Source organism: Metopolophium dirhodum, chromosome 3 (assembly GCF_019925205.1).
Source record: "Metopolophium dirhodum isolate CAU chromosome 3, ASM1992520v1, whole genome shotgun sequence".
Lineage (NCBI taxonomy): Eukaryota > Metazoa > Arthropoda > Insecta > Hemiptera > Aphididae > Metopolophium > Metopolophium dirhodum.
This window is the reverse complement of record NC_083562.1, coordinates 8903787-9047965: the sequence shown is the minus strand read 5'-3', so window position 1 is coordinate 9047965 and position 144179 is coordinate 8903787. Positions and strand designations below refer to the sequence as shown.

The following is a 144179-nucleotide window of genomic DNA, read 5'->3' as shown; positions in this document are numbered from 1 at the left end:
TAATTTTACATAGTAGGTAATGATGATTTTTTTCCAATTAGTTTAAATACTTTTACTTGAGTAAGTAGTATTATTAATATATTTATTTATACCTACTCAATGAGCACAACTAAGGAGGGACTTAAGAGTGCTAAGTACTCCCAAATTTTCTGTGCTGGTTTCTTACAATATTGGTAATAGTAAAACTTCTGATTTTATGAATAATAATTTATGATAAATTATCAAAATATATTGTTTTTCTATGTTATTTTAATGTATATGGTCAATGGAAACATCAAATAAGTTTATTAAATTTTGTTTATCATAGTACTAATATTGTACAGTGTACACAAATAAGTAGAATCAGTAGGTTTAATTTTTCCTAGATTCCCGACTAACGCTCAATAATCTTCGTTAAGAGAACGCCATACCCCCCATACCCTATAAGCTGTCTCCGTCAACCAAACGTACATGATGGCACATTTTTCATTCACAATAATGCGATTTACTCTGCAAATTCTAAAATTAGAGTGAATTGATCTGTTATAAAATTTAACGGTAAGATTATTATTTAAGGCTTTATCTAGGAGACTTTTATTGATATTTGTATTAAGAAGCAAGTTATGAACTTTTTGAAACTGTAAAATTTTTTGTACATTTTAAAATGACCATAACTTACTTAAAAATAATAATATTAATAAAATCCTCTAAGATCCCCTAGATTCTAGAATCTAGATAATAATCTTAGACTTAAATTTTTTTTCGAAATTCACCTTTACTTTAGTAGTTTAGTGTTACAAAAAAAATTATCGAAAATTCATTTCCTAAATAACCTAGAAAAGAGAATAAGGAATTAAAATATTTTTTTAAGAATAAAATTTATAAACTTTTAGAAACATATTATTTTTCTTCCGCTTATTGGTCTAGAATTCTAAATGCACGACAAAACGACCCTTTCTTCAGCCTTAATATTATATAGTTATGAATTATGAATTTAAAAATTGTACATAAATACGTCTTTTTAACAATATTGTCATTTTGCCATCTTGATACATACGTGTCCACCATTCACCACTGTTGTATACTTATATGGTGTTTTATATTTGTTAGTTAGTTGGTACCTACTTAATAATATAGTTATTTTACATTTGGCTGCTTTTAGTGCTTTATACAATACACTTGCACATCGTGGTTATGCGGACCTGTTACATTAAAATCCTAACAGCAGTGGCCGATTTTTTTGGAGGGTACTATAAATAATATATATTTCAAAGGTACCTATTATTTTCATTTTTATAAACGCATAATTTTTGAAAAACTAAAAATAGATATTTAACAATATATTATTTCAGTATATTTGAAATAGGTGTATAAATAATCTTATATTAATATATTATCCTATTGTATAAAATACAACATAAATATTTATAGTGACTGGAGGAAGGAGGGTCCAGTACCCCTGGACCACCCCCACCGTAAATCCGCCACTGCCTTACAGTAGTTAACGATAGTACATACCTACTACATTGTCGTATTTTTGTTTGGAACTCAATTAAATTAATTATGATATGCTGAATTGATATTTATAATTAAATTATTTAATGATTAAAAAAAATATTACATTTTAGTATACGATAATTTTAAATAAGGGAGGAGGATTCTCATGTTGTGCTTTATGTTTTATTACTAATCACTCCCATAACTGTTACCCTAGTTGCTCCCGTGAACTGTAGTAGAATTTAAGTTTAAAAATAATAAATTTAGAGCAGTATGTTTCACTTTAATGAACAAAATAGACAGTTGTATAAATACGTTAATATAATTTAGCATTGATAACAATTTTATTCAAATCACAATTTAAATATGTATTTATGTTAGGATAGATATGTCATTGGTAAAAGTCGAAAACGTTCTCGCTTTATTATTATCAATCTTATTCAATATATATTAATTGAAATTATATCGTGTACCTACCTATAGATTTGAATTTATTAACAGCTCAACTATTTAACTATGTCATTATTAAAAGTACTTAAAACATGGGGATGAATTAAGTCTGTACACAATTTATATCTGTTTATGGGTATTATGTGTATTAAAAATTGTTTATTTCCCCACTCAAGAGTGACCATCCAATAATTGGACAGTAATTATTGTGGATGCAGTGTGATGAAAGGTCTATTGACACGCAACGAATAACGATAAAATATTTATATCCACAAATATACCTAACTTGTGCTATCAAATATATTTACATTCTGATTCATGACATAATATCATCCTGAATCGTGGTGGACAGAATTGTAAAATCATACTGGTCATAAGTACATATAATAATATACAATGTACGATATACGAATATTATGCGATCTACCACAAAGAATTGCTTAAAACGGAACATCAAATACCTACACTCGGAAGTAATCGCATCTTAAATCTTAATGTCATGCGGCAGCGTAACGAGGATTTTGGTATGGGAGGAAGGTTGATAATATTTTATGTATAGAGAAGTCTTCAGACCGGTTCCTCAAATTGTTGATAAAATTATGCTGTGCGGGTACATATATATAATTTTAGACACCCAGTGGCGTATTTAGGATTTCGCTGCCATGGGTACACATTTTTTTTTAATGCCCTCTTCCCCTCTGGTTTTATATAGTATCAATTTTTTCACCCATAAAAAAACTTACAACACATGAGATATAGTAATAGCAGTATCATGCAGTATAAAAATCTATCAAGTGCCCGTGATAACAAAATAATCAAAGCAAATTGTAAAATGTATTAATTTATGTTTTATCTAATTATAAAATAGTAAACATAATATTAAAAATTAATATTGGTTGAAAAAGATTTCGATAAAAGCCACATAATAGTATACGGCCTTCTTGCATTAAAATCATGGTTAAAATCAATATAAAATAATATATTCAGAACATGACCAATTATAGTTTATAATTTATAATTTGAAAAATGTCATGTATCTAAACTTATTTTTTTTTTTAGTTACACCAAACAGTCAAAATCTGACAATCCAGTATCTTTCGTAAAAATTCCATTTTTCCTCAATTTTTTTGTGTTTCTCGTCGCTTTTGAAAACTACTGGAAATTCTATTTTTGACTTCTTTAAAGTACCAATTAGATTCCCACTAAAAAAGATACTGAATTTGAAAATCCAAGCAGTTTTTAATTTCAACTATTTATTATGTATATACACACACAAAAAAAAATCATCACATATTATTGTAAAATATTATGTATAAAATACAATAATAATAATATTATAGTCATCAGTTATTATTTATTATTAGAAAAGTATGTTAATATAAATATTAAATAGTTAGTTAATAAAATTATCAATGCAATAAGGCATTGTCTCAAAATATTTACTGTTTTTATAAATAAATACTATTTCTAGAAAATTTAAGTTTTTTCCTGTCTGCTGTACAATTTACTATTTTTATATAGGTACGGCCCTCTTTTACTGGCAGTACGATGATACTAACACGATAGCCAACAATAAATGTTTAGTTTAGGCACAGAAAAATAGGTTTTGGTTTTCGACGACAAACGCGTATTTTAAGATGTGGAGAAGGATTGCACAGAATAGCTATTCTCAATAGCTTTATATTAAGGTATTAAAAGAACATTTTGTTGCCTAAATCATTGTAAATCTGTTTTCGAAAAAAAAGCACCCAAAAATATTTGCTGCTTCCCCTCCCCCCACCCCTTAAATACGCCACTGTAGACACTTACGGCAAACTTCATATAAATTACAATTTTAATAAATGTATTGTTGCGTCTTACGTAATACATTCAGAATTTTCCTGAAATTTCGTAGAGGGCTGTCCGATCGTTTATACCACTACTACGATGGACAGTATATTTTATTCTGTAAAGTACATGTGGCGCATATATGTCACGGACATTCTGTCATCAAGTCATCAAGTCACAAAATCACATTTTTATAAATTATACAAAAGAGCAAAAACAAAACTTGCATACTATATTGGGCAAGTTGTACATACATTAATATTAGGAAATCATAAGGTTTTAAAGACAATTTTTTGGAAATTTTACGTTGTATTTCTACCTATTCACAAGGTAGTATTAAAACGATATTGAACGGAAAATGTTGTGGTTTTGTGTCTTTTAAAGGAACGTCCGTGACATTTTTCGTTGTACCATACAATATAAATATATATTATTGTAATACGACAAAAGTATCGTACGGTGGTCGGGGGTGAGTGACGCAGACGTTTTCGGCGGTGGTGGCGGCGGCGGTGGTGGCGGCCGCTTTTGGGAATCTCCACTGTCTTCGTAGTCTTCGTCGTAGTTGTCGCGGTCGTAGTCATCGGCGTCCATCGCGGCGCCGGCGGCGTTGTTGGCGGACCGGTCCGCGGCCACCGCCGACCCTGGCCGGACGCGTCTATCGTGACGGCGGGTCCCCGGAGCGGCCCCTTCGGCCGTCAGAAGTAGCGCCACGCATGTCAACCACAGCGCGCAGGCCACTGCGCTACTCGGGCCGTGCATGGGACGGCGACGAGCAAAGACAAGCCGCAAAACAATATGGTAAATATATAAACACGGTGGGCGGCGCGCGCAGATATGTGGGACGCGTGCTGCACTAGAACAAGCAGCAGTATAGGCCTATGCGGGACGTGCGTGTATGCGACGGCGACGTTGCGGTAAAGCGCGCGAGGCGACACGTGCAATCGGTACGGCGGTCCGCGCCAATGTGAAAAAAAATCGCCGGCGCGCGTTCGACACTAAAAACCGTATGTGTGCGCGCACACCGCGCGCCGCTTATACGCAATCAATTACATCTATTTATCGTATTTTGTTTCATTATATTATTATTATTGTATTCCGCCTTAATAATCATCGTAAATATTAATCTATATAACTCGTGTGAGCGTTCCGATCGCGGATCATGCCCACACACGGAGCCGGACGGGTACCAATGACCCCGCTCAGCCATCGACTCGCGCGGTCCGAACCTCTGCAAACGGACCAACTCGCGGCGACTTCCGGTAGACTCGCGGCCGACCGTCCGCAGCAGCTGCGTCGGTGATAAATAATATATTTTATGCAAGCTGCACTCGTTGCGATCGTAATTATTGTGAGATTGACGTGGCGTACACAGAGTACTTAGTACTTACCCTCACATATATATTATATAAATTTCACCCGATCAAATTTGATCGTGTGCCTTTATTGTCATAATGTACGTGTGCGTATATACGGCATACCTTGTGCTGCAGTTTGCTGCATGTCCGCTGCATCGGGACATCGGGTTGATGGGAATGCATATGGGACGTGCAAAATCAAACGTATCTATAACCTTTACTGCTTTACCCCAGCTGCAGGTACCCATTGAGCTTTCCGTAGCATTTTACTCTCGAGTATATATAGGTAAAACCATCCTATATTAATTAATAATCTAGGTATATGCTATGGAAGGAAATTCGAGTAGACCGTTCGGGTATACTCGAACTCATAGGCGCAACTAGGGTTAAAATTCTGGGGGGGGGGCTAGCAAAACTATTTATTAAAAATAACCTATAGGAGGCTTATATATAAATCAATAAGGTATATTTTTGGGGGGGCTAAATCTTAGTCGGGGGACTAAGCCCACCTTAGCCCTCCCCCCTAGTTGTGCCAATGCTCGAACTGCCTCCGAAAACACCCGGAGGCAATTTAAGACTAGGTGAGTAGCACCTAGTACTTGGGACTCAGCTCGGGTGATGATTTCTTAAAAATGAGTTAGATACTAAGGTAACATGATAAATAAAATACCGTGATAAAAGAATCACATTGGTGGCCAACCACATAGACATCGAAAATTCAAACACCTTCTCAAATTGAATATCCAACTCCCTAAAATTAGAAGGAATGTTTGAACGGACATCTCCTTTACTCAAGCCCTGTCATTGTATATTCTATCTTAAATGTATTAATTTTTACAGAATGTAAGTAAGCCTATTCGTTTTATAATAAACAAAAAAAAAAGACGTGAGTAATTTTTATACGATACACGGAAATTTTGACGATGATTGATACACCATACATGCGTGTGTATTACATATAATGAGCTTGTTTTTTTCTATACCTACCTAGTGAATGAAATAATAACAAAATGTTATACTGTTATAGGATTTCCTAGTCATAGAATTTACTGTTCAGTTGAAATTACCATTCATCGATATAATATTATAATCAATTACCGTACGTTTACGAGTTGTTATTATAGCTAAATGCTAATTACACAACCGTTAATTTGTGTACAAGTTCAAAGTCCAATACATGCTTCCCAAACTCAAATTTAATACTTCTTAGTAGGTGTATATTATGCTATTCATATCGCTGATTCGCGTTTCCATTTCAAATGAATAGGTACATTAAATTAAATTATTTCAAACCTTATCTATGATCCATATATTGTCAGTCTGTGTGTTCACAGTATGGCAGTGTATTTTAAAACGAATATATCATTCATAATATTCCTCCTCCAATGACCAATTGATATAATTTTGTCGAGTTCGAATTTTGAAACCGTATAACGTATATTGATGGGGACACTCACGATGACACACTATAATGTAAAATTAATTATATTTAATGTAAAAGATTGGCGTATAGCTATGGTCAGAATCGGCTTAGTAAAAAAACAGATTTATACGCCTCGTCTTATTCACAAACATCCTATAAATCGTTTATACCACCAGTTCAATGACTTCCCTCTAATCGTGCACACTGTTTGTGATTTGTGTGCTAGCGAGTCACCATCGACCCGATTGCACATCATATTTGCCCTAAAGTCTAAACGTTAATAGAACCCAGAGACAACTGTCATAGCTGGAATGAAGTAAAATAAGTATTTTCAAATTAAGTGGGTAGGTATTTGAAATTAAATAAAAATATTATATAAATGTTTACTATTCACAAATGGCACAGTTTTATAACCTGAAACAAAAATGTAATGATAAAAATAATCCATTGATTATTTGAATTCGAAATAATCAATGAATTATTATTTTTATCGAAAACGTTTGATTAAAATACTAGTGTCATAACTCATAACTATAGTAACCAAAGGTGGGCAAGTTAATGAAAATAATTAACCCAAGTTCAGTTAAGTTATGAGGATTGAGGACACAAGATCGATAAGTTAAAAGTTAACCAATCATAAAATTAATTCTGAGTTAAAAATTTACATGGAAAAAATATCAATTTAACTCAGTAAAAAAAAGTTAATCAATTTTTTTAAATATTATGTGGACCTGTAAGAGTGACTGTTCATTCTAACTTCCTAAATTATATTAAACAATTTTATTGAACTTTCAACATAATGTACAGTGTATGTACACCTATTTTACTTTACATGATTATTAAATATTTAAATTTTAAAATATATACCAACCAACACATCCCAATTAATAATTTAACAAAATATATTATCTTTTTTATATCAAATAGCAATTTAAGGTCATATAGGTAATATTATGCCTATCTAATCTATTAAAATATATCTATTTACAAAATTATTTTATCAAGAAAAATAACAGAAATGTTTGTATTAAATTATTTTTATTTTTATTTTAGTATTAATATTTACCATTTACGTATAAAACCATAAAAACAAAAAATTTCAAAAATGTTTAACTTGATGGATAATTTTAAATAAACTGGGAAAAGTTAAGTTATTTCAATTTTCAACTGTCAATTAAATTGTTAAGTTCATAAGTTGATTAGAAAACTAACAAACTTGTTAAGTTAATAAGTTTAAAAAAAATATAACTTTTTAACTAGTTAATGCCTTTGCAAATAAGTACCTACATAATAACATAATTATTTATAATAATAATGTTTTCTGTTTCTAATAGATTAGTTATATTAAAAATGATTCATTTTTCCTAATGTTAGTTTTTTATGTGTTTAACAATAATAAATCTAAATAAACTAATTTCAACCAAGTTTCAACCTAAAAAGTCTACAACCATAATACTTACTTAAATTTTAAAATATGACTTAATACGGCTGAAAATTTTGATATAGAGATGACAATTTTTTCATATATTCCCATGTGGTGTAAAATTATCAGGTTATTTTATTGGGGGAGGGGGGGTATATACACCAGTAAGGGGATAACCTACCCCACCCTGCTATTTGTGCTTACGACAATATAACCTTAACACCTTAATTTGTTACCTTCTTATTTTACTATAACAAATTATTTATTTGTGTAGGTGCCTACGATTTCAGTGGAGGGACAAATACAATGTGGTCTAAATTCTCGTTTGAGTAGTTAAGAAATAACACAAAATAAGTGTTAATTTATCCACCTGTTTTGATGATGCTAATGATTTGTGCACATGAAAGTATTATGTATCCAGGTAGAAATATAATATATTATAGCCTGTTGGCCCGTATCACCTAGTGGCTAGTGATATTGAATTTCTAATGCAAGATTAGATTAGTTTTAATTGTTTGCCTTGATAGTAGAATGCCTGAATAGTGAATACATATAAATATATAATTCTTTAGAAAATTGAAATTAAATTAATTTTATTTAATTTGTTGAATTGAATAATGCTAGGCAGTGAAACAGTTATTGTCATTTATCCCTAACAGTGAGTAGGTAGGTACTTAGTTTTTGTGTGTTTGTGCAAGCTACAGTTTATAACGACTACTTGCACCGATTTTTCGAGGACTGAGGAGTGTCGATCGATAGTTGAGACAACTGACAAATTGTGATAAATGAATAGTACATTTGATTCCTAAAGTATATTTGGATATAGTTGTAAAGTTAACAAACTTTGTTTTTTTTCGAGAGAGTGAGAGAAGGTTACAAGTTTATTTGAAAAATATTCAAAAACTCATAAAAATTAAAAATTAAATTAGGTATATATCCATTCAATAAGACATAAAATAAATTTGTAATAAACCAGCTACTACTAGAAAATATCATTAAAATCTTAGCCCTAGTAATGAGCTTTGCTTTATAATTATTATTATTTATGAATGCACTGTATTTTATTTCAATAGAATATTGTTTTAACACAAATTAATAATATTGCAAAATATATTTGTTTAGAATATTACTAGGATAAATATAATATTAAAACAACAATCATTTCCAGTTGTCTAAAATATTAATTATAAAAATTATATTAATCTAAATATCAGTTCCCTTTTGACCTGTTGAGCAATATTGTATGCTAATGAGTGCTAAGGCTTTGGGTATATTTAAGAAATACACTAAGTTCAGACATCTGTGTTTGTGATTATTTCACTTTAATGTCCTGCTGTTATCGAACGTCCGGTGTTTATTTAACATTACAAATTATCTATTTCTATAAATATATGTAATATAGATATTATTATACATGCATGTATAAAAAATTAAGGTTTTAATAAAATAAAACTTAATTTTAAAAATTGAATAAATCTAAAATATATATTATGTAAATGTAATTCAGTACGGAATATATAATAAAGCTTTGATTAGATGAGAATAAATAATAAAAATACTATTAATTTAACAATTAAAATTATAAATAAATAAAACTCACAAACAATACCTAAAAATAAAATAAATAAAATGTTTATGTACTAAAGTGTGTATTACACTTTTGTACATATTATTTATTATGTCAGAAATAATGGTGATTTAACACAAGTCTGAAACGTTAATTAAATTATCAAATAACAAAAAATGACTGTACAATAATACATGTTCAAAATGTTTTTAGAAAGAGAAGAAGAAGATAAAGCACCACAGGCTGAAGATATGTAAAAAATAGAATGTATTTAAACATTATTTCTGATCATAACTAATAATAATTGTTAATTAATGTTATATAAGTATAAAATAATAAAACGATCAATACAATTTATAGTTGACATTGTTTCATAAAATAATATGGCTGGATTTGATCCAAATATTTGACCATAAGTATCAATGACCCTTGGCGGCTTGTTTCGCTGCCATTATCAAAGGAGTCAGACTGGCTAAAGGTCTGGAAAGCTTCAAAAATGGGTGCTGTAAACAATTTATAAAACACACATAACATAAATAATTTTAAATGTTAGGTTCTAAGGTATATGCAATATTTAAATAATTTATAGGTAACCAATTTTTGCTTTTAATTGCATTGGGTACTTCAGATATAGTTTTATCAATTAACAAATATTGTTTTTTATTAAACAGATTCTCAATAATATGAAAAAAGGTTAAAAGTTATCAAATATTGGTAAAAGTTAATCTTAAAACATTTTTTTTTGCTATCTACTAAATATTATAAAACATGTGTAATAACTGTAAAATGATTTTAATTGATAATACCTATTAATTGTGTTCTAGATTATTAACCTATCAGTTCTCATCAAAAGATAAATGTTATTATTATAATATATAATTTAGAGAGAAAAAATAAAACTGTTTTAACATATTTTATTTTTTATAATCTTTCAAATTTTTAATTTAAAAATGTAAATATTATTCATGTTAGACAATAATTATTTAGAAAGTAAATAATAATCGTAATTTTAAACTACTAAATAACAATTTTAATATCAAGATTTAAAAATTAATAAAAATGATCTTAACTGTAGATCAAAAAATGTTGGTCATCATTTCTAGGAGGGTTTAATTTTGTATAACAGGAAACTTTTTATTTTATTTTATGACAATATTAAGTTATAGATTTTTTCCAATAGTTTTTGACATTAAGACTATTTAATACAAGTTTAATTAATTAGGCTCACTTAAAATACTTTGATTTACCAAAACATGAATAAAACATTCAATTGCAAATGTCTGAATTTTATTATTATAGACATCATACCTAGTCTATAACAAACTGAAAGAAAAAACGGTATAGATTTATTAATGCTTGCCTTACTAGTTATGAATTTACTGACATCACCAATAACTTAATTGGTGGAGACTCGTTTGCGCACATATTAATATATATTTTAAATTTACGACAACTCGTTTGCGCACAAAATAGTGAACAATGAAAACCAGCTGGTAGGTACAGTTTTGGGTATACAAGGTGAGCTGCCCATAAGTGATCAATATTATTTATATAAATGTACCTTAAGCTGCCCATACACGATCAATATTATATAAATTGAACACCCGTCAATAGAAAGAGGACAAAATTGGATTAGGTGTTTGAAAAAAATAAATTATTATTAAAAGAATACTAAAAAAAAAAAAGATTTTGAAATTGGAAGGTGGCTCAAACACTTTTTCGGTTTATCTTATGATACTCTAATGAAGTTCTGGACATATTTACTGAAATAATTTCAATTGCCCCTTGTAATATAAGTATAGATTTTCCGGGCTATATATTAAAAAATCATATTGATTCTGATGCTGATTTTGGGCTAGTGAACCAGACAATGGCCCAAGAACAACGAACAGAGCTGAAAATATTCACATGTACTTCAGTAGTCAATTTTATAAGTCCCATCCTCACTTTCACAAAATTATTGAAATACTAATGGAAATTCAAGTCAATACTGATTTAAAAAAACTTTAAAGATACCCGTAGAATAGAAATATTAAAAAACCATAATTATTTGAAAAAAATATATTATGATTACAAATCCAGAAAAATTGATCTTTTAACATTTTTAATACAAATACATACCAATAAATATTAAATATGTATTAAAAAATAAATAAATTAATGTTTGTTATGAAAAATAATTGGAATTGGAATTTGTGCAATTTGTAAATTTTAATGACTTTTTTTGTAAAAATGATTGCACCTAATTGTAATTTGTGTAATAATAGCTTTCTAAGGAAGCTGTTCTAAAATAAATAGCTCAAACAATATTTTTAAACCCTCCAGCCTATAACATCAGTAGAGAAAGTCCTAAGAGTGAAGGAAAATGTTTGAGTATAATAATTTTCCACCATTAATAATGACTAAAGACCGGATTTATATGTTTTACATATCGTTACTGGGTCTATGCAGTCTTATGAGAGTAAAAAATGTGGATGATTAGTTCAATCCTGAATGCATAGAAAAAAGTTTTTTTTGCATATTTGAGAATATTTTATGGGTTAGAGAATATTTAACTCATTTAGCATATTTTGGAATATTTCGTAAATTGTGAGAAAAAATTTGTAATTATTTTTAATTTTAATATTACGGTACCCAGAAAAATTTTTTTTGAACATTAACAATTTTTTATTTTATCATTTCCAACTCTTACTAAAGTGCAATAATATTCCATTAGAATACGAAACTATAAATACCTAATAATTAACTCACTATTAATATAAAATTGAAAAAAAAAAATTTAAATGCATATTAAAGTAAATATAATGATGTTTATTGATTATTTTTGCATATTTTTGCTTTTTTTTTTGTATATTTTGCATATTTTTTAAATTTTTAAGAGAATATAATGAGAATATTTTAAGGTTTTTTCGAGAATATTAGCATCATATTTAAGGTATTTTAAGAGAATATAAATCCGGTCTTTAGTAATGACCAATTTGAAAATTTGGAGGTACGCAGATTATGTACATTCTATACATTTCTTTGAAAAAAGGTTTCTATTGTTTGTAAATTGTGCACAAATGAGTTGTAGCCAAATTAATTACACTTGACTTGTGTTGTTTTTGCAGTGAATCGAGTTTCAGAGATATTTTTATTAAATACAGTTTATACACATAATACATATTATGCCATACATAATTATCAAATTTGAAACAAAGTTATTTTTATGAACAGCTTGGAAGTTTATCCAATAGTTTACTACATTTAAGAAACATCCATTGTTGATAAGATTTAACTGTAATCAAATAATAATTGATAAACTAATAAATAATGTAAAATTAACATAAACTTATAATAATTGTTATAATAATACATGTTATATTAGCCTTATAGAATGTAAACGTCTAATGATTTCAATAAAATACAAATTTCATTAACTTACTTTTAAAAGTTCAGAGGCTGATGCACGATCTTCAACCTCAACTTCAAGGCACTGATCCAAAAAGTCTTGAAAAATTGGAGATAATTTTTCTTTTTCTTTGATCTCTGGTTTTCCATTGGTTGCAATTAAATACAACGCCTAAATAAATATTTATATTATATTAAATTACATCATACAAATAATGGGTTAATTTATAATTTATTCCATACCCTTAAGGGATTTTCATTCAAATATGGTGGTTCACCTTCAATCATTTCAATAGCCATTATACCTAATGACCATATGTCTACCTTAGGACCATACTGTTTACGTGTAACTACTTCTGGTGCCATCCAATACGGTGTACCGACCATTGTAGTTCGTTTGGATTGCTCAGGTGAAATTTGAGCACAAAATCCAAAATCAGCTAATATTAAAATTGTATAATTAAAACATTAATCATAAATTCATTTTAAATTATATTAGTCCAAACATTTAATAATAATTTTTAATTTTTAACATACTATTGAGTCACAATTACTAGTAGTAAAATAGATATTAAAATTAAAATAATCAAGATTAACTAAATAAGTATTGGATTCAAAATTTTAAAATAAAGATTTGTTTTGACTTTTATGAATTATCATTTATAATTTTAAGAAATGAAGAGTCATACATTTTATTTTTATAAGTACTTACTTAACTTAACACTACCATCTAATCCAAGTAAAATGTTATCAGACTTAATGTCTCTATGTATAACTTGGTTGAAATGTAAAAACTGAAGGGCTTGAAGTACTTCTCGGCATACAGACGCTATTTGACCTTCGTCCATACAAGTTTCTGTGACAACATCTGTTAAACTACCGCCTGGTAAATATTCCATTACAACCTAAAAAATAACACAAATTTATTATATACCTAATTTGATTAGTTATACAATACTCTCATTATTTTTAAAAAGCATAACTTTTTATGAAGTAGATTTTAATTTGGAAGCATTAAAATATTAAAATATAGAAAAGATGAGTGAAGTATCAAAGAGTATATTATAACTCAATAAAATTTTTATTAATATTTAATATAGTTAATATTTGATATATCTGTACATAAACAATTTTAGCAATATAGCTTAGGATTATAAAATCAAAAATAAGCCATTAAAGTATTGAAAGTTGAACTATATTTTTTTCACAAACAAATTTAACGATAAAGTAAATAAGGATAGGTAATAGGTATTACATAGTATAAAACCTTCAATAAAAATTGATTGAATACATTTAAGATATTCTTTTAAATGAAATTGTGAAAAATTACCTTGGATATATTGTATATTAAAAAAATATTGGACAAAGCCACTTTGCTGTAAGCAATTCAAGATAAGTAATTTTTACTTTGTAACTGTCCTAAGTTTATGTATTTTTCTTCATAATTTTAAAAATATTGTAAAAAGTTCAATTTTAAACACTTATAAAAAAAAACACGATAAATATGTAGTTTTGATATTTTTAATTACGGTAAAAACCACCTGTATGTTGAACCTTGTAATAAAATTGTCAATCTATAATTTTACATTTATGATGTCTTCCTCCCCCCCCTCCCATAGTAAAAACAAAAATACCAATTTATGGTAATTGAGTATTTTTATTGCTTCAATACAATATACCAATGCAAACCAATATAATTATTGCTTTGCTAAGAACTCAAAATAATGTTTCATTGTTAAGCTAATAACATCCTTTTGATCAGCATCCAAAATATGTTATGATAACTATTAAGATGTATTTAATTATTTTAAATTATTACCCAGAGTTCATCTTGTACTAAATAACTATCTAAATAGTTCACAACATTTGCATGTTTATTTTCTCGCATGACTAGTATTTCATTAATAATAAGTTCTTTCTTTGGTTGTTGACCTAAATTCATTTGTTTTATAGCCACTTCCATACCAGTTGACGTTTCAATAGCCGTGTAAACTGTACCAGATGCTCTGTAACAGTTATAATGGTTAGCAACTTACCATCAGAATATGTTCTACATAATCTAACAAAATTTTAACTTACCCCTGTCCAATTTTTTCCATCTTGGTATATTTTCTATTTGGATCACCTACTGTTACTATTGTTTTTAGTTGTTCTAATATTTCATTATCAGCAACTTTTTTACGACTAGTTGCAGTAGTGTTATTTTTATTTTTATCCAATACTGGTACAGTTCCATTTGTTTGACTAGGCCGGTGAAGTGGAACCGGTGAAACTACTTTAGGTTCTTCTTGGGTGATGGACCTAGGCTCATCTTCTTCTATTGGTTTGGTATACACAGATTTTGTACGTTCAGGACGTACAGATACAGGTGGTGGGGGAGATGTTTGTTCATCTGTTGTGGGAGTTGTGGTCAGTGAGGGACTAGTGCTACCTGTTGATGAAGAAGGCTGGCTGCTACTGACTCCAGAATACGATGAACTACCTCCACTGTGTGCACCACGCACTAATACTTCAGTAGGGGGAGTACTATTTTGTACTGGATAAAAATTGTATAAAATGTAAAAATGGTATCCTAAAAAGCTATTAACATAGAATTCATTAATTACCAATATTTGTGGCTGTGGTCATATACTTGGAAGTTTTTGATTGTTTACTAGAGTTATCAAACCAATTAAGCACATCAAGAACAGCTTGAGGATTCTTTTTTTGTTCTTGTTTGCTTATATTTGATGTTATTAAAAGTCGAGCCCATGCTTCTGGCATACCCTATATCAATAACATTAATTTTATAAAATAATTTAATACATTTTAACAAATAAAATGTATAAATTTACAAAAACAATTTATTTAAATATGTTCCATTATTAAATATTGAGTAAAAAATAATGATTATGCCTCAAATAATAATATACTCTATAAACATACAAATAATAAATAATGTTGTTAAGGAGTAATTTGAAATATAGTTTATAAATAGGTATACACATCATAGGACTTTTTAAAATTGAATTACATTTTTTAGAAATTATTAATTAGCTTATATTTTATAAATTATAACTTATTAACTTAACTTTAAAAAAGAGTTCATAATTTAAATCCATAATAATTAATAAATAACTTTATTTTTTTAATTTTTCCAACAATAATAATTATATTACTAAATGTAATAATAAGCAATGTGATTATATGCTGTAACTACTAAAACACCAAACACATTTTATGTCCATCTATGCTACTCACAAAGCTGTTGATGTTACTCACTTTATATGGCAGCTTGAAACAAGATAAAACAAACACAGAATTCTAGAGACATTTGTCTATTTATCAGTATTAGTTGAGTGATTTAAATTAATGCGTGCTAAAAATGTTATACATTTTTCCAAAAATGCAAAATATTTGTCATTTATTATATTATAAAATAATTCTAAGCATATATTTATAAAAATGTACCAAAAACACTCATTGAATATTTTATACATTTCATTATATTAATTTTATTTATTTAAGATGTAAGTAAGAAGTTAAGAAGCCTAACAAGTAAAAAGAAACTCATGAAAAATATTTAATTTATTATTATGAGCAATTATATTTTAGATTCTGAGCAGAGTGATGAATGTATTGATTTTACAAAGATGTGTGTTTGTTATTAATGTATGTCATCTTCTTTTAAGACAATAAAAATGTTTCCTAGTAGTTTTCAAGAATGCCGGAAAAAAACAAAAAAAAAATTAAGGAAAAACTGAAATTTTACACAAAATTTATTTTAGTTTTTGGTGTAACCCTAAAATATATGACTGTAGATGTTCAGTGAATGTTTATGATAGGGATAGTATTATAGTAATCGAGATAACTGAATTGAGGAGACGCCGGTAATCGCGGCATTGAGCAGTAGTAGTGATAACAGAAAAATACCAATGTTCATATCAAAATTTTCTATAAATCATAAAATTAAAAAATGATTTTGTAGTTAAAAATGTATTCAAGGTTCAACTTTTATAGCTAAGGATTGAAAATTTAAAATAAGGTCCACGTTAGTAGGCTATTCTATAACCAAAAAAAATTTTTTTTTATAGTTATTTTTGTTAAAATTTGAACTAATATTGAATAATTAGATATTAAAACAAAGAATGATTTTAGTTTTGTGCTATATCATAAAAATATTATTTGTTGAAATGTGTAAAATATATTACTATAATATATACAAATATGATATTAAACAAATAATAATAATTCAACTTAACTGGCTACCGTATTAATAATAACATTATAAATATAATATATCCTAGGCTGACGAATTGTCTCAGCTCAGAATTGTTAATCGTATACAATGGTATTATACCATTGAATAAGGTAACATATACAATGGTATTATACGATTGAATAAGGTAACAAGGCAGAGAAACACCCACTTTTCTGCTTTTTGAATTTTGACTCTAGGTATACTACATTAAAGTATTAAATTAAATTAGACTGACAATATATTAGACATTAAAAATTTGTATCCATACAATTCAATGCATAACAGAATAACTGATCTTCATTTTTAAGATTGGAGTTACTAATTATTAAATTTTGACAGTAATCATGTCTTAGTGCTAAGGTAGTAATCTGATTTTAACTCTTGATATAATATGTAATTAGCTATTAAATTCCAATAGGACTGTACTCGTATGTTAATTGAAGTTGTAACTGGGTTTTCATGAATTCAAATAATTTTACTTTGTTGTCAGTATAATCAATTACTTAAGTATCTTCATGAGTAGGTTGATCTAAGATTAAAATATAAAATAAAAGAGGAGAAAAAATACTACTATAGGGTACTACTCCAGCACTTTTAGAATACAGATAAGGTAAAGTAAGCTTTAAATTTGTTTCATATATCAAGAATTCCCCAAATATAAAATGTTGTTTTACATATTTTAAGAATTCTAGTAAATAAAAAAAGTAAACAGAAAATATTGCATTTACATTTATAGCAAAATAGCTCAACTTAGGACCTCAATGTTTTAACTTTTATTTTGATTCTATTTTTTATACTTGGAAGGCATAATGCATACTTCCAGATTTATCTAATTACATTATAGCCATATTATAGTACTTTTTAATGATAGGTACAGAGTCTTTACATTGTAACAAAATTTTGCATCAGTTTACAAGGGGTCTTCAAAAAATTATAAGGCATTACTCATTAGATAACAATGTTAACAAAAGAATAAAAAAACTTTTTTTAAGACTAATTAAAAATTTTTTATTTATACTCTTACACATGAAGTCTTAAATAGTTTTAAATTTATACCCCTTCTAAAAAAAAAGCACAAGTGAAAATTATGACTAAATTTGTTAAGTAGGTTAGGTTATATTATATCTCGTATTATATTATTATTAAATGTTGTAAATTACTAATAGGTATTTAATTTATTAATTCTGATTTATTTTTTACAAAATCAGTTTTGAAGTAAAATTTGTGATCAATTTCAGCATTTCAGTAGCAATATATCAATACAAATTAATTTAAAGACGTCTGTATTCTAAGGCTCATATCCAACACAAATTTAAAATGTTTAATTAGTTCTAGTTTTTTGAATATTTATATTTTTCAATTTGACTACATAGCAAAGCATATCTTAGCAAAATGTTAAATATAATGTGCAAATTAAACTATATATTAGCTTTTTTTTTATCCATATGACCACATATTATGATGTAAGAATAATGATACTTACAGTAAACTCGCCAGTATGTGCATCAAAGCCTACATGCATGGTATGTTCAAAATTAGTCGGATAAGATATTTCTGGTTTATCTTCAGATCCAGTACCTCGTGTTTTCAGTTTACCAGTGACACGGCTTTTAGAAGTTTTCTTTTTGTGGTCAGAATCTGGTTCTTTTGGTAATGGCCGCATAATGTCCAAATTTGGTACCGAATCCCCACGAGCAACTCTAAAACTATTATACATTGTAAAATATATAAATTCACAATGATCGATTTCATTATTATCATTACCTGTTACTCGTTAGACGGACCGGAGGAGCTGGTGGCTTGTCATCATCATCTGACATTTTTATGAATTATATAAAAAAATATGACTACTAACTGATTACCATTAGATTGTTCTAAAACAATAAACAAAAAAAATTACAAAATATTTTGGTGAAAGACATAATTAGTCTCCGCTGATATTTATTTTTTTAAATATTTATTGTTTCTGACTCCACCTAAATAAACATTAACTATTCACTATTTTTAGATTACCTTAAACATGAAAATTCTTGGGCCCATAGGTGTGTAAAAATATAAAATAATCGTTTAATGACACATTATCAACCATGTTATGTCGTAATTATGTATTTAAAACTGTTTAAATTTAGCATAAATTAAAATTAAATGTTATTATCTAGTTAAAACGAATAATAGGAAGCAATATAAAAAATGAAATAAATATCACATCCTGTAAAGATTGCTGATGAGTGATCCTAATACCCAAGATTCATTATCGCAAAAAATCATATCATAATTTTTGTGTTTTGTTGGTTACACTGAACTATAATAGATGCAAAGACGTATTACAATTGGGCGCCAAATTTAATTTAATTTTTACTTCCAGGGCAGTCAAGAAAATAAGATTTAAAAATTTTATATTATATTATTAAATATTAAAATAGAATAAATATCGTTCAAGATTAACTGATCACCTGCGCCTTCAAAACACTCAGCGCATTAGTTGTTCTCCAGGCTCCAAGAGTAGGTACAACATTTTAAAAAACCGGCTATATATTATATTAAATAATTTGCTTAAATAGCTTTAACTGTATGTTTAACACAAAAATTAAGAGATTATATTAACTAATATTGAAGTTTTTTCTGGCCCTCGAAAATTGTTTTTCAAATTATCTGGACCACCATAGAATTTGATTGCCGACCCCTGCTATAAGGGGTTCTTGCAAAGCACAATATATTTTTTAGTACTTCGATACAATAAAATCTGATTTTAAACGAGTGGTTTATGAGTTATAAGTTATAACTTATATGTATTTAAGTTTTAGTTAAGTGGAGTAAAATGGAACAGGGTGTGGAGTGCACCACAAACTATTGGTCAACTACTCCACTCATCTAAACTTTAAATAATTATAAGTCAGTTATAACTAATAAACTATACTTATCCAAAATGTTTTTTTTAAAGATCAAAATTAGTACCTACTCCGAATAATATTCTACTTAGGAATATAAAATTTAAAAAGTATATTGTTGTCATTAAAAAAAGTAAACACTTAAAAATACAAATTTGCTCGAAGTTCGAAAATATTAAAGATACACACGCACAGTTATTTTTTAATTAATTTTAGATTCTGATCGGAACAATGAATGTATTGATTTTACAATGATGTGTGTTTTAGATTCTGAGTGAAACACTGGATGTATATTGATTTAAAAATTACGTGTATCTTTTTGTGTACGCGTACAAGTTTAATAGCAAAAAAAGGTGGGTAAGTGGATGTAATTTTCAATCCCTAGCTATAAAATCTGAACATTTTATAAATTTGTAACTACAAAATAATCATTCAATTTTAAATTTGATAAATTTTGTCAAAATTCTAACTTTAAATGCTTATAAAATAAAATTGTGCCTATGTATTTTTAATATTTTTCAACTGCTATTGTAACATTATATCAGGAGCCTTGCATTAAATTTTCACGCTTTTTTACCCAACAAATAGAATTTTATTGATATTTATAGAAAAAAACAAATAATTATATACAATGATATAAATATATAATAAATAATAGACAATAGTAATAATATATTTGAAACTTCCTTTAGCATAATGCTTCTGTTGGGACCTGATTAAGTTTTGAGTTAAGTACTAAAGTTTTAAGCGAAGGGATATTTAACAAAAATATAATACATTTCAACAAATGAAAATTGTATTAAAACTAATTAGGTATGATGGTTTATTTCTTTCTATCATAATTTTTTTTATATAAATATATTTTAAATTTTTGAAAAATCTAGTTTTTTAGAAATGTCTAATTACAAATAAATATACCTATTGTTAAAATTACAAATATTGATATTAAGTTGGGTATAAGTGAAATACTACATATTTGGGTATCAGCAGATAATATAGGTAAGTCCAAACTGTTTATGTTAATGTTGGTACACAAATATTTATATTTTTTGCACGGACTAAGATATAAGTTCAGGTCAATTCAGTTGTAATTCTGCGTATTTGGTGTAACGGGTCACCGTGTCACGATGTCCATATTATTATACCTATGTACAATTATTTTGTTATTTGTTATTCTTGGGGTGCCCGTAATTAGGTCAATGTATAAATGTATTATTAATTGGTTTTATTTGTGAAATTACAATTGATCTGGTTTCATATACACCACTATTATAATATAATTTTTAATCTTTCGAATTGGGTAACCTTCTCCCGTCTCTAACATCCCGCAAGTCGTTTTCCGCTATCCGCTAGGAGCGAAACTGCACAACAATAAAATTACTATATAATATTAATATTGTATTTATCTAAAGGAACTCCGTATACCAAATACGAGCTTATCTCAGTTGGTATACGTATCAGCACTTAATATAATTATTGTATTATAATTGCATTTTTCTGTAATTAAAAAAATAAAAATAATAAATAGTAATATTACGACAGTAAAAATGTTATATTTGGATAATGCTAATGGCCTTTGTTGTTGAAACTAAAATATAGAATTTCAAGACCAATAAAAAAAAAAAGGTGGATAAGTGGATGTCGCTCTGCTGTACAGTAGTTTACAAGTGGGTCACTGTAATGGATGGTGTTAAATTTGAATTCAATGATATAATCATTGTATAAGAAAAACGATTCTGAGCGAAAACGGTCAGTCAGCCTAATGCCTATGATATTACCAAGTATATTTGATGATATTATTGTGAATAAAGTAATTTATATATAACCTATTTACGTGGAGCATTGTTTTAAATTTTCAATCCTTAGCCATAAAAGTTAAACATTTTATACATTTTTAACTACAAAATAATTAATAAATTATAAATTTGATAAATGTTGTCAAAATTTGAACTTTAAATGCTTATAAAAAAAAATTGTGCCTATGTATTTTTAATATTTTTCAACTGCTACTAGAATGATATATCAGAAGCCTTATATTAAATTTTCACGCTTTTTTACCCAATAAATAAAATTTTATTGATATTTATAGAAAAAAAAACTAAAAAAATTGAAAACTGACAATGTCCGTAAACAGCTCAAAGAGTCAAAATATTTTCAACATTTTATGGTGTATAGAAAATGCTAATATAAACATTCAGTAAAATTTTCAAGTATCTACAGTCATTCGTTTTTTAATTACAATAAAATAAGAAAATTGTTACATGAGAAATCGAATGAATATCAAATGTTGTAAAAATATAAATTTCAGACGCTCATAAAAATTTAATTTAAGTTTCTTGTAGACATTTTTTTTTTGATAAAGGTAGACAAACTTATGAGTAATCCTATATTACATTTTCAAATCTTAGATTTAAAAAGAAAAATTTTTATGAATTCTCAACGCAAAATAATTTGCTAATTTTCGTGATTTTTCCGTATTTTGTCAAAATTTGAACTTTAAATGCTTATAAATAAAAACTGTGACTAAGGATTTTTAATTTTTTTCATCTGCCTTTGAAACAATAACCTAGGAGCCTTCTATTAAATTTTCAAGCTTTTTTACTCAACAGATAAAATTTTATTGATATTTATAGAAAAAAAACTAAAAAAATTGAAAACTGACAATGTCCGTAAACAGCTCAAAAAGAGTCAAAATATTTGGAAAATGTTATGGTGTATAGGAAATGCAATTATAAACATTCAGTCAAAATGTCATGTCCCTACGGTCATTTGTTTTAGAGTTACACCAAAAACCAAAATCGATTTTCTCGAAAACAGATTTTGCGTAAAAATTCCCGTTTTTCCTTAATTTTTCTTTTGTTTTTAACGTCGCTTTTAAAAACTACTGGGAAATTTTTACTTTTGACCCCCCCCCCCCCCCCCCAAAGTACCAACTAGATTCACTTTCCTATCAGAAAAGTTACTGTTGAAGAAAATCCAAGCACTTTTACTGTCCTAAAAAGTGATGACACACAAAAATAAAAAAATTTAAAAAAAAACACACATCATTGTAAAATCAATACATTCATCGCTTCGCTCAGAATCTAAAAAAAAATTATCACTATATTAACACAAGTAGATTTTATTGTCAGAATACAAGATACTATGTTAGGTATACAAATTGATATTACTTTTAGCATTTTGAATGCAGTCATGCAGCGTGTAAAATATATTAACTCGATGGTTCAAAGCACGGTATTAAACTGGTTCAGAGCACCGTGTTTTTCGAAAAATGAATACCGATTTTTTACATAACCGTGCCTTATAAATGCTTTGGTTGGTACTTGGTTTAAACACTGTTGTACTGTTCAAACTATGCACAAATGAAACAGTGCATTTACCGTGCATTTGTTGGTGAAATATTCGTGGATTTATCCAATTTTTAACAATACGATTTGGGTTTATCTGTTACTTAATAAAATGAAAATTGTAATATCTATTTTTGTTGTTATAATTAAAAAAAAAATAATAAATTTAATTAAATCATGAATCTATTGATGTTTTTTTGGAGAATATCGTATGCAATTGTCCAGAACAGGCGTCACCGTTTTCGGCCGGTACCTACAGTTTTCTTTGAAATTTACAACTATAACAACCATCCTTATTAATGAAGTTCAAACGATATTATATTCATACAAATTAAAAGTATCAACATTTTAAAAACCCTCGTGATGCAAAAAATGTGAAACGGCAAAAACTAAATGAAGCTTACATTGAAGACATAAAAATTCTAAAATATGTAGTCATTATAAATTTGTCAAACAAATATCATTTAATTATAAAAAATAAAACTTAATCTTAATTTTTGACATATTCATGATTGCATATTTTTTTATCATAATTATTATTATATATAGATATTATAAGACTATATTCATTTTTATTCAACTAATGTATTAGAAAATCTTAATTTTCGACAAAATGTCATAATCATGAATGTATATTTTACTATCATAATTATTATTATATATTATGTATTATAAGGGTAATGGGTATATTTTATTATTTTTTCATACATTTGTAGGTAATAATGTTAAAAAAATCACATTTTTGGATACAATCATATTTAATTAATTATAATACTTAATTCTTAATTTCAGTTGTTATAATTGTACCTACATTTTAAAGAAAACTGTAGGTACTGGCCGAAAAGGGAACGGTAAGTTTTGGCCAAAAGGGGAAGGGTACATTTTGGCCGAAAAGGGGGCCGCCCTCCAGAACAGACATAAACTTTTGTTCATCAACCGACAACCGGTACTTTTAGTACCTAGGTAAAATAATACTTGTTAAAAAAACTTTTTTAATAAATTATTCTTTTCATAAATAACAGCGAATATAATATTGTAAATCTATAAATCTTCTTTTGGTTTTGCCTTTTAAACTAAACAAGCAAATAGCGTTTGGGATTTTGGAGGGCTAAAGTAGGGTGACCATACTTTCCGTTTAAAACGGGATTTCCCGTTTTTGAACATCATGTCCCGTTGTCCCGACAAACATCAAACGGGACGCTTTTTGTCCCGTTTTTAGAAGATGATCCTGTTTTAATCCTGTTATATCCAAATTATTATATTCAATATTGTTATTTGTAAGAAAAAATAATTAAATGTCTATATAATTATAATTCAAGACAACTTTATTCATCTAATAATTTAGTACAAAAAAAAAGTCAGTGTGTCGTGAACATTTTTGAAGAGCACGGTGTGCCGTGTTTAATAAAAGTTTGAAAACCACTGGTATAATATAGTGCTAAATTTTAAATGCCTAATGTTAAAATACCTAACATGTGTAACCTATATAATACTTACTATTTATTAATTAACACAAATACACAATATTATAATGAAAGGTACCTACATAAAATATTTCTATTTAATTTATTATAACAAATAATGTAAATTTTCTTTTTTAAAGATAAGAAAAAACAAATTATATTGTTTAAAGATATTTTATAGATTGAATCTATACATTATTGGTTTTTATTTTATTTTTAGATATCAAAATATACAATTTAGACTTTAAATTTTCTTGCTTATTTATTTTTACAGAGAAAACAAATGAAAACAATATTATAATATGTTTGTATAAAAGATCATGAAAATAAATAATATATAAAGATATTTAGAATACATTTTCCTTTTAATTATTATAGATACCTCTTGTTATACTATTTCGATTTTGATATACTAATCAGTGCTCATGTTTTCAGAGTCATCTTTTTTCAATTTAGCAAAATGTTTTTTAAACATTAAATACATTTCTTCAATTTGTTTTTGATCTTCTTTCCTATAACAAACATTATTTTTTAAAAAACTAATTTTAAAATATAATGTTAGCCGTTAGGTCTTATAATTTTATATTTGATAGAATGGCCTAATATATTTTCACAAAAAAAAAAGGTTAAAAATATTAATTTTTGCTATTGAGGGGGCTTGTAAAATCTATTGCAAAAATCTTTCCATGTTTTTATGTATTTTTAATTTTGCAGGGGTGGGGGAGGAGGTTCGAGCGAATTCCAAAAGCGTCGGAAATCAAAAAAAAAATAAGGAAAACGAATGATTTTTATACAAAAACTGTTATTGAAAAAATTAATTTTGATTTTTGTGTAACTAAAAAAAAAAGCGGTGAAGTGTTGCTCTGCTGTACATTAGATTATATGTTACAATTTGGATCACTGTAATGGATGGTGTTAAATTTGAGCTCAATGTTATAATATATCATTGTATACCTATACGAAAAACGATTCTGAGCAAAGACTGTTTGTCATCCAAGGATATTTTATATTATACATAGGCATATTGTTGTATATAGGTTATATATAACCTAACCATCCTAACCTATATAGGTATATGTAGGATTATTAATACCTACGGTAGCCGGTAAGTTGAATTTATATTATTTTTATATTATTATATTTGTATATAATAATATACTTTATAAGTTTCAAGTACCACCGAATAATATTTTTAAATTACAACACAAAACTAAAATCGTCAATCTTCGTTTAAATATCTAATTTCGTCTAAATTTAAACTTAAAATAACTATAAAAAAAACTATAATTAATAAATGTTAAAATTGGTCTGTTTGAAACAAGATTTTTCTGGTAGGAAAGTGGATCTAGTTGGTACTTTAGGGTGTAAATAAAAATTCAGAAGTTTTCAAAAGCGTCAGAAAAAAAAGGGTTAGTGGGTAACGCTCTACTGAACAATGGAACAATGGTAGAGCAGGGTCGGAGACTGTTTTGATGTCAAGTCTCAAAAAAATAAATATAAATTTTTCATTGACCACAATTTCAATACCTATCCCTTACTTTTTTTAAAATATAAATGTATATAATCTTTTCAAATTTAGTTTATTTAAATTTATAACTGTTAGCTTTAATTATCTAACGAGGTATATACAGACGAACAACGTTTTAATCCGCAGATTCCAGTCCGTGTCCAAACAATTGTAGTTCGTGATTATTATATAAATTATAAATTTTACTCGCGACTGTGAGCCACTGGTCTATAGAGTCGCTGTAATGGATGTGTTAAATTTGAATTCAATGATGTAAAACCATGTACCTACCTATACGAAAAACGATACTGAGCAAAGACGGGCTGTCAGACTATAATATTACTAGGTATATTTTATGATATTGTTGTGATAAAAGAATTTTACATGAGTTATGAGTTAAATTAATTTTTGCCGAAAAAAAATTCATTTGAAAGCGTCGTTGTACCTCTCGATACGGTCTATCTGACAGTCTCTATCTTTGTTCAGAATCGTATGTTACAGGTGATTTTATTATATATCATTGAAAAATTCAAATTTAACACATTTCACTACACGGCCATACAATACCCAATGTATAGAAGAGCGGACCCACTTAGCCACCATTTTTGTTTAAGACATTTATTATGGACTATAAATTAAATATTTTTAAACTTTAATCATTTACTATTTGATGATTATAGTTTTTTGACCAACACTGTTAGTTAGTGTTCTTTAATTTATTTTAGTATGTATTTTTGTAAAATGATCTTTGAATAGAATTAAAGTAAGTATAATACTAGTTATAACTAATTAACTAGGTACCTTTTTTCTTCAAATTTTTGATATTCTAATTGATAATTTTTCTCAAGATTTAATAATTCAGTTTTATGATTGATATTAATTTCATCTATTTCTATTTTACAGAGTTGTAACTGGTTATCTTTTTCAACAAGATTATTTTTCAAAGTATCAATTTCTTTGGTTAATTTATCAGCATTTAGTTGTGTGTTTGTTGTTTGAGCTGCTATATTGTATAGATGTGTTTCGTTTAACTTTATCAATTCATTTTTAGCAAATATTAAATCATTTTGAAGTACTCTCACTTTCTGAGTAGCTTCTACAGAATGTGTTTCTTCTACTGCTAATTTAATTTCTAAATCTGTCTTGTCTTTGTGTAAAGTCTGTATCTTAGTGTTTAATAAAACTAACATTTTTGTCTGGAATAAATCAGTTAAATTAAGTTTAAGATAAATAATTACAAATATATACAACCTGTTTATCAGAAATATTTATTTCTTCTTGTTGTGCAATTATATTGTTCATATTTAATTCATGACTAATTTTATTTGATATTTTTAGATGAAATATATTTGTAAGAAGTAACTTTTTAGTATCTATTAATTCATCTATAAGCAAAAAAAAATTAAATAGTACCTAGTTAATAGTTATAATTTATAATGTTTTTAAGTAAGTAATAATTGTAATTTGTAACCAAAATAGTCTTTTATATTTAGTTCCGTTGAATATTTCAAATTTTCCCATTTTCCTTTTAATATATTTAGTTCATTTGTCAATTTTGGGAATGCTTCTAATAATCGATGACATTGTTTTTTTTTATGTAAAATTTTAATGGCATATTTATTTTTAATTTTTTTTATAATATAAACAATTTTTTCTAAGTCCTGAATAAAAAAAGAAATATAATATGCATTAATTATTATTAATTTTTTTAGTGATATCTAAAATCTAAAAACCTCCAAAGAATTCATGTTTTCCATATCAGAATTTGAAACTTCATTGCTTATTTCTTTTATAAGTGAGTTTAAACTTTGTTTATTAAAAGACGCCTCAGATTTCATCTTTTTAACTTGGTTTAAAATTAGTGTATAATTTTCTTGTTCTTTTAAACTATTGTTTTTTAATTCTTCAAGTTCTTGTTTTTGTTCTTGATTTTCTGATTGAAGAAGTTGTAGTTTTGATTGTAATTCACTATGAATATTTTACATTGCTATAATGAGTTAGGTATGCTAATTTTAATTTTAAGTAGTTGTGTAAATAATTGGTAATTTTACTCGATACTGTTTTGATATTGATTGTTAATAATGTTCAATTGTGTTTGATAATTTTTATCAACTGATTCTACATGTTTAAGGAGACTTAAACTCTTGAACTGAACTTCATTTTGGTTAGTTTCATTAATTGATTCATTCTGTTTTAGTTCTTTGGCTATAAATATTAAATAAAAATTATAATAATCATAATAATTAAGTTTACAGATTAATTATTATAATATATAAGTATATAACTGATGCACAAAAAAATAAAGTATTAAAAAGAAAATATGAATCATATATAAATATAATATTAGTAGTAGGTACACATATAATAAATAATAATATATTATAGGTAATCGTTTTCATAATTATTATGCGAGTACTACAAGTTTTCAAAATGCATTAAAACATAACAATATGTACCTATATACCTAGCTATATTGGTACCTACACAATAAAAATACATAATATGAGTAAAACAGAGCTTCCAGATCATAAATATTTAAGATTCTAACAGTGGCATAGCTAGATGGGAAACGGCCCAGGGGCAGTAAAACTAGTTCCCCTAACAAATATTATCTTTGTGAAAACTCTAAATATACACTTAATATTGTGGAGTCCTGGGGCACTGTTTCAGTTATTTTGAAAAGGGGGGGGGGCAAAGCAAAAAAAAATCAACAACCGTTCTATTACCTGATAAACGTAAAAAAAATTAAAATTAAAATTATAACATAAATATTGGCAATGTAAAACCAATTAAAAATAGCACCTCTATAGCAATTTTTGAACAGTTGTATACCTACTGATTATTTGTAAAATAAACGCTGAAACACGTACAAAAATATATTTTTACATTGAAATTGGGAGAACGATTGGGAACTCAAGTAGGTAACACGTTTAGGTATACATTTTTTCAGACACTTGGGTACATCATATTTTTAAAATAATACAACATTTGTTGAGCACCAATACTTTTAGGTACACATTTTTTCTATTTTATTTTTTAGAGTCTATTAGTGTTACCCAGGAGACACCACGGGGAGGTTGGCTCATAATTGTATCCCAAGTTTTTTTGTAACTAATTTAAAAATATTTTTTGTATTACATAATATTATATTAAATCATTGGGTCATTACAAAAATACTTAATCTACTTAATTTAAAAATTGTATTTGATTTTATTTACTGCTATCTTATTTATTATAAAATTTTATTTTTTTTCCAACAACGTGGACTGCGATGTCATAAATATTTCCTAATATTATTGTCCAGTTTAAATTTATTAATTTTTTATTTAAATGTATTCATTTTATGTTACAGTTACGTTTAATTGATACAGCAAAATACTGTTGCGCTTGTATTTGTTTATTCTAAATTCACTAAATTTAAAATTACCAATTATAATGCACTTTTTACCATGACGGGTTTCAAAAACTTCAGTGATATTCACATTCATGATTCTTATTGTTGAGTTAGGAAAATCGATAAACGAATCAAACTGAGATACTGAGTCTGAGTGATTGAATGAATAAAGAAATCTGTAGTCATATACCTATTATATTGATACCGGTATAATAAAGATATATTGTCTAAAATTGTATAGGTATGTATTATGTTTACCCAAAAGTTCTCTAATTAGACTGATTAGCCAGGTAAAATTATAAAATACCTTTTATTTTATGTGTTCAAACGTTGTGTCTATTTATACCCAAACGTGTTGGCTTTAATACTTAATAGGTCCATGTGCAATGTGCCTAAACGACCATCGCTCAAAATAATACGGTCAATGAGATGGGGGCATGCACCATTGACCCCCCTTTGGCTACGCCACTGTCTATGGGCTATGATAGCTACTTAAGTGTCATAAAGGTTAATATTAAATAGGCACAATTTATTGATGGCAATTTTTTTAGTAGGATTTTAAAAAGCTATTCTTTTATTTTATCAATAGCTATTTTAAGCATAGGCTCAAATGTAGGAAATGTTTGGGGGGCTATGGACATTTTTAGGGGAGGGCTTGCCCCCCCCCCTATTTGCACCTATGGTTCAAAGCTTAAGGTAAAACTACCAATATATTGTGAATTAAATATTATTATATTATAGTCATTACTCATTACTATTATTTTTGACATACCTATCATTGTAGACATTTCCACAGACACAGAATTTCCTTGAATATTTAGTTCTATAAGAATCTCATTGTTTTTTAAAGATTTCAATAATAATGCTGCTCCAGTTTCACCTATACAATTCCAACTTAAGTCTGAAATGAATGCATCTTGAATTAAAATTAAAAACTTAAAAAAATAGGTTCAGTGCCATATTTACATGGGGCCAAAATGGGAGTAACTATACTGTGTAATTTACCTGGTTTAAACAATTTTAAAGTCAGATAAAAGAATAAAAATGAAAATATTATAAAAACAGGATTTTTTGCTGTATATTAATACAAAAAAAATGAATATAATATTGATAAAATACAGCAAATATTTTTGTAGCATATAATTTAAATTCCAACCAGTTTTCCAAAAGTTTTGAAAAATGTTAATATATGCCAAAGGCCAAAAGATAATATTATGTATATGGTACTTATACCTATTGTATATTATGTATGTAAGTATGTTTATTCGAGAAATGTGTTCATAATATTTACCGATAATCTTTAAGCATTTATTTATGGTTAACATTTTAGCTAAATGAAAACCACATTTTTGACACAGGTTATTATTTGCTAAATTTAAAGTATTTAAAACTGTATTTGACATTAAACTATGACATAATTGGGAAAATGCATCTTCTGAATCACCAATGTTATTCCAATCCAATTGTAGTCTAAAAATATTTATAAACAATGCCATTTCTATATTTATAATAAATCAAGTTAATAAAATGAAAAATAAACAATTAACATACTCTGTAATATTAGTATTATTTAATAATATTTTAGAAATATAAACTGTTAACTTGTTCCCAATTTGATTTCCTTTTAAATTTAATTTCTCTAAATTTGTTAATTTATTCACCAAATCTAAAAAAATCTTTAAGCCACCAGCTGGTAGTAGACAATCAGATAAATTGAACATTAGTATAGTGGGTTCACATTTTATAGTTTCGGCTATCAACGAACAAGAATTTTCTGTTAATGTAGTACTTTTTAAATTTAATTCACCAGAAACACTGAAATTAAAATTAATTCAATTAACTATTTTTTTTTTTTTTTTTTTTTTACCTTGCATTGTATAAACAGGATACAATAAATTCGTTGGCACATATTTTGTTTTTTAAACATAATGTTCGATAAATATCGCATATATCTGTATTCATAATACCTGTGTTATAATACTATAATATATATTATATAATATGTCTTACAATACAATTTAATTTATAAATGATAATCAATTGACAAAAAAGAATTTTGACTTAGGAGAATAGGTTTTTATTTTTGAAATGATAACGACTATTTAGTATTTACCACGGACTAAGATTTACCACAGAATAGATGAAATATATAAATAATATATATAATGTATATAATAAATATACTATATGTCTGTGCCCTGTGGTATTTATATTATTTACAATAAAAATCACAGGGTACAGACTATTGTATCTTATTCTATATCATCATATCTACGCCATGCTTATACCACAGATTTACCCATGCTTATACATTTATTATATCTAAATGTGCATAGACATCATTATAATTTATGTTCTATGTTATAATATTGTCTTTGACTCATATGCTTTGAGTAGAGTATCCACGTTTCTTAACCATGCTATTCCTAAACACTGTTGAAGTTATAATAATATTATCTGTAGTTCCTTAGATCATATACAATTGTATATGATCTAAGTGTAGTTCTCATTCTGTAATCAGAGTCTTAAAAGCGATAATAATTGATAAAGCATAAGTATAAAATAATAAATATTATCTTCGTGATTCATATATATTTGATATTTCATAAAACTATTATAAATACTTACCTATGTATTCAAGTATTCAATTAATTATTGATTGCTTTTGGATTATTGCTAATGTAATCCTCGTTATTAATTATGAATACCTACATATTTAGTTTGAACTTTTCGAGTTATTTATAATTTTCAATATTTTACTTGGTAGTAGTATCTTAAATATTTGTGGATTAATAGTTTTTATTTAAAAAATGCCCACTATACTCGAAGGTGGTCCAGAATACAATAAACTTATATTTAATTATGATCGTAGTTGGACCGATGATTTACCAGTTTGTAAAGTATCAGGTATGTACAAAATGAATACAATATTATTTTCAAAAACACCCTATATCATTATTATCATACAAGTATATTTTAGGTGTAGGATACCTAACTCGTCAAAGATATGATGAATTAGGTCAACGCCGAGAGGAATTGGAATCTGAAGACATCAGTCTTCGATGTTGTTATGATGATGCAGGTGTTGTATGGTTGTATGGACTTTTTAATGGGCACAATGGGGCAGAAACGGCTCGGTTTGCTCGTGATCGTATTGCTGCAGAAATTTTGTTAGGCCAGTTACCTACAACTGAAATGGACCAAACTGCTAAAGAAATAATTCAGTAAGAAATAAACATTAATTTAATATTAATATAAATTTTATATACTTTTTAAGAATAAATTATGAAATCATAGACAAAGTTTTCTTTCGGTTGAGGGAACTTATCTTGAAACCATTGATAATAAATTACTTCAAAGAGCAAGTCTACTACTTCAACTTCCTGAAGGGATATCACATTATGATGCTTACCAACAATATCCTCAAATTGTAAATTTTATCTTGATAATATTCAATATTACTCATTGTAAAAGTTTCAAGTATTAAATAAATTTTTTTTAGATAGAAAAATTAAAGGAACTTGAAGAAGAATTATCGTGTGGTACTGGGGCATCTATAGCAATACTTAAAAATAATCGTTTGTATGTAGCAAATGTTGGAGAAAGTCGTGTATTGTTATGTAAAACTGATAAAGACGATGTATTGAGAGTGATACAGCCTACAGTTGACCATAACTTAACAAATTTAGATGAAGTGATGAGGCTGACAAATCTTGGACTCAAAATTGCTGATGGAAAGATCAATGGTTGGATCATCAAAATTATATCTAACAATATGCTCAAATTTATAAAACTGTTTAGGTAATAGAATGATTGGAAATCAATCATCAACAAGATGTTTATGTAATTACATGATAAAAGGTGCCTATAAAGACTATGACGAACTTAGTGCAGCTTTAACTGAACCAATTATAGCTGAACCTCATATTGTTGGGGGTATATCTATTGATTCATCGTACAGGTAAAATATTTTTGTTGTTTTAAAAATGACAAAATTAATAAACATAAAATTTACAGATTTATGATGATTGCTTCTCCAGGTCTACTGAAAACTTTAGAACAAGCCACAGGAACTAATCAAGTGAACAAGGAGTTAGCGCTATTAGTAGTTGAACAAGTAAAAACATTAATGTGATGCTACATCCAATATTATAATTATTGTATGAATATTAAATTATATTTACTTAAATTGTATTTTATTTCTTAAGTTAAGAGTGCAGTCTACATTAACTGGTGTTGCTCAAGCTGTTGTAGATCATATAGCTAGAATATATCATGATACTTATGAAGCACAAGATAATGCTACTGGAGCTACTCGTCCAAATATTATGTTAATGATACGCAATTTCAATTTTGCAATGCCTAATGCAATCACCGAACAACAACATAGTTGGAATGGCTCATATGATCAAGGTTAACATTAACTGTATGAACTATTTAATTTTTTTTATTAAAAATGTTTTTTTCTTCAGATACAGCTATAAACTTGACTGAAACTACAACATCAACTTCAACCGACCCATCTAGCGGTTCAATCAAAGCTATACTGCCGTATGTTGATTTCAGTGAATTTAACACAAATGTCGATAAAGCTAAAGCACAAGGCAAGCTTCCTTCAAATATCAACTTTTTCTATGAATAGATAAAATATCATTTGGATTCATTTTTTAGTTCAGTTACTAAATAGTGACTTGATAATTGTTGTCATATAGTTAAATTTTATTTTTGTATGCTGTTTCATTAAAAAAAATATTTAGGTTGATGTAATTTTTACTTTTTTTTACTTATATGCATTAACTTAAAAGAAAAACATATTTTTATTCAATTGCTGAAAATAAATATTTATTTAACTTTCCATTATTATATGTTATACATTTTTTTAACGTTTATTAAGGATAATTCATACTCTAAAAAATCTCTACAATCTCTTGATGCCTGCCACTTATATCTCATGTATTTTGATGTTCTAATTATATCAGAAAATATTATTTATTAAATTATTAAATTTATTGTTAGTTTTATTGTCAACTTTTTTCCTAATACCAAAGATTTAAAATATATTCTTTTTTATAAGAATTAATTTTGTTAAAAATAATAATCGGAAATATCAAGTATTATTTATAAATTATATAAACAGAATATAATATTATTAATATTATAATTGCAAAAGTTATTCAGAAAAGAAAAATATAACTATTTACTTACTACTCAGTATCCCATACATGCAGCGCCGGATTAAGGCTTTTAGGCCCACCGAGATTTTAAATTTTTATCGGCCATAAACAAATAATTGGCCCATTTAACAAAAAATATACCTTTAATTTAAATATAAAATTATATTTACACTAGAAACAAAAATCAAAATTCAAAGGAAACTAAACTAAAGTAAACTATATAAAAGTGAATTATTTTATTTTTCACTTATCTTTATAGGTACTATGTGCATAATAAAGCTACCAAATAGATTAATAGAAGTATTAAAAAATAACAATAATTTTTTATGAGCATCTAAAGTTAGAATTTTGATCAAATTTATCAAAATCTGGGAAATATTTAAATTATTTTGAGTTGGACATTTATAATTAATTAAATATTTTTTATAAATTGAAGATTTGAAAATTATGAGCGTTTGAAATTCAAATGATCTTAACATTGGATATTCATCCCTAAATTAACAAATTCTCATCAAACAATTTTTTTTTTTAATTAAAAAATGATTAACTGTAGGTACACTTGAAATTTGCACCAAATGTTTATTTTAGAATTTTCTATACCCGGTATAATTTTTATCATATTATATAATATATAATATTGGTACTATAGGCTGACAGACCTATGTTCAGAATCGTTTTTATATATTCACTTTTAGTAGGAAATTATAGTTTATAATTTTCTGGAATGGAATGCCCAATACAGTAATATTCAACCACATATTAAATAATTAAATAATTTGGTTATTATAATTTAGCTATGGACCATTAGGTTAACAAATGCATACAAATAATTTAATTGTTTTGCTGGATATCATAATTTATTAAACTGTTAAAGTATTAAGGCACTTTTGTATTTAGCTTATTATTTTAAATGTAGGTATAAACATTTAACTATAAATACAGTATAATGATTAGAACATCAGAAACACAAGATATTTAAATTGCTAGCATCAACTAAACCTGAGTGGCGGATGTCGACTAAACTAGTACAGTTTTTAGTTTAATTTTTTTTTATTATTATTTATGGTACAGCATCAACTACTAGGTTATTAGCTTGTAAAAAAAATAAAAATAAAATATTAGTCACATATAAATAAATAATGGTTTCCTTAGAATAAGTTGTACATATCAATAAGTTATAGAAATGTGATGATTTTGTCTTGGATTGGGCTAAGGGCATCAAAGAAGTTGTCAGACATTTCCTGCTTTTTCTGGTATCTATAAGGTTTTGACAGACGGCAGTAGGCAAGGAGGTGCTTGACTGTAAGAGGTTCTTCGCAAGTTTGGCACATTACAGGCTCTTCTCTGCACATAAGACGTTCATGGGACATCTTTGAGTGACCTGTACATAGTATGTTAAAAACTACTTCATCTTTGCAATTCAATGTATGGGGTTTGGGCCAGTATATGGTAGTATTTTTTGCTTCTGAGTTTATTATTTGGTGTACAGTTTAATTTATATATGTCTATGTATACACTTGTTTAAAATAAAATTTAAGTTTTCTGCTATCAGAAGGAGCTAGCTCTCCTTAGCTCCCATTATAATTCATATTGTGATGGATTAAAAAGCTTGAATTTTATATCTGTTTGATGCTTTAGCAGCATACCTGATGGGCCAGATGTGTTTGCCTTAAGCCTAAATATTAAGCTTTGAGTTTCTATCATGTATAAAGTAGGTCATTCTTCTGGAATTCACAGTGATTTGTTATTGATGAGAGGTCACATGTAAGGTGTTGGTCAATAATTAGTCCAAGGTATTACCAGGTAGCACTAGATGAGGCAGGACAAACTTGTTAGCTTAAAATAATGCATTCAATGTATGAATATTTTAATACATTTTTATATGAATGTTTTAGGTTATTTATTAACAAGTTATATTATATTAATATATAATATTATATTATACAAATATGTGATTATAGTTAAATATTAAAGTTAAAATATTTATAATTAAATGTACATATTTCACACTATTGTTATAATTATTTATCATTATCATAATCTTCTTCAGGTTTTTTTGAAGTTTTGTTCTCTAATACAGTAATTTCTTTTTCTAATGTATCAAACGCCACTGAAAATTTTAACATAAGCTGTTCGTACCTATAATAATCACACAAAAACAAACAAAAAATTGTATTTAGAAGAAACTTTAATGTACTTATAATAAATATTTTTAATTTCACCTGAATAATAATGTGTGTATGTGTTCAGTTTGTTCTTTTATTAATTCACGTTGTTTGCGTTCGTTCTCGACTAATATTTCAATTTCTTCAGTATGTTTGTCTATTTCACTGTAATACTTATCATTTAGAGCTGGCCATTTTTCATTAAGCTGTTGGAGTTGTTGAGCATATCCAATTATTTCAGCTTCAGCAGAAAGTATAACTTCTCGTTTAGATAATTCTGGTTGATAGTCTTCATAGAAAGGATCCATCAACTTGTCCAAAAGTTTTACATGACTGAGTAAAGTAGTAGCATATGGATGACCAATACATGCATTACCAATGTTATTGTCAACTTGTTTGACTTCTTCAAGAAGGCTACTACTTGGCAGAGAAGCTTGCGCTTCTTTGTTTATACCGTATACTTTCAGTTCTAAAGCAGCAACACATTTTTCCAAAATTGAAATTTTTTCAGTTTCCATAATCTAAATTTTTTTTTACAAATGCATGTTATAAAATAATATAAACAGTGGTTAGTGGCATATCTACGGGGGGATAAAATGGTCATATCCCTCCCCCGAAGACCAAATTTTTTATACAATACAATATGCATATAATAATATGTGTATACTAAATGTCTATTAAAAATTGTGTATAATCCCCCTTGCAAAAATCTTAGATACCCTACTGAATATTATAAGTGCCTACTTTTATTCAAATATAAATCAGACGGAAGTAAATTTATAAATAATAAACAATGTGTACAGTGAAGAATCGACCTATTGACATCATATGATAGTATACCTTAAGTTATAAAAAACCTCTTTAAAGGGGGTCTAACTTCTTAATTTTTTTACTTATGTTCAATTCAACTTTTTTTTAAACAAAACAAAACCTACCGCACATTTGCAGACATATCTTCAAAACTTTTCAACTTGTACCCCTAATATTTATTTTTATTTTAAAGCTATTTTATAGTTTTATCAACTAACATACACAATCAAACCAGAAATGTACAAATTAATTTTATTAATTTAAAAAAAGTGAAAAAAATTAGCATTTTAAAGGAGATCCCGTATAACTCCAAATAACATCAAATGTACAGCAGTTTTAATTTTAATTTTATTATTCTACAGTATTCTATTTTTTTTTAATTTAATAAAAATAATTTGTACATGTCTGGTTTGATTGGGTATGTTAATTGATAGCACAGTAAAATAGCTTTAAAACAATAAATAATGTATTAATATTATTGTGAGCTGTAAGTTAATCTGTTAATGTATTCATTAATATATCAATAGGTGTTGTAAACAAAACATTTTATTTTTGTTTGAATATTATTAAAAAAATTTATGAATAAGAATACAAGAATATTTTAAGGCTGTTGGAAGTTGGTCGTTATTTCGTGAATTTAGACCAATAAGCGGAAAAAAAATATAGGTACTTCTAGAAGTCCAATTTTAATTTCGACAAAATATAAGAATTTCTCCGACTTTTGTCTGTTTTGTAGAAAGCAAGTTTTTTTTTTATTTTAGTAATACTAAAGATAAAGTGAATTTTGAAAAAAAAATAAGAAAATTAATTTGGTACTAATTAAACAATACAAAAATTAAAAATTCTTTTTCTACATAACCTAGAAAAGATATTTTCGAAAGGAATTCAAATATATTCAAAATACGGTTAGTAAACATATGATGTTGCATGAAACAGTAGTACAGTACACACTACACTCAAATAAAATATAAGACAATACAATAACGAGTATCTATTACAATAAGTAACGTAACAACGATGGACGTATTTTACTCGCAAAATTGTAAGCCAACCTAGAATATCGACGGCTGACGTTAGATAAACTCTTAACCAATTATATTAAACGTTCATATATAATATCCATTTTTTATTTACCTTTCTGTGCTCTATTAAGCTGAAATTTCCACTCGGAACTACAGAGTATGGAAATAGAACGCGTACTGTGTACAACTGTTTAGAAATTTAAAACATCTAAAATATCTTACTAATTTGCCCTTTTGATACGTAAAATTAGTATATTAAAGTAAATTATGAAAACACAAAATACGATAATTATTATAATGTTTATCTATATTGTGTATCTATAAATTATAATCTGATAATATTCACGACTTGTCACACGAGCATCTATTCTAGAGGGTGAACGGCCACCTAGATCCCCATCCAAATAGATCCCCGTGATCTAAATGACAAAGCGGGATCTAATTGACAGGGGATCTAAATGACCAGAGGGAACTAGTTGACACCATCCTAGTTGGGGATCTAAATTACCCATTTAGCGTTTAGATCTCCCTTGGTCTACTAGATACCCCCTCTGTGGCGGTAATTTAAAATAACATTATAAATTATATTAAACTTATTTTATACTAAACGACAAACGTATTGTTTTTTCTTCAACAAATGATTAATTTAATTTCAATATGTATCATAAATCATATTAGGTATTACATTACATTAATATAATACTCATAAGTCATAACTCATGAATAATTCATAAGAAACAAGAGTCATAAGACTAGGTATAGTAATTATGGGCCACGAAATCATGATCAAAAGTTATTTATCTCACAACTGACTCATTAAAATGTTTTAATTAAACTTCCAAATAACAACCGTTATCTCTTATGCACAACCTATCACTAATTTATTTCAATTTATTTAGTTCATACTTTCATAGGCTGTAATGCTGTAGCTGTATAATAAAACAGAACCTAATTATTTTTTTTTTTATTTTAATACAATTTTTAATTGATTGAGGCACAAAAAATGTTCTTTATTTGGGAATGAGGAAGAAGAAACGATTTAAGTAGTTCCTTTTTAACAAAATGAGTGTGAACGTGAACTTATTCCAAGCCTTCAACATACTGGTCTCATCTGTCCATAGGAAATAAAATGGTGACAATGTGACATGTAAGTAGGTAAATAAGCCTATTGTAAATTATAACATAACCTTCTATAACGGAAATTTACTGCTAATTAATACCTATTATATTGTAATGTTGACTTGTAGACTGTAATCGTTTATTTCAGTCATTTCAAAAGTAAGTTTCACATTTTAATTTTAATACCTAATAATTACTATAATTTAACTAAAAACTTCTTATTAATTATTATTATAGGTTGTCTAGTGGACTGTTGTAACTTGTAGGAAGTAGTAACAGTGATACAGTATAGTAGATATATAGACTGAGTAGTATTTTCTATAAATAAATATGGTAGTTATACTATGGTTATACTTATAGACTTGTAAAGTATTTGTAAATTATATTTAATCACAATTGATAATGAACACATAATTGGTAACAATTTTAATTTCAATGTAGGTACTTGCAGTATACCTATAATATGTTACTTATATGAATATACAGATATATATATTATATACTATTAGTATATATCTGTGTATGAATATGATATATTATCAAGAAAATGTGTTAAACTTACTCAAAACAGTCAAAAAACAGTCAAATCCCAAGTTAAATTGAAATGTGTGTCATACCAAGAAAATTAGTTTAATTTTGTTTAATTTGTTAAAAAATAAAAAATTTAAAGTAGGTTTATGGCTAGTTGATATTTAATTGATAAGATAAATAATTAATTATAATTGTCATGTTAATATATAGTAGATTTCTATTCCAGCTCTACAAAGTGGACAGCGGTAGTATGGCCTGTGCTCATTCGGAGGCATTCTTGAATAGCTATCATGACAAGCTCCACATAGGCCTTGGTGTAAGCATGGATACGCTACTACTATTGGTGGACTGTACAAACATATGTAACATGTTTCCTCTACTATTGGTACAATTTTAAAATAATAAAACATCATTATTTTTAATCAATTACTTTAGCTAGAAACAAATTTCAGACAATTACTACTTACTTGTCAAATCAACACGTTCAATGTAAATAACTGATGGTATCACAGACTGTTCGTTAGACACATCTTCATCTGAATAATCTGCATCAGCATCGAGATTATAAAAAACTAAAGACAAGCGATTTATTTATTAGTATATTTTATTGGAAATCTTTATAAGTAATATTATAATGAAAAATCATACGATCTCGAGGAACGGGCATTGCTGGTCTACGTGGTAAAATCCTTCTCATTATTTCATCTCGAATTAGTTCCTGATGCTGATCAACGTGCAGTGGTAATAAAGCTGGTGCTTCTTGTAGTGGTGCCTGTGGTAAAGCAGTAGCAGGGAGTACAGGAATAGCTGGAAGTTGCAGTTCCCGATGCTGATCAACGGGGAGTGGTAATAAAGCTAGTGGAGCTTGTGGAAAGACAGCAGCAGGAAGTATTACAATAGCTTGGTGTTGAGGCCGTATTACACCAAAATTTGGTGTTGAATGCCTAGCACATATTAAAAATTCTGACATTGAGTAGCATCCTTCTATAAACAGCCTCAATGATCTATCTAAATTCCTTTGCTGTTCTATCCAAACTTGTCGTTGAGGTTCTCTTACTTGTCCTCCATCAGTAGCCTCATTATAATCGTTCAAAACACCATTCGAGTAAGTAATCAGCCCCTCTGTAAATATAAAATACTTATATATTCCTTTTCTAGTGTTAAATAAATAAAAATATAATTACTCAAGAATACCCATGGCTCAGGATTGTGCTGATTTTGCATGTGCATCTGGAGATGTCGGTGACTTACTTCCAACACATTGTTGGTTCGCCAAACCGTGTCACTCACCGACAATATATCTGCATTTATTCCTATTGGCAATGGTGTAGGGTTAGTTATAAATTTGTTTAGTTGTATGAACAAAAAATATTATATTAAAACTATTATTTTGTATTTTACAGACCTGCAAGCCAAGTTGATCTATAATATTCAAATAATAATGTAAAATTATAATCATTATTATTGCTGATCAATGATTGCACATTCTCAATATAGTATGCCCTTACAGTTTCAAAACCTTCAGCTATACAATTTGTCGGCAGCAAAGGCAATGCCATCAACATATGCACAGTGTCATAGGCTCCTCGATGGTTACTACATATATCAATCAATCCTAAATATTAACCAGTGTTATTAATTGACTATATATTTAATTTATTATTAATTACAAATTCCGATTTTAAAGTAATCTTACCTATATTTGCAACTTTTCTCCATACCGCTTGGGAGGAATGAAACCAACAGCCTCTAATAGTGGTATTTGGAAACATTGTTCTTATAGCAGCAATAGCTGCCCTTTCAAAATCAACTATTATGGTTTGAGGTTGCCACTCTGGTACTATGTTTAAAATCTTATTGAAAAGCGCCGTGTATGCCCTTTCCGTTTTCCTCGACATCAATGCAAAACCTGTAGGAAATCCCTGAAAAAATATTTTAATAAATAGATTTTTAAAAAAAGTAACTTAAAATAATCTAATTAGTAAAATAGTTATTTTATAATTTACTATTATTTATTTACAAATTACATACAAAACTTACAGTATTAAATGTTATGCCCATTATGATGTATAATTGGTGGCATTCGTTTCCAAAACTTGGTGAACTAGAAAATGTGCCATCCAACAAAAAAGTAGAACCAGTCCTAAGTAAACTAAATTAATTGTATAATATTATTGTAATTATTATTTATTTGAAATAAAGTTTATTATATTTTATAGTTGTATACTTTTTGATTCCAGGCAAAATGAAAAATAAAGTGGTTCCTTCTTCTAAAGTTGCACCAACAATGCCAGAGTATATTGGTTCATTTTGTATCATAGACAAGTGCGCATATTCTCCTGTTAATTGTAAGTGGAATTCAGTCATAGACTGAGGAGTGACTGGATGAATTCGACGTCTATGTCTACGCATTGTTCTATGCAGTGAGACAAATGAACCGACATGAACATTTACAAAATCTGCCATACCGCATGTCTTAAAATGTATTTTCATATTCAAATTTGAAAATTTAATGTACAAATGTATTTACCAAAAAAAAATATATTAGTATTTTGTATATAGAAATGATGTATAACTCTTAATAGGTATGTTTATACATAATATGAGTCAATAAATTACATTTTACTTTTTGATTTAATATTTAGTAACAATATTATTTATATACTTCATTGTATATGAGAGAAATTTGATCATTCTGTGTTCACTGGTTACAAATATTAATTAATTATAAAGATATTAAATTTACACTAGCTTTCAAATTAAAATAGAAAATTAGTTGTTTTAGCTTCTTGGTTCTATTCAATATTGTTACTAGTTTACCTTTTATTAAGAACCTATTATAACATGAGCAAATATTTTTATACTTTTTCAAAAAAGTTCCATAATAAGTACTTACTTTATATAAAAAAAACATGACTGTTAGTGTTAAATTAGCAGTTTTATTTGTAGGTAAATATAAGATTCATCTTTTCAAACAAAAACTATTGAAAATGGTTGAATAATAAGTAAATTGAGCAATTTTTAAGGTTTCATTTTTCATTTCATTAGGTAACTCCCCACGCACCCACCTAAGTTTGTATAATATAAGCATGCGAAAAAAAAAATGTAATTTGTATTAAACATAATATATTAATTATTTTTAATTTAAAATTAAATTAAATTAAATTATGCTAGATAGCTAAAGAAAAATGTAAGTTTTAGTTAGGTAACTCTTTTTAAAAATTTGAGACAAATGGTATAAATTCTTATAAAATGACCAGTGGTAATAAGCTCATAGACCGGCGAGGAAGCCAGAATCAAAAATAACTACTATAAATACTGTTATACAGAAAAAAAATTACATTAAAAATCAGGCCAGTATATTGCATTATAGGGGTGAAAGTACTTATCGCATGAGCTAGGTGGATGTAGTTGATTTCAGATTTTAAAACAATAAATAGGTACCAAATGTATTTTAATTTATAATTGATGAATTAATAAATAATTTCTTTTGATGAAATGATACTGTGCAAAGGGTATAATTTATATACTATATATCGTTAAATAAATCATGAGCATGAAATAAACACAAATTATCAATAGGATGTCAGTTAGCGCAATATATGTTTTCTCTCTCAGACTGACGTGCAAACGTAGATAAAAAGTCACGGAAAACCATTTTTTTATGATTTTTGAATAACCTATTATTACTATAGTATATTTAATATTGTGTGGCAACTGACAAGGGGGGAAAGTGAGCTTTTTGAAAATTACCTTTCCGCACGAGCCACACTAACTATTTTTTGTCAAACCTCTGCGTTAATCGATCAGTGTCTGGTTAGAGAGTTTACCAATTGCGCTTAAAATTACCACGTTTTGAGATTTCCACTTTACTGCCCACTGGACGGAAAAGGTCACTTTCCGCTTCAACCGTCATCGACAACTAAACTTTCGGTGCAGACGTGACAAAAAAATTATAATGTCGGTTTTATATTTCATTATTATTTTACTGAAAAATATAAAATTTAAATGGTTATATTTATTGAATTGTTTTGATTTTTGAGACAATATATTTAGACAAATCTATGTCATATACTTATTCTCTATAATTTTTGCGATGTGTGATTTTTATCAAGATAACTCAAAATCATAAAAAAAAAATTATTTTACGTGAATGCGTATCTTCTCTATTTTGCATTTTTGCACGTGGGCCAGAGAGAACAGTATACGTTTACATCATCTTTAATGCATAATAAAGATCACGCCATAATATTTACATTTTATACCTACATTTTCAGGACAAAACACTTATGTATGAAAACAATCTAAAAAAGTATCGTATAATAATACTTTCTAATTAACTTCCTTGCTATATAATTGGTGTTTGTAATTATAATAAATATAAAACTTACTTCGTTATAAATGACCCGAAGTGATATTTGTTCAGCCTGTGCCCGTTGATTACAAATATTTTTGAACCTATTTAATGCCAATTGGTTTTCTGGATGAGTTTCATGGCCTGTCAGCAGCAAAACTTTCGAAGTGTCGCTATTAAAAACTTTGCCTTTTGCACGACAACTAAAAAAGAAAATAATATTTAAAATATAAACATATATAGGTTCCTCTACTAATAATTACTAAATAACATAATACACTATTACTTAATAACACAACCATTTAGAATAAAATCTACTGTACAGCAAGATCCCTGCAGTACTAACCATGGTCAGCAAAATTTCATTATTTTAAATCTATACCTACCAGTAGCCTGGATGACAATGAAGTGAAAAGAAAAAAATTCTTAAATCGAATTTATGACTTCTAAATCTTTAAATATTTTAATGTAAAGAAAAGGAAGGTAGGTAATTTTTTATATTTAATGTATATAGGTGATTGTTTAAAATTATTAAATTTACCCAGCTCTCCAGGATGCACAACGAATAGTTAAGTGCATTCGACATTGTCGATTTTTCCAGTAAGTATATCCATCGTCGTCTTTGTATTTAAGTCCTGTGCCTCTGGAACCACCAATCTCACGAATAACTTTCTCCATTATTAAATTAAATTATCGTGTTTTATAATTTATTTTGAAAATATTATAAACACTAATAACGCATACTATACGGCATCAATCACTCGTAACATACATAACTGTAATGATTGACGAACGATGGAATAGTGAGGGTTATAATAATCTAACAACATTTTAATAATATTATTAATCTAGAAAAATGTGTACCTATCTTGAATACTGACTACTACAAATTTAACTACTAAGACATTCAGTCATTTAGTATTTAACGAATTAAGATACCTATTACAACTTTATAAGTATTTTAAAGCTTCAGATTTACTGATTACCGGGAAACTAGAATGTTCATTTCTCCGTTATTATTTTAGATTCTGAGTATTTTTAGTTTTTTTTTATGTCTGTGTAAGTAATAAGTAGGGATCGGATTTTATAGCAGGATTAATAATAAAAAAAGGTGGGTAAGTGGATGTCGCTCTGCTGTACAGTAGGTTACAAGTAGGTCACTGTAATGGATGGTGTTAAATTTGAATTCAATGATATAATATCATTGTATAAGAAAAACGATTCTGAGCGACAACGGTCAGTCAGCCTATGACTAGGAGCCTATGAAATAAGTATATTTGATGATATTATTGTGAATAAAGTAATTTATATATAACCTATTTACGTGGAGCATTGTTTTAAATTTTCAATCCTTAGCCATAAAAGTTAAACATTTTATGATATTACCAAGTATATTTGATGATATTATTGTGAATAAAGTAATTTATAAATAACCTATTTACGTGGAGCCTTGTTTTAAATTTCCACGCTTTTTTACCCAACAAATAAAATTTTATTGATATTTATAGAAAAAAAACTAAAAAAATTGAAAACTGACAATGTCCGTTAACAGCTCAAAAAAAGTCAAAATATTTTCAAAATTGTATGGTGTATAAAAAATGCAATTATAAACATTCAGTCAAAATGTCATGTCCCTACGGTCATTTGTTTTAGAGTTACACCAAAAACCAAAATTGATTTTCTCGAAAACAGATTTTGCGTAAAAATTCCCATTTTTCCTTAATTTTTCTTTTGTTTTTCACGCCGCTTTTGAAAACTACTGGGAACTTTTGACCCCCCAAAGTACCAACTAGATTCTCTTTCCTATCAGAAAAGTTATTGTTGAAGAAAATCCAAGCACTTTTACTGTCCTAAAAGGTGATGACAGACACAAAAATCAAAAAAATAAAAAAAAAACCCACATCATTGTAAGATCAATACATTCATCGCTTCGCTCAGTATCTAAAAATGTATCCGATTTTGAATTAAAACAAAAGATCAAAATTGTTATTTTACGCTTGACTAATCCTCATTCGTCAAACTTCAGAGACTCGTAAAAAATATTTCTGGAATTACGCTCAACTTTCAATTTTAATTCCAGTAGGTTTTAAAAACTCATGAGGAACCTTGTATTAGGTTTTTAAGTTTTTTGACGTAACATGCAATTTTTTTCGACAATAATTTTTTAAAAAATTAATAAAAATCGAAATTTTCTTATGCCTATAAATAGCTAAAAAAACTATCAAAATATTTTAAAATGTACCTACCTGGCTACCTATGTACCTATACCTAATGATTATAACATTTTTATTTTTTTTCATAATATTTACATTAATACATGGCCTGAAATTATTTTTAGATTCTGAACGAAGCGATGAATGTATTGATTTTACAATGATGTGTGTTTTTTTTTTATTTTTTTTTTTATTTTTGTGTCTGTCATCACCTTTTAGGACAGTAAAAGTGCTTGGATTTTCTTCAACAATAACTTTTCTGATAGGAAAGAGAATCTAGTTGGTACTTTGGGGGGTCAAAAGTTCCCAGTAGTTTTCAAAAGCGACGTGAAAAACAAAAGAAAAATTAAGGAAAAATGGGAATTTTTACGCAAAATCTGTTTTCCAGAAAATCGATTTTGGTTTTTGGTGTAACTCTAAAACTAATGACCGTAGGGACATGCAATTTGACTGAATGTTTATAATTGCATTTTTTATACACCATACAATTTTGAAAATATTTTGACACTTTTTGAGCTGTTTACGGACATTGTCAGTTTTCAATTTTCTTAGTTTTTTTTCTATAAATATCAACAAAATTTTCTCTGTTGAGTAAAAAAGCTTGAAAATTTAATAGAAGGCTCCTAGGTTATTGTTTCAAAGGCAGATGAAAAAAATTAAAAATCCTTAGTTACAGTTTTTATTTATAAGCATTTAAAGTTCAAATTTTGACAAAATACGTAAAAATCACGAAAACTAGCAAATGATGTTGAGTTGAGAATTCATACAAATTTTTCTTTTTAAATCTAAGATTTGAAAATGTAATATAAGATTACTCATAAGTTTGTCTACCTTTATCAAAAACAAAATGTCTACAAGAAACTTAAATTAAATTTTTATGAGTGTCTGAAATTTATATTTTTACAACATTTGATATTCACTCGATTTCTCATGTAACAATTTTCTTATTTTATTGTAATTAAAAAACGAATGACTATAGATACTTGAAAATTTCACTGAATGTTTATATTAGCATTTTCTATACACCATAAAATTTTGAAAATATTTTGACTCTTTTTGAGCGGTTTACGGACATTGTCAGTTTTAAATTTTTTTAGTTTTTTTTTCTATAAATATCAATAAAATTTTATGTTGGGTAAAAAGTCGTGAAAATTTAATATAAGGCTCCTGATACATCGTTCTAATAGCAATTGAAAAATATTAAAAATACATAGGCACAATTCTTTTTTATAAGCATTTAAAGTTCAAATGTTGATAACATTTATCAAATTTATAATTTATTAATTATTTTGTAGTTAAAATTGTATAAAATGTTTAACTTTTATGGCTAAGGATTGAAAATTTAAAACAAGGCTCCACATAAATAGGTTATATATAAATTACTTTATTCACAATAATATCATCATATATACTTGGTAATATCATAGGCTGACTGACCGTTTTCGCTCAGAATTGTTTTTCTTATACAATGATATTATATCATTGAATTCAAATTTAACACCATCCATTACAGTGACCCACTTGTAACCTACTGTACAGCAGAGCGACATCCACTTATCCACCTTTTTGCCTATAATATTAATACCTATCTGTATTATATAGATTAAATTAGGGAATACATTGAAATAATACAAACAAAATATTCTGTACCGTCACAATTTTTATTTTTTTTAATTACACAGTTATCAATTTAGTTTATCGAATATAACCATATAGATATATATTATAATTTATAATATGCTTATAACAATTAACAGATATAATAATAAAATAAATTATTCTGTGCTACAGATATCATATTTTGATACAATAAAAGTTATCATGAAAAATCTCAAAATCGGGACCAAACTCAAGTTTTTATGTTATTAAGTGGATATTAATAAATAATAATTAATATTTAATACGTAGCTAATAATAGTTGTAACTAATAAGTAATAAGTAATACCTGATAACTGATAAGTGAGTAACTGTTAAATAATAAAGTTTATAAATGTCCGTATGCATAGTAATTTACCAAAATCCAATAAGTGATTGCAACTTTTCTGAAAATGGATTGTACTTAAAATAATATTTTAATATATAACACCAGATCGCCAGAATAATGTGAAAGAAATTAATTGTTCTTATAAGTTGTTATTTTATATTAGTAAATTCCGACCTACCATAAAAGTGTAGAGCGGAGATAATAGGTTAGCAGCAGTACTCAAGCGTTCAAATGATATATTTCCAGTGATTTCATTCAATTTTTAGTAACTTAACAGGAACGTAGGTAGTTACTTTTTCGTGTGAAGGCACATATTGGACTTTCGCTCATTTTTTAGTGAAACATGAACGATTATATTTATTTTTTTTCGTTCCTTTATTCTTAAGTATAGGGAATTTTAATAATTTTTACATACTTGTTAAATATAACAGTATTATGCGTTAAAAATAAACATAATAAATTACCTATACAATATAAAAAACAATAAATCTTTCTGGATAATAGTCGTAGGTAAGTTGTTAGATACCTATTATAAAATGTCTATAATTAAATTAAATGGATGCTCGTCAAATCGTACCAACATGTGACTGGGATCTTGAAAACAAAGAAAAAAAAGCAATTATATAATAATATTGTTTTACACTTTTTTACATAAAAATATACTATTTAATACATATTAAACCTTGTTTATTTTATTATTAGTCAACTTATATCGTACAATTACCTTTTAATAAAACATTCAATAACTGTAAAATTAATAGAAACACAATTAATTTATTATGGTACAAAATATCTATACACTTGTTGTAACTACAAAAAAAAGAACCATGTAGGCTAACACATTTTAAATATTAGGTAGCCTATTAATGGCTGCTACTAGTACTCCCGCAAAATCCCGTGGTGCATTCATATTGATGCTCCTAGAATGGCCCGGGTATTGATGATGGGACTGTCACTTCTACAGAATCCAAATAATCACCTTCATATCTTTTACTGACAACATACAACAAATCCTCTAATGCAACTACTCCTATATTAAAATTTCAATTTTACTTCAGTGCATTTAAAAATATCAATAAAATAATTTTTAACTATTCTTCAAGTAATTTACCTTACCTTTCTCGAGGTGAATGCATGTCTGCAATACTAGTCGGTAGTCCTATTTCCTGTACTTGGTCTGTATGCTACAACCTTCAACGATTTTTAGAATACCTTTAGTATTATTATATTTTCAACACACAATGACATTTATTAAATGTATTATTTTTGCCAAAAATGAATTTAACCAACTGTTGTAGCCTGTAGGTACTTACTAATCCCTAATGGACAATGGAAAAATAAATTAAGTACTTTAACCACAATAAAATCACAAATACACCTACCTACTTAATAATATCAACCTACTTCATTGAATTGAATTGAATTGAATAATAAAATACTGTCAAATATAAATTCAAACTTCCTATATTTGTAATATAATATGTAAACCGTCGTAATTTAAGATTTTTCAAGTGTATGAGCGCCCAGCTCTCCACGGCCTTTATCCTTCTATCTGTTATGTAAATCGTATGAATAGATATTATTATAATGGTATTTGATTAAAGAATATTTTTGATTTTATCAACAAAAAAATGCTATTTTACATAATTGTATATAAATTATTATTATTAATTTTAGTTTAAAGTATAATTAATGGATATTGGATAATAAATAAATAAATTATAATACCTATATAATGTAATTAATTTTAATTATGCTATTTATATCATTAACTGTTCCTATGTTGGTCAATTAGATCACTAATTTTGAGATCATATAGATCTTTAGGGGAAAATATAAATTTGGTGATCTTAAAGACCGTATATATGGATCTAGATGGCCCAAGGGGATTTAGTTGACAGGGGAACTAATTGACCCACGAGGATCTAGTTGACCACAGGGGATCTAGTTGACCACAGGGGATCTAGATAACCATGGGGATCTAGTAGGACGGGGATCTAGGTGATACGTCACCATTCTAGAGACAGCGCCTCTTATCAGTACTATTATTATCAGTATCACACTATCATGACAGTTGCTTTATCACATAATCGTTTGATTACATTTAAATTATTTTATTTAAATATTATATAGGTATATTCAAAATTTAAAATTTTGTTTTATTTTATTAAATTAATTGAATTTACAACTATACAATGTCTTCATCAAATGAACAACTGGAAACAGTTCAATTAAAATTTGGTTGTATTCAAGGTAAGGATTTAAAAAAATTCATATCTAATATTATTCAAAGTTATATATTTCAAATATAAAATAAATGTATTCTTTACAAGACAGTACAAAACTGTATAAAATATCTATATTTCATTAAATTTTACTGTTGAGTTTAATGATTGGAAAGAGAAGGAAGAATTAGCCACTTCGACACGCTATATGTCCAACATAGAGGGTCAAAAACTAACATGGACAAAACAGTTACAACAAAGTATTATTGCCATCGATCTGGAGTATTTAAATCTAAAAGCAAAGGAGAACGTTCATTAAAGATAACTGGATCTTGTAAAATTGGTAAAATAACTAATGTTGTAAGTTTATACAACACATTATTTTACAATTTTCATTTTTTTTAATGATTTAGATCAATGCTGCCCTTCTTTTATAAGAACTGTTGTTGGAATGATTAATATTGAAGCAACATATTGTAAGACTCATCTTGGGCACCAAAACAAAATAAGATTTCTTCCCATCCCGACTGTTGTTCAAGAAACAATTGCTGGTAATTGGTATACTTATATTTATATTTGATACATTGAATTGGTTTGGAAAAACAGTTAAGTATGTGAATTGGTTTAGTTAAATATATTGTTAATGTTTGTTATATATAATGTTATACAATTGTTTATATATGTATTAGGATATTACTACAATTAATTCAGTTAAAGTGAATCTTGTAAGTATTGTATTAAATTATTTAATTAAAGTACTAAATTATACTTATTATATTATTATATTTATAGGTAAAATTGAAAGTGGAATCCCGCCAAATCTCATAATTAATCAGTTCCGCAATGAAACTAATTATGATATCGAAAAAAAAATATAATAACAAGGAAGGACATATATAATATTTCTGCTAAGTTTGGTTTACTCCACAAATACAAGCTAATTCATTAGAATTAGATTATTTAATCAAACAAAATGAACCATGCTCGTGTAAGGTGATTTGTATTGTGTGCAAATGTTGTGTTCATTTGTTTTCATGCACATGTTATAACTACTGTATTAAAACAACATGTGTAAGCATATACATGCCGTTCGAATGAATTCAATGGTGAATAATGAAGATGTTAGTATGAATAGTATGGATGTAATATGCAATCCCATAGCAAATGATGAAGTGTGTATGAAAATGCCTGCTGCACAACAGCTTAATGTACCATCCACTGAATCCATTGCTAATAAAATACAGCAATAATATAATATGTTTGTGTCACAAGCAGGTACACTTGATGAACAACAACTCCAAAAACCGGCTACGATATTAATAATATTTAATAATATCAATATAAGTATAGTATACAATATCCTAGGCTGTCAAATCGTCTCCACTTGGAATCGTTTTTCGTATACAATGATATTATATCATTGAATTCAAATGTAACACTATCCATAACAGTCACCCACTTGTACCCTACTGTTCAGCAGAGTCACTTCCAAATTTTATTTTTTTTTAATTGACCTCACTTCTTATTTAAATTCTGACAAACGAGTTTTGGTTAAGTACCTACTTACATAATAGGTACCTTTATAACTTATAATTCATATTTTAATTTAATTACCAAAGAAATATAACTTCCCAGGCATGCCCGGAAAACCGTCGTCTGTTGACTTTAGTACATAGTGTACAGTGATGAAAGAACTGTAATATCACGCGTCTCTTAATACATTTATTTTGGTCACTAATGATATTATTATTAATTTCGTTAATCCATAGACATAAAAACAACATTTTTTAATTGTTTTATATGCCTACGATTACATCTTATATTATACTATAATTTATTTCTTCTTACTTAATAAGAGTTTCTTATTTCGCATGAACAAAAAACTGCTGCAATAGTAGGTACCTACATAACAATAAATTACAACAAATTAGTCATATATTTATAAATCTTAAATTACGATCTAACTTTTAATAAGATAAATATGAAAACAATGATAGTATAATTAATAAAGATTTTTAATACTTTTCTCTTTCGTTCTAAAATTTAAAAATAAAGTTTTCTTATAATTATAAATAAGTTTTTAACAAATAATTTTATTCACAAACATGATTCAAAAAAAATTTAAAATTAATTATATTGTGTGAATACACATTACAAGCTTCAAACTAAAATGTCCAGAATTTCAAACAGAGAAAAATATTCAAAATATTTAGTTCGCTAAAGAAGGATTATTCGTATGGCACCAGGTTATCAATGTTTAAAAAAACTCGGGTGGAGTTAAAATCATAAAAAAAATTTGAAGGGAGGTGTTGGCGCCCTCAGGCAAATGCGTTTTAAAAAACCAAAAAAAAATGTCGAAAAAATTGTATTTTAGGAATACACATTACAAAGTACAAACTAAAACGTCCAGAATCTTAAAGAGAAAAAACTATTCAAAATATTTAGTTCATTAATGTTAGATTATTCAGAGGGCACCAGGTTATCAATGTTTAAAAAGTATGTACGAAAAATTCAACTAGAGTTACATAACAAAAAAAAAAATTGAAAGAGGGTGTTGGCGCCCGCAAGGCAAATGCAATTTCAGGAACCAAAAAAAAAATGTAGAAGAAATTAAATAGTAGGAACACACATTAGAAAGTACAAACTTAAATGTCCAGAATCTTAAAAAGAAAAAAAATTAGTTCATTAAAGATGGATTAATCGTATGGCACCAGGTGATCAATATTTAAAAAAAATCGGCTGATGTTAAAATCATAAAAAAAAAATTGAAGGGAGGAGTTGGCGCCCGCAGGCAAAAGCATTTTAGAAAACAAAAAAAAAAATGTGGAAAAAATGTTACTGTAGAAATGCACCAGGTTATCAATATTTAAAAAATTCGGCCAACGTTAAAATCATAATAAAAAAGGTGGATAAGTGGATGTCGCTCTGCTGTACGGTAGGTTACAAGTGGGTCACTGTAATGGATGGTGTTAAATTTGAATTCAATGATATAATATCATTGTATAAGAAAAACGATTCTGAGCGAAAACGGTCAGTCAGCCTATGATTTTACCAAGTATATTTGATGGTTGTGAATAAAGTAATTTATATATAACCTATTTACGTGGAGCCTTGTTTTAAATTTTCAATCCTTAGCCATAAAAGTTAAAAATTTATAACTACAAAATAATTAATAAATTATAAATTTGATAAATGTTGTCAAAATTTGAACTTTAAATGCTTATAAAAAAAAATTGTGCCTATGTATTTTTAATATTTTTCAACTGCTATTAGAACGATATATCAGGAGCATTATATTAAATTTTCACGCTTTTTTACCCAATAAATAAAAATTTATTGATATTTATAGAAAAAAAACTAAAAAAATTGAATACTGACAATGTCCGTAAACAGCTCAAAAAGAGTCAAAATATTTTCAACATTTTATGGTGTATAGAAAATGCTAATATAAACATTCAGTGAAATTTTCAAGTATCTACAGTCATTCGTTTTTTAATTACAATAAAATAAGAAAATTGTTACATGAGAAATCGAGTAAATATCAAATGTTGTAAAAATATAAATTTCAGACGCTCATAAAAATTTAATTTAAGTTTCTTCTAGATATTTTTTTTTTGATAAAGGTAGACAAACTTATGAGTAATCTTATATTACATTTTCAAATCTTAGATTTAAAAAGAAAAATTTTTATGAATTCTCATCAAAATAATTTGCTATATTTCGTGATTTTTCCGTATTTTGTCAAAATTTGAACTTTAAATGCTTATAATTAAAAACTGTGACTAAGGATTTTTAATTTTTTTCATCTGCCTTTGAAACAATAACCTGGGAGCCTTCTATTAAATTTTCAAGCTTTTTTACTCAACAGATAAAATTTTATTGATATTTATAGAAAAAAAAACTAAAAAAATTGAAAACTGACAATGGCCGTAAACAGCTCAAAAAGAGTCAAAATATTTTGTAAATTTTATGGTGCATAGAAAATGCTAATATAAACATTCAGTCAAAATTTCATGTCCCTACGGTCATTTGTTTTAGAGTTACACCAAAAACCAAAATCGATTTTCTCGAAAACAGATTTTGCGTAAAAATTCCAGTTTTTCCTTAATTTTTCTTTTGTTTTTCACGTCGCTTGTGAAAACTACTGGGAAATTTTTACTTTTGACCCCCCAAAGTACCAACTAGATTCACTTTCCTATCAGAAAAGTTATTATTGAAGAAAATCCAAGCACTTTTACTGTCCTAAAAGGTGATGACAGACACAAAAATAAAAAAAAAACACACATCATTGTAGAATCAATACATTCATCGCTTCGCTCAGAATCTAAAAAAAAATTGAATGAGGGTGTTGGCGCCCGCAGGCAAAAGCATTTTAGAAAACAAAAAAAAATGTGGAAAAAATGTTAGTGTAGGAATACACATTACAAAGTACAAACTAAAATGCCAGAATCTTAAACAGAAAAAACTAATAGAAATATTTAGTTCAACCAAGAAGGTTTATTCATAGGGCACCAAGTTATCATTATTCAAGTCTATACAAAAAATTCAACTAGTCACATAACAAAAAAAAAAAAATTGAATGAGGGTGTTGGCGCCCACAGACAAAAGCATTTTAGAAAACAAAAAAAAATTGAAATTAAAAACTTCAAACTAAAATTCCAGAATCTTAAACAGAAATAACTTTTCAAAATATTTAGTTCATTAATGATGGATTATTCAAAGTGCACCAGGTTATCAATGTTTAAAAAGTATATACAAAAATTTCAACTAGTCACATGACTAAAAAAAAATTGAAGGAAGGTGTGGGCGCCTGCAGGCAAATGCATTTTAGAAAACAAAAAAAAATTGAAATTAATTATATTGTGTGAATACACATTACAAACTTCAAACTAAAATGTCCAGTATCTTAAACAGAAAAAAGGTGGATAAGTGGATGTCGCTCTGCTGTACGGTAGGTTACAAGTGGGTCACTGTAATGGATGGTGTTAAATTTGAATTCAATGATATAATATCATTGTATAAGAAAAACGATTCTGAGCGAAAACGGTCAGTCAGCCTATGATTTTACCAAGTATATTTGATGGTTGTGAATAAAGTAATTTATATATAACCTATTTACGTGGAGCCTTGTTTTAAATTTTCAATCCTTAGCCATAAAAGTTAAAAATTTATAACTACAAAATAATTAATAAATTATAAATTTGATAAATGTTGTCAAAATTTGAACTTTAAATGCTTATAAAAAAAAATTGTGCCTATGTATTTTTAATATTTTTCAACTGCTATTAGAACGATATATCAGGAGCATTATATTAAATTTTCACGCTTTTTTACCGAATAAATAAAAATTTATTGATATTTATAGAAAAAAAACTAAAAAAATTGAATACTGACAATGTCCGTAAACAGCTCAAAAAGAGTCAAAATATTTTCAACATTTTATGGTGTATAGAAAATGCTAATATAAACATTCAGTGAAATTTTCAAGTATCTACAGTCATTCGTTTTTTAATTACAATAAAATAAGAAAATTGTTACATGAGAAATCGAGTAAATATCAAATGTTGTAAAAATATAAATTTCAGACGCTCATAAAAATTTAATTTAAGTTTCTTCTAGATATTTTTTTTTTGATAAAGGTAGACAAACTTATGAGTAATCTTATATTACATTTTCAAATCTTAGATTTAAAAAGAAAAATTTTTATGAATTCTCATCAAAATAATTTGCTATTTTTCGTGATTTTTCCGTATTTTGTCAAAATTTGAACTTTAAATGCTTATAATTAAAAACTGTGACTAAGGATTTTTAATTTTTTTCATCTGCCTTTGAAACAATAACCTGGGAGCCTTCTATTAAATTTTCAAGCTTTTTTACTCAACAGATAAAATTTTATTGATATTTATAGAAAAAAAAACTAAAAAAATTGAAAACTGACAATGGCCGTAAACAGCTCAAAAAGAGTCAAAATATTTTGTAAATTTTATGGTGCATAGAAAATGCTAATATAAACATTCAGTCAAAATTTCATGTCCCTACGGTCATTTGTTTTAGAGTTACACCAAAAACCAAAATCGATTTTCTCGAAAACAGATTTTGCGTAAAAATTCCAGTTTTTCCTTAATTTTTCTTTTGTTTTTCACGTCGCTTGTGAAAACTACTGGGAAATTTTTACTTTTGACCCCCAAAGTACCAACTAGATTCACTTTCCTATCAGAAAAGTTACTATTGAAGAAAATCTAAGCACTTTTACTGTCCTAAAAGGTGATGACAGACACAAATATAAAAAAAAATAAAAAAAATAAAAAAAAAAACACACATCATTGTAGAATCAATACATTCATCGCTTCGCTCAGAATCTAAAACTATTCAAAATATTTAGTTCAGAAGGATTTTTCATAGAGCACCAGGTTGTCAATGTTTAAAAAATGTATACAATTTCATTACCTAAAGATAAATTCATAAAAAAAAATTGAAAAGATGTGGGCGCCAGTAGGCAAAAAAAATTTTAGATGGCACTGGCTTGTCAGTGTTTAAAAAATCTATATAAAAAGATCAATAGGAATTAAATAACACAAAAAAAATGTGGAGGTTAGCACGGAAGCCTGTAGACAAATTAACATCATAAAGCATACACAAATGAGATAAAATTAAACATTTAGTATTCTTTGAAGACTTACATATTTGAAAATATTCATATTAAAAATCAATTGAATTAAATTTATGAAAAAAAATTGATAGGGGAACGTGGGCACCCGCAGGCAAACGCATTTTAAGAGGCAAATAAAAAATTTTAAATAAATCATATGGCACCAGGTTGTAAATGTTTTAAAAAAATCAATATATAAAAAAATCAAAAAACGTTAAATATATAAAAAATTAAATTGAATGGGGAACGTGAGAGAACCTAGCCAGCCTCTTTTCAAATTATATAGTATGTACACAGGTACTCAGTGTACTCCAAGGTATAGCCGGTTATTGTCAAAAAATATTTATACAAAAAAATCTACTAGAGTTCAATGAATCGAAAAAAAAAATTGTTTGAGAAACCTGGGTGAAATAACACTAACCAAAAGAATACGATGGAAGCTAAATACTGCAATACAATATGTTAACTACAATCCAAAAACTAGGTATTATATTATAATAATACGAACAATTATTATGATGAGAGGTGTATCACCGTAATATATGTATAAGAAAATGTATAAAAATGAATGTAATTTATAAAGGATGCAAAGAAATTAAATGGGAAAAAGATCCTGTACGGACTCTACTATGTGATTGTTATTTATGAAGGACATAAAATAATGTTTAATTTAAAATAATATTGTGTTTGGCTGGGTCCACAGTCAATATTAAATTACGAACTATTAAGTCTAAATGCAAATAAAAACATAGTCAAATATCTATCTACATTTTATAATTTGTTGTGGTAAAAAAATCATTAATTAATGTTGGCTGTATTTAAGTTTTTAATAACTATACTGGTACAACTCTAGCTGACAGACGACAGTCTTTAAGACCGAGTTAAAAACTATGATAATTAGTTGACGTCTAATTTCCTGTCCTATCCTCACCTTACCTCACCTAACCAAATTAATAATATTTAAATATTTTCTTTCATTGTTATGTTTACAATATCGAATACCTTGATAGTTAGTAGGAAAAGATCATCGCAAAGCTCACGACCAGTGATGATAGTCGTCTATCATCACCGTAGCTTCAACTAACCATAGGTTTACCTAACTAACCTTCGTATGACTTATTAGGAAACATAGAATAAAAAGATCCTGAGTTGCATGTTGCTGAACTTAAGTGTTTGATTATCAAGTTGATCCTTTGATTGTTGACACCTGAATCCATGCTGAGGGGAAGGCAAATTGAGGCTCCTTTTTATTGATAGTCGATACTCGATATAGGTATACTTTATTTGGCCTCAATTGTTCCCCTCGAAGACCGCTGATAAGACCATTATGTCCTATCCATATCTTTATTATCTATGGTGGAGCCATATCCAGCTCACTCGTGTAAACAATTTGAAACACATAAAAGCGATCAACGAGTCTCTATTAATGATTTATCAGCATCTATCCTCTCACAACACACACTTGGATATAACACATGCACATGAAAAGTTTTTTTTAAAACAACATTTTTAATGATTTTTTTTAGCTTCATGTTTTTTTAAAAATACCAGGAAAATGTCGAGCATGGGAGAGCAACTTTATAACTTATTCAATTAATTTTATTTTGGACTTATTGAAACATGCTATGGAAGATGGCTCTTTTGGTCGTCCAGTGTCCACAAATATTTCAATTCTTTATATGAAATCCCTGCCCTGTCCCCCATACTCTGATATTAAAAGCCCAGCCCACCTTCATATTCTCTATGCAAAAAGTAAATTTAAGACAAATTTGTAAATCAATGCACGGTCTCTCTATTGTATTAATATTTGTGATTTCATTAATTTTCAGTATTTTGTATAATTAGATTGGGAGAACTTAAGACAATATCATTTACACAAGACTGCGACTAACACAATCAAACTTTGATAAAAGTATATGATATAAGTATTAAGTACCTTCTATATTTGAATTAATCGTTTTTTTTTCGGTACTTTATTAGTGAACGGCACTTTAACTACGGTCCCTCGACCTACTGAGGAAATCTTGAGGCATTTCCTTTTAGGAAATTAATTAAATCCTCAAACATAACTCTTAATTCAAGAGTTTGTAACTAATACAATCATAATATAATATGAGTATAGTACATCTCGTCATATTTTTTTATAATATTTACTGTTAGTGAAATATTAAGTTTGTATTTCTAATATAATATATGTTATGATATTTATGGACGACACTTGCACCATGGCCCCTCGATATAGTAATTTGGCGACCCGGCACATCTCTTTTAGATAAATGATTAAATACTTAATCAAGTAATAATAATAATTATTTAGCAAACAAACAAGATAAAACAATATATTCAAACAAATTATAGTAGGAGTGCAAGCTCATCCAATAAGCATAGATATGCTTGTAGACGGATGAGCTGGGTTCATGTTATGTGTATTATAAAAGTATACAAATAAAATAAAAAAGAAAGAAAAAAGTTCAACATTAAGAGTAGTTACTTAAAATTATCATTGAACTAACTTAAGTCTTCCAATTTACTAAACATTTATATTTCGTAGATAATTTGAAGAAAAATTTGAAATTGAAGAGAGACTGTGTGAAATAACAAAATATGTGGTGTGAAATGTACATTTGAACACCTGTTATAATGTAATTTATTGAACTTTAATTAATTTTTTATAATGTACTATAGTAAACATTTGAACATTTATTACAATATACGTATATTATACATAGATTTCAAGTATGATTTTTTTTAGTTTTTTTTTTTGATTGTTACCTACTTACTAGAATACAAGACACTTTATTTTTATATTTTGAAGCAATATATGTTTTGGATTTTTTAGATCTGTATAAACTAAATTTCAGGCCCGTAGTTTAGTATTTAAAGTTTGTATGATCAGAGTCGTGGAACCAAATTTGTTCAGACTCTACTAGAATGTTGTAGTTAAATTAAACTTAATACATTTTCCTAATATTTTAACAGAAATTATAGAGCTAAAAATATAGAAATACCTATATTATGTTACGGACCATAGTTCATAGCTTTGTTTCATTTATAATAATAATGCTTTTTAATATACTTTTTCATAAATTAATATTTATTACAGTTGGCTTTTGTGATTTGTTTGAACTATTAGTACGTATTTTTTTTGGGAGATCCCTATTGTTACAACACCGTTACCAATATGCGTCTCACTGTACCCCGGTTCCCACTACAGATAAATCATAACTTATTACCAGGGCTGTGAATTAAATGAATTTACATGCTTTTTTGCTATACCGGATTCGGCCAAAATTTTATTTTACATAATATTTTTTTTTGGGTTAGTTCATATTAATTGCATGATTTCATGATTTCTTCGTTTCATCCGTTTAGAAAAATAAATAGGTATCTACCTACGAATTGTGTAAATAAAGAATTTTTTTTTGTAAATAAATTTGAATTATTATTTATTAATTTAAAAACATTTTAATAAAAACGTTTCCATTCAGTATTTTTTTGAATTTGAAGTGCATATTTTGCCTGTTTTTAGTACATACATGCAGACAAATATTTAACACTTTTTCATTGCATTAAATTCACAGCCCTGCTAATCAATTTTACTTCCAATCATGATATCTACCACAGTTAAGAGGACGTTATACCCGCATGTGTTGTCTCCGTCTTACAAGTGCGTAACATAACAAATTTTACGCTCAGCCAAACACGTGTAGCTCCGTTAATTTAAAAATTAGAGTGAATTGACCTCTTATAAAATCTAAAGGTAAGATTTTTATCTAGGCTACCTCATGGGTTTTTTAGTATATTTTAACTTTAAAGCGAGTTATGAGTATTTTAAAATGTATAAAAAATTAACAATTTTAAAATACTCATAACTCGCGTTAAAATTAAAATATAATAAAAAGCCTATGAGGTTGCCTAGATAATAATCTTACCTTTAGATGTCAAATGTCAAATTGTCAACAATCAACTGCTTCTTCAACTTGATAACACTTAAGAGGATGTCAGATTTTTAGCGCACCATTTATTTCTCTCTCCGGCCCACGCACAATCATTTTAGTGTTTTCTTAATCGTACATTTGGTATGCTACGCGTGGGTCAAAGATGGAAAACAAATAGTGCGCTGACATCCCAACCAGCAACAGATCTTTTTATTCTATCCTATAAGTCAAGGTTGTAAACCTATATCAACTGATAACGGTAGTCTCAGCCAAAGAGTCAAGTGGCCTTTGCAATTCAAGATCCTTTCCTACGTATTCGGTATTGTTAACATAACTATTCTACCTTTACACTTTTTCTTCCCCCGTCTCTCACAGCTATATACAGGTTCAGCCACTCTCATTCCACACCTCCATATGATCGGTATTCTGTCTATCCGCATCTCTTCTTCAGTCTTACCTACCCTAACCTTACAATTCTTTTTCATCCTTCCGTTTCATACACCAAGCATTCTGAAGTCCTGTAGACCCTTTTCCTTATATCCACCTTATGACACACTTCCTAATTCCTATTCACTCAGTCTCTAGTTACCTACAAGTCGTCGTACTTGATTATCGGTGAAAATATTTAAATATCATTGAGCTAATTCCCTACTCGAAAGAATTAGTTAATAAAATATCATGACCAATTTTCTAATTTTGAACACGACTTTATTGATAGCCAGAATAGTGTTATACCAGTATAATTACAATACAAATAATTGAAAAGTTTCGGGCAATACATCCCCTGATCAATTAACAATAATAAAAAGAAACCTACTGAAAAATAAGAAAATACATATCCCGTGACGGAATCAAAATCTCCTACGAAACTTAGTCTTCGAAACACTGAAACGCTCACACATTTCAGTCTGCTTATGATATATTATTCCCAGTTGGAAAATGTTCACTGACGAATACCATTTCTGAAATAACACGCATCTTGCAGTAAAATGTTCTACAATATTCTAATGACCTATGCGTTACAGTCTACAGATATTATATAAACCTACCAATAAATACCTAATATTAATTTTTATTATACAGAGTTTGTATTTTTAAATGTTGTATTCAAGGATTTATTAGTTTTATTTTTATACCTAACAAAAATTACATTTATTCACAAGTCAGTTATCAATTAGAACTCGACTACGAGTAAGACAGCGTTTGGATTGTTCGAACTGGCGTATAATTTATTATTATTATACATCCTTTGGTAGGTAGTAGTAAACGTATGTGGTTCTACGTTACCGAGTTAACAGATTTTCCGTGACAACAAATATTTAATTCAAGTCTAAAAAGTAAATTTAAGCCCCAAAATAATATGAAAACAAACTTACGCATAAACATTGACTCTTCCAGTGAAACCTAGCTGTACTGCAGCACACGCTGTCGCCGAAGAAACAGCTATCTTCAACTGTCTACATCTCGCTCCATCTCCATCTCTCTCTACATATCGCTCATTGAAACTTATCTAGTATAGAATACTAGTATCTTTATGATCTGTAATATATTCTGGTTTTCTATTTCAGGGGGGTTGTGCGATGAAAAATATTGAAATAAGCTAAAAATACATATTTTTTTGGTTTTGAATATGAAAGCTGTGAGATGATCGATATGAATTTCGTGAAAAATCTAGAGGTACTAGAAAACTGAGACGGGTATGTCGAATGAAATAAATTAAAAAATTGATTAACACAACAATCGGTTAAAAATTAATTTAATTCAAATAATGAGATGAACCTAATTAGATCATTTAAATTGTCCAGAACAAGTCCCCAGTTGTTGATCGCATGCCAATTTTAACCATATACTAGACCACAAGTTTATAGACATTCTATAATGTATTCTCCTGCCGGTGACACTGTTGGGGAAAATATATTTTTTTAGTAATTAAATTACGTAGGTACTTGTCCAATACTCGACTACCAGAATTTAAATTAAAGAATGTGATATACCTAGGTAACCTATCGATGGATTCTAAAACAGAAACTTAACCTAGGCACAAATAATATCACAATATCAAATAGTGAAATGTGAAAATTTGAAGAAAATTTCCCTTAGGTATATCCCGTAAAACCCCCCCAAAAAAACGTACGTTTGAGGTGTTCTCTATAGGTATGATCTGCTATGTACTTACAAATCATATTAAATAACATTAATCATTATGTATTTTCTTATTTTATTAGGTAGGTATAAAAACCTACCTTACTACTTATAAAAGCTTTGCCTAATCATTGATTTCAAATTTTAAAAATTATTCTACTATAACAATAAATTAACAGTTGTAGGCAAAGTATTATAATTTAAGGTATTTTTCATAATATCCTAAGTTTTGTACACCTATAACAACTGGATTTTAAAAACTACTCTACGTCTAGCGGGTATATAAGTTTGTCTGACAATAAATATTTACATTAGGTCTACCGCGTCAACAGAGTAGAAGGGCAAAACTTACGTAATTATTTATTATTCCGACGAAACGCGTTCCTTTCGAGTGTATAATATTGTCTAGTGTCAGAGCTGTGCGTCTCCGTCAAGGAAAATGCAGCGCGCGTCTTCATATCTCCGATCCAAAAGTTCAGTCTGGAAGTATTGAGATTAATGACATTTATAAAAATAGGCACCTAGTTTAATAACCAGAATGGAACGAAATATGTGAGTACGTATTGGAATCGCTGTTCGTCTCAGACGATTGTCATTTGCCATAGATTATTTATAATTATAACCTCACCGTCCTAATCATAGAAAATATATATATGGTCCTAACCGATGGATGATGAATATTTTTACATTATCTTCAAAAAAACATTTATTTGTTTCTACTAGACGCATATGCGGTAAATTGAATTCAAATTTATAATATAGATAACGGTTTTTTTCACTTGGTAACCATTCATTTATTACTTGGTTTATTAACAAATTCTAATTGATATAAAATAGTATTTGAATAAAAATAGTTTTATTGATCCTAATATTTAAAAATAATGTTTCGAATAAAAAAAATAAAAAAAAATTAAGAAATACCTATTAATTAATATGTATTACCTAAATAACAAAATAACAAAATAAATTCGTAGCTTAATAAAATAATGTCCAGAAAAATTAAAAGTCCAATTTAAACGAATATAAAATAGAATTTAGATAGGTGTATAGGTAGTGTATTCGTTATATTTTGAGTTTCATTATAGCACATCAGTCAATCAGATGCTATTTAATATTTTAAAATAAAAAACTTCGACTGTAATTCCATATTGGCAAGTGTTGTTTTATATAACTGAAGACCGAAGTTATAGTATCGAGCATAATGGGTACGTAAAAAAATAGAAATATAATTTAAAAAAATTACCTTTATTTAATTGAATTGAATTTTTTTTTAATAAGTTTTTATAATATTGACTTCAACCCATATAAATGTTCTTATTTCATTTTTTCAATTCGTTGATAATATATGAAACGAATTCTTTGCTTGGAAAGCAATGTTTAGAAAATTCAGAAAATGCAGTTTATATTTAAATCCGTGGCCTAATTATAAATAATAATTTCTGATACATTGATGCTGAAGAGTGAGGGAGGTGCACAATCAGCCGAACCGAAATCTAACATCTTAAACACTTAATATAAACAATTTTTCACACACACGTCATGGTATGAAAATAAAAAATATTTATAATTCATATTTATACCGATTTTCTACCAATTTATACCGATCTTCTATATTAATAATAATTATAAATATATAGTAATAACAAATCATTTTTGAGTAGCGGCCCACCGGGAAAGTTCCCAGTATCCCGCCGGCCCAGTCCGCCCCTGGTTCATATTGTAACCGAAATATCTAAATAATCTATTATAAACACAGTTACTTTTTACAGATATTATAAGTTAAAATTTGGACAAAATTACATATTAAAACCAAAAATAACGATTTTAGTTATTTTGTTGTAATTTAAAAATAGTAAGTATTCGCGTATTTATGAAACTTTTAGAGTATATTATTATAATTTATAGACACGATGACACTTTCAAATGTTATTATTTGGGCAAAAATGACTTTAACCTACTATTGTAGGTGCCAATGTCTAATTGTAAAATAAATTACTTTAATCTCAATATTATTTATTAGTTAACGATGTCTTTGCTCAGAATCGATTTTCGTTTGTTCGTTTTGTATTTTAATAATTTATACATAGATATATTATTATTACTAATAATTATAGTAGGTGTGTTTGTTTTATTTCATTAATTAATTTAATACCATACCAATAAATTATATATTAATTAATAATTTTTGAAACATTGTGTTCGAAAAAATAAAAATAAATGTGATTTTAATTAGAGTCTTGTAATGTACCTACCTATATGTAAAAAATAAATAAATATAATAATAACTGTTCAACTTTTAGGGACATAATAGGTAACACATTCGTGTATGTAGTATTACACTATTTATATACCTATACGAGTATATGAGTAGGTATGTTATTCATAAGTGCGCATACGTCAGGTTAGGCAGTTGACCATTGCTTTTATGTGTACATGGTCATACGGCCCTTATCCCTATGATATAGAATATAGATATTAGGTGAACAATAGAAGTTAAGTATGTTACACTAAATTAATAGCTACCTATAACTTATAACGTTGTATTTGGAAAAAAAAATAACAGTTATTAATTAAAATTGTATCTTATGACTATTATCAGTTATAAGTTATAACATATATTTCTATAAATTAAACTAAAACATATATATATATTTATATATATTGAGTACCCTATAATGGTATGCACCTATTAATTATAATTATTCTACGAACAGGGACTGGAAAAACGACGACGACGTTTATATCTCACGTATTTTATACATTTCTAGTTCGGAACTAAAATATGCGCCTACAACACTTGGATAGCACATTATTTGTGACATTAAATATTTATTTTAAGTCTTAAAAGTAAATTTAAGCCCCAAAAGAATATAAAACAAACTTGCTTGAATTATCGACTCTTTCGGCGGAATCCGTGACGTGTGTGAACTGCGACGCCGATGAGGAAACGCTCCAGAATACAGAACTTAGAATATCTTCTATGCTTATTGAAATTTTAGAATTTTTAGTCGAATGTGTCTTCTGCAATGACTTTGAAATTTGCCATAGATAAATAAATAAATGATAGATATTTTACTAGGTACATCAATATGATGCGAATCCACGGATATAATATAATGCAACTTTTTATATCAAAGAGGAACTATGTTAAGGAACAATTTGTTCATTGAAATTTGATATGACAATAAACCAAAATAGTTTATAATTTTGATTATAATAATATGATATGGGTATTATTTAAATTATTATTTTCGTTTATCAATTTAATTATTGATTAAAGTGGTGAATAGATATCAGAAGCACAAGAATATTTTTTTAAGAGCATATTGTATTTTATGAATTATTAAATAAAAATGTGATTACTGGATTTTAGAGTTAACATAAAGCCATCAACGTATACAGTAACTTCATCAAATACTATAATACCAACTAGATTTCTAAAACTCCAAGTCTATAATTCTAGATTCTTAGCGGATCGATGACTGTATTAATTTTACAATGATGTGTTCTTTATTTTTTAATATTTTTAATTATTTTTTCTTGTGGTCTGTGTAAACGATAAGTATTCGTAATAAAGATTCAATTTTCATATATAATATTATTTTATAGGCACTCAGTATATGTAATCATATGTTTATTTTTAGTTTAGTTTAGTTGTAGGTATTTAGTAAATAATAATAGGTATACGAAATTGTTTTTTCGAATAGCAATTTATTGTTTGTATTAGTACCTACACCATAATAGGGAACTAAAATTCATATGGACAATTTGAGCAGAAGAAGAAATGATATTATTGTATTTTATTTATTTATTTATTTTTAACAAACAAGTTCATTAGACACTTGGATTTTTTCTAATACATAATTTTTTTAACTTGGAACTTATATCATTGATTATAATTTTATTATTTAAATTTTTAAATTTTTATTTTTATTTATTTTATTTTATACTTGTGTTGTGTTGCAGGCTACAAAATATCGGTATAAGTTAATATAATAGAATACATTTATTTTATATTTGAAATATAACTTCGAATAATATAAGATATGAATTTTTTTAAATCCTTACCTTGAATAGAACCAAATATAATAATTTAAATGTAATCAAACGATTATGTGATAAAGCAACTGTCATGATAGTGTGATACTGATAATAATAGTACTGATAAGAGGCGCTGTCTCTAGACGCTCGTCTTGTCACTATTTGCTTATCGCCAACGGTTTCGCGGTTAACCACACCGCGTGTAACCATAGAACAATAGTTAATACTCAAAATGCTTTTCAGAAGTATTTGAAATAATCTCCAAATACAAAAAAAAAATTCTCTATAGAATTATATTATATTAATTTAAAGCTATATGTATTTGGATATCTCATACCGTCATCGATCGTCGTCGACGATAAACGATAATGATAATTATTAATAACAATTTTCTTGGCAAATAGGTACTAATAATTAGTAATAATATTTTCCTATAGTTAAATAATTATAAAGTATATAATAGCCGTTAAGCAGAAGCTTTTTACATAATATGTATTTTGTTAATGAATTAAGCTAATAGTGATACTGTGGTGTACCGAGCTCTAATAAATACATTATACACATATCTAATTAGATACAATTTTAACTGTATTCAATATTAATTAACTCGTATAACACAATATATAACAGTACAACACACGGCGCGTGTGTACACCGAATTATCGTACACGAGTCTACAACGTAAGAACATAATTGAATATCACAGTATTACACATAACCTAAAACTAGACATTATCATTGAATAGCATACATCACGGACACAGCAGCTGCTGTGCTTGTATCACGGGAGACGCGATCCACGACGCCACGACGGGTTTCCGGTGTACACACTACACTGTGTGTGTGTAATGTGTTCGTATTTACGTGAGCGACGAGCCACGAGCGTTCGTGCCGCAAAAACTGTGGTGCGCGTTGTGCGTACGCCTGCGCCCCAACTTGTTTGCCCGTGCGTTGTAGTTGTAGGCACCACAGGCGCTAGTGGCTATAGTGTGTTATGTGTATTTATGTTGATGTGTGCGTGTGACGCGACTACGCGAGTGAACGTCGTGTTTTACGCATTCGCACTTGCTCTGTGTCAGTGGTAGGTACCGCATTATTATTATCCCTCGTCCGTGTGTGTGTGTGTGTGTACGTGTGTTGTATTGTTTTTTATTGCTTGTTCTCCGACCACCGGTTAAGCCCGCAACGCTTTCGCGTTTTGTCGACAACGGCTTAGAGGAACGTTTTTCTTCTTCAAATCGCCCGCTTCACGAGACCGGAAAAGCTACTGTCAACCCGCCGACCGACGAGGCGTGTGTACCTGTCGTTGAACTTTTTGATCCATCGACTTTGTCGCGCACGCACTCATTCTTCCGCCGTCGTACTTTTGGACGGTGTTTCGACATTCGAACGTGTGACTTTATACCCGCCATCCCCCAACAGCCGTCGTCCTGTACGTGGTTCGCCGGCTCGCGTTTGTAAACTTAGACACATAGTATAATAATCGCCACGACGGACGCCGACACCGGCATGGAGAAGAGAATCGAACTGGAGAAACGGGGCCGGAGCGCCGAAGAGGTAAAAATTAATAAGAAATGTAGATATTTTCAAATTCGTACAACGCGCGCGATCTCTTGCCGCCGTCCGGCATGCTTGTATGTGTATGTGTGTGTGAGTGTGCGTGCTCACTTCTGGCGGCGTGTTGAACTTGAACCGCGCGCAAATCGATTGAAATGGTATGGACGATAATACTTTCAATAACAGTATAATTTCTTCCCATTTGATTCCCTTGATTAATAATAACAAAACGTTATGCGATATTTATCTTAAGGTACGAAAGTTAACGCGGCGTTATTGATCATTTTATTCTCGAGATTGTGGTTTGGTCGTTATTTATCACCAGATGTTTCTGATCGGAAGAGTTCCGCTACGCCGTTTGAAAATTATTGCTAACCGCCGTGTGGTGGTCGCGTGTATTGTGTAACCTCTGTTTTTGTATTATATTTTGTTTTTTATTATATAAAATATAAACCGACGATGCGCCTCCGCCGCGACGGTTTTAATTAAGCTATCGATATAACAACGAAAGCGATTGGACGGACAGGTGTCTGTGTGTGCGTGTGCCGTGTGCGCCGTGCGCGGGCGCGCAAACGCCATCGAGTATTCGAGTCGGGACTCGTGAGTCGCGGGACGCGGGTGATCGTATACCTACTATTTACTATGTGTGCGTCGGCGCGTCTGCTCGCATCACTTTTCGGGGTAGGGGTAGGTGGGCAATTTGGCCGGCGGCCATGTTTAAATTTTAAATACCTCGTCGCCGAGTGTTTTTTTCACTTCAAATGCATTTATTGAATCTATCTTATATTCCGAATTATTGCTAAATTAAAAATAAAGTACACGTCTAATAATATTTATCTGTACATAAAAATTAGCGTGTATTATGTGTGACGCTGAACCTCCATAGCACAATAATAATATAATATTTCAAATTGTAATCCACTACTACACGTTTGCTCGTTCAGTTTTTACTGGCTATTGACTAGTGTAGGTCATTATATTGTTGTGTATACCACAATCTCTTGTTTGATTTATTGTCCCATGATAATTAAAATAAATTATAAATATTCAAACTCACTAGAATTATTCATCAATGTTTGAATAAGAATAAAGTTTAGGTAACCTAACCTATTAATAACATGAGCTACTTATCATTTTAAAATGATCATTTAATCGTGGCTATCACAATGAGCAATATGGATAATATATTTTGATTATTTTAGTTTATTGGTTAATTAATTATTGAATATTTTTTGGGAAGTATAAGTTTCCCAAGACATCCCCTAAATGGTACTTATATTGCCTATAGGTTTGATTGAATTTTAGGTAGGGCTAAAATTTTAATTGTTGTGGTCTAAGCACCTGGAATCTGCTATGAATTGCTGTGTAAAACTGTAACAATAATTCATTGCATTTCTTTGTAATTTTTATACAATGTATGTAAAAAACTAAAGAAATTGTCCTAACTTTACTTTTTTAATTCTTGTCAACAGTCAATCTTCTTTTTTTTTCTAAAAAAGTTGGAAGAAAAATTTGGAAAAACTCATTTTACAAGGTACTTTTTAAATTACCATCAGTATTGAATTTCCAAGTGTCTAAACTCTAAAGAAACATCTTATGTTTTTATGCTATTTTAAGCATTTTATGCTGGAAACTAATCCCTACAAAAAAAATAAATATATACAATTTAATCATTAGGTACATACTTGATCATGATTATTTTTTGTGAAAGTGTACCAAATATAATATATTGTACTTATACTGAGATTTTGTATTTTTTTTTTATTTTTTAGATAGATCAATTGATTTTGGATGATTGTCGTAGCACTGCAATAGTTGGTCTTACAGATGAATATGTCGGTTTACGCAATCTTAGTATAATCAATGTTGGTTTAACAAGCTTAAAAGGTTTTCCTGCATTGCCTTCGCTTGTTTTTGTGAGTTGTGTTATTTAGTTAGTCCTTAATTAGTCTTATAATTTGCCATTTATTCTATTATTATTATATAATTTTTAGTTGGATGTCAGTGAAAATCGTATTTCCAATAGTCTTCAAAACCTAAGTGGTTGTACTAATCTCAAATCATTGAATCTCAGCCAAAATAAATTGAAAGATATTGAAGCAATTGATCCATTGGTAATATCATTAATACTAGCAAAGAAAAAAAAATATTTTAACAATATTTGAAATGTTTTATAAAATATATGTATGTGTTTTTTATATAGAAATCTCTAAAACGTCTTAAGTATTTGGATTTATCTAACAATGAAGTAACTAAAGAAGAAGGGTATAAAGAATATGTAATAGAATATTTTGCCAAGTCCATTAAATGTTTAGATGGGTATGTTTTAGTTATTATTATCTATAGTTTTTATCATGTTAAATTTAAATCTTTATAATTTTAGAGATACTTTTTTCAATGGCAAACATGAATCTGCCAGTGACAGTGATGATGATTCAGAATCTGAAGGTAACATTTTACAAAGTGCATATTTGTTAATAATGTATATATTAAGATGATGATTAATTATTTTAGCTGAAGAAGAAGGCGAAGGTGACGACGACGATGATGATGATGATGATGACGACGATGACGACGATGATGACGTTGATGAAGTTGAAAAAGAAAATGTGTATACTGATGATCAATCGTCTGATCAATCATCTGATCAAGAGTATGAAAATGGTGAAGGAGGTTTGGAAGACTTGTTAAAAGACAATATTGATGAAGAAAGCGAAGGAAATGATTATGTGTTAGATGAGGAAGATGGTGTAGATCAAGATTCTACTGACGAAAGTGATGATGATGCAGGTGAAGCCGATGATACGACTGCAAATGGTGCGTATTTACATTTTTAATAGCTAACCTAAATTTGTCTTATCCGGTATTTGTATAGGCATGAACAAATGTTTTCAAACAAGATGATAGATGGACAGAAATTAAATCAATATATATTTTTTAATGAATATGGTGATATTTGTTTCTTTTTGATATTGATCTCACTCTATATTGCACAATAGGACTTTATTAATTTTCCCAATAATAACCTGATATTTTATGTACTAGTGAAGCCAATTATATTATTATTATATTTTAAAATATTGTATTTTGTTGCATTCAGTATTTATATAATATTTCATTATTGCTACACAGAGAAAAAATTCAATATTTTTTGTATTATTTTTAATTTTTATTCTGTCAAATTTGAAGTATAATATGTTAAAGTTATAGCTATAAACCTATAACATTGATTTTATAATTGTAGTGTAAGATCAATGGCTATAGAAAAATATATTATACATACTAAGAACAATATTATATATTTTTATCAGGTTATTGGGTTTTAAAGTAATTTAGTTACATCCTCTCAATTATTTAATTATGGTGTTCTAAAATACCCCCCTCCCCATAGTATTGATTACACAATTTAACAGTGTTAAACCACTTAAATATATATATATATTTAACAATTAGGCCATTAAACATCAAAATTATTTAACACTCGCTCTCATAAGCTTTTCACAGTAGGTATATAATTGTATAAAATATCTTGCACCAAATGCGCAGCGGCCTATTCTATATAATATTATAGTATAATAAAAAAAAAAAAATGCCCGGCAGCCTATTCTTAATAATATTATAGTATATAATCAAATAAAAATATACTTAAAATATCTGTCATTTAATGCTGTTCATTTAGGACCATTTAGCTAACATATTATGTTATTGTCCTCATGTTCTATGTATTCATTGTGTTGTGTTTTATATTTAAACTCATTATTTAAAAATTGTAAACATTCAACAGTCATAATAAAAATTAATATTTACAGATTCAGAAAATACTAGAGGGAAAAAAAGAAAACTTGATGAATAACCTATTGAAAGTTTTTAATTACTGTTACGTGAAGTGGAACAAATTGTATGTATATGTCCCAACACTTATTTTAAGTATCAACTTAAAACCTTTTTATTATTTTATTTGTAAGTTGATTGTTTTAATAGACATATTTTCATGTTGTACCACGCAAAACATTTAACATTTTTTGAATTTAATGTTATTATACCTTTCTATTTTTTTCTCAACACTGCTATGACTTTGGACTTGCCAAGTGAATTTTTTTTATTTACTTGTGTTGGCTTTTTTTTTACTTCAAAATTGTTTTAAAGACATATTTTTTTAAGTCTATTTTTGAACATCCATGGAATATGTTTATACAACTTGATGATTCGGTTGTAATTTAAAATGTATTTAAAGACCAAATAAGTTATTTGTGTGTTTATAATAATATATTTATATATATTTTTATTTGTCACAATTAAGTTATTAACTATTATTATTATTATTATTATTATTATTTTTTTTTTTTTATCTTTATGTGACTGATTATTTTTGTTGTCAGTATGAATTTAAAAATTTAAATTGAATTCTCAAAGTAATAAAATATAGGTAGTGTTGTACAGGGTATAAGAATTATTGAGTATTTAAAAGTTAATAGTTACTGGTTGGTGGAATAATTTTATAATACATAAATTAAATATTTCAACTGTTGATAACTATTTATACCCTTTTTTTTTTATTTTATTGAAAACGATCACTTTTATGTCACTATTATTATCATAATTATGTGAATAATAATTTGTATTGCAAATAGTATTTAAGAATGGTAAGCATATATAGTTTAATTTAAAATATATGTTATAGATTTTTTTATAACTGTTTTAATATATAATATATATCTGTAACAATTGTTTTTGTTCAAAATATTTGAAACATTCAAAATTATAATACATTACTCAGTAATTTATAGTTGTAATATGTGTCATATTTTTATTTTTCATATATTCCTGAATAGTGTATTTTAATTGTAAGACTGTTGCATCATAAATAATTGTTTATTTTATTTATTGTTACTGATGTTCATACCTCAGTTTTTGCATTCCGTTAACTTGGCTTCTTTGCATTAGTTAATAGTAACATATACATTTTTAACAATGTTATAAACAAATAATAATTTTAAAACACTATTTAAGTAGTGCATAGTATTCCACCACCCCAGTTATACTATTTATTGTTTTTTATGCTCTATTTTTCTTACACCCTATGTATGAATTATTTACATATTATTGTGTATTACAATTTAAAATCAAAGAAATTATAATATTAAAGGAAGAAGTAAATCTTTTGAATGTCCTCGAGTGTAAATAAATATTTTTATAATATATATTAGATGAAATATTATTTATGATCTTATCATAAATTCTAACATTTGAAGAACATAATAAATATGTTTTTTTTTTTTTTATAAAAGGCTCAATGATACAGTTATATTTTAGTGAATTCACCTATTGTTAACTCAACATCAACATATTAACAAAGGACCAATTATAACATATTCATTCAAAGTTGTGAATTGGTATAATTAATTACACTTTCTTAAAATATCTAAAATAAAATCATGGCGCAAAATGTTACTTAATGATCCGGATATTGTAATAATGTTGATGCTATTAATTATTATAATGTATGTGTATAATATTTACTATTAACTGTCACAACAGTAACTTGCTTTTTTATGTTGTTTTCAAACATAAAAAATTCAATTTAATTAATTAAAGAATGATAGTTTGTATAATAATAAAATACTTTTTGCATATTATATCATGTGTGGTGCGGCAGTGTTTTCCAACCAAATTTGGATAGAAACATTTTTTTGAGCGACCACGATCATATTACAATACAAAACTATATAATTATACTAGAACCTATTACAGTATAACAATACAACTATACATTTTTTTTATGGATATTCTGGCAGAACATTCTAATATAGTGGGCTTCCATAACAAAAAGGTTGGGAAACACTGGTATTGCATAGAAAATAATTGTCAAGATAATCGTTAATCTAGTAATATGTTTGTTTCATTTGATTTGTCTGTATATAAATAATATTACAGAATTCAAGTCATAAGAAAATCAATGTGTCATAACTCATAAGCCTTAACAGTACATCATATTATTATATTTATTTTTAACCATTTTAATTTATCACTAACTACTTTATATTATGGCAAACCGTTTTGTTATTGTTGTTATAAAGGTTTTAGTTTAATTTATTTTGATAGAAATAAAATAAAATTAACTGTTTATATTAGATTAATATATATATATATATATATATATATATATTTATAAAACTATTTTTTAATGCATTCAATTGCAATCTTCAGTTGTACATGTGTTAAGTATATTATTATTCAAATTAATATTTAAATTACGTTTATAAGACAATGTTTATTATACATCATTGTTAATCTTCTTATTTATGTTATTTCTGTTTAACTTTGCTTCAAAATTGTAAAGTATAAATATTATATATCAAAATGCTTGTTTTACAGCATTAAAAAAAAAAAAATACCCTTGTTGATTTAAATTTTTTTAACACAATTTGTTTTTAAAAAAATATAATAAGGCATAAACTAATAATTAAGATTTACACATTGTTGTGTTCTTATTCAAGACACTTGTCAAATAAGAAAGCTATAGTTGATTTGCAAATAGTATATATTTTTTTATACTGAGGGTTTAATAAAAGTTTATGGACGACATCCTTATTCATAATAAGTGTTGAAAATAATTATTTGATCGAACTGATAACCATACTCCTAATTGAAGGAACTGAAAATTTATCAACATTAAATTAATAGATAATACAAGTTCTAATCTCATGTCAGTTGATTCTTGGCAAAGAGCGACATAAAAAAATATAAAAATCATACCAAGTGGTGACCTCTCAAAATTCTTCCAAAATAAATGTGGAACTACGCATATTATGGCTGAGCCATAGAATAATATATATTATTCTGTGGCTAAGCCTCCCCCGCCTCTAAAAAAAATGTAGTTTTGTCAGAAAATCGTTTGTTTAAATTAATATGCATTACATAATTGATAAACAAATTCCTTGAGTTCATTTTTTTTTTGGACTAGAAATGTCCATTCTCTATGATCCCTCGAATTTTATTTTCCAATGGTAACTGGTATTACATGATATCATGTCAGTTACTTAACTATGCACTAATTCTAAACATTAGTTTAGAGCGAGCTGTTATAATCAACATAATATGAAATAAAAATAATACATAAAGCAAAAAATGGTGAATATACTTTGTTCCAAATAAGAACAGGCTCCAGCGGCGACGAGTTTTCGTTCTGCCACAGTCAGATGCCTTTCCATTATGGCGGTATGTCGGGCGCTGCCATGGGAACAAAGCCACATGCAAGACCCGATTAAGAACCAATTGGGCCCCGGGGCTGAAATTTCATATGGGCCCTTTTGACAAACATGCTTTACAAAGCCACGCTACGCTCGCAGGATCATACATTTTTCTGACTATTTCACAAATTGACAATTGCATTATAAAATTATTAGGTAAATGTAATTGATGTCTATGAAGCTACTCATTAATTTATTGTAGTATAATAAAACTTATTACTTCATATTTCATTAATTTAAATTCAAATTTTCATAATAACTATTAAATTTATTAACAGTATACTCATTTACAACAAATATCAAATACTCTAGTAATTTAGAAAAAGATCTCTCCGTACATAAATAACATTATTAACGATTAATGATATTATTGATATCAATGAAAATATTAAATAACAGTAAAATGCGTCTTTTCTACCATAGTGCTTTAGTAGGTTTTTACTATTTAGTTGTTTTTGTCAATAAAAAAAATTATTTTTAAAATATTGGAAAACTTCTTTAAAATCACTAAAAAATGTGTATCAGCTTAAAATTGTTTGGGCCCCGTTAGACCCCCCTTAATGCGGCCTTAGCCACATGTGTATAACTCAACTGCTGAAGCCTATTCTTATTTGGAACAAAGTACAGTTTCCAATTTTTAATTAAAAATACAATTGTTTGATTAATTTAAAAGTGGAAATTAATAAATTAATCTATAATAATGACTAAATGTGTAATCTTTTTAGTGTATTTACTGAAATTTTAACTATTCACTATTATGCTTATTAATATTAAATTAATTTATTAGTTTTGACTAATCAAACTTGATGTATATTTTTGATTAGTATGATTCTATGAATGAACTCAGTTTTGTAGTAAATATATTCTTAAAAAAAACAATGCAAATTTATTTATTAAAACTGATGAACATACATTTTGTTATACTTTGCTTTATTTAATTAAAAACAATAGGTATATAAAAATAATTTGATTTTTTATAATTACTACAATTTTAATAAATAGGTATATAAATAACATAAAAATAATATAATATTCTGCCCCCAAACAATAATTATAAGGAAAAATATTATTTCTTATAACAATAATATCCTTCACCAGTCTTGATGCCCAATTTTTTTTCATCAACCAATTTCTGTAAAGATGGTAATGGGTTGAACAATGGATTCTCTGGGAATTTGTCATGCCATCCGTTTATAATTGAATTAGTAGTATCGTGTCCTACATAATCTGCTAATTCAATAGGTCCCATTGGGTGTCCTGCGCCTAATTTCATAGCTATGTCAATATCCCTAGGAGAAGCATCCCCTCTCTCCAACATTCTAATTGCCTCAGCCATCAATGGAACAAGAAGTCTGTTGACTACAAATCCGGGAGTGTCCTTGCAAGTAATAGCTGTTTTACCAATAGCTTTTGCCCAAGCCATTAATTTTTCATAAGTTTCATCAGATGTTTCCGGAGTTCTGACAACTTCTAATAATTTCATCACCGGTACAGGGTTGAAAAAATGTAACCCAGCAAATTTGTCCTTCCTCTTACAGACAGCTGCAATTTCGCCGATAGACAATGATGATGTATTGGAAGCAAAAATAGTCTTTTCTGGTGCTATGTCATCTATGGACTTAAAAAGTTTGTGCTTGATAGACAAGTTTTCAACAATGGCTTCCAACACCAAATCTGAATTTTGTACTACATCGCCTAAGTTTGTGGAAGTACTAATTTTTGATAAAGTTTCTGAAACAAAATTCTCACCTTCTTGAGGTTTTTCCTTATAAACCTTTTTAGCGACTCTTTGTAAACTCTGTTGAATGCTCTTATGAGTTTTGTCTAAAACTTCCTGGTTGAGCTCTACAATTGTCACATTGTGACCACTTTGAGCAGATATTTGGGCGATACCAGAGCCCATTAAACCACCTCCGACAACGGTGACATTTTTAATCGCTGCGCGGGCTAAAGTAGAAGTTGAGAAATTACGAGAAATTATACTTAAACACGACATTTTTATAACTTCGTAATAGGCACTTTGAGAAAATGTTATAACTTTGAGATGTAAAATAGAAATGAACCCGGAAGGAGAAAATAAAAGATATAAAATTTACCTTGCGATAGGTTTGAGTATGAAGTACGGTCGTAGATATACAACCGTGGTATGAACTATGAAGTATCAAGTATGAACAACAACTATAGTAATCACCATAGAATATTCCATGTAATCACCGAAGTATTCTATACCACAAAATATTTCAACCTAGACAGTGTGTACTATAAAAAAAACAGCTGCGAGGCTACTCCAATCACATATTCGTATATATTCATCACGGACTAAGATAGATTCTATCTATTGATATTCATTTAATAAATTGTCAAACATAACACCATTGATTATAAATCCTATGAAAAAAAGTTATATTAACCTAACCTAACCTTTTTTATAGTATTTATAATCAATGATAATATCTTTACAGTCAGTGATCACCACAAATATATATAATAATTATATATATCTGTGGTGATCACTGATCAGTCAGTTGGTTATAAAAAACTAAAAAGTTACCCAGTAGCCAATATACCTAATTATAATTAGTAGAATAAGTAACATACATTTTTAATTTTTTTTTTCATTATTATTACATAAATTTCATGATTGAATATCAATCAAATTAAAAATATAAATACATGCTTAGCATCTCTTCTAAGTTCTAACTTAGTTTATAGTTTTATAATATTAAATAATTACTAATCGTTTTTTTTGTCTGATTTCTAGTTTAAAAAAAACCAAAATGCCAAAATTAAATTCATAATTTTTTAATTTACTGATACACGGTATCATTATATTTTAACTATTTAACCATCTGAGGAAATCCTTAATGTAGTGAATACAATAGCATAGGGAACAGCGATCCATTTTATGATTTTTTTTTTATTACAAATTTAAATGTTTAGTTAACTAAATTAAATTATGAACTTATGAATCAATTCCTCGTGCATGTTGTGAAAAATTAAAATATTTGGTCAGAATAGACATTATGATGTATTGTTGAAATAAGAGTTGTCTATTTGAATGGAATTTCAATTCGTTATAGTAAATATGTAAATTTATATTTCGTTTTATACTTATGTCTTATATGTTTCTTGATTACCTAAACCTAAGTTATATATTTTTCAAATTATTATCTAACTAGAGCATGTTACTATTAAGTATTATTCAACAGTCAAGACGTTATAATTCAAATCAAAATTAAATATTCAAGTATTCACTTCTATAGTGGGTCCTGGCGCATACATGTATTATTTCATAGATTCGTTACAGTTAGATCTGGTTGAATTATATACAACTACGACAGTAACATGTAAATACATTTTATTTATAATTGACACAAGATTAAAATAATATATAACAATTATCAAACATTTTATTAATAATTTACAATATTACGTTGGTGTATTGGGGTCCTAAACAGGATACAAAATATACTGATATGTATAAGTATTTAGTTTTCATTGTTTATAATTTAATGAATTAATTGAATAAAATGTATTTATTATTATTTTCTTTTGGTGGTTTTCGTAACAGCTTATATTGCTTATAAGTTACCTATAATAGTAATTTATACTCATTCTATGTTTATACCTATATACATGACCGTATCCATAAGTTATTTTGGGGGAAGTCTAACACATGTATATTGTAATTGTATTGAATTTAAGTTTTGATATATGGTTAAAAATAAGATTGAAAAAATTTAGGGGGGGGGGGGTCCAAGACCCCCCACAGATATGGCCTTGTCTATATATATATATAGGTACTTAGTATACTAAGTACTAACACTAACTAATAATAGAAAAACTCGTTATAAAATAAAAACAATATATAAACAAAAATTCATTTTTCTAAATAAGTCTTATATACCTATTTCTAAATTACATAACCGCTCTATTTCTCTAAAAATATTGGCCCATGATGCCAAAGCGTATCTCAAATTTGGCCCACTGTAAAAAAAAAGGTTGGAGACCCCAGCTGGTATAGATTATACCACTACACAGGTACGGGAGTAGCTGCCCAATGGGCAATAGTCGTTTGGAGAATTGGTAGCGACTATAGCGATCCGTTGATAAATACGGTCATAATATTATTATACAAGCTTATATTTTTTTTCTCCTATACCGAAATGTACCACATAGTCACATAGACAAGATTTATGGTACACTAATACACTATAACAACAGATCTAAATTCGTAAAACATACAAGTCATGAATACGTATGAATAACGCTTGAACAATGATTTTGTTTACGTCACGGACTAAGATATATCTTAGACCGTGGTTTACCTTAAATTTGCTTATAACTGTAATTTTTTTTTTCATCGATTTCTGTCGTCTGATAACGAATAACTATAACATTATTTTAGGTACCTATATATATGTATTATTATTGTATGTATGTATATTATAATATATCAATATATATGTTTAAATTGAAAATATTGCGAATTTCAATTACAAAGATCTGAAAGATCTACACTCTACACTGCAAAATCTAAAAGAAACAAACTTTTTATATAATTACAAAAATACTTTATTGGTTTTTGTTGTTTTCGAGATGCACCAATATTACAATTTACAATTGTACTGTTGAAGTAGGTTAAAATTAAAAACCATAAAAATAATTTGTTTGATAAATGCTTGGTTTCAGTAATATAAATATTTTTTTATTTGGAATATATTTAATCTTCATAGTAAGTCTAGGACTCCCGGTACACAGGCTGGGAAGACTACGTCTGTGACAGGAGGACGTAGTGAAGAATGATGTGGAAGCGTTAAGAGGAGGTGTAGACTAGAGGATACAGAAAATTGGAGGCAAGGATGTATGTCGGGATGGTCCTACTCCTACTGGCCGAGTTTACCGAAGAAGAAAGTGTTTTTTTTTAAAATTTACATTTTTATTGTTTTATTTATGTGTCAGTCATTATTACCTTTTAGGACAGTAAAAATGCTTAGATTTTCTTCAACAGTATCTTTTCTGATAGTAAAGTGAATCTAGTTTGTACTTTGGGGGGTCAAAAGTAAAAATTCCCCAGTAGTTTTCAAAAGCGCCGTAAAAAACAAAAGAAAAATTAAGGAAAAACGAGAATTTTTACGCAAAATCTGTTTTTGAGAAAATCGATTTTGATTTTTGGTGCAACTCTTAAACGAATGACCGTAGGTACAAGGAATTTTGACTGAATGTTTATACTAGCATTTTCTATACACCATAACATTTTCCAAATATTTTGAGCTGTTTACGGACATTATCAGTTTCCATTTTTTTTTTTATAAATATCAATAAAATTTTATTTGTTGGTTAAAAAAGCTTGAAAATTTAATACAAGGCTCCTGTATATATTTTCAAATGCAGATAAAAAAATTAAAAATCCAGTCAACATTTTTTTTTATAAGCATTTAAAGTTCAAATATTGACAAAATACGTAAAAATGACGAAAATTTGCTAATTATTTTGAGTTAGAAAATCATAAAAATTTTTTTTTTAAATCTAAGATTTTAAAATGTAATACAAAATTTTTTATAAGTTTGTCTACCTTTATCAAAAACAAAATGTCTACAAGAAAGTCAAATTAAATTTTTATGAGCGTTTGAAATTCATATTTTTACAACTTTTGATATTCACTCGATTTCTCATGTAACGATTTTCTTATTTTGTTGTTATTAAAAAACGAATGACTGTAGATACTTGAAAATTTCACTGAATGTTTATATTAGCATTTCATATACACCATACTATTTTGAAAATAATTTGACTCTTTTTGAGGTGTTTACGAACGTTGTCAGTTTTCAATTTTTTTAGTTTTTTTTCTATAAATATCAATGAATTGTCTCTTCTTTTCATGTTTGTATATACTTTTCTATGTTATCCTTAATACTGGTTTTATTTTGTAAAGAGATTGAATATTGGGAAGATAGATTAACACTGGGAGCGCTGTCGACGCCTATCGTACTGATGGTTAGGCGGGTTCCCCCTACATGGAGTCGGGAGATGTTATGTATTTTCCCAACATTTCGCATATATTTTCCTTCAAGAGAAGTGTATTTGAATGTATTTGATAATATTAGTAGAAATAGTACTTACCTATACAGTTAGCTAAAAAGTGTATAAAGTTTTGATACCAAAATTCATTAATTATAAAAAGTAAAATAACCAATATAAAACTATATCTATACACCCCAAATAGGAATTGTTTCCATGTTTTTTTAATCTGTTTCCCCAATATTTAAGAAAAAAAAAAGCTAATTAAGCTTGACAACAAACTTATTTTTTTTTTATCTTTTGTATGTGCAACTATTACAACACAATTATTCAAATAATAATGACGTCTATCAAAGAAAATTAATAGCTTCACATTTTTTAAATAACTTACAAGTATAAAGTAGAAATAAAATAAAAGGTAATTAAATAATTAAGAATCATTTTAATTTATTTATTAGAATTTTACAAAATTGATTCTCAACATGACAAGTAAAAAAAATACTTAGTACTATTATTAAGAGTTAGTAACTTGAATTAGTGGGTAAAATATAAAATACCAAGCGTGTACAACAAAAAATTACGCGTCATCATCATTATCAGGTGCACGTCCACCGGGTGCTTTTGGACCACCAGCTCGTTTAGCCATTATGATCTGATCAACTTTCAGTATTGTACATGCAGCTTGTGTGGCATACTGCAAGCCCCAAAACTTAGATAAGTAAGAATCAACAATACCAACTTTGGTGACATCTATTAATGAAGATCCTTTAGGCTAAAGAAATAATAAAAATTACAAATTAATTAATAAAAACAATTTACACATACAATATTCATACTTCAATATTAAAACCAGCATTTTTATTTCCCTTGCTATGTTGTGAATAAAGTTCAGCAAGAGTTTCATTAGATTTCACACCAGTGTTGTCGGCTAAAATTTTAACAAAACCTTCAAGAGCAACTGCAAACCTTTTGGCACCATATTGTTCTAATCCGGGCAGTGTGTCGGCATATAAGCCTACTTGGTAGGCAAGTTCCATTTCTATGGCTCCAGCACCAGGTAATAATTTTCCATCCTAAAATGAGATTGAGAACATTTATTTATTTATTCGAAAAATCAGAACAAAACTCTTTATATTTTATTCTAAACATACTCTGGAAATGCCTTTGAATGTATTTACACCATCATCAATTGCTCTTTCTATATCATCCATGTAGTTATCAGTGGCACCACGTACTACAATTGTTGACATACGAGAGTCTTTACCATCTAAACGGAATACTACTAACGAAGTGTCTCCAAGTTCATCTACATATACACAGTCAGCATAACCAAGTTCTTCTTTGTTTGGTGGGGTCTAAAGTTAAACAATTAATTATTATGTTAAATTTTTAGATAAAATCAAAAATTTTTTATTTTAGGTAAATAGTTTTTAATTGATTTTGGAATATTGATAGATTTCACAAATAACAAAACAAGTATAAGAATATAAGGAAAATATTAAACAATTATTACAACTGGGATGATTTTTATTCCATTAAAATCAGATGGAAAACTTATTTTTCTTTAAACAACAGTTGGAAATTGTTTTCCAAACATTGCTTTCCTATTCTTATTTTTCTTTTAAAATCATACCCCTGCTTAAAATAAAGTTGTAGCATTTGCACATAAATACTTACAAGTCTAGGTAAAGCAGTAGCTGAAACGGATTTGCACAATCGTCTTAAGTCGAATTTACTCATTAATCGAACACCCATAATTTTGTATTTGTTTAAATAATGTAAAGCCATGTCTCCAAATTTACCACCAGCAACAATCACAGTGACACCTGCATCAGCAATTGCTTTAATTTGTTCTTCGAGCACCATTTCTTCACCACGGCTGAAGTTTTGCAATTCTTCTGCAGATTTAATTAAAACTGTTCCCTAAAATTTATAAATGAAGTATTAAGTATATAAAAACTTGTATTTCTTTATGATACAGTTATAGAATACGACATACTTTTGTTTCAGTTGTAGTAATGTCAATGGGACATGTATACACAGCAATCTTAGCATCAGTCTGTTTAGTAATATCACCTTCATTTGTACGTTTGAATACCATACCGTTAACAACAGTAGAATTGTATAAATTTGATCCCTACACAAAAAATGAATATATACAAATTATAAGTAACATTGATTAAAGTGTAACTATATTATAAATTGTTATTACCAAAATTTTGCACACTCTAACATTATCAACATTGAATGTAGTCTTCTCTGGAAGAATAGAAGCTGAAAACATTGTTTATAAAAAACTTTAATAGAATTTAAAAATTAAATCATGAGATTAAATATTATAATGCTTACTGCAAGCTTTTAACACAAGGTCTGTGACAAACTGTTCCTGGCCATATTGCTTGCTCATAATGGATGATTTTACAGCTTGTGTTATTACTAATTGTTCAGCGTTATTCTTGATGTCTTTAATTTCATGACAAGTCAAGGTAGGCAATAACTCAAGAGTCTTTTCAAGAGCTAGTTGGAAACCTTCACATACTTCAACTGGAGTTAATCCCTTTAAACACAACAAATTAATAATTGTAAATGATTGATTAATAAAAGTCAAGAACATAAGGATACTGACCATTTTTAATAAGTGTTCAGCTTGTTCTAACAATGCCCCAGCAAAAATGATAACAAAGTTGGTTCCATCACCTACTTCTTGCTCTTGCATCTCAGATGCGAATACAATGATTTTAGCAGCTGGGTGTTCAATCTAAACAAATATATCATGAACAAAAAATTGATACATTTTACATGCATACTTACATCAAGCTCCTTAACGATTGTGGCAGCATCATTGGTGATGAAAATCTTGTCTATGTGATTTATGACTATTTTGTTCATACCATTTGGGCCATATGCAGTTTTAACGGTGTCAGAGAATTGTTTACAGGCGCTGATGTTTCGGTACACTGCTTCTTCAAGACCGGAAAGATGCTAAAATACATTAACGCAATCCAAAGGTGATCTATAAGTACATTTGAAGAATTTTGTCATAAGTCGTGTTCGCAGGACACTCACCATGGCACCATCCTTTAACATTTGAGCAAAACCCGGAGCTTTTGGAACATGTAAAGCCATTTTAATAGGTTATTACTCTACTATAACGTTAAAAAAACGCAGTGGCTAATTCCACGTACAGCGCGGAAGTCCTTTCTAGAAGGCGAAGCGAAACGAAAAGAAAATTCAAAATACACTGTGCATTCACTAATAACTAACCTAACCTGAAAGTCATAGGAAATTGCCTGATGGGACAGATTTCCCGATTTTGATAACAGTGAGATATCATCAAAATCAAATTACGGAAGATCGGTTATGCCAACCTTAGAAACATAAATTAAATTCAAACAATAGTTAAAATATTTTGAAAAACCGAGTTTTATAAAAAACTCAGATTTTTCTTAATTTTGTGTTTGTTTTTCTTAACGCTTTTGAAATTTTTCACTTTTGACCCCCTCAAATTATACTAACTAGATTAAATTTCTTTCAGAAAAAATCCTGAAGTAGAGAATTGAAGAATTTAATGCTCCGATACGTGATGACAGATAAAAACACACATTATTGTAAATTTCAATACATTCATCGCTCCTCTAAGAATCAAAACAATTGAGAAAAACGGAATTTTTATGCAAAACCAGTCATTGACATCATCCATTTTTTTGGTGTAACCCGAAAACTAATAACCTTATAGATATGTACCTTAAATTTTCACCAAATGTTTATATGCCCATTTTTCATTTGTGATAAAATTTATAAAATATTTTGACTGTTTTTGACCTCATTACATGCATAAAAAATTTATGATTTTATTTTTTATTTTTTTTCATCAATAATTTTCCATTGCGTCAAAATACTTGGAAATTGTACACAAGATTCCTCATAAGTTGATATCATAGCACTATAGGCTATAGCAGTAATTGTATGTATCTGTGAATAAATATCGCTGTTTAGATGATGAGTTTTTAAATTTAATTTCCTGCTCTGATTATCGACAAGGATAGGCGAGTGTGCTGCCGAAATGTTTATCTATGATACGTGACAATCGCAGAAATTTTCAATTTGAAAATATAAAAACACATTTTGTAACTTCATATTGGTAATTTTAACAATTGTTGCAAAATTAATATTACACTTTCCATTTTCCATTAATTTTGCCTTTAAATACAGTATACACATTTGTAAGCAGAAGTAAACCTACTGATATTTCAATTGTATTTTTCTTTCACATTATATAGGTATTTTGTAATTTTATTTTTTTAAATGTTGAGCTATTTTATTACGCAACAAAGATTTTTTTACATATTTTTGAATTTTTGAGTGCATAAAGATGTGCATATTCAACAATAATTTTTGAATAAAAATCCGGGCCTTAATTATGAGATCACACTGTGATCGCTCCCGCATGAGTACCCGTCACTCCACACTCGTCAGTCCCAGGCACGTAGTCAGAAAATATTCACTAGGTGGGCCAATGTTAGATGGGCCCCCTACCTTAATATATTACCTTGTACAGTTGTAGGGGTGTTCGACAGACGAGTTGACGACCATAATAATAATATAATTCTATATGAATCAATATAATGACAATACCCTTACTCAAAAGTATTTTAAAAATAGACATAAAAGTATACAACAGTCACTGTCTAGATAAGATAAGAATAACATGACATGCTAGTATACTATAATAATATGGTACCAGTGTTGGGCTTTAAATAGCAATTATTTCCTAATCAATCGTTGACGATATTATGATTTATAAAAAATAAATTATCACCGATTTTTAGTAGGAACAGAATTTAAATGTAATACAATATACATATTTTATTCCAGAAATGGACATGGATTGAATTTAGTTACGTAACTTATTTTAGATTCTAATTAAAACCCGATATATTTGGTTTTATTTGTGTAATATTTAGACAATATTAAAAACTTGAAATTTCATTAAAATTAAAAGCCCCCGTATAATAATGGGCCCCTCTGAATACTTTGGGTGGGCCGGCCTACGGCCGGACACATAATAGGGTGGGCCTGGCACACCCTGGCCCCCCCTTAGCTACGTGCCTGGTCAGTCCGTAGCACGGTTATCTACTAGACGCGAGTACTGAGTACTAGTTCTTAAATTATCTATGGTACTGAGTTGTGGGTGATGACTGTGACTGACGAGTGACGTACTGACGTGTACTCATGTGAGAGTGGGACGATCAAATCGTATGTTTAAACGTCGTATATCATTAATTTTTTTCTATAAACGTCAAAATCGATTTTAAACAACGGAGGCAACTTACGCTTGCCAGGACGTCTGTGCTTGGTAGCTTGGTTCTAAGTTTTTATCAGATAATAAGAATATTTTTTTATCAGTAAACACCGGTTAGAATATTACTGGTAATATCACTGATTAATATAATGCAAACACGATTATAAAGATTAAAAAAGTTTTTTATAATCGTGAATACTGAATAGTTCAATAGTCTGAATATAAATTAAGAATCACTGAATGTCTGAATCACTCAAATCACTGACACAGTGAACCACAATATTTTATACTTCATGATATTATTTTTAACCAATTTCCATAATTTTCTTCTGTTTATAAAGTATTTTAATTATTTGTAAATTATAATTACCTACTTGAAAAAATCTGGCAATTCAATTGAAAAACATCACAATGTGTGACAATGATCACAGAAGATGGAGTCATTTGAAGAAGATCTTGGAACGTTCCAGTCCATTCTGTCATCCTGATTTTGAACCGGGCACAGGCATATTAGAATTTTTACAAAATTCCTGTAAACTGTTAGTGGTCGGCGCTGGTGGATTGGGCTGTGAATTACTTAAAGATCTTGCAATGATGGGATTCGGTGACGTCCATGTTATAGATATGGACACTATAGACTTGTCTAATCTGAACCGTCAGTTTTTGTTCCGTAGGAAGGATGTAAACAGTTCCAAAGCAGAGGTTGCAGCAAAATTTATTAACGAACGTGTGCCTACATGCCGTGTTACACCTCATCATTGTAAAATACAAGACAAGAGCGAAGATTTTTACAGGAATTTTCATTTTGTTGTGTGTGGTCTTGATTCTGTTGTTGCTCGTCGATGGATCAATGGAATGCTTATATCTTTGTTATCATACGATGACAACCAGCAACTTGACAATTCCACCGTAATACCATTGATTGATGGTGGCACTGAAGGTTTCAAAGGCAATGTTCGTGTTATAATACCCGGAATTACTCCTTGTATTGATTGCACCCTAGACTTATTTCCACCACAGGTAATATGTTTTATATATTTTTACGTAAATTAGTTAAATGTATAGTTACAATAATGTGGTTTATTCAAAATATAATCATTAGTTTTTAAATTACTACGTTTATATGAACATAGTTAAGTTTATTTTAAAGTAAAATTGTTCTTATTGCGGACTGATTACCATCTAAACATTTTATGATGCAGTGTTTTGAGGATTTTTTTCTGAGTACACAATTTAAGTCTTCTAATTCCTATTATATAGATTCTAATGAAGAGTTGAATATCAAAATTGTTCATAGACCTTAACAAATATTTCATATATTAATGTAAGATGTAGGTTCTATTTTTATTCATGAAACCAAATAAGATAAAAATTAAAATGTGTTAATTCATTTTTAAAACACTTGAAATAAAAATACAATTTTAAAAGTTTAAACTAAATATTAATGAATATGTACCTAGTCAATAAATTATTTTGTGTACTGCACATATTACCAATTTCAACTACTTTTCCATGGCATAAAATGTGTAGATAGTAAATACCATTCAACACTAAAAAAACCCCATTTATAGTGTAGTCAGTAGATTCAGTGCTGGATAGGCCAGTCGAGCATTCGAAATAATCTCGAAGGGCAGCTAATATTTTGGCTGGTGTAGGATAAAATGGCCGCAATGCCAAACTACAATTTTTATGACAACAATATTATAATAGTAGACTATCATTTAGTCTATCAACAATTAATGTGATTGTCATTATTATTTATTAATATTAAAATTTGGCCAGTATGGCCTATTGGGCCACCATAACAAATTATGGGCCGTTAGAAAAATATTTATTAAGACAGGCCATGACTACCCAATCCGGCCCTGAGTAGAGTTAGCCTATAATATTAGTATACTACCATTGATTATAAATACTATAGATCGCTCACTGGTCCTTAAATATGCGGCGCAAAAAATTGACAATGGATATGGCCGTTGTGAGGCGCTGTCGTCGCCCATAAGTAACTAATAATCAGTTATACTACTAATATCTATTGATAGGCTATTGTTGTGATATTCTGTTAAAAATATTAATTGGAATATCATTATTGGTAAAACTTTGTCAATGATTCAATTTTTTAATTGAAAATATAAATTATAAATATAATCACTATAATATTATTAATTCTCATTAGTAACATACAAAATTCCAAAATTTGTTTTAAGCAAAATATATTTCAAAATTTCAAATGAAATTAGTTTATGGACAAAAAAATGAATGATATTATTAAATATAAATCGTTATCATTAATCTGAATACATTAATTTTATTCTTTGAATTCAAATCACACACTTTTAATCTATATATAAAACTGCTAATAATTCTAATAATTGCAGAATAGACATATACTTTTTATTTACACAGTTACAAATGTATTTTATGATTCTTAAAAAGAAAACCAGCCAGGTAATCCAGGACGGTTACCTTGTTTCTTCAAATAGTCTTTGTACATATCTTGGCTAACTTTACTTGATTTTTCATCTTCGGCAGTACGTTTTTTAAACTCTTCTGTAGTACATACATCAGGAAATTCAAATTCTTGATCTCTAGGCTACAAAATTAAAATCATATTAATAACAATAAATAAGAAAGAACTAACTATTTATAATCAAATTTTGTTTAAAAAAAGGTTGCTTGCCATTGTAACAAATGCTCGTCGGAAGTCATCTTCTTTTACAATAGGGCCGTATTTGTTAAAAATTGCTCTTTTCATTTTACCTGTTACATAATTCAGTGCAAACATATAAATGTATTGAAGTATTTCCTATGTTAATAAATATTTCATTAAGATTTTACCATTTTCAATACTGGATTCAACTTTAATAACGCTAATTTTATAAATTTTTTTTAAATAATTCTCTATATCATAATTTGTCATTCCGGTGGGTACCATAAATTGAACCACATTTTTTGGTTGTTTTTCTTCTGGTCGTACTAATTTCATCCAAAAATTTGGCAAAAAAATACGTAGTTGAGGATTGCCTCTCTGATAAATCGGATACCTATAACATTTTTTTAATATTAAATTGAACTTTTATTAAACTAAACTATCATTAAAATAATATATTGATTTATTTAATTGGACAGTATGTTGTACTCTTATGATTATTAATTTACTTATTAAATCCAATGTATACTTACCATCTGGTAGACATGATATTGTTTTTAAATGCTCCTTTTAAAATAAAAAAAACTCTTTTTCTAATTTTATTTAAAATGTAATAACTATAATAACAGCTAATAAGTAATTATTTATTTTCTAAACTTTTTAAGCATTAATCTTTACCTAGTTTATATTAATTGATATAAGACATTAATATTAGCAATTAGCATTCAAGCATATTGCATTCATATTTTATATTTTCATGCGTGTGATACCTTAGTGATAATATTAATTTTTTAAACTGATATGAATGGTTATCACTTATCAGTAATAAAGCCGTGCTTTTGTAAATATTATACAACCTCCTTGAGCATTATTATTGTGTTACTAAATGCGGGAATTTTGAATTTCTTTATTTAATTTTAAAATATGCACAGAATTTAGTAGACATTGTTCAAAATAAAGATAGACCCACTAAAGTTTGGTTTATGATCAATTAAATTTATGTTTAATTTATTGACTATTGTGTATATTAAAATTTTTCTCATTTACTTATTGGGCCGTGTATATTGTAAATATTCTTTGTACCTATCTAAAAATTAATTTAAATATATTTTAATCCCATTAGATTAAACTTTTAATATGGTTTCTATTAAACACTTAAATGTTGTTTTTGAGCCTTCGGTTATAGGTATATCTTTAATCTTTATCATGGTTGAAGTTTTACACTTAAGGGTTATTTTATGAAGTCCATCTGTGTATAGTATGAAATTCTGTATCTAATAAAATGGTTGATACATTAAAAAAAGTCCAAAGACAGTTTTGATTTTTAAAGATATGAAATATAAACCTAGGTATCCATTATTTGAAAAAAACTTACACGTTTTTAATATTATTCTTGAGAGGATTTTTTATTTAATTGTGATTATAGCCTATATCTAGAATTTCTACAAAGAACCAATTCAACTTAAGTTTGGTATCTTTTAATTTAATAGATTTCAACCACTCTTTTCTATACCTTATTAGTTTAAAAATTATTCCATAGAAAGGATGTTTTCCTAGAATTAAAATTCAAATATAATTAAACTATTCAGAAATCACAATTATTTATTAATGGACAGAAATATAAAAAAAAGCAATAATATTAATCATACATTTGTTTATAGGTGACTTATCCATTATGTACCATAGCAAGTACACCTCGTTTACCTGAACATTGTATAGAGTATGTGAAATTAATACAATGGCCAAAAGAAAACCCATTTGATTCCAACATTGATACAGACGATCCAGTTCACATTAGTTGGATTTATGAAAAATCCCTTGAACGCGCTGATGAATTTGGTAAGTATTTAAATATTAAATTAATTATGTCTAAGTAAGTAATAGATTATTAACCATAAAGTATTTCTTTGTACATTAGGAATAAATGGAGTTAATTATCGATTGGTTCAAGGTGTTATTAAAAATATAATACCAGCTGTAGCATCAACAAATGCTGTGATAGCTGCTGCTTGTGTTACTGAGGCTTTCAAAGTGGCCACCAGTTGTTGTCCATTATTAAATAATTATGCTGTATTCAATGATGCTGATGGTATATACACCTATACATATGAAGCCGAACGCAAATCTGATTGTATTACTTGTAGTCCATATAAAGCCAAATATCTCGATATAGATGACACAAATATGCGGCTGGAAAAAATTATCGAAATACTTGGCGAACACCAGCAGTATCAGATGAAGAACCCTGCACTCACTATAGAATTAGATGGAAAAAGAAAAACACTGTACATGCCAAACGTGCCTTCTATTGAATTAAAAACTAGGCCAAATCTAAAAATGACACTTGAACAATTGGGTATTGCCGACGGATGTAAATTATTAGTGGCTGATATCACAAACCCTAGAGCTTTTGAAATTATTCTTAAAATCAAGAACAACTGTGTTAGCATGGAATAATATTATACTTTTTTGAATATTTACTTTAATAATCTTCTGCAATAAATATATTAATACAATTATAAACATTAAACTTTTCATTATATTATGAATGTCTAACATTATTTAATATTAGTTAAACTGTATACTGTAAATTAAGCTACCCAATTGTTTTTACAATAATGTATTTTATTATTTTAAAACAATTTATATACTGGAAAGTAGACGAAAGTTGTGTTCTATTTTTCTGTTTTCATATGGCTGTTTTCCCACTATCAAAAAGATTATTTAATGACAAAAATAAACATTTTTCAATTTTATAATACATTTGTGTGTATGAAAATTCTAAAAAAATTGTTATTACATTCATTCAATTCAAAATATTATGCAGTACCCACACAAGGTTTTATCGGTTTATAAAAAAAAACAATAGAAGGGACAGATTTACTAGCTTTTGATTACAGCAGACTAGTATTATCACAGAACAGTCTGAACAATGGTATTATGAATTGTATGATAGTATTAAATTAAGACATTTGCCCCCAGAAAAGATGAAAACATACGCGTCTATGTGTCATATAAAAATGAATAAACTATTATATTATAATAATAATTAACTATCTAATCCCGCACGGTATTTTCCGTAACAAATTAAATAATGCTAGTATATACAGTGAAACTTCGATAATTCGAATCAGTTGGGTGCGAAAAAAAAACCGAAAATAGTTATAGAAAAAAATGTGTGTACTTATTGAAATACAAGGGCGAAGATATTCTTTCGAGGTATTGAAAATTCGACTTATAGATATTTGAGTTATCGATGTTTCACTGTAGGTACCTTGTCTTAAACTCCACTATATTATGTAAACTATACATATTTTGAACAGCCATTTGATTGGTTAGGACCTAATATAAAATACAGGTCTGAAATTACCTGCAACTATAAATTGTTACTTATTTATTTTGTATAAACTATAAATAAAAGATTTAAATAAAATGTATTTACATGTTATTGTCATAGATGCATATAATTCAACCAGATTTTACTATAGGTAATGAATCTATGAAAGAATACAATAAGTATGCCCCAGGACAAAATTACGTTTCGTTGAATTATTTTTCGCACTATTATAGCCAGGACCCACAACAGAAGTGAATACTTGAATATTTAATTTTGATTTGAATTAAAACTTGACTGTTGAATAATAGTAACATTCTATAGTTAGTAGATAATAATTTGAAAAAAACATAACTTAGGTGGCTAGGTAATCAAGAAACATAAGACATAAAGGATAAAACGAAATCTAAATATACATATTTACTATCACAAATTTAAAATGTTTATTTTCACTCAAATAAACAACTCCTATTTCAACAATACATCACAATGTGTATTCTGACTAAATATTTAAATTTTTCCCAACATGCACGAAAAAATGGTCTACATGTTCATAATCTTATTTAGTTAATTAAACATTTAAGTTTGTAATAAAAAAAAATGTATTAAATGGATCGCTGTTCCCTATGATATTGTATTCACTATATTAAGGATTTCCTCAGATGGTTAAATAATTAAAATGTAATGATACCTTGTATCAGTAAATTAAAAAATTATGAATTTAATTTTGCTCTTCTTTTTTAAACTAGAAATCAGAAAAACAAAATTATTAGAAATTATATAATATTATAAAACTATAAACTAAGTTAGAAGAAATACTAAGAATGTATTTATTTTTTTTAAATCGATTGATATTCAATCATGAAATTTATAGCCCTGGTAATAATATGCACAATCATCATTATTAGATAATAATAATAATATAACATTGGTCTTTGGTTAAATTGGTAATAACTAATAAAATATAAATAATACCTCTACTTAGTATTTTCAATTTTGTTTTTAATTATAAGACAGTACTGTACACATCTGTTACCTACCTATCTTGTACCTATATTTTATAATCTACCTAATAAAGTCAGTAATGAATTTATAATTAAATAATACTCAGTTACTCTGTTCGTTGGTTGATAAAATAAAAAAAAGTTATAGCAGTTATAAAAATAAAAAAAAATTTAGGAATTGATATTACTTATACTACTAATTATAATTATATTGGCTACTGGGTAAATTTTTTTATAACTGATCACTGACTATAAAATATTATGTTAGTCAATAAAATTGATTAATAGTTATTTATTTTTTATTTTTATTAAAATCATTAATCATTTTTACAACAACTTTCAATAAGCACTAACTTTGTCGTATACTGGCAGTCAATATTATTATGAATTATTATTATTTCACACATTTTTTTTACTTAGGTATTACCTATCATGGTATAGACGTTATACTCAGTGTTTGTGTTTAGAAGGAAAGGATTCCTGGAGCGAATTCCTTTTTATAAGGAACTTGCCAAACACTGGTTATAGTATACCATATCCATTATAATTTAAATAAGCAAAGGTGGTTATTAACTTAACTAGTTAATTATTATTCTTTTTAACTAACTAACTTATTGACCATTAATTGGTTTATACAAATTACTAGGGCACTGTTACTTAAAAATATTGTAGAAAGAAAAAAATTAATTTGTTAAGTTAATTTAATTTTCCATCTTAATTTTTAAATTATTGAGTTCAGTTTTAACTTTTAACCACATTAATTCAGACCATCTTAAATCGTGCTTTTAACTGAAGGCAATTCAATTGAATTAAGTCAACTTGTCACAGTTAATTATTTCCATTAACTTGCCCATTGTTGATCAAGTAAGTAGTAGCTATGGGCCTTTGGGTATTTTTTTAATGTGTCGTACACGCATTACGCATTACACTACTCCTACTTCCTAGCTCTGTAATAATACACACGTTATGATACATCATTATTTTATTAGATCATACTTAGATTTAAGAAAATAAATTAAATAGTACAATTATTATCATCAGCTAAATAAATACAAATTATCAATACATTATCCTAAAATTGTAATGACACACACACACATGAAACTATGAAAGAGTAATGCCGCAATCTACAATTCGATTACGGTCAAAGGCGGCATCTCACACCGTATTCTATAAAAACCCATACGACACACACAACGACAGTCGCTCAGTCGCTTATTCAATTACTCAATTATTGAACATTTTCATACTTAAATATTGTGTTCTTTTACTTTTTCTGGCTCGCCGCCTATTTGAACCAAGGTTTTCTCAGGGTGCCCTTTCCAAAGTCATATAATGACTAATCATAAAAAAATAGAAAAATTAAATAAATATATCAGTAAAATATGTAATGAAAATATTTATTTTATTTAAATTATACGTCATAATTATTATACATTTTTATTTACATAATTATAATTGTTTCCTTCACCGCCAACGTTGGGTTTTCGAATTTATTTTCGTACCATAAAAAATTCTATTCAGGGCAACGACCCTGTAAAGATGCCGATCATAGAGTAATATATTACTCTATGATGCCGATGTGCACACTTTGGGAACCGCTGTTCTAAAACGTACATTTTTCTCTTAAAAATCTTGTATTTTCCAAGTGAAGATAAATGTATGCGATTTCTAAAGTATTGGCCGTACTGTTTAATCGAATAGATGTGTCATGTACTCATGGGGGTCACAAATCTAAATCATACCTACTTCTGAATCAGATATTTTGGAAATATAATGTGAAATACTATAAGAAAAAAAAAATACGTACGTATGCGTGTTGCAGTAAATTGATTTGTTTGCATAGTTTTATTATGCAAAGTTTTGTAAAGGAAAGATAGACCTGTAATTTTTGTCTCTATAGATTACAAAATTGTCTTAAAATTATATTACATGTGGTAATTATTGCAATACCAGGTTTAAGTTAAAAATGGAAAATCTAAAGCACTTTTTGTGTTTATTAATTATTTAATACTAATCAGTAATCAGTAATATTAATTATTTTAGTAAAAATTATGTGTATGGTCATATATTTACTTTTTAAGAAATAGCATTTAAAGTACCCACACGTCCCGGAAAACAATGCATTAACAAAAGTGATTAGTTTGTCTATACTTATCTATACAATTATATTATTTTAGTGTTTTATTGTTATTGAGTTACTTTTATGTGAAAAGGAAAGCTTTAATTAATATTTATAATAAAAAAAATAACACTAAAAATGTAGTTATATTTTAATAATAAACACTGGTCACTGGGTAGTGGGCCTTCACATTATATTTTTAGGCTTTTTAAAAAAAAATCACCATCAATATTTATTTTTGTATAGGTAACCTAACCTCAGGGCCCCATACATTGACTTTGTCCTGAGCCCTAAGAGGCTTTAACCTCCTAATTGCGATTTTCAGTTTTATTATGGGACAGTCTAAACTTTTGCCCCCCCCCCTCTCAAAACTAAAATGACGTCACTAGTGCCTAAGTAGGTTTTTTTGAGGTAATTGCCTTAAAAAAATAAATGGGTGGGTGGGTATCAGGCAATGGATTTAGAAAGATAAAAAGTTTTGAATACTTAATAATATTAATAAACAAAAAAAAAATTTAAAGTTGAGTTCAATAGCTGTGGATGCCGGACGGGTGGTCAAATTGGTATAGTGAGTTTGCCTCAAGTCTGAAAATTGTTCAGAACGCCACTGTTGAAGGTCATGCCTTTTCTTTGTTCATCAAGACCTCCTCCGCCATTTTGTAGAAGATGCTGAACGATTTTTAAGCTTCTACCCGTAAGAAAGCCCTGTCTTCCTGCAGGTTAGCTGGCAGATCCCCAAAAATTGCTCAGCAAGGGATATCGGGGAGCCAGTGGTGCCGAAGTTTTTAAAATGTGGTCGGGCATTTTCAAAAGTTCTTAGTCTCAATAATAATATACAAAAAAAAAATAATATAATTTCTACTAATTATTTCTCCTTTAACCAATAGCAATCATTTATAAACAAAAATTTCCTTCATATATCTCAAAATCCCGTTTTGAGCAACTCTCCGGGTCGGACCTACCGGGTTCAATTGTTAATCTAAATCGTACAGGTACAACTCAAACATAAACAAAAACTTTCATCAAAATTGGTCCAGCCGTTTAGGAAGGCATAAGAGACTAGAGACATACAGACATGCATTCATTTTTATATACCTATATAGATTACGCTAAGTCAATAAAGTTACAATATTTTTATTATAATAAAAAAAAACTTTGAGTTATCTATCAAATAAAACACTTTATTACAGTCTTACTTAGGCACATAGAAAAGATATTAGGCACCTACAAATCCAATATAATTCAATAACTGATTGGGCAGTAGTTGGATACTTACTTCCTACAACCTACCAAGTTTATTGAAATCAAAACCAAGTTAGAAAATAGAACGTATACAACTAATCATAGGTTTATGATATCTTTTATAAAATATATTAAAAAATATTTTTGTTATAGATTATTGTATTATGGTCCTCATGACCTCATGCCTGCAGTAGTTAATAATTATTAATAGTCTATATACGGTATAAGGTATAACTATAACCATTGAGTATATATTGTATACATTATATACTCAATGCTATAACATAAACTATATAAATTTAATGAATTTCCAATAGAAATTATTAGGCTTCATAATATTATGTTAAGTTTTAACATGTATCATATATTATATAAACACCAATTTAAGTCTTATTTATATCTAGAATAAATTGCACGCCGTACCAAGTTAATTTTAAAATTGTATACATAGGTAAACATTGAAAAAACATTTTGAATATTTTTTTTTTTATTTATTGGGTAACCCGCGGCAACATAGGCCATTGGGTGTGGGGGAGGGCACTGTAGGTTTTTAAATTGGGTAGGTTGGTACACGTGTGTGTTGTGTTTTGGCAGAATTTCTAATGGGGCACCCGTAGGTTTCTGCCGTGCCCCGGGTGGGGGGATGGCGACACTTGTTCTCCGGACACCGTGACTTGCCCGAAGAAAAATGCCGCCCGTGGCCAAGGTAATTTTGAATATTTTATTATAATATCAATTGGTCGATACAATAAAATTAGAAGCGATATAACGTTCACGCCGTGTCGTTTGCAAAATATTAATGTTAATGCGCGTTCACGATTACGTTCTTTCAAACACTGCTGGATCCGCCCCCGAAATATACGAGTATATTTAAAGGTATTGACTTACCTAGTACCTATATGTACTATAGTAAATAATATAGTATTGTATATGGAAAAATTGTTACAGATTTATTTTGTTAATGGGATGACAATGGCGAGGACTCAGTATAGTGAGGATAATAATAGGATTATATAAAAGTATTACTCGTCAAATTCATGTAATTTTATTTGTCTATACAACCATACAGGCACATATTTTTACATTAAAAATTATAATATTATGTAAACGAACCTACGGTATTGAGGGAGCTAAAAAAATAAATAGTCAAATGATACAAAACAATTTACACGTATACATACAGTGTGTAATATAAATAACAATGCGTCCGTTTATACGACAATATAATATATAGTAGATGCTATACCTAAACGTACAAAAGGTAAAAATAAAACAATTTTACAATAAATATTATTATTAACTAGTACCACCTATTGTAGATATTAGCAGCGGAATAATTAATCATCGTTTCTGAGTAGATTCGATAAAAAAAAAATCACTAGAACAATACAAAAAAGGGACTAAGGCCGGAAGCGTAAACATCCGGAGCGTCAGATATTCAATAGAAGCAGTACGATATGCGTGGGTGAGACGATACACTCAGACATTGGCGCGAATGGCCCAAACATTTCTGGAAAATTGAAGTCTGTGCCGTTTTAAACAAAAGTTATATTTGACACACTTTCAAAGAAATGTTGGTGGGTAGGGAGTTTGAGTCCGCCGGTAGCCACACGCTTGTACCAAGTGTATACTGAACTGTGCAGCACATAACATACACATTACACTATACAGCTAGGTAGTAATACAAATATAACTAAATATTTTATAACACATTATACGATCTGTAATGTCCATATAATATAGTATTGTACCTAACTATGCGTGTCTACCCCGATACGTACGAGAAACACTTTGCCGTTAATAAATTATAAAATACTTACGATATAATATTATTATATACAATACACACAATAACATGTACAAAAATGAAAAAAAAAAATTCAATAATTTTTGGCATACAATTCGTTTGAAGACTGTTTTTGGGTTATACATCATGTCGCGGGCCGGAATGGTCACTAAACAGTGTTTAGTACACAACGTGCAATGGACGTAGACAAAAAAAAATAAAAATAAAAACCAAAGTCCACACACGGGTACGCGGTATGACAATATCTAATTTAGTATAATAATATCAATAATGTATGTAAAATAAATACTAATAATAAAATGACAAATCACAACAGTTAGAATAATATATAATATAATATATATTATGAAGTGCGCGCGATCGATCAGTGCGTGTCCATCCAACTGGCTGGTATTGCGTAGTCGGATATGGCGTACAGCATCCGCGGGTACCAGTGTATCCCGTCGGCGGGCTGTACCGCGTCGATCGCCGGCGACAGTGACGGTGCGTCGTGCAGCGGATGGCCCAGCCGCCAGACGAGGCTGTACAGTGACGTCCGGACGGCGGCCAACGCGCGGACAGGCAGGAACGCCAGGTGCGCCAGCCACTGGCTATCGATGACGGCGTAACACGACGCCACGACGTCGTCCACGACGACAGTGCCGTCGACTGTGAGTGGCGCGTAAAGTCCTATCTTCTCGGTGCGGCTGACTGCGACCACGCGCTCCGCGCGCAGTCGTAGCTGACCGCGGTCCCCGTTGACAACCGTTAGTAGCGTGTCGTTGACGCGCACACTTTTCGCGTACACCGGGTTGGCGTATCGGATCTGCGACCGTTCCGGTTTCTCCCACCGGAGCACCAGGTGCGTGGGCGTCGCCGTTATTGACTTGCCCGTGTCCGTCACCAGCGTCACGTACTCTGTCCGCGCCGTCACGTTACGGTCCAGGAACAACAGCACTTCGCTAGGCCGGAGCAGCCCGTCGTTGGACAGCGCCAGTACCGACTCGCCGACCCGCAGGTCCTTCATCCGCTTCTTCACGCCTGCGCCTGTCGTCACCACGCTGTCACCCGGAAAACAGCCCATCGTCCTCGTGTTAATTTTCGTCTCTGCAAAACACATAATAATTTATCGATTACTACACAGCACTTGGATTAGGTTTAGGTACTTATACAGGGGCGCCCTAGGCCCCCCCCCAAGGCCCAAAACCCGTATTTCTAAAAAATTGTATACTTCTAACAAAAAATTACAAACAAAAAAACATATTAATAGTATCGACTAGTATAGACACGTAAAAGTATGTAATTATTGGAGGTACGTCGGTGTATGACTTGTAGTATGTATCTGCTATCTGTACGGACTACGAGAATACTAATTAAGTAAAAACGACTTAAATTTGTGTTGTAAAAATTGTTGTTTTGTAATTGTTATTATAAGTTTTGTGAAAATTATAACTATTAGGCCCCCCCCCCCAACCAAGTCTCTGGAACCACCCCTGTACTTATAGGTATATTATATGTAGGTAGGAAGTATAAGTCACGGTTGTGTATTGTAGGTAATTATTCGTATCCCATACGCCGTTTAAAGCCTCATAAATCTCGAGAAGTAACGTGTAAATAATTCTCAACCTAAAATATTGCGATGATCACGTACAAAAAGAGCGTTGGCGAGTTTAGCTGCAGTGCAATATACACACGCGATCCGTTTGAGCTTGGCGGTAATCGCGCGGTAAATTAGCGATTCAAACGAGTGAAAAATAACTGCTTATATATATATATATATATTATATTATATATATATACATATACTGTTTGCCTTCCCGGTGTATATTAATCGCTATATACACACACGCGCGGGAACGAGAAAAGATCGTAGCCACTGATTTGTCTGGTTTTTAAACGCCATTAAAAAACACTAATAATAAAAAAATAATAATAATAATAAATGATTTGGAGTGGTAGTGGTGGTGCTCTGTTTGTTTGTTTTTTTTTTAAACATCATCTCTGTTTCTCACTGCAGCCGTCGTGCGACCACGATAAATTAGTTAATGAGATAAAAAGGGCAATAATTCTTTTCCGTCCGTGCAGCGGCGTGCACTCACTATTATATTATACATTTAATTATCTATATATATATAATATTTATACCTCCATGTAGGTATGTATTATATGTATACGCAACGACCACGACCATGTTCACCTTCCACGGTGTATGGCCATCACACACCAACATCTGTGATCTAATCGCCCTCGGGACCCGCCGCTGTGGGTGAAGAAGTATACCGATACTAATAATAATAGTAGTATTAGTAGTAATAATATAGTATAACGATATTCATTTCTGAGTTTCCGAAAAACCGGATTGTCGCCACAGCCGTAAACACGGCGTTCGGTGTTGTAGTGGCTTGAAGAGGGACATTGAATATACGACATTAAATACGTGTTATTACAATATTATATTATATTGCGACGGATAGTTCACGGGTGCCCTGGGGGCCGGGGTAATAAACATAAAACGGACACTTGCAGCGCGACGCGTCGGGAGGGACGTATTTATAAGATTGAACATTTTATACACACTGCAGCGCAACCGGGCGCGCGCGCTCACGCTTAATGATACGACGCTGTTGAGAGGAGGCATTTAAGTCTTATTTTTTACGAGTTTTCTCTTCTCCGACGTTCATAACATATAATATTAATAAAACGATACATTATTATATACATGTATAATATTATGCGTAAATAAGCGTAATACACTGTAACGGTATAATATATAAATACCCACTGGCCACTAGCATAAAATTTGACGCATTTTAACGTTTCCGTACTAGAAATTTTTTCCGTCACAATACGCAATACGCGCAAAACTACTCAAACGTTTTTGCACGATTCGTATTTACGAGCCGAAAGTACATAATATTATACAGGTACTGCGATATATATGGACGTACAGCGTTTCTCGTCCGACGAGAGTATCGTATATTTTTTTAAATTTTATCCGATCAAGTAATTCAGAGGCTTCTCTATCAGTACAAATTACAAACAGGCTACCACTTCTCACGTAGAATATAAATTAATATGAACTCATATGGGTCAGCTGACCTTCTGGACCCCTCGCTGTAGGTACATAATATATTATATATAGGTCCGCCGCTCCCCGATTTATAAACACGTACGATATACCTATACATAATGGATATTAGGTATTATATATTATATAGGTCTTTGAAACCGATACGTTTTATACGAGATAATGTATATAACCTCCTCCGATATAGCGTGCAGTTGTGTACTCATATAAGGTATGCCGACGATATCGTCATATATACGAAAGCGAAATTGTTTACGTCCTATACTCTTATACCACCTAAGCCTATATTATAGGCCATAGGGCCTATCTGTATTGCTTGAAAAACAAACTATATAGAAGAAGGCGACGAGACATATCACATTAAATAATTGTGGCTGTATATAATTATTATGGGTGCTACGTAAAGCATGTAACGCGCATTAGACGTTCTTGAATGTAATTATGTATTGGATTCCGGAATCAAATACCAATCGCTGTCTTATGAGAACTTATAGTTACTATAATCTATAGTATTAGCTATATTATTGTGGTATAAGACATGCATCAATGGATGTATTAATAATTTCTGCGAAACGATTACACATAGTATGTACATTTATTATAATATTATGTAATATGTATATTGTATATCGGCGGTAACACTAACGTTTATATGGTTGAGTGAAAATATCGACAATTTCCCGTACATAATTTTCATAAATTACGTGTGTTCGAGAAGTATATTGGAGTATATAGGTATAATATTATATTACATATTTTATGTGTTATATAGGACGAGGGGGTTACAATAATAGTTACAATACAACACATTGTATATTATACAAATGTTCAAACTTTTATAGGCACGTACCTAAAGTGTACTATTTACTCTGCACTATTAGCCATTAGGTATATACCACGGTGGCACGGTCACCATTCAGGTATTTAAACTTTTCAGTGTTAACACTTTATAAAGAAATGAATTTTTTTCTAAAATAGAAAATCTGATATTCTATAAACCAAGGTTCTCTTTTTTTTATGATGCGCGTCGTGTTCTATAAAGCTGCTGGCTGCAATTACGGCTTGCAAGAGATAATTAATGGTTTTTGTTTGTGCTGTAGGTACTTAATATTGCTTTTTCCTTTAGACACGTTAAACGTACGAAAATATATCGAGTGCACTAGTGCACATAATATGTCATAATACATAATATATTATATGAATATAAACCATGAACGTGTAGGTGTTATAATAGCTGTTTCAATACCTATATATATTACTGTAAAACTATAAATGTAATGTATAGTACATGGAATAAAGCATTAACTGTTGTTTTAGTTATCTTGAATAATACGTATCATTAGTATTAAAGCAACTGCGGAACTGATAAACGAATATGAATGATTATAATGAGTATTTACAAAATAAATAATAATTTTTATTTGTTGTTTTTTCAGTTTGTCGGAGAATACTTAATAGATGAAACAATAAATTAACCACACAGCTTGGCGGTGAAACGCGCGTATAGTATTAGCGTGTATTACCATTTACCTAACTACATAATATAAATATATACCTACATTGTATCTAATATAAGTGTTGTAGCAATAGTCATTATGAAGAGAAAATCCAATTTAAATATTTTGTTTGGAATTTTTGTCGAGATTATATAACAGTATTATGTATAGCTATTATTTTTTTTTCTCTGTAAAATTGAAAATCGTGTAAATATTTATCTTTTGTACGGTGATCGAAACACGTGAAACATATAATAATAAATGTAATAACAATATTATACATATTATTATAATGGAAATGTACTGCAGTGCGGAATTCTGGAATATTATTAGTTGAACGAGTGAGCATGTGTGAGAGTGACCGAACACGAGTGTGTGTATAGTCCGCACAGTACGCGGCGATGGAAATCCGCGAAAGGATGCATCAGATTGTTATTATATTATTATAATATTTATAAAGGGTAATATACGTGACGACAAACGGCGGGGAGGCGCGTATACATAAATAAGCTATATACATGCATTATAAGCTTACAAATGTACAATGCGCGAAGGTATATATTGATGCCCATTCACAACGCTATTATTATGTATGTCGGTATATTATTATGTATAAAATGATGGCATTGTGTGTATGTGTACGCGAGGTAGGCAGTCAGACTGCAGGTAGGTATGAGGTAGGTTGATAGGTAGGTAGGTAGTTACCTATATCGTCGTTATAATAACGTACACAGCGGCCAGCGAATAATAATACATATATATATATATATAAATAAATATACGCATATACAGAACACGGGTACACCGCGATGGTATATATATATATAAATAATAAATGTAAGCGCATGTATGTATCGTACGTGCGGTAATAGTGCATGTGTTATTATTATTATTACGCGCGTACCTACGTATATATATACCAGTTATACCTATTACCAGCTATCTACCAGTACATGTGTGTGTGTTATAGTATACGCTCGCTATGGGTAAACACGGGATAAGACGAAAAGGTTAATCGTATGCACTGCGTATATAACATTATAATACATATATATATATATATTTATAGATAGTTGGTACCTGTATACACATACCTATATAGATAATATGTATATAGGTATATTATAATATACATACACACACGTTTGTATATACACGGTAGGTTTAACGAGTTGTGGGATTCTAGTTTTGGACAGGTCACGATCGCCTATTATTTGATGTTTGGAAAAAAATAAAGGATAAAAAAGAACAACAAATTATGCACCATCATCCCTTGTACGAGTTTGTTCGGAGTTTGCTTTACACTCACCGCACGAGTCGTGTTTACATAAACATACGCTTCTCTCGCGTCGCCGTCGTATACCCATGAATTTATATAATAGCGCGAGTATACACACGCGCGGCGTGTACCTATATATATATAAATATATTATTATTATTTTATATAGGTACATAATATACACTCGTATAAGTCGCGTATATATGCGTTTATTGTTTGTTCTCCAGTAAAATAATAAGTGATGGGCGGGGTGTGGAGGAGGAGGAGGAGGAGGAGGAGGTTTTGGGAAAAAGTGATTTTGTTTTTGGTCTCCCCGTATTAAGTTTTATGTATACATAGGTACACAACGCCGCCGTCACCGTGTCATACCAGACGGCCCCGCAGAGAGACGGTCTTGTGGTCGAGTATGTGCGCTGTGTAATCGGATCTTGGCGTGACATACGAACGAAAGCCGGACACCGATCCGCATAGTTGTGGCCGAAACAGATGAACACACACAGTACACACACACAGGACTACAGGAGGGATACTTTATACAGAATATATTATGTAAAGCGTATAGTCATATAGTTTTAATAGCAGTAGCGTATCTGTGGTTGGGTCAACCCCCTCCCATTTGATGGTATAAAATATGTATAATACGTTTTTTAATTATTTTAAATTTTTTTCTAGCACTCTTAAATAAAATACCAAAATAGCATAATAGTATACAGTTTGAAAAATATACCTTTATTAGTTTTAACTTTTAAAAGTAACTAAATGCAAATAATTACTTATTGGTAGGTATTTCTATGTTTTAATTTTAATATGTGATTTGGTAATTTTCGTATAACTAAAATACAAACTATTTTAACTATTTTATTGAAACGTATGTAATATTGCATTTTAGTTAATTAATTTTCAATTTACTTTTATTTATGTTTTAATATGCATATTTAATAATAAATAAATAAATATGCTTTAGAATGAAAACGTGGTTGTGTTCGAGAATGGGTAATAAATACTTATGTGGACTAGCGCTATTACATACTATTTGATAATATTAAAATAAGGAAATGGAAATACGACTATAGTCTATACTAGTAAAGGCCCCACATAGCAAAAATATATTTTGAAAATGTTTAAGATTGTATTACAATATTGATCTGGATAAGTTTTATAAAAATTTTGATAATATGTGTGTCTATAGTCTATACTAGTAAAGGCCCCACATAGCAAAAATATATTTTGAAAATGTTTAAGATTGTATTACAATATTGATCTGGATAAGTTTTATAAAAATTTTGATAATATGTGTGGAAATATATAAATAAAATATTGACTAATATTTTCACAACGTTATTTTCAAAATGTTTTATTGGGAATATTACAAAAACCATGTATATAAAATATTGTTCAATAACTTATATTTATATAAGTACACTAGTCCTATAATTTTGTGGATAATATATTATTATATTCTTTAAAATGTCCTGTTCTAGTGGTTCGAGTACGAGAATACCCTATAACGTATAATATGTGTATTTCGAAACGAAAATCCAGTGACGACGAGACTCGAGCGTGTGTACGAACAGGTACGACACTGCACACATTGCTCGGGCGGCAGACGTGTGAGAAAAACGTGCTCGGCGCATATCAATTTCGCGCAGACTCGTCCGGTGACTTTTAATTTATATAATATAATAATATATTATAGGTATTATGTATACAACGTGTGTGACAATATTATATTATGTACACGAATGACATGTTATACCCGTATAGGTACTTAAGGTACTCCACGGACCACGGATTAATCCACAACGTGATTCTTCTGTTTTAATTTATATTATTATTTTTTTTTTTCATCGCGTAATCAACTAAGTACCTACCTATAATTAATCCTAAAACATAAATATTATCATGGAATAAAATACATTAATGTTTTATACTGTAATATTTAGATTGCGTAATAAATAATAATATTAATTATATAATAATAATTATTTAATATTAATTTATATAATATTAATCACTCATCACCCAGGGGTTCCAGAAACATGGTTGGGGGGGGGGAGTCATAATTGTCATAACATTTTTGATATTAAAATATGGTTTTTTTTGGAAGTTTGGAACCCCCTAGAGGTACCCCTGCCATCACCCGCTAAACCAGTAGTCATCGTTAAGATTTTAGAAAGGGCCCTATTTTAATTTTAAAAATACCTGCATATAGCACACATTTTATATTGAAGACATTAATTAGTATAATGATAATAATCAATTAAAAAATATATACAATTTATTAGCATAATATAAAAAAAGTGAAAACTTATGAACTATTTTTTTTTTTTTTTTTTTTATTGATCGTAAGCCCGGCAACTATGGCCATTAGCTGTATGGTTTTTGGTGTATGGTTTTTTGGTTAGGTGTATTGTATTGTTGGTAGTAGTAGGGGGGAACACGTGTGTGTTGGTTTTTGGCAGAATTTTCAATTTGGGCACCCGTAGGTATCTGCCATGCCCGGGTGGGGGATGGCGGCACTTGTTCTCCGGACACCGTGACTTGCCCGAAGAAAAATGCCGCCCAGTGGCCGGGAGTCGAACCCGCGACTGCCAGCGCCGCAGTCGACGCGTTAGACCGCTCGGCCAATTATGAACTATTGTTTAGTTGTATTTATTTATTATTTTATTTTGACATTGATGCGGACATTTCTGTTTCTTGCAAAATATGCTTTAATATATTATTACCTATGATACATAATATAATAGAAACTTAAAAATTTTTAATTTTATTTTTTTCACACTTATGAACGTATAATTTAACTATATCACAAAATCTGTGGTAGTGACGTAATGTACTACCCTATACCCACAAATAGATATGCGTGCTTTAATAAATCTTCGTAATCGGCAAAATTATATTGTTTTATCTGCTCTTTTAATAATACGGGTTTTTTACATATTTACGTACCCATATTAGTATATTACACGGATCAGTGGCCAAGAGTGGAGGTGCTCTCCCCATATTTTGTTTTGCCCACTCATATTCATTTTTGTCATGTATATTGACAAGTTGAAATGAAATGAAAATGTTTATAACATTTTTATTTATGTAAATTATATAATATAATCTTATTCACTTAATAATCTAATATATATTTCAATATTTGTGTACAACATTAATATAGAAATTGTCGTATTTTATCATCTTAAATCGTGAAACATAATCAAGGTATTTAGAAGGTAATTCATTTTTATTTATCTTCTATAAATTATATTTTTTTTGTTGTATTGTAAGAGAAAATATGTTTATCAAAATTAAGTGGAAGGATAACGATAATATTGAAATATTGTGAACTTCAACCTCACCACTGCCTTAATGACCATTGAAAAAAAAAATTTGCTTCTCTACTAAAAAAAGTCTGACGCCGCCACTAATTACACGGATTATAACGTAGTATATCTATATTTTTTGATTTCCAATAGCATATTCGACAGATTTTTAATTTAATTTTACGCTGCATTGTAATCATAATATTATTTACAAATTGTATTAATTTGCACTTGTAAACTTAAAAATAGATTATATTGTATGCTTGCCCCCGATGTTGCGTTTTTTTAGGGGGGTTATTATAAAACTAGAAAATTGTTTAACATAAATGTATTTATTTTTTAAATTAGTTTTTAGAACATTTATTTAATGCTTTAATGCAAGTAAAAAAAAACAAATATTTTATAAATACATGTTGCTTATAAAAAAGCAATAAGGTCAATAAATGGGCGTATATAATATGATATAGGTAGATACGTCATAGTATATAGTATATACGTAATATAGATTTATTTTTAGTATTTAAATTCATACATATTTATGAAATGTTTTAAGGGCATTGGAAAATCCTGTGATCTAGTTATGACTGATTTGGTACTGGTTATAACTACCTACCAATTTTAACTGATTTTATGGTAAATACATTATGGCATTATGCATTATATTATATTTAACGATTTCGGTTGAACGCTTCATTTATGAATAATCATGTACCTATAAAGTATAGGTATTATTTACTATACCTAATATATTATGAGTAATATACATAATATTATAATAAGATTACAGTAGAAATTATAATAAAAATAAATCTTTATGTAAGAAGGCTATGATGACAATTATTAGATCATAATTTATATTAAATTATCTTCTTGAAGAATAAAATAATAATATTAATAATAATAATTAATCATAGCAAATTTTAAAACGAATACATTATATTTTGTATGCATTATTCCTAATCATCAATAGTTATTATATTCATGACTAATACCCTTACAAATTAAAGTTATTATTGATACATTGATGCAATTCAATTTAAAAAAAAATGGACATGACATTTATCTTTTATCATTTTTTGCACACATTAAAATATTTTAATCATGACTGATTGAAATTTACTATTATTAACTTTTTGTTTTACAATTGTTCATTAATTCTCTATATAGCTAGATGCCTAGATATAAAGCTCAAATTCGTTTTCGTATGCGATGATTTAAATATATATATTTAATTCAAATTTAAATAGGTAATATGGAAATTTATTTTTACTTTTTAATCCCTATACTGTAGCTTTGAGTCTAAGCCTTAAACAATTAGAATAGAATAGTTACAAAATTAGTTTTTTTTGTAACTAGTTTGTTGTGCCTACTGACTTATGATTTTTTTAATGCTTATGTGTAAACTGTTATAAATTTGTCGATCATCAACTAACGGTATGTTCACTTCTATAGACAGACATGGTACGTAGGTACAAGTTCTATTGTTTAACACTTTAACATTACATCAAAACACTAATTCGGCGGTTCCTCCTATTTCGACGAACATTTTTCATGTTTGTCGTTATAAATTAAGACAATTAAGGGTGACTACTATTATGACATTGTTGTCATGTAAAACCATAATAAATATGTAATTATATGAACAATTGAATCTTTAAGTGTATAGGTACCTACCTACTTATATACTTATACACGTATATAATCATATGCGTAGGTATATATGTATATTTTTTATATTAACATAAAAATTAGAAATTCAGTTGTATATTTGTACAATAAACAACATAAATACAAAATATGTATTATACTTTTTACAGGGTAGTTTATTTATAGTAATGACTTGTTGTGACGCAACGAGACTATTACAGTCTACAATATCCTTTAAAATCTTCAAATATTAGTAACCAAAAGTGGTACCTTTTATTATTAGTAAATTAATATAAGTATAAATAACTATAAAAGAATATTTTTTTATTTTTCTTAAATTGGTTTTCACCAATGTTTATTGGAATTTTGAATGTACATATTTCAAATACTTATAGGTTAGGTTACCTATACAGTTAAAATAAATTATTAAATTGTTTTAAATCACGTGAATTACAATTTTTGGGATTTCGTGAAAGAAATGTCATGCGCAGATTTTAATCCCGAGTACCTACGGCTTAACGATCGTACACTGCAATATTTTTTATTAATACTTTTTTCTGTGAGGTTAAATGTAATGAATATCCAATTAATTATAACAGATCCGTTAGGCCAATGATGTAAAACGCAATAGGCAACAATAAATTAGCTCCTTGTTTAATTGGGTTCGCGAAACCACGCCGTTTATCATAACTATCGGCACTTTGTTATTCAATTACTAATTTTTTTTAATTTAAAAATAATCAAATCGTGTGCGGGAACCGCTTTATGCGATTTGCGATAACGTTTACTACCGACACATTTCAGTACTTACTTGCACAGTTACACGTAAATAATATTCTAATGGTATAGATATATTATAATATATATACGCGTAGTATGCGTCCACGTATCGTAACACGTTTGGTACTCGTTTTATTTAGGAAGGTATACTAATTGTTTTTATAACTATAAACCATTTTTTAAATCGTGTTGTTTATATATATGCAAATAAGTTTTTGTACACACGTTATCAGACATCATCATTATTAAACACGACCTTGTAATTAAGAAATGCGATATCGTTTTAAAACAACGGTGCCAATAACAAATCAAATGTTATGATTTACTATATTTGGACGTATTTAACTAAATACAAGCGATGAAAAATAACGCGATCACACGCATTTTTCGAAATATTATACACAATTATACGTAATATTATATACCTATTGGCTACTATATATACATATAGAATGCAAACGTTGCCAATTTTCTTTAGCCACGTCAGCGGTTTCAAGGAAGATAGTATAGAAGGCTATGGCCCCCCTAACACTTAAAATCTCCCCCAAAAATAACTGTAAAATATACGGATAAGTATCTACACATTTTTGGTTTTAAATTTACAAAACCTCCGAGCATACTGTATGTAGTATACATGTAGTATTCAAGTATTGTCTTCTTCTTTCTCTTCACTCTTCGACTATACATGATATAATATGATTTAGAAAAATGGTACACTTGATTTTTTTTTCTGGCAATTTCGTAAACATCAAACATATTATAATATTATGTATAATAATAATTATATAATATAGCGAACCGGACGTCCTCTTTTCCGTCGTCTCGTCATCGTCACGCCGCCGCCGGAGACAAGTGTGCGTGTGCAATGTGCATGATGGATAGCCGAGGTGTACGCGCGGCAAGCGATAATTAATGAGACCCGTCCGCGCCGCTGCGGCGTGAAAACGATATGCGGCCCTTTTGTCGGACCAACGGAAAATAATACAACGCGTGATGAGAGACGGACACGGACACGGACACGGAGTACGGACGGACGGGGAGACTTGTTGACCGATCGACCACTAAGACGAGTGTGTATATATTATATACGTACATGGGTATTATTATTATTATTATTATTATTATTATTATGTCTATAATACAGGTACCAGTATACGATGTACGGTCGGAAACAATAATTTCCGAATATTTTAACACGAATGCTCGTGTACATATATATATTAATATATTATATACATAAATACTAGTCGTCGGCCGTCGCTCACAAAACGTTTTATTTACTGTTTGCTCGGCGCAAACATTTTTCTATCTCTTTTCGAACCTCCTAAACGAGACGATTTTACCGGAAAGTCCCTTTGCCAGACGGACGCGGCGGCTGGTTTATTTTTTGTTTGTACGGATTTTATATAGGTATATAATACCGCCGTCATCATCGCGGCAGTTGTGTCGTTCACACGGTCACCCGGCGCGCGCGCACTCGTATACGCATACCAATATTATATATAATATGTACTTATGTATATACTACAATACATCATATATATTATTATTATACATGTTCCGAGTTTACGACACGACGTTTGGTATTCTCACACGCTCGTTTAGAAATTCGGCTAAACAAACTACCCGGGCTAAATGACTGCATATTATATAGTCGTCGGAGATACGTGTATACCTATTTGTATATTATGTATTTATATCGAGTGAACGGAAAAAAAAATTATTTCAAATGTGTACATAATGTTTTTCTCATCCCACACATATTTATAATACAGTGTCTTATTATAATGTTGGAGTGTTTTTTTCCCTGTATAGATGACGATATTCTTCTGAAAATGTTCAAAAGACCAATATAGTCTCTGAAGTTAAAAATAATGTGTAAAATGAAAATCGATAAAATATATTTAAAAAAGATCCAAAACGCGTGACATATATGAACATTTACAATATATCTAAAAATCGTCATCTATAATTGATGTATTTATTGATATGTATTTAAAAAAAATTAATTTATGAAAAATCAGCAGTCAATTTTGAAAAAAAATTTGAGATTTCGAAATTCATAATTTATTTATAGGATAAACATATAAATGTAAACTTTAGACTGTAATAACTATTTTTTGTAATTTTTAATAGGTAATACTTAGTATAAGAGAGGCCGCAATTTAGACAACAGAACAACGCTCATGCCTCATGGCTCATATTACGTATTATAATGCAACATATGTTATGTATGTAACTTTATTATTTGTGACAAATACTATACCATCTACCACAATCACAATTCACAGTACACAGTACCTATCACTATACATTAGTGCGAACTTTTTAAATTTGAATATTACGATCTATTAGGTGAGCATATTAATTATAATGTATAGAATATACGTAGATAATATATAATATTTATATATGAAGTCAGAATATATGTAACCTATAGAAACATACAGTAATTAGTAGTTAGTGTCATTCTACGATATACTTATACCATATAATTACTGAATTTATAATTTTAATGTTTAATATAGCATAAAGGTGCTAGCTAATAATATGAAAAACGAAAACCTATATTATGCTACTATAGGTTGCAACTTGCATTTATTGTTATTATATATTAGGTTCCTATAGTCAGCCAAATTATACGCTGATACGCTATATCTACTATTAATTAAATGGACCGTTGAAATTCACGAGATTTTATTTATTTAAAAACGAATTTTAAGTAATAATGTATGTTTGAGTCTATTAGAAATTTGAAAATGATGCTTATAATTACAGGTAAGTACATAATATACAAAATGTGCAGCAGTGCATTAAAAAATTACAAAACGTTAGTAATATGTGCCTATAGATACGTAAACATATTATTTCTATTTCAACTATATTGTATCCTGGACTCACCTGATTTACAAGAGCAGTGAATGTACCGACGATTGTAGTTGACCCAATCGAATCCTGCTTCGACGGCCAGGCGGGCCAACATGCCATACTTGGACTTATCCCTGTCTGACGTGGTGATGTCCACCGCCCGTCCCTCGTTGTGCAGGCTGCTGCCGGCTCGGTCCACCCAACCGTCGATCACACGCAGTCGAACGTTTGGCCATAAGTTCATCACGCTGATGGCTAAGGTGTTGAGCTTTTCTTTACACCTCTACAAACAAAACAAAGTAATTACTATATTTACAACATATTATATATTATAATATAACCCTCAAAAGTTGGGGTGAAATCCTTAAAAAATGGATTTTCAGAGTGTCATTTTGATATTTAAATGTACCCATGTTTGAGTATAGAATTTAACTCGAAAAATATGAGAAAAACAATAACGGCCACATAATATAATGTTACAACCGAAAATGCAGCGCCGCGTGTCGTAATTTCCCACAAGAATGTATAAGGTATAGAGGCAGGTTTTTTTGACTAAGTACCGTGTACATTATATACTTAATGTTATTCAGTATATAATATATTATACACCATTTTCACACCACGGCGTAACAATCGCCAACGACTAGTTTTTTTCGTTCTTAATGACGACGACGGCGACTCGTCGCTACTTTCCGGCAACCAGTTAAACGGAATTATGCGCGCGAGTTAGTTATTGGACGACTATCGCATTCCTGTAATTAACTCTTTACTTCATGGTGGGTTACAATATGGCCCACCATCATGTTAATGTTAAGACTAGTTTATTTATGTTAAAAATACAAATAAACGTGTCGGCCAAACGAACAATTTCTCGTTCGGCGATTACCTATATGTTATACGAATTTTTTTTTTTTAACTATATTTTTTTCTAATAAATCAACGAGTTCTAAAACAAATTAAATTAAATTAAATTCTCTGGCGACCAAGACGATGTTTAGGGCGGCGTTGACATCTCTGTTCCAATGGATTCCGCATTTTTGGCAATACCGAAATCGGTGATTATGTCGTCGGCGTCCGTCCTTGTCTCGTGTGTGTCTTGGAGGTAAAGGCATAGGTTCTGCACACCGTGAACAGCACCGCGTCGTCATGTACTCGTCCACATCTATCACATCGCATCGATCTCGCCTACGATGAAATGCTCGACGCAACGAACACACTGCCAGTTTTAAATTTTTTCCGTAGCTCATATTGTCCTGTAGTGACCCGTCGCCGAAACACACTAAAATCTTTCCGCACCACAACTTGTCCGCATTCAAATCTAACAGCAATCCGACCAACGAGTTTTCGGCTTTCCGTTTTCGGATTTTTCGGTACCACAGCAGTTTCTAAAATTTTGGTTTTGAATACACAATTTATGATTTTGCTTGATGTTTCAAACGGTACTCAATATAGCGTGACGATTCGTTACGTTGCACATACGATCGTCGAGTAGTCATTTTTCGTAGCGTCCAACGAGTTTCGCTCGTCTGCGTCGGATTGACCGTTCGTCGCACGCTGTTTGTTTAAATCTATTGCAGTTTTCACTACGACATTTATTTCCGATACGGCGTTTCCAACGATTTCCAAACTACGAGCCGTGCTGTGGTCTGGCGAAAACAATTCTTCGTAAACATACGGAGTTTCCATATCCAATTTGGGGTTTTACGTTCGCAGGCTTCGTAAAAATACCGTACTACCCAACTGTACAAGTGTACGCACACGCGGTTTTTCATAGCGGTCTCGTGTTGTACGGCAATGGTATAAGATACGACCGATACGAACCGTCATATACCGTCTCAAACAATCCATGTTTTTGCCGAAAACCGAAATATTCTTCATCACGTATAACTCGTTCTTTCCGCTGACGTTTTCCCTGTAAGTGGTAATAAAAATCCAACAAATGGTTGGACGTGAAATCTCGAGAAAACTGTGTGCTGCGGTGTAGCAACTTTGTGTAGTGAAAATGCACATATAACGAAGCCTCTACTGCCAGAGCGGATACCTCGGCGACGTCTCGTTTGATGACAAAACTTTCCGACATTTTCTTGTATGGTAAATGTGGAAACGTCCTCATCGCCGCTCTTGACAGCGAACCGTCTTTTTTGCGAAAGTATTCTTTCTCGACCCTTTGACGATGACGCCCTGACGTGATCGTCTCGACCACATTTTTTACACGACATATTTTATACTTGGAAAAATTAAAAATGGCATAACACTAACTTATCTACGGACTACGACTAACGCACGGATGCGGGATGACACTAGTATGCCTGCTGCTAGTTATAGGAGCCACTACTGCCACCCTCGATCATTTTAGTTTAACCACAAAATTGTTTTATCGCATATTATTATCGGCATTACTATTTACTATTAAATTACCGGCTAAGTGAGTAGGTCATAAACAAAGATAAATTGACGACGTAGACAATTATTACTAACTTTAAATTCTTGAGATTATTGATTTTTCTGTTTAACGATTATGTTGGTAAATATCTTTTTGATAGTGTTTCGTGTAAAAGGACCCCCGCCTGCTACCAGCGTAAAGCCGTGACCCGCGACCCGTCCCGCCCCGATTCTCAAACATTGTCAACGCCGCCCGAAATAATATCTTCATGGTCACCCGAGGAGCCGTTGATTTTAAGAAAAAATATAATGTAAAAAATAAAATCGTATAACATGATCGCCGAACGAAAGACTGTTCGATCAGGCCGACACGTTTATTTGTAATTTCTACATAAATAAACTAGTCTTAACTACTAACGACATTGTGGGATATATTTGTAACCCGCCATGCCGTAAAGAGTTAAAGCGCTCGCGCCAGGCAACCGATATAACTTATACACACGTCCGAATCTTCTAGGAATCGTTATTTAAGATAACCTAACGACACATTAGCCCGCCAGCAGCAGCAGCGAGCCCCGCGCCGCATGAAAAATTGCACTCGTTATTTGCTCGTAACCGTTTACCGAGAATTCTCCGCGTGTATATATTGGATTGTTTATAATATTATTGAACAAGCTTATATTTTTTTTTCTCCTATATACCGAAATGTACCACATAGACAAGATTTATGGTACACTAATACACTATAACAACAGATCTAAATTCGTAAAACATACAAGTCATGAATAAGTATATTTTTTTAACGCTTGAACAATGATTTTGTTTACATTATATTTGCTTATTACTGTAATTTTTTTTTTTTAATCGATTTCTGTCGTCCGATAACGAATAACTATAACATTATGATAGGTGTATATTATTATTGTACGTATAAAATATATAATAACAATTATAAAACATCAATATATATGTTCAAATTGAAAATATTGCGAATTTCAATTACAAAGATCTGAAAGGTCTACTACTCTATACACGGCAAAATCTAAAAGAAACAACTTTTGATAAAAGTACTTTTATTACTTTATTGGTTTTTGTTGTTTTCGAGATGCGCCAATAGTACAATTTACAATATTGTACCGTCGAAATAGATCACAATTAAAACCATAAAAAATAATTAGTTTGATAAATGCTTGGTTTCAGTAATATAAATATTTTTATATTTGGAATATAATATTCAATCTTCATAGTAAGTATACGGGTATACACATACGAGGGGGTAAATGTAAAAAGAAGCCATAAACCATAAGTGACGCACTTTAACTTGATTATTAGCTATTCGTTATTGCATATTATATGGTTATGGTTAGATGGCTATAAGTATACCAAGCCGGCTAGCCATATATAGGTATTTATAAGATACCATTATATAGGTAGGTATCGTGAGGTATTGAAGTACCTAATTAATATCAACGTTCATACGCAGGATTAGAATGTAATATGTACGTTGATTTAATCTGCTGAATGAAACTGTAAAAATAAGTAAAAAAAACCATTCCCCATACTTAGGTAAGGTACGTCATAAGTGTACCGATGTGGTGACTACCACCGGTTAAAAAATATGTGAAGCAACTATTTCAGTCTATATATAAAATATATTATAATATTAGGTATACCGATGACGTGGCAGAGGGCCGACGTTGTCGATATAGATCGTCATTCGTCGCCTCGCGTAACACCGCGGAAGCATAACACACAAAAACCCGAAACGATATCGCATCGAAGGATCCCATAATGTACCCGCGGTTCACCGTCCACTAGAGGTCCAACGCCTCAACCGCCGTCATAAGCGCGCGACTTTCGCCCGTCAGCGCCCAACGGTTCCTGCAGATGCGCTTCTACCTAACGACGTAGCATCTAATACGTCGGCTGTCGACGTCACTGCAAGGTGGCTCGGCGGTGAGGCAAAAAACACACGGCACACGGAAAACAAAAGATGAGACACCGGCGCTGCACGGGGGTGCCGAGGTGGCACCGTTGGGCGGGGCCCGGTGATCACCGCGGGCGAAACGTGTATGTGGTGTTGGTACTGCGGCGGCGGCGGCGGCGGCGGCGAGGTCAAAAGCGGCAGAGAGAAAACCAAGAATGTCGTGTCCGCCTCGCCGCAGCGTTGGGCGCGCGCACAACGACGGGGCTGTATGTAATATTATGTATTATATAGGTACACGCGGCGATATATATTACATTAGGAAGGTATAATACAATCATACTATATGTATAATATAATACGAGAGCGGTTCGTATTATTACATATATTGTATTAATATTATATTATATTATAGAAAACGAGAATGAAAATAATACGAAGACGGCGGAAACGTCGGGGAAGGGGAAAAACCGAATTCGCTGTCGCCGCCGCAGTCGACTTGGTGAATGCGTTACGGTGCGCGTTGGTATTTCCCTCTGCCCGGCCCCCCCACCACCCCGCCCACGCTTAATATACCCAATTGCCGACCCGACAAGCGGCCATTTTGTTCGGTGCGGCTTGCATTCCGAAAAGCATTGTCTTAAATAATAATAATAATAATAATAATAATGAACTCACGCACCGCGGGGTGAGCAGCGGCGGCGGCGGCGGCGGCAGCAGTGGCGGACGTGTATACATACAAGATTACGATCTACCCGATGAGCGAGTACACACATCATACATAATAATATAATATTAATATATTTAATATTATGTATATATGATGCGTACCTATATCATATCCGTCGGATGACGACGACGACGACCAGGACCCTAAAAGAGCGGCTGCTGAGCAAGCCGCCCGGACGGGGGGGCCGGTGTTGGTGTCCTTTGTGGGGACGGCGGCAGGCGCCTGCCGCGGTTTATTTTGACAAGCAATTTGATATAATGGGCATTCTGAACGCGCCGCGCGCTCGCGGCCGCTCACACAAACACCATCGTCGCACACAAACGTGCAGCGTATCTATAGACGTTATGTATAAACTCGATGTGTAAGCGGTGGCCACACAATGAATCGTCCGCCGCCGACTCGCGCTGCAGCACAGCCACCCGTGTACACCGCTGCAGTGCGCAGTGTACTTGTGTGTAGCATAGCCCGTGTATACGTGTCGGGCTTGTTATAGTCTTTTGACTTTACACCTTGTCCCTGGATGCCGGGCAGGTGGTGGCGGTGTCGGCAAACACACTTTCTACTAGGGTGGTTCTTTTATTGTTATTATTATTATTATTATTATTATTATTATTATTATTATTATTGTTGTTGAAGAAACGTAGTATTTTTGTCAAATTATTATTTTGACGTAAAATAAACCAATGATTTAGCACATCCCTTTGTCCGTATAAGACCGGTGTGTGGTTGTGTTATAAGTATATATTAGGCATATGTTGTGTTAGAAGAAAACCGCTAATTTCAACGATCAAGTTGAAAACGTCTTTTAAATCGATTATTTTGCAGTGATTTTATATAGGCTTCTTTCTCGTCCGACGCATACATTATGCATTATGCATTCTAAGACAATACTTACTATAATGCATGTATATTATACCATATACTACGACACTTTGTTATTTATATTTTAGCGACAAGTTAAACCTAATAATATTTCAAATATTGTGCCTACACACTTTTTAATTTAATTTATAAACCTTGTACGCGATAAATGAAAAACGTTAATAAATATATATCGTAAATGATAAATTTATAAATTATGTATAAACATGAGGTGAGGCACAATATTTTTTGTCGTTGTGACTTCGCAGTAAAACATTTAGAATGAAATATTTAATACGAGTGTAACTCGCGTTAAGCCATTAAATTAAATTTTAAATTATTATGAATATAAAATACGTCTGGAAATATTTCTTTTTCTTTTTATACCTAATAAAAGAGTACACATTATATAATACTATAAGTAGGTAGTAAGTGAATTCATTATTTAAACATCATAAAAATTTGTCAAACATGTTGTTGTGATATATCATATAGGAAGTATGTACAATGTACATGCTATACATATTATGTGTACTATTAAAAAAAAATAAGGTCGTTTTCTCTCCTACCTTCTAGAATTCATCGAACAAAATTCACTATCGATTTCACCAAGAACTCGTTTTTGTATCTTTATTTTTTTGTACCTCAACATATTTCTTTAACAAAACATATTAATATAGGTACACCGAATATAATACCCCGCGAGTATACCCATCCGACCTTTTAATTCATGCGTACTTACATACAATCTAGCATTTATATATGAAAAAACGAACAGAGATGGGATCTCTCTCTACTAGTGTTGAGCAAAAAATAAAATAAAAAAAACGGTCGAAAAAAAAGAGAACCGCATGGCGCGAAACGGGAGACTCAATTGTGCGTGTATATAATAAATATTATAGTGTGGCGCGCGGTCGTAAACTATACACATAATAGCGGTATCTATAGTGTTGTATGCGCGTGGTGCCGTCAAAATCAATTTACAAAAAAAAACTACACACAACATATACAGGGTGAACGGAAAAAAAAAACCAGAAATAAAATAATAATAAAAAAATACATACCGTGTTCCTATCGTTTACACGATCCCGTGGGGGGTTATAATCGAATAATATTATTACTATTATAGGAGATTATACAGGCACCTCATCTCCCGCCTCCCGGGCGTCCGTCCGCGCCACCGCCGACGTATTCCCCGCGCGCGCGCGCGCGCGCGTGTAATGTGCGCCGCGCGAGAGTGTCGAACGGGACCCGGTTGGCCTCCGACCGCCGTCTCGGATTTCATCGATACACCCGATTGCAGACACAACTGTAAGACGACGACAACGCGCCTCCACCCCCGCCGGCGAACCCCCTCCGACCGCGGACTACTACAGCCTCCGCATACCAGACCCGCGCAGGTACACCGTATTAATTAGATACGTTAGCGATGATCGTTATCTATCCGGTGCGCGACGTTATCCGTCATATAGACCCCGTGTTTAGGATACCGTATTTAGGTGTTTAGGGACCCTCGTTTCGGCGTATATATTGCCATATTGGGTAAATGACTTATACTTATGTAGAGACCGGATTTATATGCGCTTAAGATCTTAAAAATAAGATGTTTCTATGATCTTTAATTTCATCAAAATAATCTTTTATATGCAAAAACATTCTTTTTTTGAAAAAATATTTCTTTTCATAAAAATGTATTAAATACTGAAAAAACAAATAAAAGCAACAGTTTATACAAATTATAAGATAGTTAAATTAATCCTAATCTTTAAATAATTATTCAAACAGTCACAGATTTAGTCATATAGCGGGTCCGGCTCGCTCTCTCCCGTTTCAACTCTCCTCGAGACCCGACGCGCTTTCCTAGACGCTCAACGATACCGCGCTAAACCCGAGTCCGCGTCTCTATACTCTGTTCAATTTAAGAAACGTAGTCATCGGCCGACTTGTTCTAATGGGCGCGGCAATAATACACGGCAGGTATATATATATACAGGTAATTCACTGGGTGAGGGCGACAAACGGGTGTTGCCTTATTGCGGCCCGGTGAAAACTCGTCGTCGCCGACTACGTTTCTTAACTTGATCAGAGTATAATCGTTCTCCTCGAATCGATATTCTTATCAATATTGCTTTGTGTCTTTTCGTCTTGATAAGGGTATAGAAACAGACAGAGGTCAAAAATATTTTTTCAAATTTTTATAAACCATTGAATTTTTTATAAATTGCTCTAATTATACCCCAATATGGCAATATACTCCTAACACATATTATTTATATTGTAAAATATTATTTTACACCTTGAAATATGCTTTTTTATGCGCCAAAAAATGTTGTATATCAGTTTATATTATAAAATATTATTTTGCACCTTGAAATATGCATTTTTATGCGCCAAAAAATGTTGTATATCAGTTTATATTATAAAATATTATTTTGCACCTTGAAATATGCTTTTTTATGCGCCAAAAAATGTTGTATATCACTTCATACGAAAATGAATCGTCGAGAAAGCTAATCAAGCAATTGGAGCTGCATAAAAATATGTAAAAAACATACAAATCCTGTCTCTAATAGTCTAATATAATAATAAGTACACGCGTTTAGGCCAGGTATATACAATATAGGTAGGTACCACTGGCTGTTACGGTCAGATTCGGTTCCGTGAAGACGGATCCGACCCCGCGTCTATAATATACATTATACACGCACCCCGTGTGTGCAGCGTAACCTCATTCTGTGTCACCAGCCTGCTATAAGTAGTGTATACTGTGTTTGTACCTATATGGCCATATATTATAGTCGTCGGCTACTTTATGCCTTTTCGGTAACAACGCGGTGGGTCATTTCGCGGCGAATTCCGCGCCGCGTCTCCGCTATTATGTATATATAATAATATAAATAGGTACAACAACAATTCGTCAACCTGCTCTGCGACACCTGATATTATTATGGTGATATAGTATAATATAAGACGTGCGTTATATACGCGTTTATAGCACAAGTCCATATAATATTATAATATCGTTGTATAATAGTGCATTATTCATTATTATAATTTAATATAACCGTAGTAAAATTACAGGATTGCGGGTAACCTATATATTATACCGTTTCGATAAAATACGGTACCTATTTCGTTTGAAAAAACAAGACGTTTAAGCCCCTAAGTCTCAGGGCCTAAGGGCTAGAAGGGGTAAACTATATATATAACCATATTATAATATATTAATATGTAGTGTGCTGTGTGTACTACATTATTGTGTAGTCGACACAAAATATTCATGTACAGGTGAATAGGTGATGTTCACAAAGACGTGTCATAATGGGCCATAAAAAATATAACTCCTCGAGCACGAGTTCTCCGAAGTGATAAAAATATATATCGTTTAATTTCCAAGATTTATCGATTAACGTTTAATTTCACATTTAATGATTCACATTAGCCATAAATTCTATACCTACTTAAAACTGTATACCAATTATTTATTATACTATCGTTACCCACTAAACCCATCATTTTTTATTTTTGTAGATGAATTTAATAATTTATGCTAAGGAACGTAATTTATAAATGGTTTTCAATACCTAACAAATATAAGATGATTATTTAAAAGTTCACTTAAAAATCATTCATAATATAAAAATTGTTTCAATGATACTATATTACCTTGAAATGAGTTCCAGTACAATAATAATTAATAAGTCATTCATTAATATTTTATAACACTTAAACATTTTTAAGTTTAAATATCTATTTTAAATACCAGTGACCAATATTATTATTTTACGAGTAATAAAAATATGGTTTAATATTTATATGAGATTGTTTTCTTCTTTCAATAGATAATTTCGATGATAATCGTTCAACTGAAATCTGCATTTACAGATCGATCGTTCGCCAATGACCATAGTTGAGAACAATGAACTCAAACCAGTTGCTGAACGACTTCTCCTTAGTTGCCCGCATTGTTAATCAAACGAAGTCCGTGTGCCTCGGACTAGGTGAAGTTTGATTTTTTAAACGTGATAAAAAACGTAACAACGACCAAAATTAAATAAACCGGTCTTTAAAAAACAGAAATTAGTTAAGATATGGAACCAATTGGCTGTACAATAATATTATGTATTGGCTGAATAATAGGTTCCTTATTAAGGACTAATAATATCAAATTCATTATAATTTGTTAAATTTAAATTTAGAACTAAATATGAATTTGTAATATTAAAATGGATGACACTTTGTTTAGCTACAGCCCATTTGTGCCCCGGAGTATCATATGTGCGCCTCGAGGGATGTGGGCAGATGCGCCCGAAATATAAGGTTTTCTTTTGCACCTTTGACTTCCAGCAAGTTTAAATATTCAACAGTATTCGGTTCATGATTATGGATGTCTTTAATATGAAATTGAACATTGACGAATTTAAGGATGTGTAGTTTGTGTAATGTTGCACAACGCATGTACAGATAGAAGTGAGAGCCGTCACGAAGTGCAATTACGATAAAATGTAGGACCGATATTCGATAATATCGATTAGAGTTAAAATTGGTAAATAATATGTACAATAATATTATTATAAGGTAAAATGGGTTATACAAAGGTGTGATGGGCGCAAATGGGTTGCAACGCTTTGTTCATGTCCAAGTTGACCAAAAATAAGCAGTATATTTTCGAAATAATCAAAAACCGTCACAAATAATATATGAACGGTGACAATAAATAATAATGCAGGTACATACTATATTATAATTTTATAATTTATAAATGTGATTTAATATGATATATTATCCATATATTTGTATTCGGTTCTTATAACTTTGATCACACTTAAAATCACACGTACCTACACACAAAAAAAAAAATGTATAAAATAATAGTTTCTAACTTTAAACGACAATGGGAAAAATATAATTCATATGTTTTAATGTGTATTTTATTGTGTTTATTATATACAAAATAAGTTAACGTAAATATACATGGTTAATTAATGTGTATAATAATATCTAGTTTCATACAATATTGTGTGTAGTATCAATAATATATGATCGAAAAAAATAGTTCATATATTATTTTAATATTTCATCGTATGTGGTTTATCGGTGTAGAGCGTTAAATCGTGTTTACAGGTGTATATTTTATAGTGTTTAACGATCATATTTATATACATATTAAATATATGTTACCATTGCGTACAAGAATACTACCGGACCCATAACCGTTCTGGTTGACCGCTCCGGTTCAGTTTCGGGTGTCAAACGCCGACAACGGCGGTGGCGGGACGGTCGAACAGAGACACGGGCGCATTAAACATAATATTATATACTACATAATATAATACGTATGCATAATATTATGGAGGTAAGAGGTATATACATACGTCAATATATGTGGTGTATATGTATATAATACGATTGTGTGTATCAGTGTGTATGTGTAATATATTGTATACATATAGTGCAGCAGTCCAAACAATGCAATTAATTGTTATGAGCGGTTTCATGGTACGCGTTCGAGCAATTTGACAGCCTTTGACCCGTACAGGTCGTCGGCAGGCTCTCATTCTTCTCTCTTTTTTCTTCATTTTTTTATTTTTTTTTATTGCCTACAGTCTGAGCACGTTTTGCCTCTTTGGCATTGTTATCATATTCACATACACACACACACGCACACATACGTGTGCGTTACCGTGGTATAATATAATATTATGTTTAAAAACGAATTAACACGCGCGCATTCGTATGCAAACAAATAATCGTAGGTGGATATATAACCAATGCAATAAGGACTTGTTCGTAATAAAATTAAATAATGTTGTGTAGAAAAGTATACATTTTTACATACAGTAAGTATTACAATATATACCTAAAATAATTGTTAATAACTGTAAATTGTAATATTAAGTTTTTTTTAAATTCTTATAGTGAAGTATGTTCGTATATTTCATCTCGTCCGATATTAAACGATATATTGATCGGCTTATTCGTTCGTGTGTCAAAAATACAATGATAATGATAATAAATCGTTTCTCTTGGCCGAATCGTTTACATCGTGCATTGTTCTCGGTACGTGACTTTGGATTGATTTTCACGGCCAACAAATAAAAAGGTGTGAAAACCTGCACTGTGAGGAGCAAAAAATAAGAATGAGCCGACAGACAGATCCGTTGGCGCTGGCGCCGGCGCTTAACTAAATCCAATGATACCGTGCTATCGTCACGAAATCATGTACCGAGCACGTGGGGATCGTTGAAAGAAATCTGAGGTAAAAAGCAAATATTTGTGGAAAATGAACAAACAAACAAACGATGAATCAAAATGTTGTTTGATGACTTTACGAGTTAAAATTATATATAAGAAGTACTTCTATACATATGTCATACAGGTATCATATACATATATATATCTTAGTTATTCATTCCCCGTTTTTGTTTGTTTATTCACGTCTAACAAAACAATGTGACATTCAATTTTAAAAATGTGTTTTTTTAGACATATTTACGTTTTTGCCCAAGGATGAATTACGCCGCAGGAGAGGGGCTGTTTTATGATCACTATAGGTACACATTTTAACTATTGGTAAGAGATGAGGACATGAGTATCTAAAAAAAAGTTGTAAATAAGAGACGTGTCAAACTGGGTTATAGTGGCGAAGAAATCCGTTAATGAAATTCTGATGTAGGGATTAACATAAGCCTAGGATCCGATAAACACAAGCTCGTGTGTAATTAGAAACCGACAAAAAACAAGTTAACGTCACTCTAAGACAAACACGAGGAGCGAGAATGAGAAAAAACCCACCAAACATCTATTTAGCTCGCTGATGCAAAAGGTGATGTTTTGATATGAGTTCGAGTATAATTTGTATAATCCAAGAAAAAATTTGAGTAGGTGAGAAAATGTATTCCGCAAAAACACTATAATTCATAAAAATTATAATATTTAATTTGTGGTCTTACACACTACAACACGGGTAAAAACGTCTCAAATTTCGAATAATATATAGGTAGTTAAAACACGTTTATCCAGAAGTGTTCTAGATCAAATAATAAAAAAAAAAACCAATTTATTTATTGTTTAATCAAATAACGTGAAACAGTATTGTATATCATATTATCATAATGTCATGTACAATATTACATGTTAGAATATAAAATATCTGGACTGGATACAAAGACCGGGCTTTCATCTCACTCACTCATATCAACACATTAAGGTATGTCGTGATTTTAGACTCCAAAGCCATAGTAAATCATCTCATTGGGAAAAAGATTCTGAGTGGAAACCTGTCAAAAACTGTGTTTCTTTGATTTTTCTATTTCTTAAACACGTTCACAGTTATCTGTGGTTTTATTTAGGCAGTTATTTTTATGTGAGAAAACTATAGGTACCTACTGTGAAAATGAAAAAGCAAATAACTCTTTAAGACTTCAAAATACCAACAAGACGACTCATGTAGCCATGTATGTACTACGTCGAAACTTAAAACAGAAATATTTTTAAAACGCACAATTGATAAATAAATATTATAAATAAAATCCTATTTTTACTTGGTATTTAATAAGTTTATACTTTATATATATTATCTACAATATAATTTACATTTAATTGATAAATTAATAATTAAATGACGAAAGATTTTGATTAAACGCTATAAGTACCCTAATATATATATATATATATTATTGTTTTACATTGGGTTTATCACTGGATGGTCTTTCAATCATTTCTCAAATATTATTATTGTTCTTTTTTTGTATACATTAATGAATTTAAATTATCTTATTTGATGATTATGTATTGAAGCTATGAATAAGAAATATTCCTTTAATAAAAAAAAATGACATTTAGTACATCATAAGTGCAAACAACAAACTATTAATTATTTTAAAATGCTGACCTAATTTTTTTTTTATCAAATGTTTATTAATATAATATACAAATTACAAAGTGATTCACCGAGCATGCTCGCATCTTTTTTTCTTCAATAATGCAGTTAATCAAGATCTGATTTTTTGAATTATCAAATATACCTACCTAAGACCATATTTTAAAATTATAGCGAGTTCCTATACTATTTAAGGACTAAAAAGTATCATGTGAGATACAAATTTCTGACGTATCAAAATCAAAATTAGAACGAGTAGTTTTTGACTTTGTGTACTTTTGTACTAAGAATAATAATAGGTCCACGATAATGTGGTTGGAAGATATATCTTATAGGGTCAGTGGTAATTTGAAAATTTGTAGCAATTAGTATTAATGAGAAATCTAACAACATTTATAACTGTTTTAAATAATCCAAGTATAATAAATACTAGAACATCCAGTAGGTATTACATATATTATATATTTTTGTAATACTATTTTTAAAGATTATCATTCTTATTATTATATGCATTTTAATAACTAATAAACTACTAGTTTGAATTTCAAACTAAGTACATCAATAGTTTCAAAAAAATTATCGACTAAATAATTTACAGTAAAAAGAGGGTTTCTCATTTGAAGAACTCAATAGAAGTGTGTATCGCTACTGAACATTTTATAAATAGTACGAAAAATCTCAATAATTTGAAATTTTCAAAAATCAGAATTTGAATAAATACATTATACTAAACGATAAAGTGGGGGTGCGAGTATGCTTACTGCTTAGTAAATCACTCTGTATATTATATAGATTAACTATAAATTATTTGCTTTAGCATTTATTTTATTAATCTCTACTATTTATTATCATATATTTAATGTATAAATATGATAAGTAAAAAAAAAAAAATGTGTATATATTTTCCAAAATCGCACTAATATAAAAAAATATATTGGCATTTAAGGACCAGTTTTGATTTACTTAACCATTAGATGATGATATACAAAAAAGGTAACGCGGAGTTACATGTAATTAAAATTCTCACGTTGGCTGTACGACTGTGTATTTTTAATTACCTTCGCGGTCTCTGAAGACTATAAAAGAATCACTGCAGTTGTATACATAATATAATATAACTCCCGGCGGCGGTGGTGGCGGCGGCGTCTAGCGTACGCATGTTTATAAATATATAATTGATAGTGTTGACACGAGCGTGTGCAGCTAATATAGAGAATCCAGTTGACATTACACACGATGGAACGCGCGCGAGCGCCCGCGGGCGCGGTGAAGAAGGTGGAAGGATGATGAAGTTTAGGTGGACGGGTAAGGGTGACGAGGAGCATGAGGAGGAATTGAAAAAAACCGAAAAACAACAACATACAGCAACGATCTCTCGTGACGGATCTGTTGGGGAATTAATAAAAAGTGTTTTATGGCTGTTTAAATGTCATGTTGTCAGTGTATGGTAACCGGTAAACTGGTCTCTCCCCCGAGAGAGCCGGCGGAATGCGTATTTAATAGCGCGTTTTAACTTATGCTGTCTGTGTGTCCGACGACAATTAGAATTCCGAGTCTGACAAAATGAACTGCTGGTGTGTTTTTTACAAGTTGTTACATGGTCGACCTGTGTGGGTTTTTTACCGCCCTCCCCTCCACCCCCCGCCACGGCTACTACCCCGCAATGCCCCCTCATGCATGTTTGTCCACAGCCGCAGTCACCGCCGCGATGCTGCTGCCGTTGCTGCTGCCGCCGCCTCTGCCCCATTCACCGCGGCTTTGATTTATTTACTGTTCAGATGGCCATCTCCCTAATGTGCGTCCAATATGCTGTCGATAGGGGAGAACAACAAGCACAACCGTAGAATAGATTGAAAAGAGCAAAAGAAAAAACACACAACGACGGCGGCCACGATCTCTTTCTCATTACCATAATAACCCGTCCATTAGGAGAACAATAGTTATACTTAAGAACGTTTTGTTTCGGTTTTTTTCTTTATACGATTTAAACATTTTTTTCATTATTATTATTATTCAACTGCATCCGACTCTCAATGTCATTAATCTCGTTCGAAATATTTGGCACGGGCGCCCCTCAAATGGTTCGAATGTTATATAGATATGGTTGACTCGTGTATTAAGCCCACGCGGTAGCCACAGACTTTATACTAAGCAGTCGACAGTCAACATAAACCATTCATAACGATTATTACACTTAATATAATTCATACATTCAATTTGTTTAAGTAAATTATTGATAAAAATATAAATTGATTTAGGTACATCATAGGTATACATATCAATTATTGTTTACATATATTAACACGTTCTGAAGAAGGCGTAAAAAATGATTTTCTAGTGTTTATTCACACGATTTGATTAATTTATATTTATAACCAAAATTAATAGAAAGGCAAATGGTTAGACTATAAAAAGTGCGCAGTAATCATTAATCACACTACTACTGATAATTACTTTATTTATATGTTATGCTAATGAAACAATAACCATTAATCGAATTATACATTTATTTATAGGTTTATCTAATTAATCATATAATAGGTACGTCTTTGGAACTAATTACTACGTATAACTTATAAGGCTATAAATTATAATATGCCTATGTGGCTATGCAGTATGTAATATATATTACACATATTTTATTTATACCTAATCATATAATAAATGATAAATAAATGTATAAATATTATATATTATATATATTATACACTGGTACTATAATATAGCCATATAACTTTATAAGTACCTGGTAATTAGTTCCTAAGACGTCTGTTGTTAAAGACGGAAATATTGTATAAGGAAGCCGTAGCGTTTGTCTTCATAAAAGTTTCGTGTTTATATTTTAAATATAGGCCAGCTATATTATGTTTATATACATATATTGCCGTCAGATATGAGGATTATGTAGTTTTTACAATATTTAGATAATTGTACCTGATCATCTTACAAATTAATAGTTGTTACTTATAAGTTATAATACCAGCCAATCTACATTGTAATTTTCAATCGTTAAACAATTAATTATATATTATCTAAATAAAAAATCTTAACTTCAAGTTATATTGGGATATCTTTCTGTCAAAAGTGTTTTATATACATTACATAATCATATACCTAATATATATATATAGATACATTTTATCTGATTGCCCACCTAGGCTTTATAATAATATAATATTTATTTTTATTTTAAACAATAAATTTGGAATGAAAAAAAATGTATGTTTTACTTTTGAATTATAATAATTATTAACATAAGACATCGAACATTTTTCAACATTTAAGTATTTATTAAATTTAAATTTGTATATGAATGACTAAATCAAAATGTATCCAATGTTTGATCTTTAATTTTTTTTTAAAGTTAACTCTATACTACAACATCCCCAATAAAATCTTTTTAATACAAAAGTAATTTCGGTATGGAAGAATAAATATTACTTATGTTCTATTGTAGAACCAGACCGTTCATAATTTTATTTCTCGGTGTTTGGACTCTTTCTATCACACGCCCAAGATATCAGTTCCAACCCCGTATTCGTGTTATGTACGAGTTTAAAGGGGGATAAAGAACACGAGAAGTCGTATTATGGTAGTTAAGAACCGTCGTGGCATCGTTTGTATAATGTGCTCGAAGGTCGCCGAAGACATTTATAATTTTATTAATGTTCCGTAAGAAATCGGAGCTGACCTTAAAAACGCATTGTCACAACATTTTGGCAAGAATCGCGTCGGCCAGCGGGTGGGATAGCAATGTAACGTTTCATTGTCACAGACTGGCCGGTCGGACACACACTGTTGTACCGGAACGAAAGATGCGCGCCACTAAAGGCATATTCCAATTGATACGGTTCGCCAAGTTTTAAAAATATTATTATTATTTCGCCTTTTTTTCCAATATTATATTTTCTATTACATAAATCGAATGGGTATACAGTTAGCGATTTGACTTGCTCCTCCTCTCCTTAAGCCCCCTTGGGGTGACGGATCGAATTTCGATTTCACGATTGATGCACCCGTGGGGGAGACGTTGCACCTGAGTTGCCCCACAAAAACGTCGATCTATGTTTGGTCCTTTAGAATGATATAATGGTACGTATAAAATATTTGAAAATATTTTGTTAACAATAGATTTCAATTTCGAATGTTTTAGTATGAAAAAAATACCTTTATTTTGAATGAAAACAAAATTAAATTTCAATATGTGTATATAATGTTTACTTACCTATTCCAAGATACTTTCGGAAGTATAACAATGAATGTAACAAAGTAGTTTTTCAGTAGCTATGTTTTTCTTTATCAATGATATCCTACTGACAATACAAAAAGACAGGGGGCTACATCTTTACAATTTATGGACGTACCTACCTATACTTCAATTGTGTTAGATATATAACGGTACATATAAATGTACAGAATTTTATTTGAATTATTGCTTATTGGGTTACCTTTTTCCCTCTTCAACCAACGTTTAAAATATTTCTTACATTTTTTTATTACAGATAGGTATTGACTCGACGTCTGAAGTGGTAGTTTTGTATGCTCAATAAGACTTAATATTCTCATATCAAAAATCAACCTTGACTTTATTTACCTGAACTGCCAATTGCCATCATTATATTATGATTACCTAAGTAAATCAATAAAAGCAAATCGAAATTATGCGCAATTGAAAACACCAAAAATCAAAACACAAACCAATATTATATCTAATTAAAACGTGAACTTTTTTCATGTGAATTATCATGAATAAACTTTAATTTGTTTACAAAATGCATCTAAGTTTTATTTTTTAATATGACTAATATGATTATAGGTAATGTATATGGTGCATTGATAACGGCGTCTGATGTATATAATAAATAATAATACTACAATATAGTCACATTTTGTGTAAGTATTAAGTGTATCCATGTTTCAGTTGATGTACCAAATGAAAATGAAAAACTTATGAAGGCTGACGGGTAAATCAGAGGAGAATATATTCATAATTTATTTATATGCATATAGTATTCTGATATTCTGGAGTCACACAAGTGACACCTGCTTATACATTATAATACGAATCTGAGACCTACCTGTACTTGAATCATTCGCATGGGTAGGTATACGATAATACGAGGTGCACTTAATAAAGTATTGTAATTTCGAGTATTATGGCGACAAGTGTATGACATTATGACTAAAGAAAAAATGTGTGTTCCCAACATAATATTATATTATAAACCGTACATAATACATATAGATAACTCTATAATATGTATATATTATAATGTACCTATATATAAAATATATTTAAAGCTGTGGTGGTCCATATATATGTAGATTGAATATTTTGACTGCACGAGGTGTTTGACTCGTGACCATCAAGATGGCGGTATCGATTTACCTCATCCCCGCCCCTGCCCGATGCCCCCTGAAGGGAAACTCGCGCTGTGTACGATCGGTCTATGTAATAAAAGGTACACGAGTCTCGCGGCGGCGGCGGCGCGCTAATAAACGCACCGCGTATACACGGCCCGCTTTCTGTGTATATACATATATATGAGGAACTGTTGCAATAGCGACCGATCTTGGAAGGGGGAAAAAAAGAAGAGGCAACCGGTTCTCTCGTGTGGTTTTTTATTTATTTATTATATTATTATTTTTTTTTTTATTTTTACGACTTCGACGACGACGACGACGACGACGACGACGATCATCGATCCGCGTGCGTGCGTGCGCGTCCACGATTTATCGTGCAGTCGTTCCCACGCCCACGCCCGCGTGTTCGTGTATACTACATAGGTAATATGCCCATCCAAGCCACGACCGTTGCCGCCGACGCCGTCCAATATGGCCGGTGAAAGCAGCCGCGACAGTCGAGAGTCCAGACCGAGGCGTATAGGTAGGTACAGGCGTGCTGCGGCTTGCGATTGCGTTTGCGAACCGACCGAAGCGCACAACGTGCAGGCAATGACGTCAAAAGCTCCGACATTTTGCACAGTACTCACCTATATTGTAATAATACTTAGCAACCCCGTGTCTTTTGTATTGTGGACGCTGTTTATCGTCGAAATAATGTGCTCGAGTTTTGCGTCTACATACAGAGTGGGTATCTCTGATTTCCCGTTAACCGGTGTTGTGCAGGTTATGCTACATGGAAAACCGGAAAAACACGATGGGCTCATTCTTAATATTCTATAATTAAATATACATAAAGGGTGTTCCAAGAAAACGGGAAAATGTGAAATAACTCTCTTTCAAAAAAAAAAAAATGTATTCACATAATGTTTTTATTGAAAACAGATACTACGAGATTATACTATGCCATTAATATAGTGTCCACAAGGTTAAAAATTGCATATCTTCAAATTAATGTTCTTAAGACGGTGTCCATTTGTACTTATACATTATTCCTATTTCCTGAAACCGAACGCTGACATTGGGCACGGAGCTTCCATCATCTCTCTTGGAATCGCAGCAACTGCTATTTGAATGTGAATTTTCAACTCGTCCATTTCGTTGTAAGACAAATTATGTATCTTGTACACACTGTTTTTAAGATAGTCCCACAAGACAAAAATCGCACACCATTAAGTTTGGTTATCTTCGGGGCCAATGGATGTCACCAAACCCCGAAATAATACGATACGTACGAATGGACACCATCATAATGGCCATTAATTTCAAGATTTGAGATTTTTAATCTTTGGAGACTCTTAATGTCATATAATGTAGTTTCTGTTTTCATGAAATGAAATACAACATTTTGATAATACACTTTATTTATTTGAGAGTTTTTTAATATTTTCCCGTTTTCCTGGAACACACTGTCTAACTATATAAGTACCAGTAGACTGTAGTATAAGTATTTTATATATATTATATTATTATAATAATGTACTCGTTGGCAGTTGTGAACTAATATGTTAAGACTTAAGATTTAAGACTTAAGCTTCGAGCATGTCTGAAGAGATGTTCATGATATACATGAATTATTATGAATCGCATAAAACGAATTTTAAATTTTGAATATTAACACGTAAATGCCCATACGTTATAATAGTTTACGGTATACTGTATGCCTATATATAATATAAGACTATATTATTACAACATAACTATAGGTATAAGCGTATTCAGCTATATACCTACCTACAGTATCTATTACAGAATTACATAATACCTACATCATAAATACCTATTTTATAATATTATTTACGCCGTATATTATCGTTTTAGCTATTTCTACAGGTATTAATTAATACCTATATGTATATTTGGTATTTCGCTAGTTTTAAACGTATTCGTTATGACATTTTTATTCAGTTGACGACTGTATATATATTTAATTCATTAAAAATGTACATAAAAAAAATTTCGAAACCTAATGGACAAAATAGTATACCTACGATCAAGACTACTTAGGCTATATTACTTAGGTATTCGTTTTACAACACAATCATTATTAAATTATTTTAATACCGTGTGTATTTAATTTTTGAAATTTAAAATCTTTTTGTATTTATATATTATTGTGGTGTTTACACTTTAAAACGTGCTTAAATCGTTTTTTTGAATACATAAAATAATGTGGGTACTTATAGTATTAGGTATATATTTTTAATCAAATTGAACATTTTGGTATGTATGATACATACATATATCTATTTATGTTGTATATGGACTTTTCTAAAATCAATAGTATATTAATGAATAGTTGTTATAGCCATAAAATGAAAAAAAGTGTTAAGTCACAAACATTCATACACCGAAAAAAAATATTGTAGGTATATTATTGAATTTAAGAACCGTGAGAAACGAGTCAATCACTTAATGCTATTTATGGATTCTTGTCAGCTATTGAGCTATATGTGGTATTCGAATTCATTAAATAATACATTTTATTAATACATATATAGGATATAAAACTCTGTTCTCGTGGACTCAATTGCAATGCATCCTGTATGAAGTCAAACGAGGTACCTATATATTTATATCCATTTTTCATTGAATCTTTTATTTTATTTTTATTTTATAAATATATTTAATTCATTAAGCTTATACACATCCTTTCTTTTCTTAAAACTCGATGATACCCATCAAACCCATCTAACCCATATATCGCACTTCATAATACATATAACATATGAAACATTTAAATCAACGTATTAATGTATTATAATATAATACCATTTTCGTTGTCACTATTAGATTAGTCATTATAGTCATTACTGTAATTAGTAATAAACTAAAACAGTTATCTATGCCCTATCAGTATTATACATACATGTTTAAATAATATAATATAATATTTATTTAAAACCTATATAGTTAACATCGGCTTCTTTTTAAACTTTAATAGTATTCGATATCTTAGCTACACACACACACATAATATATATAATATAATATAATATAATATATATATATTAGATAGTAGATACCAATGAAAATTAATATGTGCCTACTGTCTAGTATGTAACTATTCAATGTGAATGGTATGCCGCTATTATATACTACGAGTATACAATATATAGTGTTTATTATGTAGATATAATAAAAAAAATTAATGAAACATTTTTTCTCAATGAAACTTGACACCACGCTATTTCGTCTCATTATGATATAAACTATAAAGTTTGAATTTCATTTCACGTCAACGCAGCAGCTACATATACTTATATGTACCTGGCGAATATAGAGGTACATATTATAATATATGTCACGCAGTCGTACACAGACATACCGCAAAAGTCACAAGAATCGTGAAACATTTTGTCGTCAAACGACTGGAACGGTGGTAAATTCGAACACGATGAGTGGTTTATTATTTTTTTTTTTCAATTATTTCAATCTCAAGTCATCGTAGCAATGTGCCAGTGTAGGCAGGTACATGTTATTATTATTGATTATCGGGTGGAAAAAAAACAAACGTCGTGGCACGCACGAACCGAGATGGATATTATGTTATGTATTATATACACGTGATACGGACGCGATTATATTATTATTATACATTGCCAAGAGATCCGTATCTGCTGCATGCAGCATCGCCGCCGTTGCTGCACCGTGCAACCCCGTGTGCACTTGTGCATACGTAACGTGTGTGGGTATTATACGCGTGTATGTTACATGCACACGCACCGGACAGGAGAGATGACACGCGGAGCCCCGCGTGTCTAGACCGCGTCCCCTGCTGCTGCGCTAGCCGGCACAGGTGCGCGGCGCGTTGGTGACGCACAAACGCCAAATATGCGATAGCGAAATAACGAGACCGGACAGCCGTGAACGCTGGCGGCCGCGCGACGAACGAAAATATCATATTATTATTATTACTATTATGTGTAGGTACGCGTCGTATGCCCGTACAATAATATTATATTTTAAACGTACGGCGGGGCATACGTATTATTATAATGCGATGCGATGTACGGCGTGCGACGGACAGAGACGGAACGAGGAACGTGTACGCAGGCACAGACAAATGAACAAACAACGCGTAATAACAATGTTATCGGCTTGTCGGTTCGCATTGTTGACTAGACACAAACATGGGCACGAGCCCGAATATTTTATTATAATATGTGTAAATATATATAATGCACATACGTACAATAATGTGTATATACTATTACTATTATGAGCACTGTGCGCGACGAAAAAAAAATATCCAATTAAATCTGAAGGGGGGTGGAGGGGAAACGCTTTTTCTGCTGTCCGTTGCGAATTACGATATTTTTTCACCTAATTTAAATGAACAATAGCGCGCTTATCTTTCGTTTTCATAAATCCGTCACGCGTTTGATAAGCAAACGCGTTTATAATAAAATATTATAACATGTTTTTATTCGTCCGCGTTCGTGCTTCTGCTAAATCGTTTCGAAAACAATGTGGCGTGCCCCTTATGACCTCCTCAGCGACTTCCAAAGATCGAATTACACGCGTATTATAATTATATCTATATGATATGAACCAAATATAATATTGTTATAATACCTTTCTCCTCGTCGCCCACGTCGAACGAGCTGCCGAAAACCGTGTGTCGTTATAAAACAAAAATATTCAACGTAACGTAGGTACACTTATTGTGTATAACGTCCAAATTGATATAAACTACGTAACATGTAGTACTCTGCAGACGACGGCTAGACGGCCGGGCGTCGCAAGTCGACGACGATGACGAAGAGAAAAAAAAACTCGCACTCGGTGCATACTGCATAGAAGTCGTTCTGTACTTCTGTGCATACAAATAACATAACAGCACGTGAATAATAATGTGCAGGTCTCAAGGCGTAATATTGCGATGTTTATTTTACGTGATGCTTAAAACGTTTTAGTAAAAATGAATATAAATTATTATAGGTAATAGTATGCAGTCTGATTTTACGTAAAAAGATTAGTTCTTATAATACCTACTCGGCCGATAGTAACGATATGCATTCATAGCACCACACGTATTACACTATACTTAGAAGTGAGTATAACGTACGGGAATATTATCATTATATTATACGGATATACGATAGCACCTACCTACCTTGGTATTATTCAATATCAAGGCATATACAATTTCTCTAAAATAATTACGTGTATAGAAATCGACGAAGGATTTCGTCGCTTGTGTTATTTCTTTATGGTCGTGCACTCGACGTTATCGTTCGCGGCCGATAATGTGTCATTCCGTCAATCCGTCGTAATATTAAGAGCGCGTTATATTATACACATTATATAATAATATATCATGTACCTACGTATTTAAGTATTTTAATACTTGGAACTGCGAGATGTGTGCAGACGTGCAGCAGTCTGCAATGGTACTCATAAGGAACCCGAATGTCTAATATTATTAAAAAAGAAAGAACCCCCGATGAGGCGACGAGTTGTCACGGGGAACACGGGGGTGCGAACCCAGCTGACAAATTTGGGTCAAGGTAAGTAACACTCAGCGCAGGCGGGTGGCTAGTACCTGCCTATTTAAATATAATAATATATCACTTTTAGAAGGTCGCGGCGCGGATTATAGGATTGTCGGGGAAAATAAAGAAAACAAGCGTTCAATATAGACGAAAACGAATTCTACCGATTAACGGACGAGCGAAGAGAAGACGATGTGAAAAATACCTACACTTATAATACAATACTCATCTAATTCAGTCATACTCGTACATTATATGCGTGTGTTTTTAAAATAATAAATAACAGGCCCGCTGCGATCGGAAATGTGTGTACACAAAACACAAACAGCAGCATACGTCGAATATTTATTAATAATAATTAGTTTTAAACGATATAGATCTATTTTACTTTTTATACATTTGACAGAAAACTACGTGTATAGTTGACCTATAATATTATAGTATGTTAAGATATATCATATTATATTATTATTATAACGGAGTTGATAAATACGAGTATAAAGCTTAAACCTTACCTGGGTCATAAGTCTATCGGCACCGGTGCCCTCGTCGTCTTTGAACTCGATGTCCGCGTTGTAGTTGGGTACCAGCTCCATGAACCTGGAGTCGTTCCGCTGGATCCGACCCTCTGGTGGCCCGCTGGCGGTGATGGAGTACTCGCTGACGTTGGGCTCGTGTTGCTGAAACACCAGAGGTTTCATCTTTCGAGGGTTCCGGAACTTGGACGGGCCACGCAACGGGCCGCAGCCTTCTACCCCGACCGCTGCCATCACGCACACAATCAGCGTAAACGTGTACCTCCACCGGTATCTGGACGCCACCGCAACAACGCCACCGCCGTCGCCGCCGTTCCTCATATCCGGCTGCCAGACACCGCATTACCGCGGCCTTTACTCATACAGCAATCGGTTGCTACACGACGTTTAAAGATTCGTGGAAAAAAAAAACAAACAATGGATGGTTTTTATATACATAAACATCATTATTGACCACTAGTTTAGTTTATATTTAAAAAAAAAAGGAACCAGACAGGTTACAAAGACCTGTAGGGAATGTTATTATAATAAACAACAGTAAATCACCTAATCAAAAAATGATATTTTAAGTGAATTTTATAACCACGCACTTCCGGAAATTTTTCAAAATTATAACTATTAAGGGTATGTTACAGTGGCATTTGTCGTCTCCGTCTTACAAGTGCGTAACATGGCAAATTTTACGCTCAGTAGAACACGTTTATCTCCGTTAGTTTAAAAATTAGAGCAAATTGACCTCTTATAAAATTTAAAGATAAGATTATTATCTAGACAATGACATAGAATTTGTTTTATGTTTTGATTTTAAAGTGAGTTACAAGTATTTTAAGATGTACAAACAGTTTACAATTTTAAAATACACATAACTCGTTTTAAAAATAAAATATAATAAAAAGCCTATGTCATTATCTATATAATAATCTTACCTTTAAATTTTATAAGAGATCAATTCGCTTTAATTTTTAAACTTACGGAGATAAATGTGTTCTGCTGAGCGTATAATTTGCTATGTTACGCACTTGTAAGACAGAGACGACAAATGTCACTGTAACGTTCCCTTAAGAGAATTTAAACGTAACATCGTCTAAGAGAACAATACTAAAATCGATAGATAAGAGGATAAGACCAGTTAAGACTTTTGGAGACTTTTTACTCCATATGTCTTAATTTGTTTCAATAGTGCTCATGCGGAAAAAGAATAATATCAAGATATACTATACTAAATTTCTATATTATCCTGGGATTAAGTGAATGAAGTGTTAAGAATTAATTTAATATAGAAATATCTGCAGAATGTGCTAATTTTTATATTTTAATGTTATTATATTTTAAATTTTAAATTACCAAACGATTTTTTGCATCATATAATTGAACGAAGTATAATTTTGTGGTTAATAATAAATAATTTATAAAAATATAAAAAATATTGAATTATGTTTTATATATTTATACTTACCAACCATTGTATATAGGTAATACTTAACACATGCAATACAATTTTTAATATTTACTAAAAGTATTATGTGAAGTATTATTTATATTATACAAAGAAATATACATTAGACTATAACTACAGACGCAATTTCTTTTGCATCTCCCAAATCACATGACGTAATCTCACTAAATTTTTTACTTACATTTGTCAACTTAATTTTAAACTTAATTGAGTTTAAAAATATCATTAACTTGCCCAGCCTTGAAATGAGATAAGACGTAACTATTAGTATACGATAATACGGAGTAGATACTTATTAATGCAATCTTAAGTAACACAATATGAAAAAGACGTAATATACTTTTAATCTACCAAAACATAACTTAAGTATTAAGAAAGTTATTTTATGTATTTATAAATGCAGGAATCTATTCAATTAATTGTACTTAGATATTATAGCTTAAAATCAGATCAAAAATTATTATTTTTTTTAGAGTAAAATTATACGTATATATATTATTTATATTTAAATTTGTTTTAATTATTAAATTATTAATATTAAGACATCACCATCATATATTGTAGGTTATTTTAGCCGTCTATATGTACCTAAATATTGTATCATTATTTATTTATTTATACTAATTATTATTTATAATAAAATAATTTAAATTGAATATTTTTTCATTTTATTTTTAAAAATATGTCTAATCTTTGAATTACGTTATATGATATAACCTGATGCCTATATATTATATGTTATATAATTTTTGTACTTGTATACTGTATAGGTAGGTACTATACTATTCGATAATACTATATGTATGTTTATTGTATATGATATACAGTATTAAACATATGTATGAAATAATATTAATAAACCTATGAACAATATTAGGTATAAATCGTGTTTTTTTACTATAAAATATTCGAACTATAAGATAAGATAAATGGTAACATTTCGACCCTGACTATACCTATACATTTAAACTACAACTACCTAAATGTTTTAGGCTAAATCATAACACAATAATACAATATGTAGAAGATTAAATAAAGGAAACTGTAACGGGAGTTTACTAAGAATCGTATCCACAATAAAAACTGTGTTCCCGCTGAGAAAGGTTTTTTATATCATCTCTTGTACGCGTATGTAGACCTGCAAATAGGTACCTATATAAAACCGTAGGCAGTAGGCATCTGTTATATATCAATAATCTATATGATTTTGTGATCTATAATTTGTGATTAATAAGAATTCCGCTATATCAGAAATAAAATTGAATTTATTACATCATTAAGAAATCATAAGTTTATAATTTTATCATAATTACTGTGACCCGTCATCAAAATTAACGAGTATATATTATTAATTATAATTATACGAAAAATAATTAATCTTGTTTAATGGAAATTGATGATGAAAAATAATAGTATATAAAACTACTGTTGAGTTATATCAAGTTATTTACGAAAGTGATAAGGAAACATATTTTATGAATCATAATATATCTACTAATTTGAACTAATTTCATACATATCTAATTTACTAAATGATATTTTTTCAATATTAAAAACTCGTTATATTTTATTTAATTAACTTCTATATGATTATATTATAATTTATAGTTATATTGGAGAAATAATAATTTGAAATGCTTATGATTTTTAAATTGTAGTCTATACTTGTTTTCTTTATAAATTACATTGAATATTTAATGTCATCTATTATTTATCATTTTGATGTATAATATTTATATTTTGATATTCCACTTACCTTGTGAATGCCGATTATTGGTATTTTGTAAATATCAAGTTGGAAAAAATGAATTATTCCGAGTGGTGTGCTGCACTATAAATGCGCGTTCGGCGAGTAGCCGTTACCGCACGTTACACAATTCGAAATAACGAGAAAAATACGAGAAACTAATTAAAACTATTAACGAAACTTAATCACGATATCAAACTGAAAATGTGTAGACATTTTTTTCAAAATAATACTTTTCAAAACCGATCTCGGTATAAAAATGATGGAAAACTTCGAATTCGGTACACCGAAGTCGCGCCGAACCGATTCTGGTAACAAGGTCAACGAATTTGAACCAGACTCGGTGATGTTGTTGTGGGTGTGAGCCACAATCGTTCTCCCACCCCAGTGTATGGAGCTCCGCCCATTTCGTGGCCGCCTCCATGTACACGAGGACTGCGTCGCGTGTGCCGCCGGTCACCGACGTACGCCGAATAGTCAGACAAACCCGACTGGCGCTCTTGCGGTCTTGCGGAGCCTTTTGTGCACTTCAATAGACAAAGGTGCAACGTTCGTTGATCGCCTTGCATGGAGATCCCGTGTTCTCGAGAAACGGATCGCTTCCGGATCAAGTCACCGATATCGTTGTGTCAAAATCCTTTTTGGTCATCCTAATATAAAGGTAAAGGTGTGGCAAACTGCATGATATTGAGATACACATATACGGTCTTCTTTCATATTATACCTAAATGAAAATAACAATACCTATTATAAGTAAATATTTGGTGAAAATAAAATCTGTAGACTAAGAATATTTTTACAATAACTTTTTGATTTATAAAACCATAAACTAAAAAAAAAATACCTTGCTTCGCTGGTCGCTTTATTCTAGAAAAATATACCTTTACATTACAACACCTATGTCTA

The 144179-nt window shown here is 29.7% G+C and overlaps 12 protein-coding genes and 3 long non-coding RNA genes across 20 annotated transcripts in view; 5 read left to right on the top strand and 10 right to left on the bottom strand.

The window, feature by feature from the left end:
* LOC132940948 (collagen alpha-1(I) chain-like) overlaps positions 1-4739 on the bottom strand; it is a 25533-nt gene extending 20794 nt beyond the window's left edge. The window contains exon 1 of the mRNA XM_061008755.1: positions 4212-4739. Within this exon, the coding sequence (XP_060864738.1) occupies positions 4212-4512 (301 nt within the window). The 5' untranslated portion in view covers positions 4513-4739. The remainder of the gene's footprint in view (positions 1-4211) is intronic.
* A 4518-nt stretch (positions 4740-9257) lies between these two features.
* Positions 9258-19369, bottom strand: LOC132941266 (serine/threonine-protein kinase Pak). Its single transcript, XM_061009244.1, has 10 exons — positions 19165-19369; positions 18916-19025; positions 18635-18857; positions 15518-15677; positions 14991-15447; positions 14731-14917; positions 13624-13816; positions 13155-13351; positions 12946-13083; positions 9258-10024 (listed from the first exon to the last, which is right to left on the bottom strand). The coding sequence occupies exons 2-10, from the start codon at positions 18969-18971 to the stop codon at positions 9941-9943; spliced, it is 1695 nt and encodes a 564-aa protein (XP_060865227.1). The 5' UTR covers positions 18972-19025; positions 19165-19369; the 3' UTR covers positions 9258-9940.
* Positions 19370-25132: 5763 nt separating this feature from the next.
* LOC132940124 (uncharacterized) lies at positions 25133-28237 on the bottom strand. The gene is made up of 5 exons (XM_061007548.1): positions 28090-28237; positions 27828-28017; positions 27608-27741; positions 27158-27552; positions 25133-25361 (listed from the first exon to the last, which is right to left on the bottom strand). The coding sequence occupies exons 1-5, from the start codon at positions 28192-28194 to the stop codon at positions 25262-25264; spliced, it is 924 nt and encodes a 307-aa protein (XP_060863531.1). The 5' UTR covers positions 28195-28237; the 3' UTR covers positions 25133-25261.
* Positions 28238-32310: 4073 nt separating this feature from the next.
* LOC132941278 (TGF-beta-activated kinase 1 and MAP3K7-binding protein 1-like) lies at positions 32311-35896 on the top strand. Of its 2 annotated transcripts, none has more exons than XM_061009269.1 (8): positions 32311-32657; positions 32721-32974; positions 33048-33180; positions 33253-33496; positions 33552-33711; positions 33768-33867; positions 33959-34163; positions 34223-35896. In XM_061009269.1, the coding sequence occupies exons 1-8, from the start codon at positions 32613-32615 to the stop codon at positions 34390-34392; spliced, it is 1311 nt and encodes a 436-aa protein (XP_060865252.1). In that variant the 5' UTR covers positions 32311-32612; the 3' UTR covers positions 34393-35896. The 2 variants fall into 2 exon arrangements, with proteins under 2 accessions (XP_060865252.1, XP_060865251.1); XM_061009268.1 differs by having other exon boundaries at positions 32312-32657; positions 32731-32974.
* A 461-nt stretch (positions 35897-36357) lies between these two features.
* On the bottom strand, positions 36358-39276 carry LOC132941280 (uncharacterized). Its single transcript, XM_061009270.1, has 3 exons — positions 39034-39276; positions 37147-37610; positions 36358-37063 (listed from the first exon to the last, which is right to left on the bottom strand). Exons 2-3 carry the CDS (start codon positions 37605-37607, stop codon positions 36946-36948), a joined length of 579 nt encoding a protein of 192 aa, XP_060865253.1. The 5' UTR covers positions 37608-37610; positions 39034-39276; the 3' UTR covers positions 36358-36945.
* A 370-nt stretch (positions 39277-39646) lies between these two features.
* Positions 39647-41478, top strand: LOC132941035 (uncharacterized). Of its 5 annotated transcripts, none has more exons than XR_009664123.1 (4): positions 39647-40076; positions 40798-40956; positions 41024-41252; positions 41338-41478. It is a non-coding gene; the product is annotated as an uncharacterized LOC132941035 (long non-coding RNA). The 5 variants fall into 5 exon arrangements; XR_009664122.1 differs by having other exon boundaries at positions 39649-40068; XR_009664124.1 differs by lacking the exon at positions 39647-40076 and adding an exon at positions 40423-40709 and having other exon boundaries at positions 40785-40956.
* On the bottom strand, positions 40740-41897 carry LOC132941033 (uncharacterized). The gene is made up of 4 exons (XM_061008881.1): positions 41756-41897; positions 41220-41693; positions 41039-41143; positions 40740-40950 (listed from the first exon to the last, which is right to left on the bottom strand). The coding sequence occupies exons 1-4, from the start codon at positions 41799-41801 to the stop codon at positions 40766-40768; spliced, it is 810 nt and encodes a 269-aa protein (XP_060864864.1). The 5' UTR covers positions 41802-41897; the 3' UTR covers positions 40740-40765.
* On the top strand, positions 41538-43014 carry LOC132941034 (uncharacterized). Its single transcript, XR_009664120.1, has 4 exons — positions 41538-41676; positions 41730-41903; positions 41975-42747; positions 42812-43014. It is a non-coding gene; the product is annotated as an uncharacterized LOC132941034 (long non-coding RNA).
* A 1321-nt stretch (positions 43015-44335) lies between these two features.
* On the bottom strand, positions 44336-45582 carry LOC132940448 (uncharacterized). The gene is made up of 3 exons (XR_009664087.1): positions 45467-45582; positions 44963-45128; positions 44336-44559 (listed from the first exon to the last, which is right to left on the bottom strand). It is a non-coding gene; the product is annotated as an uncharacterized LOC132940448 (long non-coding RNA).
* A 23407-nt stretch (positions 45583-68989) lies between these two features.
* LOC132940447 (acidic leucine-rich nuclear phosphoprotein 32 family member A-like) lies at positions 68990-74952 on the top strand. Its single transcript, XM_061008065.1, has 7 exons — positions 68990-69674; positions 71447-71590; positions 71669-71788; positions 71878-71993; positions 72058-72122; positions 72189-72491; positions 73484-74952. The coding sequence occupies exons 1-7, from the start codon at positions 69627-69629 to the stop codon at positions 73525-73527; spliced, it is 840 nt and encodes a 279-aa protein (XP_060864048.1). The 5' UTR covers positions 68990-69626; the 3' UTR covers positions 73528-74952.
* Positions 74953-77787: 2835 nt separating this feature from the next.
* On the bottom strand, positions 77788-79232 carry LOC132940446 (hydroxyacyl-coenzyme A dehydrogenase, mitochondrial-like). Its single transcript, XM_061008064.1, has one exon. The coding sequence runs from the start codon at positions 78918-78920 to the stop codon at positions 77991-77993; it is 930 nt and encodes a 309-aa protein (XP_060864047.1). The 5' UTR covers positions 78921-79232; the 3' UTR covers positions 77788-77990.
* A 4135-nt stretch (positions 79233-83367) lies between these two features.
* On the bottom strand, positions 83368-86234 carry LOC132941786 (T-complex protein 1 subunit theta-like). Its single transcript, XM_061009955.1, has 10 exons — positions 86012-86234; positions 85757-85927; positions 85572-85703; positions 85295-85502; positions 85158-85219; positions 84945-85082; positions 84623-84868; positions 84097-84300; positions 83782-84018; positions 83368-83717 (listed from the first exon to the last, which is right to left on the bottom strand). Exons 1-10 carry the CDS (start codon positions 86069-86071, stop codon positions 83523-83525), a joined length of 1653 nt encoding a protein of 550 aa, XP_060865938.1. The 5' UTR covers positions 86072-86234; the 3' UTR covers positions 83368-83522.
* A 2143-nt stretch (positions 86235-88377) lies between these two features.
* On the top strand, positions 88378-94899 carry LOC132941438 (nedd8-activating enzyme E1 catalytic subunit). Its single transcript, XM_061009487.1, has 3 exons — positions 88378-89267; positions 92559-92736; positions 92816-94899. Exons 1-3 carry the CDS (start codon positions 88659-88661, stop codon positions 93352-93354), a joined length of 1326 nt encoding a protein of 441 aa, XP_060865470.1. The 5' UTR covers positions 88378-88658; the 3' UTR covers positions 93355-94899.
* On the bottom strand, positions 90443-91664 carry LOC132941439 (large ribosomal subunit protein uL23m). Its single transcript, XM_061009489.1, has 4 exons — positions 91431-91664; positions 91086-91291; positions 90928-91007; positions 90443-90840 (listed from the first exon to the last, which is right to left on the bottom strand). Exons 1-4 carry the CDS (start codon positions 91442-91444, stop codon positions 90676-90678), a joined length of 465 nt encoding a protein of 154 aa, XP_060865472.1. The 5' UTR covers positions 91445-91664; the 3' UTR covers positions 90443-90675.
* A 4729-nt stretch (positions 94900-99628) lies between the features above and the next one.
* Positions 99629-143625, bottom strand: LOC132940713 (desert hedgehog protein). Its single transcript, XM_061008424.1, has 4 exons — positions 143283-143625; positions 140050-140446; positions 114888-115137; positions 99629-101492 (listed from the first exon to the last, which is right to left on the bottom strand). The coding sequence occupies exons 2-4, from the start codon at positions 140389-140391 to the stop codon at positions 100771-100773; spliced, it is 1314 nt and encodes a 437-aa protein (XP_060864407.1). The 5' UTR covers positions 140392-140446; positions 143283-143625; the 3' UTR covers positions 99629-100770.
* Between the last annotated feature and the right edge of the window lie 554 nt (positions 143626-144179).

Coding starts and splice junctions, on each gene's coding strand:
- LOC132940447 (XM_061008065.1), top strand. CDS start 69,627: ATGGAGAAGAGAATCGAACTGGAGAAACGGGGCCGGAGCGCCGAAGAG. Junction 71,789..71,877: donor TTGAAGCAATTGATCCATTG/GTAATATCATTA, acceptor TTTTTTATATAG/AAATCTCTAAAACGTCTTAA. Junction 71,994..72,057: donor TCCATTAAATGTTTAGATGG/GTATGTTTTAGT, acceptor TTATAATTTTAG/AGATACTTTTTTCAATGGCA.
- LOC132941438 (XM_061009487.1), top strand. CDS start 88,659: ATGTGTGACAATGATCACAGAAGATGGAGTCATTTGAAGAAGATCTTG. Junction 89,268..92,558: donor TAGACTTATTTCCACCACAG/GTAATATGTTTT, acceptor ATTTGTTTATAG/GTGACTTATCCATTATGTAC. Junction 92,737..92,815: donor TGAACGCGCTGATGAATTTG/GTAAGTATTTAA, acceptor TTTGTACATTAG/GAATAAATGGAGTTAATTAT.
- LOC132940446 (XM_061008064.1), bottom strand. CDS start 78,920: ATGTCGTGTTTAAGTATAATTTCTCGTAATTTCTCAACTTCTACTTTA.
- LOC132941786 (XM_061009955.1), bottom strand. CDS start 86,071: ATGGCTTTACATGTTCCAAAAGCTCCGGGTTTTGCTCAAATGTTAAAG. Junction 85,083..85,157: donor TTAGAGTGTGCAAAATTTTG/GTAATAACAATT, acceptor TTTTTTGTGTAG/GGATCAAATTTATACAATTC. Junction 84,019..84,096: donor CATTCAAAGGCATTTCCAGA/GTATGTTTAGAA, acceptor ATCTCATTTTAG/GATGGAAAATTATTACCTGG.
- LOC132941280 (XM_061009270.1), bottom strand. CDS start 37,607: ATGGAAACTGAAAAAATTTCAATTTTGGAAAAATGTGTTGCTGCTTTA. Junction 37,064..37,146: donor ATACACACATTATTATTCAG/GTGAAATTAAAA, acceptor TGATTATTATAG/GTACGAACAGCTTATGTTAA.
- LOC132940124 (XM_061007548.1), bottom strand. CDS start 28,194: ATGAAATCTGAGGCGTCTTTTAATAAACAAAGTTTAAACTCACTTATA. Junction 27,742..27,827: donor AAATATAAAAGACTATTTTG/GTTACAAATTAC, acceptor TTTTGCTTATAG/ATGAATTAATAGATACTAAA. Junction 25,362..27,157: donor CAAAAATTTGAAGAAAAAAG/GTACCTAGTTAA, acceptor TGTTTGTTATAG/GAAAGAAGATCAAAAACAAA.
- LOC132941278 (XM_061009268.1), top strand. CDS start 32,561: ATGCCCACTATACTCGAAGGTGGTCCAGAATACAATAAACTTATATTT. Junction 32,658..32,730: donor ACCAGTTTGTAAAGTATCAG/GTATGTACAAAA, acceptor AGTATATTTTAG/GTGTAGGATACCTAACTCGT. Junction 33,181..33,252: donor ACCAACAATATCCTCAAATT/GTAAATTTTATC, acceptor AATTTTTTTTAG/ATAGAAAAATTAAAGGAACT.
- LOC132941266 (XM_061009244.1), bottom strand. CDS start 18,971: ATGTCAGATGATGATGACAAGCCACCAGCTCCTCCGGTCCGTCTAACG. Junction 18,858..18,915: donor GTCCGTCTAACGAGTAACAG/GTAATGATAATA, acceptor AATGTATAATAG/TTTTAGAGTTGCTCGTGGGG. Junction 15,448..15,517: donor GACCACAGCCACAAATATTG/GTAATTAATGAA, acceptor ATTTTTATCCAG/TACAAAATAGTACTCCCCCT.
- LOC132941033 (XM_061008881.1), bottom strand. CDS start 41,801: ATGCACATGCAAAATCAGCACAATCCTGAGCCATGGGTATTCTTGA. Junction 41,144..41,219: donor AATGCCCGTTCCTCGAGATC/GTATGATTTTTC, acceptor GCTTGTCTTTAG/TTTTTTATAATCTCGATGCT. Junction 40,951..41,038: donor TGAACGTGTTGATTTGACAA/GTAAGTAGTAAT, acceptor TTGTACCAATAG/TAGAGGAAACATGTTACATA.
- LOC132940713 (XM_061008424.1), bottom strand. CDS start 140,391: ATGAGGAACGGCGGCGACGGCGGTGGCGTTGTTGCGGTGGCGTCCAGA. Junction 115,138..140,049: donor CCGATAGACTTATGACCCAG/GTAAGGTTTAAG, acceptor TTTTGTTTGTAG/AGGTGTAAAGAAAAGCTCAA. Junction 101,493..114,887: donor TCACTGCTCTTGTAAATCAG/GTGAGTCCAGGA, acceptor TGTGTTTTGCAG/AGACGAAAATTAACACGAGG.
- LOC132941439 (XM_061009489.1), bottom strand. Junction 91,008..91,085: donor TGAATCCAGTATTGAAAATG/GTAAAATCTTAA, acceptor ATTATGTAACAG/GTAAAATGAAAAGAGCAATT. Junction 90,841..90,927: donor GACGAGCATTTGTTACAATG/GCAAGCAACCTT, acceptor TTAATTTTGTAG/CCTAGAGATCAAGAATTTGA.